Source organism: Primulina huaijiensis, chromosome 6 (genome assembly GCF_012295235.1).
Source record: "Primulina huaijiensis isolate GDHJ02 chromosome 6, ASM1229523v2, whole genome shotgun sequence".
NCBI classification, from domain to species: domain Eukaryota; kingdom Viridiplantae; phylum Streptophyta; class Magnoliopsida; order Lamiales; family Gesneriaceae; genus Primulina; species Primulina huaijiensis.
Window position 1 is genome coordinate 18,506,737 of NC_133311.1, and position 120,556 is coordinate 18,627,292.

A 120,556-nucleotide genomic window follows, 5' to 3' on the forward strand; every position below is an offset into this window, starting at 1 on the left:
TATTTTAGTCATTTTTCATCTGAATGTCTTCAACATCACATCTATGCTGCATTGGTTTTCTATCAGCTCCACGTCGAAAAAAAACTAAAATTTAAAAAAACAAAACAAAAATAACAAACTAAAACCGAAATTTAACAATATAAAAAACTAAAATAATAAATGGACAAACACTTCTAACCAAAACAAATTTTCCTGAACAAAAAAAAGGCACAATAGTTTTCCTATATGTTAAATTTCATTAGCCCAAATTTGTATAATTGGGCTCCCCAACGTACAACGATGATCCACCAAGCCCAAACGAAAACTATGATTGGATGTGTATATTTATATTAAATTTTAATATAAAATAAGTTTATGCATAATATATGTAAAAATAATAATTTTTGGGGTTATTTTTTTCGTATATAATTCCATCTTAGGATATATTTTTTTCTATTATTCTGTAAAAACAAAAATAGTGTAGAATATCTATTTTTTTGACGAGATAAAAGACTTTCATTAATAAGAAGAATTATCAAAGTACAGGTTCATGAGTTCACCAAAGCATGTTGGTGTCTCTACCCACACAAAAGGACTATCATAAAAGCGAGAATACTTGGCTAACATATGTGCAATCTCGTTTGCTTGTTTACGGACAAAATGAACCGAGAACCCTGGTTTAGAAGCTACAATATCTCTACAACTTTCCATTATGCCTCCAAACTCCATGTTGTCATTCACATTTCCCCTCATGGCCAGGTGGAGAGTCTGTGCATCCACTTCGAACATAACATTAGAGTAATCCATATTACGGATCCAAGACAAGGCTTCCAACAACCCGATTGCTTCCCCTTCTTTGACGCATCGTAGTATTTTAACCAAGGTGGTTCTTGCGATAATAAATCTACCCTTGGCATCTCGCATCACCATACTTACTCCAGCCGATTGAATATCATCGAAGAAGGCTGCATCGTTATTGCATTTTACAGCTCCAGTAGGTGGTGGTGTCCATGAGCTCGCCTGTGGTCTTGTCTCTGCTTTCTGTGATCTTTTTCCACTCCTATCTAAGGATATCAAGTCATAAAAAAAGCTTATGGCTGTATCTAATACTCTAGAGGGGGTATCGATATGGTTGTTCTATAATAGAGAGTTCCTTTGCTTCAAATTTCCCAAAGAATGGTAACAAACTTGCTCAACTCTGCTCCGCTTAGTTCTTTGATGATCTTGAACATCCAATGCGTGAACCCCTCTGCCCCCTCTGCTTGAGCATCTACTGTCTGGAGTACCTTGGGATTTTAGACACTAAAATTAGTGATCTCTTGCTATATACATGCATGTGTATGGTTTGATATCACTTCTATGACATGATATTTTTTGACACCACATATGAAATCGGATTTATTTATTAATTATTGCTAAATCACGTGTAAATTTGATCTTTTTTTACTAGAGGTATAAGTGAGCCTAAGACTCGAATTCGACTAAAAATTAGCATATTTGAATTCGAGTTCAATTTAATCGAGTATTAATTTTCAAACTCGAGTTTGATTTCAAAATGTACAGAATTACTTGAGTTCGAGTCCAAAAAGCTCGATTTAGGCTATATTTCAGTTCTAAATAAACAATATATTGACAAATTTTATTTATATCTCTTTGTCATACACAAATATTTAGACAAATTTTATCGGGAAATTTGTAATTTTGTTAAAATATATGCTTTTTTTTGTTAGAAAAATAAAACTTATAATGTAATGTATATGTGAAATGATATAATATAAATGATGGGATCACAATGTTTTAAAATTTTATCATAATATATTTTATATAATAATGAAGTTTGTGCTTTTTTATTTTTTAAAAATGAGGATAATATATGATTTTTGCTTTAAAATTCAATAATTATTTTTTGGAAAATAGAAAACAAACATTATGTTGTTAAATGTTTATTTGTGGAATGACAAATTTATTTATCCATACAGAGAGATTTATTACCGAGAACTTCAAAATGGACAGTCTTCAGTAATAATTCTTTCCAGTTTTCTCCGTTGAAAAATACGAGATCGAAAGATTCAATCCAAAACATTGACAATTCGAAGGATTCATTTATCTATTGGCCATAATTGCGTGTGGGAATGGAATGAGATCGTGATTTTTACGTACTGGATATGGCGGCGACGGCGGCGGCGAACGGAGGAGATGTGAGAAAGGCACATGTGGCGATGGCGGTGGTGCAAGTATTCTATGCCGGGTACCAAGTGATCACCAAGGTCGCACTCAACATTGGAGTGAATCAGCTCGTTTTCTGCGTCTTTCGTGACCTCCTCGCGCTTTCGATTCTCGCACCTGTCGCCTATTTCCGCGAAAAGTGAGTCTCCCGAGTGTGATGAATTTCACGATTTTTTTTTTTTCTTGATGGGCTTTCATGATGTGATTTTTCTTTTTTTGTGATCTTGCGATTTGAGTTTATAATCTGGTTTGTTAAATCTCACCCTGTGTAAGGTGAGGTACGTGTTTACGGCCTTTGTGCTTTGTAAAAAACCGGTGGTATAGAGGTGTATAAACAAGTATGTTAAAGACACATTCTTTTGAGTGATACGCAAAACAAAAACGGAGGGGGTATAAATATGATAATTTCTTGTAATTATCCCGAGGAATTATGATCATAGGTTCTGTGCTGAAGTTTTGAAGTGGACTGGACTTATTTATTCATAGACTCATATTGTATCTTATCTTCTCTGCTTGTGGCTGTTTGTGAATGTGTGAATATTAAACTAATGCTTAAAATCAGTGAGAGAGTTCAATAACTTTCCTGCAGTAACAACATATTTGTGAGTCTTGATTTTGATGTGAATATAAATAGTGCGTCACTTACAAGTGATTCGTTACGTGTTCTGCAGAAGGCTAAGACCGCCATTAAGTAAACGATTCGTAATGACGTTCTTCTTTCTCGGTTTAACTGGGTGAGTTGAATCTTCAGGTTATTAAATTTCTTTTTTTCTTGTGTGTAAATACTGATTTGTTTATTTTTTTTCTCCTGTTCTTCTGATTCATTAGGATTTTTGGGAACCAGCTTTTGTTTCTTCTTGGTCTAGGCTACACAAACCCAACTTATGCTTCTGCCATACAGCCTGCTACTCCAGTTTTTACATTCATACTGGCTGTAGTCATGGGGTGAGTCCAAGTTTTGGTTTTCTCAACTAACGCGTACGATTTTTTGGTTCAATGTCATCACTAGTTCATCTACATGCAGTACAGAAACAGTGAACTTGCGAAAAACTGAAGGTAAAGCAAAGTTAGGGGGTACCCTTATTTGTATTTCTGGTGCCATTCTAATGACAATTTTCCGAGGTCCAGCCATATTTGGATATAGGGAATCAGAATTTGCAGCACTCAGTGAAATTACTGTCAAGGGTCAACCGGAGCCAGCTGGTCTGTTGATGTCAACTTTGTCGGAGTTAGGGATTGATGATTGGCACCTTGGGGTTTTATGCTTGATTGGCAACTGCATGTGTATGGCCTCCTATCTATCTATTCAGGTAACTTACGTTGGTCTTGATGTTTATGGAGATATGATGGAAGTAAAAGATATAACTTTGCTCAATAAAGTGATATCAAATGATGGATGTATATTTTTAAATGTCAATATATTATGACGTTGGTGATACATTACAGCATGTTCCCTTCAAACTTATCCAAATCACCATTGTATCGTACAAAATTTGATGATACATCTTTGTCCTTTACGTGTTTCTTAGAATTTATAAACGAACGAGTTTAAATTACGAGTTCTTGTTGGATTTAATACAATTTTATATTAAGCATTGAACGTTCAGTTCAATTTACTATATAAATTAGAACCCTATATATCTGTCTTTTGATGGTACTGAAAATGAGCTTTTTCCATTTTCGAGTGTTCTAAATGGCGGCTTGAGCGGGTGGCTGTCTTCTGCCGCACCACCTTTGCCCTAGGCGGTAATGTAGGCCCCTGAGATGAGATGGGGTGGGCTAGGCAGGCTAGGCGGGCGGGGCGGGCTTGGGCAGTCAAAAGGTCAATAAAAATTTTAAAAATCTAGGACCCTATTTACTAATATATTATACTCTCTCTCTTCAAAACATAATCCCAATCCGATCACCCACAACTCCCACAAGCCCCACCTCTTCCGCCTCAAACCGCCGACCAGCCAAGCCACTAGGTTAGAACTTTTATTTTCTAATAAACATCATTTAATTCATGCATATATTGCATGATTATAACACTGCCATTTTCCAAATAGTAGCAGAAGCCTAAAAGTCAATTTTTTTAAAAAAAATTTCTATTTCTAATTTCTAAAGTGATTTTTAAAACAAATAATAATTTTTAGAAAATATATTTTTAAAATGGCTTCTCTATCCAAACGCTGCTGTGGTCCGCCCGCCTACATTAGAAAATGAGTTTTAAATCCGCATTTAAACTTATTCTGTTACTGAACTTTTTGCCTCATGTTTAAGATGATCAGCATGAGATATTTACAGAGGTATTCTTTGTGTTTCAGGCTCCACTTTTAGTAAAATATCCTGCAAGTATATCAGTGACAGCCTATTCATACCTTTTTGGTGCTCTATTTATGGTAACAACTGCATTCTTTATGACCAATGAGTCAACAGACTGGAATCTGACTCAATCTGAGGCAATTGCGGTGTGCTATGCCGTAAGTCTTTTCTCTTTATTTTTCTATATAAGCTAGAAGGGTGAAGGATTTCATTACAAACATCATCAACCTGATTTTGAAAGAACTTTAGCTCCTATAAATATCCAGCGTAGATTAAAACAACCCAACATCCATTACACTACCTGCAGGTAGAGGGGGCTTAATTTCCACCAAACGCTGTATAATGGTTGCGGTATGCATTGACTGGTGTGTTATTAGAATTTTACTGTTTGTTATGCAGGGATTAATTACCATAATGTTGTCAACTAACGCCACAATGTGAAGAGGATATATCTATATTTGGTCTAATTATGTAGTGTGATGGAACGAATGAATATATGGCCGTCAATTATATTAGTAAATAACCTTTCATGAACTTAGCATATGGCGAAGAGCTGTTATATAGGAGTCTCAGTGCTGGACTTTCTCTCTCACTTGTATTTTGCAAGAAGATAGCTTCTACACGTGATACAAATCTATTCAAACATCTATGATGTTGCTAAAATCGGTGATGGTAACTGGGAGGTCGGATCTTTTAATGAGAGTAACTCAGAGACGAACTCGTACATAGATCACAAGACAACCTATTCTTCTCCTTAAGTGAAGGCAACATTTCTTGCAGTCATTCTGCCTTTTCATATGCTACTTCGGTTCTCTATTGAACAAATTTGAATGATGGTGCTTGTTGCAATTTTTACCGTTTGAGTTGGTCTTATAGGAAGTGAAGGGGCATGAAACCATGGTAGTAGGATCGTTCTGCTATTTGTTAACTTGTTGGAGTAGAATGATAAATTGGTCACCAATCACTTAGCATTATCGATTAGTTGAAATGATGAACATCTTTCTAACTTTTTCATATTCATTAAAAACCTCTCTTGCATTATCTTTCCAGGGAATCATAGCATCTGCCGTGAATTATGGTCTTTTGACATGGTCAAATAAAATTCTTGGTCCTGCCTTGGTTGCTTTGTATAACCCTCTCCAACCTGCTGTATCAGCATTCCTGTCAAGAATTTTCCTAGGAAGCCCGATTTATTTTGGAAGGTTGTTTTTCTCTCTTTTATGTGCTCGGTTTTTGTGTTGTCCATCCGAGGAATTGATTACTTCGATCTCACTAATCTATCCTTCTCATCAATATATTGTCAATTTTATTTTGTCCCAGCATCGTGGGAGGACTTCTCATTGTAGCCGGACTTTATCTTGTAACATGGGCATCTCACAGAGAGAGACAGGTCATCGTTGGGATTCTTCCTCACGCCTCTCGGCAGTTGGAACCATTCGGTAAAAGAGATTCATCCATCAACAAGATAGGAACCATTTTCTCTAGCCCTTCAGCCACAATACCCAAGATCGTAGATTAACTTTAAAGTCTCTGGTGCAGATTAATTTACATACCCTCCCTCCATCATACAAATGTTTTCAAGATTTCAGTTTCGTACAATGTTAACAAGTTCATCGATTTTTTCGACTATAGAAACTATTACAGCTCCATTCTTATGATGCTAACTCCCTTACCAGTTAGTCATTTTCAAGACGGGTAACAGATATGAAGCATAGAGGATATTCTAAAGATGTTTCCTTTTTAAGGTGAGGAGGGACAAACGACTTGCAAGTAGGTGTCTCAATTCGGATGAGTCGAGTGGCCATGGGCATATTGGATTGAAGCAATGTTATTAATGCAAATTTCCCAACAGAACCTGACCCAAACCCGAACCAAGCCGATCAACCCGATCAATCGGATATTTTTTTTTACATCTAAAATTAATTTTTTACTCTTTAACAAAATAGTTAAATAAAAATTCAAAACATATAATAATATTTTAATTTAAACAAATGTTAACAAAACTTTGTCTAAATATTATAATTATGTCTCATGAAATTAAATATTTAAATTTTATATTGAATTTTCTAAACTATTAATTATCCAAAAAAAACATAATTTTTTACAAAATTCAAATATTCCATAAAATAAATTTACACAATGAATATAATATCAACATGCAATAAAAAAATATTCAAGCATCACAAGTATTTTTCAACTTTCAAGCTTTACTTCTCCATTTTTGTGTAAATTAAACCTTGAAATGATTCTTAATACAGGTCAACTAGAATCTAATCTAATATAACCCGAATCTTACAATCTTCCAACCCTAGCCTGATATTTTTCATGTTGTCAAACTGAGTCGGGTTAATTTCTTACACCCGTACTTGCAAGTAGATTTTGAATTTTAATAGTAATAAATTTTTTTTGTATGATTTGGCCTAATTAGAAGGGACAAAGTTTACTATTTAAATGTAACACAGCGAATTGAGAAATCTGGCACACCCCAAAAAAACGGGAAATTGGCCTTCAGTTCTCAGCCGTCGTTTTTTTTTTGTGTTCAATCCCTGCGTACTTTTTTAGTACCACATTTCCACATGAAGTGTACCACATTTTCACATGAAGTGTACCACAATTTGTATGACATAGTACCACAATTTTGTGGATACTACGACGAACTGAAGTGTTGTTTTGATTGGCATTTTTTCTCAACTTCCCCCAAAAAAATCATGAATTGTTAGTTAATTTATGCAACGACAGAATCCGAACTTAGAACTAATGGATTGAATAGTCCAAATGCAGGACCAATAAATTTGGTGCCAAATTAAGAGTACAAGTCTTTTAAGCAACGTAGAGTGCACATCAAAACCTACACTACGGCTTCAAAATGCAGGTTTATTCGAATTATTTGGAATATTAGGCAGCTTGACTAAGGGATTCTTTCGACTTTAAAAATATCTAAAAAATTTGACAACGTAAAACTTTATATATATATTTATTTTTAAAAAAATCTAATTCAAATATATCATCAAATCTAAATTTTTCGATTCAAACGCAACCTCAAAGACTTTCCGAAATTACATTTAAATGTATTGAAACCAACAGATTTAACGGAAATTTGTGAAATTTGTTTTTCAAATTTCAACATTAATCAGGTCTCTTTTTTTATATAGTTTTAATTATTTTCATTAAAAGTACTGATGTGACAAAATATCACATCAATACTGTATCAGTGTCATATTAATGTAATGTCACGAAAAAAACTAAAATTGTCAGATAAAAAAATAGCAGATTAAAATTAATATTTGATTACATAGATTATCAAAATCGATACCAGGCAAATATATAGGAAAAACAATGTAATCTTCACATTAAAATTTTATTGCTTAATAATTACCTCTACATAAGGTTCCTGTTCTATGTTTCAGTATATTGCTAGGGGAGGGAAGATTTAATTATGTCATCTAACCTAATGTAAACAAGTAATTGTACATGATTAAATTATCAAATAAGATAAATTAATTTTAAAACATAAATATATTAATTAAGAAAAAGGCAAAAATTTGTGTGAGACGGTCTCACGAGTCGTATTTTGTGAAACGGATTTCTTATTTGGATCATCCATGAAAAAGTATTCTTTTTTATGCTAAAAATATTACTTTTTATTGTGAATATCGGTAAGGTTGACTCGTCTGACAAGAGACCTACTCTAGAAAAAAAAAGGAGGGAACTAACACATTAGTGTTCATTGTCTTTTTCAATACATGTCTTTAATTAACTTTATATCTTCCAGAGCAATAATTATTTTCAATAATTTTTCATCGTTTTGAAAAATAATTTTGAGAATAATTTATCTGTTGATAAATTATAAATTTGAATTTTGAAATACTACACGAACTATTAACAAATTAAACATCTTCGTACGTCCTTTGACTCATTGAAAAAATAGTTTTTTTAAAAAAAATAAAATGGCTTTTTTTGTTAATTACTTCGGCTTGTTGAAAAAATAGTTTTTTTTTCATTTTCTTTAACTATATATAATATTTTCGAACAAGGTCCACGGTCGCCTATGATACTAGGATCAATATAAATGTGTCAATTCAGGTGGGTTGGATCGGGTTGAGCAATAGTATTATTCAATGTCAAAAATAGGTAGGATTTTATATAATTAGGGTAGGCTAAACTAGATATAAAATATATAATTTATTTGAAAAAAATTCATTGCTACGAATTTTAATGTATCAAGATACCTAATAGACTCAATATATCATAATGTATAATATTTTAACTAGGTGTACAAAAAATAAATAAAAAGTATATATAATACATTATTCAATCAAGTTATTTTAGTTGTACTATATTTTTCTCAAGAGACTTCTTATTTAATTCTAATATTATTTAAAAGGCAGATTTCTAGCATTTATAGATAATAAATTTTGCATACACTTTATTTCTGGATTAATTAAAAAGTATGAAATTAATTTGAGCCAAATATTGATATACTAATTATGATAAAGGTAGCAATAAATTAAATATTAATGCAACAATTTATACAAATGAAGTCCAACTACATATATTATTATTATTTTTTATTAAGTTGAAATATATTAAATAAAAAATTTAATGTCATGCTTATTTTATTTATTTTATTAATTCAAATTACAGTTTAATCTTTTATTATATTTTATAATTATGATATATACACAGCCCACCCTATCCCATGCAGTACCTACGCCTAGCCCATGCGTTACTCACGCCCCTGTTTTCGAACAAGAATGTTTTCTTATTTATGATTTATTATAAAGAAAGAAAAAAAAAATAGAAGTGGCATATTTTTTACATTTGCAAAGAGAACAAATATATTATCGTGAACACAAGTTATCACGCCTTTCAATTTTACAAGACAGATATTTTATTCGATATTTTTCATAAAAAAATATAGATTTTCATAATAAAAATATTATTTTCCAAGTTGAATCGAGTGATATCACAATATATATATATATATATATATATATATATGTATGTATGTATGTATGTATGTATGTATGTGTGTGTGAAGGCCTTTTACATGATAATTATTAATATGTTATTAATGAGGGGTAGAATATAAATAACCACTCTTACCAATGAATTTGGATTTCAATTTTCTTTCCCAATAAATGGAAAGCATTTCTTCCTCGTTCCTTAAAAAACACACTCCCAGTGCTCCTTCGCTCCCACCATCACAAGTTCTTCGATTCAAAATTCAATTTGTTAAAATCGATGAAATACCCTCAAGAACCAGCTTTCTGAATCCAGCAAAGCTTGATCCTTTTAATGATCAGGCTGAACCAAGAACAAATCACGCTAAGAAATTACAATCTTTACGCAGTATTATTTTCGGTTCGTTAGATGATTTCATTTGTAAATTCATCGATCCTCCCCTTCGAGCCTCCATCGATCCAAAGCATGTGCTTACAGGGAACTTTTCTCCGGTGGACGAGCTTCCTCCCACCTCCTGTGAGGTTGTGGAGGGTACCCTTCCGTCTTGCCTCGACGGAGCTTATATCCGTAACGGGCCCAATCCTCAGTTCATCCCCCAAGCTCCGTATCACCTGTTCGACGGCGATGGAATGCTGCACTCCATCAGAATTCGTGACGGGGAAGCTACATTTTGCAGTCGTTTTATCAAGACTTATAAGTACACGGTGGAGAGGGAAATCGGTTTACCGGTGATGCTCAATGTCTTCTCCGCTTTTAATGGACTCGCAGCTTCGATTGCGCGGTGCGCCGTCACTTTCGGCCGCATTCTTGCTAGAGAATACGACCCCAGACATGGAATCGGCACCGCGAACACAAGCTTGGCTTTGTTTGGTGGGAAACTTTTTGCTCTCGGAGAATCTGATCTTCCATACAGAATACAAATAACACCGAAGGGAGATATAATCACTTTGGGCCGCCATGAATCCTTCGGAGCTCCCTTCACAACGATGACAGCTCACCCGAAAATCGACCCGGAGACCCAAGAAGCATTCGCCTTTCGACAGGGCATCACCTTCATGCCGCCATTCTTGATATATTTCAAGATAAACAAACAAGGAGAGAAACAACCAGAAGTTCCAATATTCTCTCTACCAGAACCTTCACTGATCCACGATTTCGCTGTTTCAAAAAAGTACGCCATATTTCCCGACACACAAATCGTTATGAACCCTAAAAACATTCTTAAAGGAATGCCTCCAATCAGCGTTGATCCTAAGAAAGTGCCGAGATTGGGGATCATTCCTCGAGATGCAATGGATGAAAGCGAAATTTGTTGGGTTGAAGTGCCAGGGTTCAACATGGTACACGCAGTGAATGCATGGGATGAAGATCGCGGCGGCGGGGAGACAATTGTTATGGTGGCGCCAAACGTGTTGTCGGTGGAACATGTGCTGGATAGAATGGATTTGATTCATGCATGCTTGGAAATAATTGAAATAAATGTGAAGGAGAAGATCGTGAAGAGACGGACGTTGTCAAGTTCAAATCTTGATTTTGCTGTTATCAATCCGGCTTATTCTGGGAAAAAGAACAGGTAACACAAATAGAGTCACTCAAACTCGAGTCGGTTTATTGAATTTTTAAAAATGTTGGATATTTTGTTACTTGGAACACAAAATTTTAAAAAATATTTAGAAGTACTTCGGCGATTTGGGTATTTTATATTGTCAAATTTCGTTCTTGGTTCTCCATATTTGCGATTTTCATATTTTTTCCGACATGACACTGGTGTGCACCTATGCTACGCTTACGTGACTCTGAGATGATGCTGATGTGTGCATTACGACATTACAATTTCGATGAAAAAGCAAAAATTGTAGTATATCGAAATTAGTAGGACTAAAATTAAAATCGAATAACATATAAGATTTTCTGTCGTCGCATTTACAGGTACGTTTATGCAGCTATAGGGGCCCCGATGCCAAAGATATCAGGCGTGGTAAAGATTGACACATCACTTTCAACCGCAGATTCCAACAATTGCACTGTGGCTACCCGCCTATACGGACACCAATGTTACGGTGGTGAAGCCATTTTCGTATCACGGGATCCTGAAAATCCGACAACAGAAGAGGACGATGGATATCTTATTACTTATGTACATAATGAAATTACTCGAAAATCCGAATTTATTGTAATGGATGCAAAATCTCCTACTCTTGAGATTGTCGCTGTCGTTAGGCTACCGCAAAGGGTTCCTTGTGGGTTCCATGGGATCTTTGTCCGTGAGAGGGACCTTACAAATTGCAACCTCAACCCCAATTAAATCACAATCCAAAATGTAAATGGTGATCAATAACATATGATTTTTAATGCGAATATATTGTTAGACATGCTGTAGATATTTGTACCATGCATATTGAATAACCCTAGTCGATCTAACTCATCAGCTTGCAAATCACACGAGCCTTATAAACCGAACTGCAGAACTGAGTAAGTCTTGTGTGACAAGCTTGCCCTCGAAAATGATGGTATTACTCATATATGTTGATTTATCACCGTGTATACACACACACACACACACACACACACACACACACACACACATATATATATATATATAGTCCACAAATAGTGAGATTTTTTCCATTTTTAAGGGACATTCTCATTTAATGTTCAATTTTTATTTTTTTTAGTTTTTAACTCACTAACTTGATTTTATGATTTTATATCACTAACTTGATTTTTCTGGGTTTTAGTCTTTTTCTTCATTAATGTATTGATTTAACATCAATCACGTCAAAATTTTTCGATGTCACATCAAAATTTGTCAGTGACATATAAAAATTTTCCTAAAACAACGTCACGACTAAAAATAAAAGAAAAACTGACAAATAATATAATAAAAATGAAAGAATTATGTAAGCCAAATGACAAAAATATATACCGTACGAAGACAAAATGCTCATATCACATCACGTGGTAGGGAGAACAAATATGGAAGTGGCATATTTTTATTTTTGTATTTATTTTTTTGACGTGAAAACTCACAATTTTATTGCTTTAGATAATCTGTTACAAATCTAATCAATCAAAAAGAAAACTCGTCATTCACCCGAACAAATGGAAGTAACATATTTTTCACATTCATAAAGAGAACAGAAATATAGCAGTTTGGGTTATTGCACGAATATGACAATATAAATAACCAGTGATTCACCATTGAACTTGGATCTCATTTTCTCCTTTTTTTTCCAAATAGAAAAGAAATGGAAAGCGTTTCTGCATCTTTCCTTAAAAAATACACTCCCACTCATTCACTCAAACAGTCCCAAGTTTTTCGATTCAAAATTCAGTATGTTAAAATCGATGAAATTCCAAAAAAGTTTGCTCCTTTTCATGATCAGATCGCACGAAGAATAACTAGCGTTCAGACACAATCTTTACGAAGTTTTATTTACAGTTCGTTGGATGATTTCATTTGTAAATTCATCGATCTTCCCCTTCGAGCCTCCATCGATCCAAAGCATGTGCTTACAGGAAACTATTCTCAGGTGGACGAGCTTCCGCCCACCGCTTGTGAGGTTGTGGAGGGTATCCTTCCGTCTTGCCTCGACGGAGCTTATATCCGTAACGGGCCCAATCCTCAGTTCATCCCCCAAGCTCCGTATCACCTGTTCGACGGCGATGGAATGCTGCACTCCATCAGAATTCGTGACGGGGAAGCTACATTTTGCAGTCGTTTTATCAAGACTTATAAGTACACGGTGGAGAGGGAAATTGGTTCGCCGGTGATGCTCAACGTCTTCTCCGCTTTTAATGGACTCGCAGCTTCGATTGCGCGGTGCGCCGTCACTTTCGGCCGCATTCTTGCTAGAGAATACGACCCCAGACATGGAATCGGCACCGCGAACACAAGCTTGGCTTTGTTTGCTGGGAAACTTTTTGCTCTCGGAGAATCTGATCTTCCATACAGAATCAAAATAACACCAAAGGGAGATATAATCACTTTGGGGCGCCATGAATCCTTCGGAGCTCCCTTCACAACGATGACAGCTCACCCGAAAATCGACCCGGAGACCCAAGAAGCATTCGCCTTTCGACAGGGCATCACCTTCATGCCGCCATTCTTGATATATTTCAAGATAAACAAACAAGGAGAGAAACAACCAGAAGTTCCAATATTCTCTCTACCAGAACCTTCACTGATCCACGATTTCGCTGTTTCGAAAAAGTACGCCATATTTCCCGACATACAAATCGTTATGAACCCTAAAAACATTCTTAAAGGAATGCCTCCAATCAGCGTTGATCCTAAGAAAGTGCCGAGATTGGGGATCATTCCTCGAGATGCAATGGATGAAAGCGAAATTTGTTGGGTTGAAGTGCCAGGGTTCAACATGGTACACGCAGTGAATGCATGGGATGAAGATCGCGGCGGCGGGGAGACAATTGTTATGGTGGCGCCAAACGTGTTGTCGGTGGAACATGTGCTGGATAGAATGGATTTGATTCATGCATGCTTGGAAATAATTGAAATAAATGTGAAGGAGAAGATCGTGAAGAGACGGACGTTGTCAAGTTCAAATCTTGATTTTGCTGTTATCAATCCGGCTTATTCCGGGAAGAAGAACAGGTATATATGAGAAATATATTCAACTCTAACTCGAGCCCGTTCATTGACTTTAAATTTGATTTAATTATCCTATTCAATTACTGACCAAACACATTTTGAGACATTTAATTTGAAAATCTTATTGTTAATATATTATATAATTTTAATTTTAAATAAACTGTAGACAAAGTGAATCAATGTTTTTATTAAAAAAACAAACAAACAAACAAATCTTACGATGGAACATCTTTTATTGTTTATAAGATGAGTCAGACATGTAGCTAATCTAGTTTCACCAAATTCAGTAGGTATATTGTGAGAGTGATAATTTTTTACGGGTGACCCAAATAAAATACTCGTCTCAAAAAATTGACTCATAAGACCGTTTTACAGAAATTTTTATGTACCAAATTAAACAATTTGAAAAATGATCGATTAATTGTTTTGCTGACTCATATACATACAGGTACGTTTATGCAGCTGTAGGATCGCCAATGCCAAAGATATCAGGGGCGGTGAAAATTGATACATCGCTCTCGACTGTGGAATCCAAAGATTGTACGGTGGCTAGCCGACTATATGGGCACAAATGTTACGGCGGCGAAGCGATTTTCGTGCCACGAGATCTTGATGATGTGACAGCAACAGAAGAAGACGATGGATATCTAGTAACTTATGTACATAACGAAATTACACTATAATCTAAATTTATTGTAATGGATGCCAAATCTCCTACTCTCGAGATTGTGGCCGTTGTTAGGCTACCGCAAAGGGTGCCATATGGATTTCATGGGATATTTGTGCGTGAGTGTGACCTTTAAAATTACATACCTCAACCCCAATTAAATTAATGTCTATCAAATCATTGTGATCCAACTATGTACCTAGATTATTTGTAAATTAATTAAAATGGTGGAAATTTTAATAAAAATCAGAATAATCAATCGATTTCTCACTGTTTAGCTTCCCGTTCGCCTCAGGATTTTTCGCATAATATATAAGTATTGTTCATGCTACTCACATGAGTAGTATCTTTACCACTCAACACATGACACGTGTGCTGAGTTCATAATTCATGGTCACGTATTCAACCATGATATATGGATGAGTGATCATGATTCATCACTCAGCACATGTAGTATATATTGTCTTTTTTCAAATAGTTGATTTAGTTAAAATTTGTTATCTTGAATGATATATGGAGCTACATGACACCATGTAGACCAAAAAATGGAAAAAAAAAATTGAAGTTTTTGAAATTAATAGCAAGGAAATGGAATAAAATCCAAATATCAAATATGATGTTCAAACTTCAGACAAAACTTAAGAAAAAAATATGATGTTATCGATCATACTAAAAATGTTTATTCTAAGATCCGGGTGGGTGCTTTATAATATATATATATATAGTCTAACATACACATTTAATTGATTGCAATAAGATGTCCCATTTGACAAACGACAAATTCCAGTACCAATAATTCACAATTTTTTGTTTTTGACACAAATAATTCACTACTTTCGCTTTCACATGCACGTGTTTCTTATTTAAAATAAATATAACGAAGGCGGCAAATTTGAAATCATAATTTTTTTTTTATTATAACACGCGACGAGGGGATCGAACCCGGGGAAGGGAGCCAACTAATTTGACGGAATGAGACTGTTGCACAATATATCGAACGATAAATTACAGTAACTTTCGTAAAAATCAATTAACTAAATGGTGAAAAAAACACAACAGAGCAAAGTTTAAAGTAAACCAAACCGAGGTCTGTACGAAGTACATCGTTCTTAAAACAGATTCGTCCCCTCTTGTATGTACTTCGAGAATCGTCTTGGACGTCTGTTTCTCATTATACAACGGAACAACCAGCAGTGACTTAGCACGAGGCACTACTACGACGAACTGAAAACGTACCTTTATTTTATCACCATGATTTAACGGAGGCCAAATAGAAAGCTAACAATATGAAATGCAAGAGAATACTTGAAAGAGATAAGATTTTCATATGTTTTGAAATGGAGAAATGAACATATTATTTATAAGCCCCAAAATGTACAACAAGAGTTATGCAAGATTAATTAACTCAATTAATCTTCCAATTAACTCAAGAATGTGAAGAGCCAAAACTCTTCGACTAACTCAAGAATGTAGAGAGCCAAAAAACACTCTCACATTCATGAGAAATAATTTTTATTCAAACTCTAAATTTGATTAAAATTTTCAACAGAGACTACTCGGTTAGAAGCCCAGTCTCAATTTGAAATCATAATTTAAAATTGACTAATTGAGTAAAAAATTTGTCCGTTTTGTCGCTACATTGTTAGAATGTTATTATATGTTCTAATTTGTTTTTAGAATATATTTAGGAGGGGATTTAGCATAAAGAGTAGGTCTCACGGTCTCACGAATCTTTATCTGTGAGACGGGTCAATCCTAACGATATTCACAATAAAAAGTAACTCTTAGCATAAAAATTAATATTTTTTCATGGATGACCCAAATAAAAGATCCGTCTCACAAAATACGACCCATGAAACCGTATCACATAAGTTTTGCCAAACATAAAATCCAAAGCAACATAGATAGGACGTGGAGTCAAAATTTAAGTACATGAAAAAATCACATTCTAGGATACTATTTCCAATACTTTTTGTAATTATTTCGATGGTGTTTTCTTCATACCTGATAAGAGTGAGTGAAGAAAAAAGAGTTGAATGTGGACGTGAGTTGAATCGTCATTAAAAAAATTAATTTTTTAAAACTTTCTTTATTTCTTCTTTTAAAAATATATACAAAGAATGTTGTACTTTTAAAAACATTTTTGAGAATCGTCATTCTCCAAATTGATTTTCCCCGATTAAAAAAACAATTTTTTTTTACGATTTTAGGAAAGGTGAATTGAAAATTATCCAATTTGCAATTGTACTATATAAAATAGTTTTACTGGATATTTTATTTTTTTTTTAAAAAAAAGTGCCATCAGTTATGGATCCTCTTTCACGCTGTAAAAGAAATTTGAACTTTACTTGCACGTCCTTTTTTTCTTACCAATCTTTTTTACATGCAGCGATTATATATTTATGAAATAATAAACAGGAAATATAATAAAATAAACAACTTTCTATATATTTTTCTTCATCACAGAATAAAATTAAAAATCCTGGTTTTTTTTTTTTTAATTCGAGCATGCAATTTATTGATATCTCGCAACGAAATAGGTAAAAATAACTAAATTTAAGCAAATACCATTAAATTATTCACATTTTCTTCCTATTTATTCAAAGCAAACGAAAAGGAGACAGTTTTACTTTTATTTTATTTTATTTTTTCCGACAAAAGTCCTTGGTTTTCTTTTCTTTTCTTTTATTTTTTAATCATAAAAAAAGAACTACATTAATAAATCAACATGTCATGAGTCCAAATTGAATTTCTTTTACACCGTGATAGTAACATTAAACTAACATGACAATAATTTTAAGGCAAAAATTTGTGTGAGACGGTCTCACGGGTCGTATTTGTTAGATGGATCTCTTATTTGGGTCATCTATGAAAAAATATTACTTTTTATGCTAAGAGTATTATTTTTTATTGTGAATATGAATATAGTTGACTCGTCTCACAGATTAAGATCCGTGAGACGGTCTCACATGAGACCTACTCTAATTTTAAAATATGTTATATGTCCGTTTCAAGTCCAATATGTTCAGATAACAAACGCATATGCTATGTGAAAGAAATATGTTAGGATCACTGCAATAATTAAGATCAAATAATTTTATATAAAAGTAGGAAAACAACTCATGTTGATGCGACAAATATTGAATCAAACTGATAGATGAATAGACAAAGCTTGTAAACCGATAAAAATAATGTGTGCAAAACTGATTGTGTAAAGTAAATAAATGAAAGCAATATTTTTTTTTTCGAATTTTGAAGACAAATCTTTTTATGTATCTCCATTTATGAATGAGAAGATTCTACCCGAAGACTTTGATCCATACATTCCAGTTGTAAAAAATTCATATTACCACTACATGAGTATGAGATAAAGTTATCAACATTGATTTCATCATCAGTTTCATCTCTCCTAAAAAAATTCTTAATTTAATACTAATGAATTCATATAGTAAAGAATCAAAACAATCGACAAACTCTAAAGATGTACTTGAGGAAATAGATTTGAAATCCACAAATTTCGATTATAGTTTTATTTTTTTACAATGAAATAATATAATATATCTTAAATCTACACAACACTTATTTAAATATTAGCAATAGAAAAGTAGAATGAGTTTCAAATAACATCATTAATGAGTGAACTTAAAGTCCATCATAATTATCATCAAATACTATATAAACATGTAAGAAGTGAATTTAAAATTTATAGTCTTACTTCTCTAAATAACAAAAATACAATTGAATACATTTAAAATCCATAAATTTAAAATTTATCAATCCAAACGTAACCTAAATTAGTCGGATGAATTATCTAAATGCTTGTTTTGGTATTAAAGAAACTTGCACCAGTTTGTTAACCAATGTGTAGTCCAAATCAAAAACCAACTCCTTGTATTGTGACAGCTTCCCATCATCAAATAATATGGAGCCGAACTTTAGTACTTTATCGCATAGATTTCAAGATTCAGAGTAGTTGGAATATTAGGCAACTAGATTATAAAATTACATGAAACTTAAAACATTTTAAAAAATTTGCAAGTTGTTATTGTTCCACTTTTGTTTAAATTTAGAATATATAGTTAGAGAACAAATCTGTTATGAGACGGTCTCACACACACACACATATATATATATCTGATACCCCAGGGATGAGCCCATCCAAATCGAGCCTACACCCGATCATGGGCCTCGGCCCATCTCTAGCCAAGGTATAAGGCCCATAACAAGCCCAGGTATTCTCTTATAAAAATCAGATTTGAGTGTTCAACTCATTCATATTCACTATATTGTTTTCAACAGCACCTTAGCTGCTCTCCCCTTATATCATCAGTCTCTGACTTGAGCGTCGGAGGCGCTACGTCGGGACACCCTCCTGGCCCCCTTCTAACGGTCTTATTCGTTATTTCAGACTTAGGGTAATTTTGAAATCTGCGTCTGAACTAGTTACACTTGCTGAAATCAAACACCGGATCGTGGGACTCGGCCCATCCCTAGCCAAGGTAGAAGGCCCATGACAGGCCCATGTATTCTCTTATAAATACCAGGTTTGAGTGCTCAACTCATTCATATTCACTATATTGTTTTCAAAAGCACATTAACTGCTCTCCCCTTATATATATCCTCAGTCTCTGACTTGAGCGTCGGATGAGCTATGCCGAGACACCCTCTCATCCCCCTTCTAACGGTCTTATTCGTGATTTCAGGCTTATGGTAATTTCGAAATCTGCGTCTGGACTAGTGACACTTGCTGGAATCGGACCGTAAATTTTTCGTTAAGCATTCAGATTGAATGTGACCTTTAAAAATGCAACCTTAGCATTAATGAAATTGGAATCCAAAATGTAAGATGTTATTGGTGACAATGTTTGATTTGTCACGTGAATATTGTTAGATTTGGGAACTGACGTCCTGTTGATGTTTCACTATACATAGCCATATAGGCCCATTGTTGAGTAGAGCCTTGTGTTATTCCCAAAGGTGGAAAATAAAACTAAATAAATAAAATTCACAAAACAAACCGATCGAATAAAAACAAATAATCAGTGTGTCTAAAATAATCAAACCTATATATCAAAATTAAAGTTGAAAAAATGCTTCAATAAAGGTAAAATGTACTTTGTTAGAATAATAATTTATGATCTATGAAAAATAACACTACAATTTATCGTATGTGGATATTGATAAGATCCATCTTTAGCTAAGCTACTACACTCACTTTTAACACACGTATATTTGAATATTTGTATGGGTTTTACTATTACGCTACTTCCTTCATATGGGCTGCGTATTTATCAATTTCGGATTTATTATATTTAGCAGATAAAATTTAAATTTAAGTTTGGATAATTATAAACTAAACTGATTTAATAAAATTGAACTATTGAACATTGATCTCCCAAAAACTAAATGATCTGGCATAAGCATGCGGAATGTTGAATCTACCCAATCTGACAACACCCACAATTAAGCAACAACAGTCAAAAATTAAGCACAATGGGTAGTCTTCTTTTGTGAAGACGAATCATAATGAAGTAGCTTGCTGAAGCTGACACTGAAATTAGGACAAAAAAATGATTTTGGGTAAAATTAAGCACAATGGGTCTTCTTCTTTTGTGAAGTTCAACCGAGAAGACGAGAGAACTAACGAGTTCCGATTGAAGTTAAAAGAAATTGCCACACCAATCGTCCTCTCTCGGCCTCCACCTTCGGCTCCGTCGCCACCAACGCCAGAACCACCTCCATGATCTCTGCTATTGGAATGATGATGAAGAGGTGGGATGGAATGCCTACAATTTACCAACATAATAAAGTTATTGTGCTTATGGGTGTTAAAGATTGGAATCTGAACCTGACTCAATCTCAAAAACTAGCTAAAAAGGGGATGATTGTTCAATATCATATATACAACCCTCCTCACACTCACACCCATAAATGAACATCTAGAACATGAAATTTATAAATGACTCAACTATGCGCAGAATGAGTGACACAATTATGGAGAGTCCAACACATGAAGGTAGAACCTGAGCTCTGATATCATATTAAAATTGGAACTTTGACATAACTTAAACTTAAAAAACTAGCTCAAGGGAGGAGGATTGTCCAACTCTATGTACGCAAATCGCAAAGATTTTATCCAACCGATGTGACTCGCTTGTGAGACAACTAACAATGGGTTTGGACATGAAGAAGAAAATGTTTAGCCAAGCCGTGATGACCAAGAAGGGAATCATATAGAGCCACAGTTGCGGTGGCGGTGGTGGGATGGGGAAGTGCCGCGGAAGAGGTTCATGGAGGAGGAACAGAAGGTGATTATCGGCGGGGGAGTAATTCATAACTACAGTGTGAGTACAGAAGAGGCGCTGGGCTGCGATGGCGGGCCGGCTCCTAATGAAAGCCGCCTTCGACAATTTCTACAACTCGGATAAAATGGGCTTTTTAGATTTGACTTGGACAAAAAACATGGGCTGAGTGGCCGGGGTTACAAACCCAGCCCTTATAAATGGTGTTTAGATTTGACTTCGGGCCCAAAGTCAGGGGCCGGGAACCGCGGTTACAAAACCTCCCCCTAAGAGAATTTTAATCTTTTAATATAATATTAAAATTTCAATAAATATAATTGTTTTTCTATTGTTTAAATACAAAAAACTAATATGTTGTTAGAAATAAATCATATAAATAAACTAATTATAACAATAATAGTAATAATATCTATAATGTTTAAAATTATAAACAACGATAAAAAATAATGACATTATCAAAATTAGTGAGGAGAAAAGTTTGCTTAAACCAAGATTACTGGCACAACCAATTTAGTTCAAAATTTTGATTTGATTAATTCAAAAAACCGATTTGTTTAAAAAAAATATATAAGTTTAAATCAGTTTATTCGTTTTGATTTCAAATATTTTATAAAATATGGATTAGACTGAATAAATCGAGTTTCAAAATAAAATCAATATTTTTATATTCACTTTTGTGTTAGATTTGTCAACCCTACCATTTTTTTCCCGATTTGGCCTTTTGATGATGATGATGACGATAAAAAAGGCAAAAATAATAAAATTTACAACAATAATAAATACATAATAATATTAGCAATATTTGGGCAAGAAAAATTTTGGTTAGACAGAAATGATCGATTGAACCGATTAAATTCAAAATTTATAAATCCGATTTTATTTTTCAAAAAAGATATCAAATCAGTTTATTCGGATTGGTTCCGTTCAATTATATGAAAAATTATGTTAAACCAAATTTCTTAATACACTAAAACTATTGTGAGACGGTCTTTCGAATCAATTTCGTGTGTCAAATATCTTATTTGGGTCATCCATGAAAAAAAATATTACTTTTGATGCTAAGAATATTACGTTTTTATTGTGAATATCGATAGAGTTGATCCGTCTCACAAATAAAAATTCGTGAGACCGTCTCACGAGAGACTTACTCTTTCTAATAAGTTTCAATTTTTTCATATTCAGTTTTTATTAGATTTTGTAATAAAAATCTTTTTTCCCTCAAATAACTTTAATTCAAACGATGTAAAACATCCAACACATCATCTCACGTTTAAGAATGAACAATCGGAGCATGAAACTTACAAAATATATCGAGTGGTATATAAGACAGTCCAACATATAATGATGGATCTTGTGTCTGATATTATGTTAAGATTGAGACTTATAATATAACTCAACCTCAAATCCTATTCACATTAGGAGTATTGTTCAAATCCACGTACACAACCATCAATGATTTAATTAAATTCAACATTTTAAGAAGTACATAAAAATAAATAAATTATTTTAGAGACATATTTTCCCTCCTAGTTAGAAGTATAAATTATGATTATTCAAGTTGTTTAACAAATAAATTAAAAAAGAAAAAAAAATAAAATAGAAGGGAGGGGAACATGGGCCGCTAGATTCTTAGCCCATTAACCCACTCCTTCAAGTCATTTCCCTTGCAGCTCAACGTGACAAACCTTCTTCTCCGAAAGAGCAGATTGATCGAACAAGCAAGACAAAATTGTTCTTGTGTTGCCTCGTGAATTCCATCGATTTCCTCTTATCGTGCAAGACCATCCTTAAATCGAATCATATGCGGTAAGAGTGGCGTGTACTCTTTATATTTTGTTAATCTATCTTGAAGTTAGGAACTTAGGCAGATTATAGAACATCATTGAATGTTGGGGATACTAAAGCGTCTACATTTGTGCTAAGTGTAAGTTGAATTTCTTATGAAAGTAAATGAATAAGTCTGTAGGATTGTTGGATTTTTTGTTTGTTTACGTGGGTTCCTTTATTCTGTCGCAGATTCATGCAAGTCTTTGTAGGTGATTAGGTTGGTTGTTAAAATCAGGGGTTTGGCGGGACATTTGTGAAATTGAATTGCAAAAACATCAATATTTTTTTTATTCCAATCGCAAAACTGAATAGAACTTTGCTGCTGGAAAGATCATCATATTAGAACTGATTCGAGCCAATATTGTGTTTAATGTCTTTTCAGGTGTAATATTGCATTTCTTGGTTGAAAATAGTAGAACACTAACATTGGAAATATTGGGTTGAATTACACGTGTTAAGTGTTCGATGAATTGTTATATGGAGAGAGAAAATAAGGGATGCGTGTAGATATATTATTGCTATACTGTTTTGATGGTTTCATAACGACTTGATAAATATTGTACTATTTTTTCAGAGTGGGTATTATCACATCATTACAGGCCAATTCCATAACCTACATCGAAACATAGGTATGTTATAATCAGGTAACACACGAGAAATAAAATTATTTTATGAAATGTGAATATGTGATATTAATTGATTTTCGCGAAATAGATTGTTTGACATTATATAACCATGATTTATTTGATGCGTTGGAATTGTGAATTTGATTATGATAAATTACTGTGAAACACACACATTGCTGCGTTATTGATTCATGCCATGCATACATGTTGAGCCTCCAGTTCTTGTCTTATTGATTGATGAGCCGAGTGACATTTGCAAGGATTGGAGGGATGTATGGGACTTGTGGTTGGGCAGGTGTAGTGCGCACTATGTCGAGCTGCCACAAGGGGCACCACAGTCTGGATGGTTTGTAGGGCTCTGTGCCGCATGATTACCTCGAAAGTAGGAGTCGGTAGTATGTCAGGTGTATATCCCTATATGATATGATTGGGTACCCTATGAGATAAGATTTGAGATTCCCGTTCCTTTGATTATCGATTGATATATCACTCATTTCATTTGCATTTGATAATCTCATTCTATACTTGCCATTTTTATTTTGGTTGTTTCATATTGGGTTGTGCTCACCCTTCAGGACTATTGTATGTTTTCTGTGTGGGCATACTTTAGGTGGAGTCGACCGGATATGTTGAGGAGCGGAGGTGTTGGGATTGAGAGTAGAGATGTCTTGGGAACTCGGGTCACCATATTTTCCAGCTTTTAATTATTGGAATAAATTTATGAACTTTTGAATCAGATGATTTTCATTCTTATTTCTTGAAAATGTTTGAACTTTTGAGTCATTGCAAATGTATAGTTTAGAGAAGGTTTTGGACATGGTTCAAAATTTTCAAATATTCGATGTGGAAATAAACATCGAAACAACTTGGTATCTGGTCTGGACTCACGTAAGTAAATTTGATTTATGAGGACCGAGAAATATTTTATTTGGCGATAGTGAGCCTGTTTGTATCGTTAGGATTGTGTTGTTGCTGGTGTAGTCAAAATACAGCAGAGATGTTGCCCTTTTTCAATTGAAATTAATTTTACAACATGAAAATTTGATACTTTAAATGAGTAATGATATTGATTCAATATTTTTTTTATAAAGAAGCATTATAATTTTCTTTAAATCCCGAAAATATGTATTTTCTTTTAGTAGGAGATTCAGGGAGACTCACAATTGATTGATTATTTTAAGAACGAACTTTTATATGGTTGTTGCCAAGAGCGAAACTGAATCATTGTTTAGTTCGAGTGTTGCTATGGAGTTGCACTGTTGAAGGAAACTATCTTAGATTCCTATGAGACTGCAAATTTGATTGATCGGTATAATCTTCGAGAACATTTGGCTAGGGACAATTTGTTATAATATGTGGATGTATAGATAATTTTGTGGCGGGGTTCTAACTTTCAAGTCTATTTCGAACGATCGGTCAGTCACCAAACTAGAACTTGAGACCTTTGTGTAATCAAGATACATTTAAAAACGAACAATATCTGCATGTCATTTATTCACATACATGATACACAAAGTGAGCCGATATTTTGAATATGGGATCTGTTGCAAGTCGTGGAATAGCTACTTTGGACGTGAACTGCATAGATGGTTTTTTTCTTAAAAAAATAAAATTATGAAAAAATATTAAGGCAACTGTCATATAATTTAGGTGCTAATATCTATTTTGACAGAATAGTGATGAAAGAAGTTTAACTAAAAGTTAGTACACTTGGGGTTTTCAGTATAATGTATCATATTTCTGCTTATTAACTTTTTAAATTAATTTAAATATGTCCATTTTCCTCCTGGTTTATGCATTTCCATTGTGAAGAAAAGTATTGTAATCTTGCAATGTCTTATGAGTTCATCTCAATTTTTCTTTCTTCCAGGGAATTCATATTTGCCAACATTCATTTGCCAAAATGGCAAACTCTGTGACTGTATCTTCTCTTGGTCTTCTCGGATATGGTATAGTTCCTAAAACTAGCATTGCTAATCAGAGGCGGGAAACTTATGCTTCAGGATCATCCTCCAAGTTTTTCCAAATTCGGGCTGTGCAGGATAATGAAGGGCCTCGAAGATTGGTCGACATTATACGAATTATCCCAGAGGCATCAAGAAACTACTTCAGAAGTCCATCAAGAAGGGCACTTTTTGGAGGTATATCTCTCTTGGGTGGTTTCTATGTCGCGCAAACCATATCTCTATCATTTGGGGCTTTAGGTGTGAATGATGTATTTGCTGCGGTGTTGTGTGTTCTCATAACAGAATACGTAACGAGGTTCTATTATAGCCGGCCGAAAGTCACTTTTCCTATTGCCCTTCTGAACAATTTCAAGATGGGTTTCACTTACGGTCTCTTCATCGATGCTTTCAAACTTGCCAGTTGAGGCTTTATTTTGTCTAATCAATGTGTGAATTGAGTTCAACTTTATACAGGTTGTATTTAAATTTTTCCAAAAGGTATAGGATAGTGGAAACTCGTGATTCACTCGATTTTGCACATTTTTTTAAATATATATATATATATATTTGATGTTGCACATTCTTAGCTCTACCTTGAATTTTGATGTATCTGATTTCTACAAAGAATGAATGAATCATTATTACTTGGTTAGTCAAATTGTTTCTACGAACTTTCGAACGGGGCCGTAAACTCAATGAATTCGATCAAAATTTTTCCGGATGAGATCCTCTGCTCTAATGGTACTATATTTCATTCTATAATAAATATGTTTTGTATAATTACGACATGATTTTCATTGTTTGGTAAGTAAATTCTTACATAATTGAAATTATTATACCGTATATATGTATAGCATGAAATGTAGCATCATGCATAGCAGAGGATCTCGTCTCGTACTTAAATCACAACGTATCCCACCTCAGATATATCTTCCCACTTTGTGCATCATGCATGTGTATAAATGATATAGCACATATGATTCATTTTAAATGTGTTTCGATGAAACTGAATCCTCGGCAATTTCGAACAATAAGGAGTTCGATTCCTTTTATAATGAGAGATATATTATTCAAATCTTACTAATGGAAATACCATTTCAAGTTGCGTCACTTTGAGTTGTATTGGAGAGCTAATTAGGAAAGACAGCATTTCGAATTAGCTCATACAATGTCCCACAGATTCAAGACAAATTAAGAAAAAATAACACTTTAATTATACTATCTTCCAAAAATCTAAAAGAATTGGAAATTTTTTCTTTAAAAAAAGGAGAAAGAAATGGCGACCAATAAAAACATCATAGCTCGAAACTCATATAGAACAAGCAAAGTTACCATTAGTAAACATGGGTTATGCCAATTTTTTGCAATTGCGATATCCTGATTTATTTTAATCAATAGATGGACATTAGCTGAGTTTAGGGTTGGGTCTATGCTACACTAGAAGTGTTTCTCTTCATATTCCAATATCATTAGATTATATAGGTTTCTCACATTTTTATGAGATTTGACATATATGTTGATGATTCAATCACTGTCATTTGACTATATCATAAGAAGAGAAATACTTCAGATATAGAATAGAATAATCCCTGAGTTGGCATGAATTTGGCTAGATTGAACTCGGTTATCTGAAACATGTACGCTAATATCATTTTGTTTCTTTTGTCGAGAAAAAAAGTTTGATACAGTTGATTCTGAAACCTATGAATTAAATATACAAAAATTCATGCACGATGATTCAAAATACTAAAGGAGATGTTTTCTTGTGGAAGTTCAAACACATTCGTCGTACTCGAACATGCCCAAACCAAGCATTATTCAATCTCAAGGTAATGCATAGTTCTTAAAAGGATAGGTAATCAAATCAACAGACCAAAATCATACGTTCAATAGTTTGATGATTAAGATGGTCACCCACCCTGCATTATTCCTTTTTTTTTTGCCCTTTAATGATATTTCCAAGAAATTACAATAGAAATTAGGCTCTTTTTGTCATTTCTTGAATGAATTGGAATTTGAAAAACCAAGAATCATTCAGCGAATAGTGAACAACAGGTTCTGTTGGTCTTATGGTTGATACCAGCAGACAAGCCTAAACGAGTCATGTTCCCCATTTCAGTCCACATCGAGGATGTTTCATGCTACGCCAGAGGATTTCGGTTACATCTTGTTTAAACGGGCATGAGATCATAGGGAGAGATTTTTCATTTAGAGATTAGGCACCACATTGATTCAGATGAGAAGGATTTGATAATAAATCGAAATATAAAGATAGCTATTTTCCTGTTTATTGGCATGTGATCTGTCCCAAAACCATGGGGATCAAAGATGTGTCTAATGAAACATATTCACAAATACAGAGGGAAAAAAAGGAACAAAAAAAGGTAACATTGTTCGGGCGAGCTACTACTAGATGTAACATCATCATACTGATCAGGTCAAGGAACTGTAAACCGACCTCCCTTTTGTCCCAATGACTTCCAAGACGCTTCAAGCTGCATCAGATTTAGTTTCTCGACGAAACGTTCTAAAATTTCTGCCTCTTCCTCCGGTGCAAATGCCATGCAGATACTAAGCTCTTGGACCGCCTCCTCGTATTCTCTGTAAGGGTTAAAACTTGTATTGTAGAAACTCGGGAAATTCTCACAACTGCAGAGAGATGACCCAAATATAACAGGCCCCATGTTCATACCTGTTATAGTACAGCATCATGCCGAAGTCACGTCTCAGAGCCCAATTATGCGGTTGAAGTATAAGCAATCTCTCGGAAGCCATGAGTGCAAGCCTAGAAAGTGAAGAACATATAAACGCAGGGTAACACACAAATTACAGGACATATTTTCTTGACCCAAGGAAAGGTACAACACTACGAAAACAGGGAAAAAAGACCAAAAGTTTCATGGCCTCCGCCAGCCACGAGCAAATGTCAAGTGAAACAATTATGATATGACTAATCAGTTTGAAAATCTTACTTCAAATAAAAGAGTTATAGAATTATAATATAATATGTTATGATAAATCCTCTATTGGTTAGATTTTAATATTTTGAGAGAATTCTATGAGTCTGAATTCACAATATCCTCATTCTCAGGCCAATCTTGTGATATATGCATCTCAACCTGTAGGATAAGACAAATAGGCACCTGTAATATCAGAACACATAGAGGACAATAGTAATCAAGATATATAGAGAGTGCAGTGATGCGCTACCTCAGCTCCTGAGGGGGCAACAAAGGCACATTTGAACCCCAGACATTATTGAACTTGTCTTCAGATTTATGAAACGGCCTTAGTGGAGAAGTCAGCATCAACCCATAATTCAGTTTTGAAGCACGCTTCCAGTAGAGTCTCTGCAATACATATTTAGTTTTTTATTTTGGTGGACAGAAGCATACTATATTTTGAGACATTTCTCGCGCGTAATGCAATAAATCCAAGTATAAAACAACATGAACTAAAAGTAAAGACTCACGATTAAATTGGCCAAAGAAATTCCGATGATGTCTCGATTTGTTGCAATATCCAGCCCCAAAAGTGAGTTGCTGTTAATGTCTGAGGCCTTAGATCGAGGGTCCTCAACACACTTTCCATTAACAATCCCGAACAAGCTATGTCCAGAGGTTGTTCTGAATAATTCCTACATATAAAGAGTTAGCTATCAGATCCTGTAACCAAAAAAATTACTGTTACGTGCAATATATCCCCACCCATACACGCAAATAGTCAAAAGTTGGCATCTAGGATTAGGATGTGTGGTTAAAAGATTTAATTTACTGTCACAATTTGCAATAACTTTTAGAAAAAAAAATATCCCGTTGTACAATTATGCGTGACTAAACACAAGTTACCATATGGGATAACCTCTACATGCCAAGGATTGAGAGTGAAATTAACATACCTCAGGGTTCTTAGTTGGGGGCCATATCAAAAAATCTTCCCCAACTCGAGATCCCACAATTGTCAGATTAAGTCGTCGGCAAACTTCGATGTAAATCACACTTAGCAAAATTGCTGTCAAAATTACACTCGCAAATTTAGTGGAAATCTTTTGACTTCTAACCATGAACATATCAGGAGTAACACAATTCACATAAAGTAGGAATATAATGGTTTTCAAACATGGATTAATGGATCTATACCGCTGGCGCATCCAGAGCTTAATACAGTGTGCAAGTACAAACACTTTGAATCTACTAGTACAGGTGACCTTTTGAAACCTCTCAATTCAAAAAGAACTTTGTTCACCGCACCCAAAACTTCTACTAAATCGCATCCTATCTCTCTCGACACAAGTTCGGCTTCGACTTCCCTTGATATGGCATCTAGCTCAGTCAGCCACCCATTCACATTCTTTCCGGCTATTGGCATAGATTCCACACAGTTCCACGATTGCACGTTAGATGGTGATGTCATATCTCTTCTTTCATTAAGGACTGAGTGGGCGTCAATTTCACGGTTGAAAGCCAACAACGCCTCATCTTCAACAGCCACATAAAGCAAAGCCTAAAGAACCAATTCCGAGTGAAGGAACGGAATTAACAACAGCAAACCAAACCATTTAATACAAAACCTCAAAAAAATAGCTTTTTTACAATCCATCAAACTTAGTAAAAAGCATCTTGGGTCGTTTTTGCATGCATAATGCTATAAGCCCGAGAGGGAAAACCAAATCCAAAATACTAGTCTATCATTAGATGGAAGAAATTCTAAAACTTGTGGACCATTCTACAATTGCTTGTAGAAGCAATTACTCCAATCATAGAGCATTAATAATCTTGAATAAAACCAGCAAAAGAATACTGCAAGATCACCTTTGCAAGTGAGATATCTTTGTCCTTGGACTGAAAACATATCTCCCGAGTAAATTTATCTCTCGCAGCCTCAAGAATCTGACATATCATAAATTTATTAATCAAGGTTTCACGTAATTTGACAACCATAAACACGAGGGGATATAAGATTTAAGTTTCATTCTGGTTTCAACAAAAGAGGATATAGCGAGAAACTAATTCAACCTCCTTGTATAAATTGGCCCTCGACGAATTATACGATACGGCTGATACTGCCAGAGTACAAGTAGCCAGATGAGAAACGCTCGTATTCATCTTTTTAACTGCAGCATTTCTAGCTGTTTTAGCAGTCATATAGTTGAATTTCCCTTTGCCACAGTCACTCCAACATCCATGGATACAATCAAAATCATACCTGATGATGCTAAGTTAAACTCACATTCAACACATCTATATAAAATCCGCCATAGCAATCAATTGTATGTGATTTCACAAAAAATCCATCAAAACCCATTGAATTCTTGAACTCAAAGTCAAAATGACGATTTTACCTGCCAAAAGTTCCCAAAGAAGGCATAGCGACACAAGATGCGTCGATCCCACCAGTAATCATCATCTGCTGGTTACCAAACCCAGGTAAAGAAACACACATCATTCTTCAATTACCCATTAAATGATTAGGACAGGGCAATCTTTAAACCTCCCAACAATCGCACAAAGTATGTCGACACAAGACCAAATTTTCTAGAAATTTCTCTTCAAAGCCCCAGCTTCTCAAGAAAAGAAAAAAAAACAAAACAAAACACAACGGTTGCAGAGATTAAGCTCAAAAGTAGACAGCTGTGTTATGAAACGCCAAAAAGCAGCAAAAACCCCGCAAGACAAAAAGAAACAGAAGTAAAGAGGGGCCAGCAATCAAGAAAACTCGAAAAAATCAAGCTTTCTCCTCGTCAAAAACCGGTGAAGATAAAAGCTCCGAAATCAAAGGAGATGAAGGTTTAATGGAGGGGTTCACAGAGGCCATTCTGGGTGCTGAGTGGTAACTTCCAAAACAAGAGGAACACACAGACAAAGATGGTGAAGATGAAGCGAAGTAACTGCAAGTAATAAAATGTATATGGTGGAAGCTGACACTGATTATAACGCTGAAACTCCCAAGATCCATAGAATTGGAACTTATCAACTCTAGCATCAGCCAAAATAATCCACAAAAAAGAAAAAACCCAATTCTCCCTTTTAATTTTCCCTCTAATTCTTCAACTTCTCCCTCTCTATCTCCCTCACCCCATACACAGGCCCTCCATCTGTTGTATGCATATATATAATCTTGGCTGACAGTGAATTCATAATTGTGAGCACTTTTTGGAAGGAGGGTCCCTGTTTTTACTATTGTTTTGCTTATGGTGGAGCCAAACGAAATGGATAGGGGAAAAGGTAATCTGTAATCCTACAGCTTATCGGGACTAGAATCTCTCATTACCGCACTAATCACCATTTACGTATGTCTGTACGTTATTATTTTATTATGAACTGAATTTTTTTTCGTTGCAGTAAACGAAGGTTCCTATGGTATCCACCTCGGTGAAACGTGTTCTTGTTTCTGAACTGAAAAAAATCGATTAAAATTCTCCTCCTCCCCAATATTTCTTACCAAAAATCCTATAGATTTTATTTATTTGAGAAAAAATACAATAAAATTCGTATCTTTTGGACATCATAAATATAAATTTTTGAACTGTTGTAAAATTTAAAGTTTAATGAATGAAATTTAAGTAAGCAAAAGAATTAATAAACATCAACTGAACAAAACGGAGTAAAACATGCATCAAAAGAGGTGCTGCAACCCCAAAAAGAGCGCCCCATGTGTGACATGAAAACTTACAGGCCTGGGGAGGCGCTCATGTTGTGCAAGAGAGGTGTTCAGGCGCCTCAAGAAACGTCTTAGCACCATTTATGAATTTCAAGGCCAAGAGGGAGGCGTCTAGGTGCCCGATTAGTGGTGCTTAGGTTCCTGGTATGTTGTATGACTGCATGTGCAAGTTTTCGTGAAACAATGTTGTTTAAAGGTGTCTTTAATTTAGTCATAATTTCGAGAGTTATAACTTAAATACTAATTTATCTGAATGTATAAAATATATTTTTCCAGAAATAACATCAAATTTTGAGATAATCAAACAAAAAGAAGAATATTTGCGTTCATATCGAATTTCGCTCTCTTATTTCTTCTCAAATAGAGTTTACAACATTTCTGGTTATAAAATTTGTGATTTGTAGTGCTATCATCAAAAGTTGTAAATCGTTGTATATTGAAAAAATATTGATATATCTTGTGAGCACTATGTATAGAGCAAATTTGTCTTAAGGACAAAATGTTCAACACTAGCTTCAAATTTTTTTGCTGCAATTTATAAACTTTGTTAATTCATGTTGCAAATCTATTGAAAATATTATGAAGAAATATCTACCAACATAAACTTATTCAATTATTCATCATAAAAAAGGTATATGATATTGGCAATACTTGGTTTTTCTCAAAGTTTTCAAAATATTTTGGGGGTAGATTTCAAAAAATACCATTATTTTAGCAAGAAATCAATCAACATATTCTAGATTATACTATTTCCTTTTTTGGATTGAAAATCACATTTATTTATGACATTTAAATATTTTACATTTATTTATCTTTGGATTTTGATTTTTCTTTATTAGGAATCTTGATATTATACGTATATATTTTTTTGAATAAATATACTTATATAATTATGTTTACTAAATAACTATATTATCCTATTTAACTTATTATCCTACAAAATCAAATTAATTCATAAACAGTCACTTTTTACGCATGTACATCTCCAATAAACATTAAAATAATGGTAAAAATTTGTGTGAGACGGTATCACAGATCGTATTTTGTGATACAGATATCTTATTTGGTCATTCATGAAAAAATATTACTTTTTATGCTAAGAGTATTACTTTTTATTGTGAATTTCGGTAGGGTTGATCCGTCTCATAGATAAAAATTCGTGAGACCGTCTTATAACATAATTTGGGAATTATAAGATTGATAAATGACACGTCCCAACAATGTTTGTTAATGGGGATGATATCGATTTGGACATTAAAGAAATGGTATTAGGAGGACTTCGCGTGAAATAAAATATATGTACAAGGATAAGGTCCTTATTTTTTATTTTATTTTTAAAATATATATATTTTTAAAAATATAAATTATCGTACGAAGAGGACAGCATAGTAGCACAGGTGCATTGACTCTTGCACTAAGAAAGAAAAGAAGGCAAACACTATTAAAATATTTAACCTATATTTGCCACCCACACTCACTAGGGGTGTTAATCGCGTTGGGTGAGTTAGGTTTCGAGTCAACCCGCAAACCTTCGAATCGAATACGAACCCGTCTAACCCGAATCAACTCGTCTAACCCGAAATTTATTTATTTATTTTTATTTTTTAAAAAAATTAATGAAAAAAATTCGAAAAAAAAATAATAATAATATTTTAATTTAAACATATAATAACAAAATTTTCGATTTAAATTTGAAAGTTTAATGGTAGAGAATTAAAAGTATATTTACTAAATCAAATAAACAATTGTTAAAAAAATAAAAAAATATACAAAATAAATATTAAATGATGAAAATTTAACATATAAATATACAATAAATTTTGTTCAAACATACAATATACAAAAATATAATTAATATTTTTTAAAAAAAATTCGGGTCAACCCGCGACCCAATCCGAAACTTGTCTAACCCAGCACTAACCCGAACCCACTCAACCCGAACCCGAAAACCCCAACACAAACCTGATTTTTTTCGTGTTGGGTCGTGTTGGGTTGACGGGTCGTGTTGCATTTTGACACCCCTAACACTCACCTAGAGATTATTTTCTATTTTCATGGTAAAATTCATTTTTAATAAAAGTTTGGTTTTTACTATTAAAAGAATTTTCATAAATAGTAAATCAGGATGGTTTAGACTTATTTTGTGGAATTTTTCTTATTGAATTCGAACCGAATATCTCATTATAGAATAATTTCTAAACAACATTTATCCGATTACTGAGGGATGATGGGTCGAGACAATCTATTTGGTAAGAGAGATATTTGTAGTCATTTTAATTTATATTTTATGTTTTTAGTACAACAATTTTCTCTCATATTTTCTAGATTTATTTATATAAATATTTTTATATTTTGATTTAGTATTATTTTTAAATAAAAAATTTGGATGCTTTTTTAATTTATTAGGCAAATCATTGAGAGTGGGTCTTATGTGAGACCGTCTCACGGATTTTAATCTGTGAGACGGGTCAACCCTACCCATATTCACAATATAAAGTAATACTCTTAGCATAAAAAGTAATACTTTTTCATGGATGACCCAAATAAGATATATATCTCACAAATACGACCCATGAAACCGTCTCATATAAGTTTTTGTCAATCATTGATTGGGGTAACCTCATTTTGACGTTTGCCTGCCCAGGGATGCCCACACCATCTTAATTTCACATTCATTGGTTGTATTGTTGAAGAATGATAAGGTCGTGAGGTGGAAATCACGTTTAGGACCTAAGTTTTATGATATTTCAAAATGATCCTAAAATTTTCAAGAATTGTTAAATCTATTCAATAAATGACTCGTAGAAAAAATTGGTGGATTTAAATTTCATATCCTTAAATTTCACATCCATCATCAGATGGCAAAATATTGGAAATTTGTGGTTGGCCAGTCGCTAAGAGCTGAGTTAGTCTATGTCATATCGATAATATTTCTCTTCCTATTTCAATATCATTATATCATGTGAATCTCTCACATTTTTATGAAAATTGACTTATCTGTTGATGATACAAAAATATAACATTTGATCATATCATAGGAAAATAAATATTCCAAATGTATAATAAATAATATTTAAGGGGTTAAGGCCAGAGTGGACAATGTGGGGCCAAATCAGTTGGCCTTGTTGATGCATTTGCTCTATCTGTAACCTCGAATTTGAAAGAACAATTTTTTTTTGGATTTTCAAGTGATTGCATATATACATATGATTAGATTTGGGAAGACAACTCTCTTACAAAATATTTGGTTTCAAGAAGAATAATTATCATATTTGCATGTTTTTTGTAAGGGGTGAATAGATTATTAATACATGAAGCATGACAACATTTGGTTCGAATAATGTGATTATTAAATGATTAACAATGTGTGATAAAAAAAAATAGATAGGAAAATATAATAAATTATGATAAAATAATTTTATTTTTAAATGATTTTTATGGATGTGATAAATTAAGGATCGTGAAAATATTATGTCTAAAATGACCTTGGAATGGATAATTACGAAACCCTAATTGTCCCATATTATATATCTCCAAAATCTTATGGATGGATAACACACACAGAGTGGATGTATGATGCATATGCATGACTTATCGTCTTTGTTTGTATCGTCGATGTCTTGTAGTCTATCTCACATATAGATTCAAATCTGAGACGAATAACAAACTCATAAAAAAAAGGTTTGTATTTATTTTTGTTTCATATATATATATATATGTATAAAAAAGAAATAAAGTTTGCGTACAACAAAAATAATATAATTTTGCGACGGCATAGAATTTTGGAAATTTTATTTTCTATTTTAAAAATAAAAAATATGAGAATGCTTCATATATCTTATCAAGGTTGAGAATGGAAGTTTTTACGCTACTTATTTAACAAGTAAGTCTATTGTGAAACCGTCTCACATATATATTCTTGAGATGGGTCGACGAACACCATAATTCCAGGATTAATGGTTTTAGTTTCATATTAATGCCCGATTGTTACATATCAGTTTTTCATTTATTACTCTCCAATGCTAGATAATGCACATATTTCATTTTAGCACTAGCCGCTTAAATGTTTGGCTGTATATTTAATATATATATATATATAATATAATTTTATACTCCATATAAAAATAAACTTAGATTTTTTCTCACTTCTCCTTTATCTCTGTTTTCTTCCTTAGCAGCTAATCCAAGATTTGCATACAGAAGTGTTGTATAGTCACTATCAGCTATTCTTCTATGTGTTATTTGTGTGTGTATTTTTTCCCATGACCGAAAACTCGCAGCCACAATTCATCGTATGCGTGCTGAATAAACTCTTGAGCTTTAACATAGTAACTTGCAAAGCATGTCAGTCGAGTAGATCGCCTTATACAAGCCCAATACAATAAATTTGATCGAGAAAGTGTTGAGAAAGATAATCAAATTAATGATAATTTGTTATCACACTCACTTACTCCATAAAACTCATACACCCTATTGAAGAATTATTTTTGTATTTATGCTTCTCTGTGTTCAATCTAGCACCTTAAATTTATGTATCCATTGAAAATATATCTTCTCTAGTTCCAAAAAATTGTTGCACCTCATGTTAAAATATGACGTCTATCCATTACATGTTCAATTTCATCACATTCGATAGTTAAATATCACGTTATCGATGCTCATATAGGATTCACAATAANTACTTGCAATCATCTACTTTAAATAATTAAACAAATCAAATTTCATCAAAACATTAACTTATTAAACCATATAAGTGGTTTTCATTGCTCATATTTTTCAAAACTCCTTGGCCTCATGTTGAAAACTTTCTTTAATATATTCAAATATAAATAAAAATAATAATAAAATCAAAGCATATTCTGATACCACCTTGGTTTTGATAATCAAAATTTTTTTTATAATCATTTAGTCGATCAGACGTTGACGTTGATATTGATATTGATGAGATATTTTATCAAAGCTGAATCCAATTAGAGAGGTAATTTGATCATGTTATATTGAATCCCACACACATATGTACATGTTTTTTGTTTCTATAGTAATCAATAATTGATATACATCTTTAAATTAAAATTATATATAATTAAAATAAAATAGAAGGTGGTATTCAAAATACTATTCTTATTTACATACAAAAAGACATGGTAGCCCAATAAAATCTAATTCATTCTTCAATTTATCTGATAAATCCTATTTCAATAATTTTATCATTCGTCTCAACGCAATAATATAACTACATGCATACAAGGCATAAATACGAGAAACGGTTTCACGGGTTAATTTAAAAAAATTAAAATCATCATATCATATTATAAATTTAAATACAAAAATTCTTGTGAGACAGTTTCACGAGTTAATTTTTTTATATGAGATCTCCAACTAGATCCAATTAATAAAAACATATTACTTTATAAGAATAAACATATTATTTTAAGTATGAATATAGTTGATCCATCTAACTAAAATTTGCGAGACTATTTCACTTAAAGTACATACTCTAATTTAGATATAAAAAATCGTTTTAAAACTATTATTGACTTAAATATATTTTATAATATTTTGTAAAAATTATTTAATAACAAAATATTCCCTTGCGTTTGCGTCCAAAAGAGCACAGATCGCATACGAGTGCTTTCCACTTTTTTGTTTAGGACCCATCATCCTCCTTTCTTTCAGTCACCGAATTTGTCAAGTTTATGAATTGCACCGCTGGATTGATCATCGATTGATTTTTTTACATGGACTGTTAATTTCCCTGTTCTGTCAATTATTGGACAATTAAATTAACTATTCCTTTCTATTTATAAATCTTTTTCTGAACCATAATGGAGAGGACACTGTGTTGGAGTAGAGTGCTGGTTTTGTCGGATAGGCAGCGCCCCATTGGTTCATCAGTTTTAACTCGCGGTTATATTTCAAGAACTTTAAGTGGGTCACTAAGAAACCTCTGTTCTCTGTATTGGTTTAGTTTAGAATCCCATTTTACTGTTAAAGATGTTGCAGTAATGCATCTTTTTAGCTCAATCAGGTCAGTTCAATATGCCCCCTTTCCGCTTCGATTTCTTTTAAGAGTTTCTTTTACTTCAGCTATTTGTCATGGATGAATTCAAGAAAGAAAATGTGTGATTTATTGATATTTATGGCTAATTGTTTGAGTGATTCAGACTTTTTTTTTTGTCTCATTATGTACTGTTATTTTATAGATATGTAGAGTATTTGTTTTGCTGATTCTAGATTTACTTCTGTCTTGTTGTTGGTCATTTATGAAGTTGCATGATCTGGGGAAGATTCTTGATGTGATTATTTGGCATATAGAAAGGAGAAACTTGAAAGGAGACTAATTCATCAAAGACCGTTTATTATATCCATGATGGCGCGATGTGAAGGGGAGTCATTGAATTCAAATGTGCGATCAGGTAAAATGATTTACGAACCAATTCTTGGTGAAGGGGTGTTCCGATTCGATTGTTCAGTAGATGACAGAAATGCGGCATTTCCCAGCATTTCTTTTGAAAATCCTAAAGTTAGGGATACACCAGTCAAGAGTGTTCATCAAGTTCCATCCTACATTCCCACTTTTGAATGTGTAATGGGACAACAGATTGTCAGTATTCAGGTATAATCGAATATCTTCTGTCATCCACATCTTTGTGTAGAAAACTTGAATATTGCTGTTTGATGAGAGTACATTTTTTAATTCATTTATGGGATTCAATCTTGCTATAATTTAGTTCCCTCCAAACACCTCGTTCTATGGAACTGGAGAAGTTGGTGGGAAGCTAGAACGCACGGGGAAGAGGGTAAGCTTATTGATCCATTCAATTTATTTATCTTTTGTGGTTACTTAAAGGAGGTATGTTATAATTTGGATGTCAATATCTATTTATTTATGTAAACTAATTTAAATGAGAGATAGATATTCACATGGAACACTGATGCATATGGCTATGGTCCCGAAACTACTTCCTTGTATCAATCACACCCCTGGGTTCTAGCAGTTCTTTCTAACGGAGAGGCGTTAGGGGTTCTCGCGGATACAACAAGACGCTGCGAGGTACTTTTGATTTTATGGCTATCTTGTGAAGTTTCTTGACCTTAGTAAAAAGTTGTTTCATTGATTATTTTTTGGGCAGATTGATTTGCAGAAGGAACTAAACATAAAGTTCATTTCTTCATCCTCCTATCCTGTCATCACGTTTGGTCCATTCGCTTCACCAACCGACGTTCTAGCATCTTTTTCACGAGCAATTGGTAATTTGCTATCCAGAGCTTGGTCTTAATGTATACTTCTATGTTTTGTCACACTGTGCAATAAATCCTTTGCCACACCATGTCATTTTTTTGTGACATATTTTATAATGTGTTAATGCTTTCTGAAAAATTGGTTCCTATATATTCATTTATATATGGAATTATTGTTGTGACAACTAGAAATATTTTTATCATTACCTCTTGTATCTAAGCGTTTTTTCATTTAAGTATGCACTATAAAGCGTGTCTGCTGAGAAGTTGAAATTTCCTGTGAATGGGTCCTTCTGTTGTCGCGTAATATTTGCCACTTCTTTAGCAGTTCTTGCCTTCGTCACTGAATGCAATTGATATTTGTTTGTTTGAGAATTTACCTGCAGGAACTGTATTTATGCCCCCAAAATGGTCCTTGGGCTATCATCAATGTCGTTGGAGCTATAATTCTGATAAACGAGTTCGCCAGGTTGACCACATATACATACACCTTGCCATTAATTATGTAGTTTATCATATCTGTTTTTGTTCATGTATCTGTTGTTTCCAAATTGAATAAATTTCCTATCATGGTATGCAAGTCCCAAATTAATCAACCTCCAGTTTCCCAAGTCACATTTAATTTGTCTATATAGAAGTGTATGTATTTTTTATGTAGACCTGAAAAAGTTTCTATTAGTCTGCATACTGGTGTTTCTCAGTGTTTTGGAATTTTTACTTGTCTTGGAATTTTGTTTTTTGTGCTCATTGCAGATAGCAAAGACGTTCAGAGAAAAAGGAATACCTTGTGACGTCATATGGATGGACATAGATTACATGGATGGTTTTCGTTGTTTCACTTTTGACCAGGCATGATTTTTCTTAGGACATTTTTATTGTTGTATGCAATTGATATTTACTTTCTGTCTTTCATATAAATCAAGCTGAAGAAAAATAGAGAATGGAGAATTTCTCTTGAATTCAGATATTGAAGTATGGCAATATATATACAAAGAATTATACGTATCAACTCCTCTAAATGTGGAACAACTGCAACTTATCTTTAATAGCGACAATTATGGGATCAGAGTAACAATTGTGTGATTTGAATTTCTAAATTAGCTATACTTCCCCTCAAGCTGAGCAATAATGAATTATGCCAAGCTTGGTGTTGAACGTGTTCCTCAGCCATGGGCGAACTACAGTACTAATCGTGATTGACAATCACAAACAACATTATAGGTTCTTCAATAAAATATGCAACTCCTGTAACAATCTTCTAAGCCACATGCCTTCACAAATGCCGTGTGCCGTTGCTCGAAATTATGCTTTCGAATAGTTTCTTCTACAACAGGTTGTATCTTACCACACCAAGTGACCAAAATCTCCCAAGCATATGTGCAATATCCAGATGTCTGATCTTTTATGTCATTTATTTGACCTGCCTAATTAGTCATGGAGTTGAGTAGACATACAACGAGAAGATTATTTATTATGTCCCATTTGTGAAACTTTGGATCTTCTTTTGCTGGTTACTCACACTTACCATTGATGTATTCATCCCTCCCTTTTCCAGAATGAAGATCATTAGTGATTGGGAGCACTGCAAATAACAATGGCCATTTAATTTATGTTCTGTTATGGCAAACGAGGTGTTATTGACGGCTCCTATACTGTTCGAGATGTCTTCCAATGACAAATAACTATTCTCAGCAGCCATGGAATTGTTTTAGTTGTAGATTATCCGAACCTGTCTCCGGCACCATGAATAATTTTAGTGAATGAGGAATTTCTCTAGCATTAAAAGCTGCAACAATATATATAATTAATGCTACTTATCAACTCCCCCAAAAGTGGAACCACTGACAGCTTATGTTTAACAGCTATATAATGAAACAGAAAAACAATTTGTATGATTTGAATTCTAAATTTTCTACAGACGCTTTAAGGTAAAGTAAAGACCATAGATATTTCAGTGATTGATTGTCATGTGCTTCACTGCCACGTGCTTCTTGTTAGTCAATGTCTGTTTTGAGATTATTTATTCCTGTAAGCAATGGTAAATTGATTTCCCAGGAACGATTCCCGGATCCTAAGTCTCTAGTACAAGATCTTCATCAATCTGGCTTCAAAGCTATATGGATGCTTGATCCAGGGATAAAAAACGAAAAGGGCTATTTTGTTTGTGACAGTGGTTCAGAAAGCGATATCTGGATTCAAGATGCTGACGGAAAACCTTTTGTTGGTATATGAACCTTAAACACCCTATGCATAAAATTATAAATAAAAAAAACTATGATCAAGAAGATTAGGAAACTAGTAATGATTCAAATGAAAGCTTGGAAACTTTGGTTTCTATAGACTAGAGCACTTCTTTTTTACATTTATATTTTTGCTTAGGCTTCTCTCGGTTCTTGTTATTTATCTGTGTTACTTCTACCTTTAGGGGAGGTGTGGCCAGGCCCTTGTGTCTTTCCCGATTTCACACAATTCAGAGCCCGTTCTTGGTGGGCCAATCTTGTTAAAGACTTTATTTCTAATGGCGTGGATGGCATATGGAATGATATGAATGAACCAGCTGTTTTCAAGGTGAGGTTTAGAGGTTTTCCGGAAGCACGAGATTTCCTGTTCCGTTGCATTTTACAGCCTTATTTTTGTAACAGAGTGCAACAAAGACAATGCCGGAGACCAATATTCATAGGGGAGATGCAGAACTTGGAGGTTGTCAGAGCCATTCATACTATCACAATGTAATACACTTTTTTTTATCACGCTATTCGTATAATGAAGCAATTTAATATGAAAACTAGAACGATCTATATTTTTTGTTCACCTGAAGGTACTGATAAAATTAATGAATTGCTATAAATTGGACCCCTTCTGACTTCCAGTCACTAATTTTACTTACTCGTCTCAGGTTTATGGTATGCTGATGGCAAGATCAACATACCAAGGCATGAAACTGGCAAATGAACGAAAACGTCCTTTTGTTCTTACACGAGCTGGATTTGTGGGCAGCCAAAGATATGCTGCAACATGGACAGGAGATAATCTTTCTAATTGGGAGCATTTTCACATGAGCATCTCCATGGTTCTTCAATTGGTAAGTGGCAGGTTTTATGATACTGAACCTATTAGTCCTTAATATAAAACATTGTTCTCCTCCATTTTATATACAAAATCAACTACTCTGATGAAAATAAGCTTGTATCCAGGGTCTTAGCGGTCAACCACTCTCTGGGCCGGATATTGGTGGATTTGCTGGTAATGCAACACCAAAACTGTTCGGGAAGTGGATGGGAGTAGGGTCCATGTTTCCTTTTAGTCGCGGACATTCTGAAACTGGAACAGCTGATCATGAACCCTGGTCTTTTGGGGAAGAGGTTCGCCTTCTAGTTTTATTGGTTTATGCTAGAATCTTTTTAAAAGATGTTGGGTCCACGGGGATGTATTCTTTAATTAGGGCAGCATTCAAGCGCGGTTAATACTGAACTATAGAAAATCGACATATTTAACCAAATCGATGTTCTTATATTCATATGAAATTAATTTTATCTACCTGAGCTGTTGAAAAAATTCTACATAGCATTTTTTCTTTCTATCTGCACTAGTATGTTTCAATGGTTAATAGCAAATCATGTAATTTTTATTGCTTGATGATGTTATCGATTATATATAATTTTTTCCTGTTTTCTTGCTTTCTTATTTGCCATCTCTAAATAGTGCGAAGAAGTTTGTCGACGGGCATTAAGGAGGCGATATCGATTTTTACCGCACATTTATACACTGTTTTACATTGCCCATAGAAGGGGTATTCCAGTTGTGACTCCTGCATTTTTCGCTGGTGTGTTTTTGTACATAAATTCGATTGAATTTGGATTATAATAGGTTCCCTATGTTTGGTAGGTGAAAACTTTTAAAATATTTGCAGATCCCAAAGATTTGGAGTTGAGAGAACAAGAAAATTCGTTTCTGTTGGGTCCACTTCTCATATATGCAAGGTTAATATCTCTTTCTTGGATATATAGCGTTAGATTTTTCAAGAATCAATATAGATCTGCATGTTAGTATCCCCACTACAGAGTAGCTCGCTTAAAAAATTGGTGTCACCTCCTATACTCATTTTTCTTTAGTATAAAGAATGGTAGAATGGGTAAACTTAGACCGTAGCCACTCATGTTAGTGGTCAATACAATGATATATATGAACAAAATATCAACTTTGAGAAATTGTTCTTCGTGTTGCAGCACTGGACAAGATCAGGAGTTATGTCAAATGCAGCACAAGTTGCCTAAAGGCATCTGGTTGAGTTTTGATTTTGAAGATTCTCATCCAGTAACTAATCCCTTTCAACTTCATCAAACTTTCCTATTCTGTTTTTTAAAGTCTCTGTTAACCATGATCTGTGACCTTTTCCACATTTTCCCCACTCTTGGCTTACCTAGGATTTGCCTGCATTGTATCTAAAAGGTGGATCAATCATTCCTTTGGCTCCTCTTTATCAACATGTTGGTGAAGCTAATTATACTGACGATTTAACACTGCTGGTGGCTTTAGATGAATATGGTAATCTTTCTGATTATGCATTTTAGTAACACTGCAAAATATTTTATATGGTAAGTTACATTGATGAATCGCTTCTGTATTGGATTGAGTAAATTGCAGGTAATGCCGAAGGTTCTCTCTTTGAAGATGCTGGAGATGGATACGACTATGTTAATGGAGGATATCTTATGACAACATATGTTGCTGAATGTCAGTCTTCTGCAGTCACAGTGAAGGTGTTAAAGACTGAAGGTATATGGAAGCGACCAAACCGACGTTTACATGTGAAACTACTGCTTGGCAAATGTGCGATGGTACACCAACTTCTTTTTCATGGAGTTGAACAGTGTGTAAATTTTTTTCTTGAGAAGATTTATGTGCTCTTTATTTTAACAAAATCTTGGGATCCACTGATGATTTAATTTATGGTCATGTCATACAGATTGATGCATGGGGTACAGATGGAGAGATTCTTGAAATCCCAATGCCTTCAAAAAGTGAAATATCAGAACTAGTCTTAGCCAGTGAAAAGCAATTCCAAATTCGTATAGGTAACCCACTCTTTTAGACTTCTAGTATCTTTTTTACGTATTATTTTCTTTTAGTTATCATCTATTTTTTTACATTATCTTATGTCCGGCTATTTCTAAAGCAAATGGTGTATTTTCTTTGAAAGATACAAACGAGTCTCACATTTTTTTGCAGAAAGTGAGAACCATATTCCAGACGTGGATAATGTTTCTGAGCACAAGGGAACATAATTATCATTTACCCCTGTAGAAATGAAAAGCCGGGATTGGATTCTAAAAGTAGTACCATGGATTGGTGGCAGAATTGTTTCTATGGAGCATCTTCCCTCGGGTAATTCTTAATATGAACTCTTATATTGTTAGGCTTATGTAGAGTTTCTTTGATTGAAGTTTTTGTGTTGGCATTCAACTATTTTTTCAACATTTTGTGGAACATAATGCTTTTTCCTGTTGTCTATGTAAACTTTAAATTGTTTACTTGCATGTGAATGATGTTCCTGTTTCATAAGTACGTGTTTTTTCCTGTATGTGACAGAAACTCAATGGCTTCATAGTCAAGTTGGTGCCGGTGGCTATGAAGAGTATAGTGGTGTGGAAATCCGGTCTGCGGGGTGCTTGGAGGAGTATTCTGTCATTGAGTAAGCATATTAATCGCTAAATAATTACTTTATCATTGTTGCAGTATTTATTTTTTGGTGCAAATGAGTCGATCTCAGTCAATCTTGTGAAAATTCTCAGTCTCGAGCAGACAGACACGTGAACTTAGTTTGGGATCACAATTTTTGTTCCGCGAACATGTTCATGAGCTCATATAACAAGTTTGGTTTGCTAGTCCTAGGTCATGAGTTTTTGAGTAACTGAAATAGTCCGAGCTTGATAAACCTTAAAATTGATTGAGTTTGCGCCAAGCTGGTATGACAGGCTTATGAGCTGGCTTGACACAATCTAAACCCCTTCCTAGAATCCTAGCTATCCATTTGGGAGTGATAAAGTGGCAATTTAGTTCCAACCAACTCTATATGTAAATTAACACCATTCACATTCTAGCATGTCTGCCGTCATCTAGGATGATCTCACTCAAGTTTACTCATGTCCACCAATTCATTATAAAGAACGACTGAAATATTCTTTTAGGCAATGGGGGAATTTCAGAAACCCACAAGTATAAAAGATAATGTGTGATTTTTTTGACATTTACTGCCACCATTTGCTTGTGCAGAAAGGGCCTGGAGCAGGGAGGAGAAAAGGAGTTACTGAAACTAGAGGGTGATATTGGAGGTGGATTGATTCTCGAAAGGGAGATATATCTGACGAAAGACGACCCAAAAGTTCTCAGAATTGATTCTGGCATCATTGCTCGAGAAGTTGGTGCTGGTTCTGGTGGATTCTCAAGGTTAACTGATAAAATACATTTTCACTATCAATTTTTTTTTTCTTTAGGCTGAACATCGTCTCATCAAATTTCAGGCTTGTGTGCTTACGAGTGCACCCTACATTCAACTTGTTACACCCTACAGAATCATATATATCGTTTACTTCCATTGATGGGTCCAAACTCGAGGTCTGGCCTGAATCTAGCGAACGGTTTTTTGAAGGGAGTCTTCGGCCAAATGGTAACTTGCCTGCTTTTTTCTAGATCGTTGAATAATACGTATTGTTTAACCTTCATGCAGATGAAATTTTAGCGGTTTCCCTTCTTAAATATGAGTTTTCTTTCCAGGTGAATGGATGCTTGTTGATAAAAATCTTGGCTTATGTCTAGTGAACCGGTTCAATATCAGTCAGGTTTATAAATGTCTCATTCATTGGGGGACAGGGACTGTAAATTTAGAATTATGGTCAGAAGACAGGCCCGTTTCAAAGGAATCCCCGCTTCAAGTATTTCATGAATACGAGGTACGAGGAGTATCGTAATTGTCTAAAGGTGAGATTCATTACAAATAAAGATGGAATGTGCCAGTAAGCTGGAGTATATTGATCTGCGGATGGAAACTTTTGATGTTTTATTGCAATTCTCATCTGGTCATTAGTCGGTTACCGGTTTGTGATCCTGTGAAACATTGAGTTATTTAACTAAGAATAAAATAAAATGAAATCTACAAGCATATCGTGCTTCTTCAAGTTGTCCACAATGTTATTTCTGTTGTTTCCGTATGTACTCTATTCCGGGAAAACTTTTTATATTGAACAAGAGATTGGAGGGTTCAAATCATCATTATGCCCACCAAGAAAAAGCTTATTCCAGAAAGCAGGCTGCAGTTTTAAGGCAAAACAGTTCAAATATGCACATCACATTTCAAATGAAATGGAGTCTTTAGGGAAAGGATATAAGAGTGCTTTCACGAACAGTTTGTGTTTTAAAGAATGATCAAGTGATTAATCTTCACCTTTTACTGACCAACGGAGTCGATTTTTCATAGTCCTATAAGGGGTACCTGCAAGTATATCTTGAGAAAATTTCATATTAATAGGAGCTTTAAGAAAAAAAGAAAGAAAGATTTAGTCCCTCTTTCATCACTAAATTTCTATTTCATTTTAGTCATTTTCTTTGAGATTTAAATCCCCATAATCAAGAATTTGAGCTTCCTACCAATAAATGCAATTTTATCGACTGACATGAATCTTGTTCTAAAATCCCATTTTTTCGTCTGGAAAGGTCAAATTTATGGCATCGCTATTTATTTGTCCCATGCAATTTGAAACTTCCCTTGGATTCATGCACAACTCAGCCTTCACTTTGAGTTTACATGTAAAATAGATACTGATTCTCGACGTTCAATCATATTCTTGAAATATGCCATTTTTCCTCCCTTAACGCACAACAATTACCCGAGTTCTAGTAAAAATACAAAGATTGTTTATTCGTATGATCATCATCCAAATTCCGTTTCGACATTTAAAGTTGATTCTTTTTCTTGATATATTTCAAAATACCGTGACAAAACAATACAATTAACTATAGAAAATCACATAAACATATCCATTATAATCACTTAAACTTTTGTCACGATATCCATTTGCCATCACACCCACTTTCCTGTTCCCATATATATTTCTTGAATCAAAGTTTCCACTACGAAAGTGCAAGAACTAAACTTCACAAGTGGTAAAACTGCAGCCTGACTTGGTTTCTAGATTCATAATGTGATACGGACTCATTCAACCATGCTTCCAACACCTCAAAAGGGCCATCTCCTATAATCCCACTTCTTCTCATGGTGGCACTTGCCCTTCTCCTCCGGGGCAACTCCTCCCCGATCAATCTCAACCTCCCATTAGTCTCCGACTCAGAAAATGCAATCTTTACGTGTGTGGTGTTTATACCTGTTGTGTTACTGCTCGCGTTTTGTTCAACCAGTCATTCGATTATATTACCTCTCGTGCTAGTGCTCGTCTCCTATACTGTCACAACAATGATTCTTGGACCTCTTTTCTTGATTTTAATCACATGTTTGGCAACGACGGCTTATTTGCCTTATTTAAATTGGAAAGGTGAAGAGCTTGGATGGGCATGTTTGATGGTTTTCTTCTTCTTTTTGCTCCATTGGAGGGTATCCGACGAGTCAAGGCAATCAGGGACTTTGGTGTTGGCTATAATGGTGGGTGTCTACATTCATTTTACCAATTAATTGAGGGCTCCTCAAACTTGTAAAAATTACATAAACACCGGCTGAAATTTATCATGATAGTCAGACAGCCGATATTCTTACGAGTCATGGATATATTTTGAATAGTCTGCTGTACTTGTAATGTTGAAACCCTCACAATAACAAGCTTAAAAGTAAGGCTTATAGCTGATAATTTATAGTTCATCTAGCACCAAAATTATAAGTCATTGAGAAATCGCAAAGGGTGTCCCAAGTTTGGGATTCGGGTTGAGATCTAACGAATCCCTTCACCAGCTAAAAACTAAAATAAAAACCATTTTGTCTATTGAAATCCATCAAATTCATCCCATCTGAAAATTCCTATTTATGGCATAGAGTCGGTGTGTAACTAGCTTGCTATTTACAGTGCTTCAAACCCAGATTAATCCCTCGAGTTTGGAATAAAACGCTTTTGATTCATGATACTCAAGAAACTGCAAAGGGCTCAAAGCACAATTTTCTTTTAGACAATAACATTAAAGATTCAAAATTCAATGTCTAACCATTTATTGTAATAAACACAATTGCTTGGAGAAATTAAGCCATCGGATGTACACAGACTAATTCGGGGACAAGGACCACAAGGAATTGAAGCAAACACACCTACCTTGGAGCCTTTGACCACCCCGGCACCAGTTGCAACTCGGTAGCAGATTGTTCCTACAGGAATCGAATGATAATCCGCCAATCCAGTGCTCTTCACCTCTATAATCTCACCATCCAAAACCATGGAATTCAGTATCTCTGCAACTTGTTGAGCAGAGATTTCGAAATTCAACACTCCCTTCTTCTTCAATTCATTATGCACCCCTTGTAACGTGGCAACCCTCTGAGCCCGCATGCACCTTAGGCACAGATCTTGGAGTATGTTAATAAGTTCTTTGTCGAGGTTCCCATCTACGTACCACTCGCCTCCACTTATCTCCTTCGAAGGCTCGAACTCGACCGCCATGTAGTGTTTCTTCCCCTTGTTCTGAATGTTGACCACCTCTTTTACCAATTTCTTGGCTGTCAACGACTTGAGTGATTTGTTTACTACATGATCAGTTAGCTTGGTATCTACTTTGATGTCTCTTACCCATATACCCAAATCTTTTTTGCTTTTGATTGAATTGAGAATGGCCCGTTCAGCATCAACCAGGCCCGGGGGATCTGTTTCAGGCCTTTTCCGCTTAAGGGCAGCAGCTCCAAGGGATCGATTCATTCCTATAACAGTGAAGAATGATGATAAACAACGAAAAGTGGGACTTTCGAAGTAATCAACAGCAATAACCTAAATGCATTCCAATTTGCCATTTGTGATTGTATTTTAATCCCCAATCTCACTTCGACCCAAAAGTGGGACAATTTTCATTACTCCAAACAGTTGTCAGCCACGGCTCGCAACTTCTTCACATAGTTCTCAGACAACATAGACTGGAGAACTAGAGAAGAATAAATACAGAATAGAAAAAATCCGCTTACTGTCTCCGCCGTTGCTTCCGGATTGCCTATCCGCCGCCGTGCCGCTGCCCAGCCGCTGCTTTGAAGAAGGGGAGAACTAAGGTTCTGGACAATATCAGGGAGAAGAACGAACACAAGGGCAAAACCATGAAGGCCCAAGCCCAAGCCCAAGTAAATGAGCTAGTCAACTAATCCAGTAGCCCATTTAGAAATTTTTAATTGACCCAATCGGACTTCGTGAATCAATAAGCCTAGACAAAACAGCGGCAGCGTAGGGTTTTGACGCTGTTCCATATATAAATAATTATGTCCAAACTTATTATTAATCATTAAAAGCTTTTATAATTAGATAAATCGTCATTAAATCTCCAAATCCAAACTTGAGTTTGAACGCACTCTCTGATTCACAACAAGTTTTTTCACAGATGAAAATTAGTACAAAACATCAAAAATATATTACTAATATGTACTATTTGAGTACCAACTGTTTCAAATCTGATAAAAAAATAATTTTGATATAAAATTATAATAATTTAGATACTAATTCAAAAAAAATTAGTTACAAAAATATTAAATCAATATACTGATTTATATATTTATGATATTAATTGACTCAAATAAGATACAAATATTTACACTTTCAATATTAAAGAGATGAAATGTAAAAACACATATATTTCAAATATTTTTGTACACCTAACACTTGTTTTTGTACAAAATTTAAAATAATTAGTACTAAAAACTCATATTTATACCATATATATTAAGTTATTTGTACTTAATTTCACATCAGATAAGACATGTAGGCCCATTGAGTGCAATTTTCTTTTATGAATAATAAAGTACAAAAAATTTTCTCCCTCAGATTGACTCAAACCCAAGTTTAGGTATGGGGATTCAAAGGTAATTATAAAATCTAGTTATCTTACTTTATTTAAATAATATTCCCTAAAATTTTACCACTTACTAAACATATGTTTATTGAATAAATGGATGGATTTGATTTATATTTATATTAAAAAATTGATACTTTTGATACAAAAAATACTATTTTTAATTATTCCAGTCTCACAAATTTGATCAATAAGATTATCTTATAAGACTTTATATGGTATTTTTGTCATATCAATTCTCAAAATACGGATTTGATAAACCAAAAATCCAATATATATGAACGTGAAGTTTTTAAATCAGATCCTAAACTGCGTGAATGTCAAATTTATGGTTACTAAAATCCATATAAATCCCGAAATCTCCGTATCTAAAAATTCCCAAAATTGAAATAAATATTGTTTCGATTTATATCTTTGTATCACTAAAGTTTGTATCTCAAATGTTCAAAGCTTCTAGAATGATTCCATCTTACTTTATTTATTTACTTCCAAAAAAGTGTACAAAACCTCCAATTAACGGTGGTATACCAAGGACTAAATCATATGTTCTATGTGTTTCAGATTGTGTTGTATTTTGTTCAAACAATAAATATTATGTATAAATAAAATACAATAAATCACGTGCATAATGTTGAAAAATTATTTAAAAAATGTGAAAAATATTTGTGTTGAAAATATGAATGTTGAATGTTGAAACTTAAGTAAAATTAGGTGTTCAATGTTGAAAATTAGTGTGTGATGATGTAGGTAATGATGTATTTTATTTTTGGATTATTTGTAAAAATTTTCTATAAATAGATATCTCATTTGTGAAGAAAAACACAATTGAGTTGAGAGAAAAATATTATAAAGTGTGTAATGTGATAATTTTAAGAGTTTGAGATTTTTACTTTTTACCATAAATTTTTACTTTTTCACAACACGTTATCAGCACGAAGCTCTAAAAGTCCTCCATATTTTTCCAAGCTCCGAACAGAAGAAAAAGGTAACAAAAGTAATAATATTTATTTTACTGTTATTTATTTATTGTTTATATATGTAATATATAATATAATGTTATTGTTAGAAATAATAAAAATAATTTTTTCAAAAACTTGTTATAAATCCTGGGAGGATGTTAAGACGACATCCCACACTCCCGGTAAGGGATACGACAAGTATAAAAGCCTATAAGGTTTTTTAAACAAAATAACTTATGACACCTAATTATAATAATGTGATATGATATACATAATTATTTAAATATGACTAATATTATATACACCATATTATTACCATAAAATTATACAAATACATACATTTATTTTCTTATACACCAACGGTAATAAACGGTAACAAAACGGCTAGTTTTTGCTCTATAAATACAATCTCACAAATACATTCAATCACTCCAACTTTCTCTTCTTCTCTAAAAATTATTCTTCATCAAATTTTCGAAGAAAAAAAGAAGATGGCTTTCACGAGGTTATTTTTAATTATTTTGGTTATCATACTCACCAGTCTTGTATTTATCGGAGAATATCCTCCTCGTGTGTTTTCTTTATTTTTACGAATACTTGTACTTGTTGTTTATCCATTACTTTGTATTGCAATATTCATTAACTAATAAAATGCATCGTAATTTTTAGTACCACCATGGCAAACTTGGCAAAGCTCGAATTCATCGCTCTTGATATTACTGGGAAAAACTATATGCCATGGACTCTTGATGTAGAAATGCATCTTGAGTCATTGGGTCTAAGCGAGACCATTAAAGAAAATGGTATATCTTCATCACAAGAAAAAGCAAAAGCTATAATATTTTTACGACGACACCTTGATGAAGGTTTAAAATGTGAATATCTCATCGAAAAAGATCCCATGGCTCTGTGGAAAGGATTAAAAGAGAGATTTGAACATATAAGGGAAGTTATACTTCCGACCGCCCGTGATGAATGGAATATGTTAAGATTCCAAGACTTTAAAAAAGTCAGTGATTACAATTCAGCGATGTATAGAATAATCTCGCAGTTAAAATTTTGTGGACATGAGGTTACAGAATCGGAAATGCTTGAAAAAACATTTTCCACGTTTCACGCATCAAATATAACACTACAGCAACAATATAGAGTGCGTGGATTTGCGAGATATTCTGAACTCATCGCCTGTCTTCTTGTGGCGGAAAAGAACAACGAGCTATTAATGAGAAATCATCAGTCCCGACCCACTGGATCAACAGCATTTCCAGAAGTAAATGCTGTAAGTAAAAATGAATTTAAACCTGGAAACCAAAATCAAATTCAAAGACAAGGTTTTGGTCGAGGTCGAGGTCGAGGTCGAGGTCGTGGACGTGGACGTGGACGAGGAAGTGGTCGTGGTCGTGGACGCGGCCGTGGTTTTGAAAATAATCGAGATAGTTATTTCTATAACTCATCTCAAAATAACGTCCCAAACCATCCACAGAAAAGGCATCAAGAAAACATGAGTGTTAATGAAAATCACTCGAAAAGATTTGAAAGTTCTTGTTTCAGATGCGGCACTCCAGGACATTGGTCTCGTATTTGTCGAGCCCCTGAGCATCTTTGCAAACTTTATAAAGAATCGATAAAGGGGAAAGAAAAGGAGACCAACTTCACTGAGCGAAGTGACCGTTTGAGTGATTCAACTCATTTTGATGCTGCTGATTTTATGAATGATTTCTCTGGAAATGATCAATATGTTGGTGGGATAGAAATGAACAATATTGATGCTGCAGATTTTCTCAATGATTTCTCTGAAAATGAACAATATAGTGGTAGAATATAAATGTACAATAATTTATTTTTCATGTATTTATATGATAATGTTTTATTGTACAATTATGATATGTGTTATATTTAAATATGTATTGTCATTAATTTTTTTTCATTGCATATTTTTTGAAGTTCAAATATGGAAAATGCTATGAGCAAAGCTGAAGTTTGCATACCCGATAGTGGTACAACGCACACTATCCTCCGAGATAAAAGATATTTCTTGGAACTAAAACCAACAAAAACAACGGTGAATACAATATCAGGTCCTGTAGACTTGATTAAAGGATGTGGTAAAGCACAATTTTTGTTACCTAATGGTACAAAATTTTTGATCAATGATGCTTTATATTCACCACAATCGAAAAGAAATTTGTTGAGTTTTAATGATATATATTCCCATGGGTATGATACTCAAACAATGAATGAAGGGAATGAGAAATATATGTGTCTTACCACATATAAATCAGGAAAGAAATATGTGATTGAAAAACTACCAATGCTCCCTACTGGATTGCATTATACACATATACGTCCCATTGAATCAAACATGGTAATTGATAATTCTTCAATATTAACCAATTGGCATGATCGATTAGGACATCCTGGTTCAACAATGATGCGAAGAATTATAGAAAATACACATGGTCATCCATTGAAAGACCAGAAGATCTTTCAGAATAATAAGTTTCAATGTAAAGCATGTTCTCTTGGAAAACTTATTATAAGACCATCACCAGCCAAAATCCAAACTGAATCACCAATGTTTCTTGAACGTATTCAGGGTGATATTTGTGGACCAATCCATCCACCATGTGGACCATTCAGATACTTTATGGTATTGATTGATGCCTCCAGCAGATGGTCACATGTATGTTTATTGTCAACTCGAAATGTTGCATTTGCAAGATTACTTGCTCAAATAATAAAATTGAGGAATCAATTTCCCGATTATACAATCAAGAAAATTAGACTTGATAATGCTGGTGAATTTACTTCCCAGACTTTCAATGATTATTGTATGTCTATGGGAATCATTGTTGAGCATCCTGTTGCTCATGTACATACTCAAAATGGATTGGCTGAATCATTGATTAAACGTCTGCAAATGATTGCTAGACCAATGATTATGAAAACAAAGCTCCCTATTTCTATATGGGGACATGCAATTTTACATGCTGCTTCATTAATTCGCATCAGACCAAGTGCATATCATAAATACTCCCCATTGCAGCTTGCATTTGGTAAAGAACCAGACATTTCTCATCTGAGAATTTTTGGATGTATGGTGTATGTGCCTATTGCACCACCTCAACGAAAGAAAATGGGACCTCAAAGAAAGATTGGAATTTATATTGGTTATGATAGTCCATCGATCATTCGATATCTTGAACCACAGACAGGCGACGTGTTCACAGCACGTTTTGCTGATTGTCATTTTAATGAGGAAATCTTCCCAATGTTAGGGGGAGAACAGAAACATACCGAAAAAGAAATTACATGGTATGTATCATCATTGTTACATCTGGATCCAAGAACAAAACAATGTGAAAAAGATGTACAGCAAATTGTGCACTTGCAAAGAATAGCAAATCAAATACCAGATGCATTTGCAGACACAAAAGGGGTAACTAAATCATATATACATGCTGCAAATGCCCCTGCTCGAATTGAAATTCCGAAGAAACAAATTGAAGATAGTCATGATGTCATTAAACGCCTGAAGCGTGGAAGGCCAGTTGGTTCCAAGGATAAAAATCCTCGAAAAAGAAAATTCATAGAGAAACACAATGATCACAAAATAGAGAATGATGTTCCTGAAGAAACACATAATGATCACAAAATAGAGAATGATGTTCCTGAAGAAACACATGATGATGAAAATGTTTTGTCAGAACCACAAACTGACGAGAATCATGAAATCTCTATCAATTATATTAATACTGGAAAAATATGGAACCGAAAAGATATAGAAGAAATTGATGATATATTTTCTTATAATGTGGCAATCGACATCATAAATGATAATGAAGATCATGAACCAAAATCTTTTGGTGAATGTAAAAATCGGCAGGATTGGATAAAATGGAAAGATGCCATCCAGGTTGAATTGGATTCGCTAAATAAACGTAATGTTTTTGGACCTATAGTCCTTACACCTGAAGGTGTAAAACCTGTTGGATACAAATGGGTTTTTATTCGAAAGCGAAATGAGAAAAATGAAATAGTAAGATATAAAGCTCGACTTGTTGCACAAGGTTTTTCTCAAAGGCCTGGAATTGATTATGAAGAAACGTATTCTCCTGTGATGGATGCAATTACGTTTCGGTATTTGATTAGCTTGGCAGTATCTGAAAATTTAGAAATGCGTCTTATGGATGTTGTTACAGCCTACTTATATGGATCACTTGATAGTAATATATATATGAAAATCCCTGAAGGATTTAAGATGCCTGAAGCACAAAGTTCAAAACCCAGAGAATGTTATTCTGTGAAATTACTAAGATCATTATATGGGTTGAAGCAATCCGGCAGAATGTGGTATAATAGGCTAAGTGATCACTTGATGAAAAAGGGATATGTAAATAATTCAATATGCCCTTGTGTTTTCATTAAGAAAACAACATCCGGATGCGTAATTATTGCTGTATATGTTGATGATTTAAACATCATTGGAACAAATAAGGAAATTCAAGAAGTTGTGTCATACTTGAAAGAAGAATTTGAAATGAAGGATCTTGGAAAAACCAAGTATTGTCTGGGTTTACAAATTGAACAAAAAGAATGTGGAATATTTGTTCACCAGACAAATTATACAGAAAAGATCCTTAAACGTTTTAATATGGACAAATCAAATCCTTTAAGTACTCCAATGGTTGTTAGATCATTAAACATAGAAAAGGATCCATTCCGTCCATGTGAAGATGATGAAGATATTCTTGGTCCAGAAGTACCATATCTAAGTGCTATCGGTGCCCTTATGTATCTTACAAATTGTACAAGGCCTGATATATCTTTTGCCGTAAATTTATTGGCAAGATTTAGCACATATCCAACAAAGAGACATTGGAACGGAATTAAACATATATTCCGTTATCTACGAGGAACGACAGACTTGGGACTTTTGTATTCAAAAGATGCTAATCCAAGTATAATTGGTTATGCCGATGCTGGATACTTATCTGATCCACACAAAGCACGTTCTCAAACTGGATATGTATTTACTCGTGGAGGCACTGCAATTTCTTGGCGTTCACAGAAACAAACACTTGTAACAACTTCATCAAATCATGCCGAGATTATTGCACTACATGAAGCAAGCCGTGAATGTGTGTGGTTAAAATCAATGACTCAACATATCCAAATCTCATGCGGATTATCATTCGACGAGAAGCCTGTGATACTATATGAAGATAATGCTGCATGTGTTGCTCAAATGAAAGAAGGATACATAAAAAGCGACAGAACTAAACATATTCCTCCTAAGTTCTTCGCATTCACCAAGGAGCTTGAGAAGAATAAATGTATTGATGTTCGTCACATTCAATCAAGTGAAAACTCATCAGATCTCTTCACAAAGGCACTTCCTACGACAATATTCAGAAAGCACATATATAATATTGGGATGCGCAATCTACGAAATTTGTGAAGAATTGTTCGTGTCAACATGAGGGGGAGTTTACGTGACTGCACTCTTTTTCCCTTACTATGGTTTTTATCCCAATGGGTTTTTCCTAGTAAGGTTTTTAACGAGGCAGTATAAAAACACGTAATGTATACAATCATTATGATCATCATCACAAGGGGGAGTGTTGAAAAATTATTTAAAAAATGTGAAAAATATTTGTGTTGAAAATGTGAATGTTGAATGTTGAAATTTAGGTAAAATTAGGTGTTGAATATTGAAAATTAGTGTGTGATGATGTAGGTAATGATGTATTTTATTTTTGGATTATTTGTAAAAAATTTCTATAAATAGATCTCTCATTTGTGAAGAAAAACACAATTGAGTTGAGAGAAAAATATTATAAAGTGTGTAGTGTGATAATTTTAAGAGTTTGAGATTTTTATTTTTTACCATAAATTTTTACTTTTTCACAACACATAACATTTTATTCATCTATTTTTTATTTAAAAAAAAACAACTATCGATTATATGTCAAATGATTAGAATATTTTATTGTTTTTTTTAAAAAAATTATTCAGATATTTTTAACAATTCAGATAAATGAGATTTATTTGAGCAACCTATATGGAACAGAAGAATCCATCCAGTACAAACCATGAGAGGGAAAATTGCTAAAATATGACATTTTTAGAATAATAAAAAAAACAAATAATCATCGTGTTTTCGACGAAAAAGTACAAACATGAAATGATCAAACTTCATTTATCAAACGTTGTATATCTCAATTCGATTATTAATTATAATTATCTCGGTATGACTTCAGAGCTTAAAATATAAATTTTTTGTGTATTTTCAATTTCCAACAATCTAGTTTCTTGAATTTTTGACATATTCTTTCATCTTTATTGTAAAGATGTCGTTCAAGTTCATCATATTCCTCGATTTATATTTTAAACTTTGAAATTATATTGAAAGAATTATAATGAACGGTCGAATCTAGATATATAACACTTGTTAAAAAATGTTAAATTATTTTACATTTAACACGATCACTATTTCACATTTAACACGATCACATGTTTTCATGAGAAACGCATACCAATAATTACATCTCATTTAGGCCGTGTTCAAATCCGCTGAATATAAAGTAAAATTCAAAGATAATTATGATGAATTTTGAAGTACACAACATAACCCACATAGATGTCATTTAAAATCAATCTTTCAAATTCTCTCTAATTAAATCTTTCCCTCTTAATTGAAAAACAGCCAAATTCATTAATTCAAGAACTGTATATTTCATTTTATGAAAATGCAAGAGTAATTTTATCCATAAGATAAAGAATATAAAATAAATGATAAGTAACATCATCAAGCGGGTAATATGTATTTGCCAAAATTTGATTTTAAAGAGTGTTTGCAAGTATTGTTTACTGTTCAATTAAATAAATCAATTTTTTGACCCAAATTTCTGTTTTTTATTTAGCATTCAATTAAAAATCTAAGTCACTACTGTATATCTCGTAAAAAGGTGAACAACTTCAGCGACAAGTTTCGCTCGAACAGAACGGTTGTTGGTATTCTATTTCTTATCCTCCTATTGATTGACTTACCTATTCCCTTTCTTTTGATTTAAGAAATGAAAGTAGTTTCCGGTGTTACAATATGAGCAGTCGGTGCTGTGGCCTTCTCCGAGATTGTTCAAAAAGATTCACTGTTCAAGAACATGAATATGTGGATATTTCGGCATTTTATACGTTATTACGACTTCAATGATGATTATAATTGAAACAAGTCTGAATTGCCAAATTATCGACCTTAAAAAACAATTTAATTATTTTTGGCTTTTAATTAGCAAAATTACGGGCTAAACTCGATTGACAGAATGATTGAAGAAAATCGGGTTGACCTTTTGTTCTGTCAATAATTCCATGAGTTCCAAAATCACTGATCAACCTCGTAATCTCAAGTTTAAGGGAGATTTTCCAAAGAAATAAATTGTTATTATATTTTCAGATTGAGAAGCAAAAATATGAGATGGAATTAGTAGACAAGCACCAAAGAATGCACTCATCTGTGGATCCATCTCAGCGGTTGTCTGGCCGCCGCTGATTGAAGCTCAGCTTTCCATTTCTGCACTATCGATCAACAGACCACTCCATTTTCCTCTTTTTCAAGAGTTTCTGGGCGAAGCCTCTGATACATCGTGCAATATCAGATTTAAATTGATTTTACCGTTAATTGTGAGAAACGCCGACGGAGAAGGAAGCACTGTATTGCTAGACTGGAGGCAGAAACCCTAACACCAAAATAAATTAGAGGAGGATGAGAATTTATAGAGTATTTTTAGGTCATGGAAATAATGGGCTAATGGGCCTGGTTTGTAAGAGTAAGCCCTTGCTGAAAACCCATATTTTAATATATTCAACTTGGGCTTGATATGTGTGTCTCAAAAAGCCTACATTTATCGTTTGGAGGAGCCCAATCAATTTGAGATCAAAACTCCGGACCGGTGACCGACATTTTATCCCCGAGTGTGGCGATGGACTCACTCATCCAATCCGAGCCGTTCTCTCACCTCTCCTCCGTCGCATCCTGCTGCCGCAGCCACCATCAGGTCCCTCAGGCTCCACCACCTGCTTCTATCTGCCTGCAGCGTGGCAAAACCCGCCACAGAATCTTACCCCTCAGATGCTCCCTCGCTTCCTTAAACCATCAAACTATCGTCTCTTCCGTCGCCGCCCCATCGGCGGAATCCCTCTTGCTCCATCTCACAGCTTCTTCCCCTCAGACTCCTGCCACCTCCATGCGTGGCGCCGATTCCGACGCCATGGGGTTGTTGCTCAAGGAGCGCATTGTATTCCTGGGCAGCAGTGTTGATGATTTTGTCGCTGATTCAATTATTAGTCAGCTGTTACTGTTAGACGCTCAGGATTCGAGGAAGGATATCCGGCTCTTCATCAATTCTTCTGGTGGTTCACTCAGGTTCGTATACTCAAAATTGTTCTTGGCTTTTTAGTTTTATGAAGTCTTTTTAATTCATTTTGTAATTTTATGATATGGCCAAAGAAAAATGGATGGCTTGGCTTCAATCTTTGCTGGCTAATTTTTCAGTTCATTTGAATATGGGAATCCCTAAGATTAGCTTTAGTCACTATAGGTGAATTATATTTCCATGTGTAGCTTGTTACTAAGATTAAATGACCAATATATATTATGAGTTGGTATTATAGTCACTGCCAGAATATGATTTGAGTACGTTTATATTGGTGGATTGGCATTGCTTCCAATGTTATTTGAAATTGGGTCTTCTGGGTTGCCAAATGTTTGTGCTAGTCCTTATTGGTTAGCGTAGCTAAGATGGCATACTGAGGTTTTTCCTCCTAATTGATTGTGTTGAGAAAGTGAGGAACTTTGAATGTGGAGCCCAACAATTTTTACCATTATTTCTGGAGTTGATTGACAGGTTGAAGGAGTGTATGTAGTGGTCTCTCTGTAGGAGGATATGGCTTCATATGCGTATTCTTTTTTCTAAAACTACATATATTTGATTTATTTCTATATAATGTGATTGATGTGTCTTTGAATCTTTCAATGATTATGCAGTAGTTTCGTTAGTATTATCAACCTTCACATGCTCCAGTTAAACAGAATCAGTGGTATAATGTGATGCGCGTGTCACTGAGTCTTTTTTATGCTGTTTTTTAAGATTCTTCATCGCGGTGCTTGCCCCCATATCTACCCGCCTATATGATAATAGTGGTCTACCCCTTCCATTGAAAGAAAATAGGGAGCTTAGTAAAAAGAAAAATTAGTGTATTCAAAATCAAAGATTTTATTCACCTCACAGTAGTGCAGTTATCTTAATTAGTGCTCCTACAAAGGATTGATCTCATCTCCGAAGCGATTACTTCTTTAATTGGTGAAAGCATGTTTATGAATTTATTGCATTTTAATACCTCATGAGTTATGATCTATCTAAATTATGTTATGCAGTATTGATTGATGACCATAATAAGTTACTTATCCCCTATTTATGGCGTCAAGTCTTTGCAACTTGAACCATATCTAAATGTGACTGCATTGGATGGAGTTACATGGCAAAAATATTGATTAACCCTATTCCAAGTTCATCGTCTCATGGAATAGGTTTTAGTTGTGGTTTAGGCTTCTATATATTCTTTAATTTTTCGCAAGTTCATTCATATACATTTTTCACTCCAGCGCTACGATGGCCATCTTTGATGTTGTACGGCTAGTTAGGGCCGATGTCTCCACGATTGCTCTTGGCATATCAGCATCAACAGCATCCATCATTCTTGGTGGTGGCACTAAAGGCAAGCGCTTTGCGATGCCTAATACCCGAATCATGATCCACCAACCATTGGGAGGTGCTAGTGGGCAAGCTATTGATGTGGAAATTCAAGCCAAGGAGGTAATGCATAACAAGAAGAACGTCACAGGAATTATATCTGATTGTTCTGGTAGATCATTTGAACAAGTTGAAAAGGATATTGATAGAGATCGCTACATGTCCCCGATTGAAGCAGTTGAATATGGCTTAATAGATGGAGTTATTGATAGGGATAGCATTATTCCACTTGAGCCTGTCCCAGAAAGAGTTAAACCCTCTACATTCAATTATGAGGAGATCAGCAAGGACCCGAAAAAGTTTTTGACACCTGATATCCCTGATGATGAGATATATTAGTCAGGACATTTATTTCGGGTAAACATCCTTTATAAATTTCATTTTTGCTTTTGTACTTGGTGCTGAACATCCTTTGATTCACATGTACTTACAGATGTTTCAGATTTCCAATGAAACCTTGACTTCATGTTTTAAATTTAACATCTCATTGAACTAAAGAACAATTTTTCAGAATTTTAAGAGTGACTAAAATTATTGACATTCTGCTTGTTTATTGATGCACTAATATTTCACTCACCAATGTCTTAAACGACTTGTTAAGGTTGATTTTAGAACTACTAGAAGCACATTTTTTGTCATCTGCCGATGATTCTAGTTACAGTAAAATAAGTTCCATCTTGATGTCTTTTCATGATCTCCCTTCAGATTGGCATGTGATTATCATATACTGTACTGAAGCATATTTGAGGGATTCTTTGGGCTGTATTTTTGTCCAGACGGGCATCATGTTTATGTGGCAAAGTGATGAACAAATCAAGTGAGACTTTTTTTTTTGGCATAAATTTATGATAATACCGAAAATATTACGTGTTGACAGATTCTACTAGGTAGTTAATTTAATACTATGTCACATCATTTACTTTTTCTCCAAATATTATTACAACCTTTTTTAGTTAAATATTAATGTACTTAGTGAAAATACTATGCAAAACATCCGAAATCCTTTAGTTGGGCAACAATATTAGGATTAAATCCGGATGGTTTGCATTCACCATCCACCGACCTCGATACTTGATGTATATATTCTGAGATTTTTTAGTTTTTTTCTTCTATAAAATTTTTTTTTATATTATAACTCGAATCTTTTATCGATAGTTTAGCTTAAATTGAATAATCGGACCGGCGGACAGGACTGCATTCAAATTTCAACTCTTAGCTAATGTTTTGGTTAATTGTTATAATTAAAGTTTCCAAGTGCATGGAACCAAATGATGTTTGTTTCGTCATTAATTTTTTCCTTTTTAATAAATCTGTGTAGTACATGGTGGGCTCTCAGGTGTAGTTGATATATATTTTTAAAATCTAATTGAATTTTATAATATTTAGTCAAATTTAGGTTTTAGTACTCTTCCAGACATTGCAATTTCTAGTCAAGAGAACGATGTCCTAATTTTAATAAAATGTCGCTATTATTGATTTATTTAACCCCCCAACCTCCTGGCCGTCCATGATATACTTTTAGTAACGTGCCTAAAATTACACAAAACGTATTACTCCATAGCGCATATATTGTTTGTTGCTTATTTAAAAAAATATACGTAACTCGAGAGTTGAATTTTTTGATTAAAATCGGTTTAGATAATTTGATTTGTTAGGTTGATTCGAGTTTACATATGGTTTTTAATATTGCGTCTAGAACTCGATATTTCATCCAAAATTTTGGATTTTGTTTTCAGATTGAGTATGATTCTTGCTAGAATGCTCTAGATATTGCCTCAAACCGGACATTTTTAAATACATTGCTTCAAAACTTGACTGAACCAAATTTGATCGAATATATATAGAACTAGTGAAACGTCTTCTCAACTGCTACGTTATTTAAATACAGAAAAGTCGTTTTCGTGGCTTCCATTGTTTGTCGAGTGCTGCTCAGAGCCGCTCACTTGAACTCATATAATGTTGAACTTCGTGTCATATATATATTTATTAGTTATTTAAAAGTTGATGGAGCAGTTTAGGAGCATATTTTCCTCATTTATTGTAATATTATGCATGTGAAATCATCATATTTCGATCTAAAAGGTGGTAGAGTGACGTAAATATCTCTTAAATGATGAGAGACCTAACTTCGATACCAAATGATTGCTAAAAAAAACCATCATTCCCATTCGTCTAATTTGTCGCCATGAGCAAAATAAGCCCCGTGAGAGTTCAATAATTTTACATAAAAAAAATTTAGAGCTTGCTTGAGCTGACTCATTCAAAACTGGTGGAATTATTTTATGCCTTATTATTACTTACATAGACAGTCACATGGACTAAATAATGCAAGATCAAGTTTCCCAGTATATTTCTCATTCACACAAACTAAGCGACAAATATAGATGACTGGAATCTTGAGCAGAATTAGCTAATTGATTCCAAGAATTAAACATATAAAATTCTGGTCGAGCCCACCATATATTTGTTTAAAAAGAACTTCAGATTAGAAAGAAAATTATGGTGAAAGTGAAATAAATATATAAAAGCATGATTCTTCAAGCAATATAGATGCATAGTTTATGAGAAGTTTTACAGTTCCAAGCTTCTTGCCTTGCCAGATCTAGTTGGAATTTGCCATTAGTCAAAAGATTTTATGTGTGGTTTTGACGGATCAAAAACCAAAAATAAAGAACCATAATTTTGATAGGTTAAATACACATGAAGGCGTGATATTTTTTTGAAATTTAAGGTGGGATCATTTTATATATTGGGTTTAAGGTAGAAATTTATTATACATGAAGGTCTGCAAGAAACAGATGCTGTGTTATTTTCTCGCTGTTTGATTATAACGTCGTTTCTTGGAAAATTTGAAGTTAGAAGTGTAGAAATTTGATGGAGATGGAGGGAAGAAGCTACACAGAGTTTCATCGAAACATAAGCGAAGAAATGTTCATAAAGACGATGATGGAGAGTTCTATTGGGATGCCAGCTCCAACTATGGAGATGATGGGATTCAAGAATCTTACGCAGAGTTTCCGAACAGACAGCGAAGAACTCTTCAAAAGCTGGCTCACTAATGGAGAGGCAAGTGATATTGAATAATCTTCTTATGTTGAAATTCTGCATAAGTTTCTTGAATCAGATTAATGTTTAAGATTTTTAGATTTTCCTGAACATGATTTAGGCTGAGGTTTAGGTATATTTTGTTGTGTCTAAAGAGAAGCACGCTTGTTTATCAGAACAATGGAAGTCATCCAACAAATGCAGCGTATCGACCACGACAAGCATCAAGAAGGTTAGTCGGGGGAGGGTGCTATTTGGGGCCGAAACTAGTGTTTCATGGAAATTTATACATGCAATTAAAGGAGGAGATTGTTCTGCAGGCCTACTTTTAGGTTCGTCTCGATGCGTTTAATACAGTTTGTGATGTAAAATTGCAGGATATCGACTGAACTAGCGAGTTTAACTAATCAAATTGGGGCCATAGGTCAGAAAAAGGCAGAAGATACCACTCAAGTTACAAAAACTACGTCTGTTGCTGATGACTTGTCTAATGATCTACATTCAAACAGGTTCAATTTCAGTTTTTTACTGTCTCGACGCTACTCGAATACATAAAACAAATCCAAGAATTTAGTCAAAGAAGGGAACATCTTGTATCATTTTGCAAGCAAAACTTGCATTTTTATACATCCTATTGATGAAAATAAAAAAATTTCACTTCGAAAAATCGGGGCAACTTCCTATGCCAGGTCCACCTGCTTTAATATGCTAGATCCATATTTCTCATTCTTGAATGGTAAATCCATTTAATATCGAGATAACTGTGCCATTAACTTCCCCAGGCCAGGAGCTGAAAAGGGCTTGCATGGTAGTAATCTGTTCTTGGCAAAGGTACTAAGGTTTCTTCAAAGAAAGTAGTAAATAGTAAAAAAAAAAAAAAAAAAAAAAANTTTAACGAATCAATTTGGTAAACTTAATTGCAGGCCTGGTTTCACAGTTCTCAACCCATGACCAGGAGCAGGTCCTCTGAGTTGAGGTATTCGTTTGACCTGAAAAATTATGTACTTGTTAATTATTGGATAAGTTGTATTTCCACATCATCTTCGTTCTAGTAAATGTATTGCTTTCGAAATTTCATTGAGTTACATAGAATTATATGCAATTTCTTGAAGGAGGAGATATGCTGCTATGCAGAATTCACAGACAGCAATAGGTATGGAGGCAATGCACAATGTATCTGGAAATGGAGCCAACAATTTCAAGCAAGAGACAACAGAAGCAAATGGGTTCAATATCATACCTACAAGCCAGACTCCAAACCAATACAGCCCATTCATGTCTCCATCTCATTCATCGTCGTCTACTTTCCACAATCAACAAATAGGGAATACGGATAAAATCTCTTCTGTTGTGAGCATGCTGAAGGGTACACTAGAACGCAAGAAACTTGGTAACCAGATCGAAAAAGAAGCTGCAAATGACAGTTCTTTTGGCTATTACAGCACTGAGATCTTGGGAAGCACATGCTTAAACCAGGGGGGAGGGGTTTTTGGATGTGAAAATCAGGTAAGTTTTCAAGATGTATCCACTATTGGAGTCAGGGAAGCTGGAGTCCTACAAATGATCGAAGAGTCATTATTGGAAGGGATTATGGATCCAGTTAACCCAACCCAGATGAGAACATTTTCTCGGGAGCCATCTCAAAGTGAATCATCGGCTGCTGCACCAGTGATTTCAAATGGTTTCGAGATCTGCGACGATCCTTGTGTTTCAGCTCAGGGTCCTAGTGTTTGTGAGAGCTCTAGGTATCAAATGGGAAATGGAAGGAGTCCAGAGAACAGTTCAAGAACTAAAGGTACAATCTTTACAGAATGGAAGTAACTGCCGTGTGTGGAGTTCTAAGGAAAAGGACGTCATACTGATGCAATTTCTTTTAACATATTTCAGATTTCAGAGAATGCATGTATGATAACTTGAAAGACAATCAAAAGGTACGTAGTAACTCTCTTAACCAACTGACCCAAGAAACCAGTCGGGGTTTTCCTACACAGCCCCCTCCCCCTGATCGATCCGATCAACCCTGTGAATGAAGATTTTCTTCTCAATTTGATAGTTTCCGGTGTAAACTTAAGATCTTGCTTTGTTTACTGCCAACTATAACTTTATTGTTATACGCTCTATGTCATAAACAGAAACGAGGGCTGATTCGATATGGATCCGTGAACTCATCCTGTTCAGGTCAAATACATTCTCTCTCTTGAAACACAAATCTTCAAATCTAATTGTTGGATCTATGTCCTATGATATAAGTTTACCGAGTAGCTTATTTTGCGCAGTTGAGAGAGGAGATCCTACGAAGAAGCGTAGAGTCGAGCGTTCAAGAAAGTATGTGCACTCCATACTCGTTTAATTTTCTTGATGATGCTTTGCACTGTGTACTGATTTTTCTGGGAAATAAAGGATGGCGGAAGCAAAGGAAAGAAGTTCAATACCAACAATTCCTTCAGATATGCAATCAATTCTAAAGAGGTGTGAAAATCTTGAGAAGGAAGTGCGTTCACTTAAACTTAATTTGGCTTTCATGAATAGGTAAGCCAACAATAGACTCACTGAATCCTTCCAATATACTTCTTTAACTACAATTTTCTTCCACCCTTCCGAGAGTGCATTTTCAGAAAAATAATACCGAGCATTTTTTTAATCTTAATGAATTTCAGAAAGGATTCCGAGCAGACAAAGCAAATAGAAGAACTACAGAAACATAACAAGGAGTTGGGTGAAGAGAAGGAGAGACTTCTTGAAGAAATTGAGAGGATTATCGCAGAAGCAGGGAAAATGTGAGGCTCCTTCATATTTAGTATTTTTCACAACCTTTCTGTATGACTTTCAAGCTAGTTGGAACTAACGACATGGATCCCACATATCCACTGTGCTCTATTTGAAATTAGAAGTCGCAATGATACCCAACTTATCTAGAACATGCATTTCGTTTCATACCAAATTAACTTTGGCCACGTTTTGATCTCAGCAAGTATAATCCAATCTCATTTTCTCACAGATTCCTGTAACAGTCGACACCTGAACCATATTAAACTCTAATTGAGGTAAGTTTGCTCCCGATTGCCGGTCCTGAACCCAAATAAAGGCGAGGAACTCAGAAGGTTCACGGACAGCATAAAACTACCATCACTCCCATCTACTGCCAAGTGCAATGCACTTCAAAATCCAAAAATAACAGGCATCGATTTGCTGTCAATTCAGGGCCCCTGCGTTGTCCAATATTATGTCAAACAGAATTTAAGTTCAATGTAAAACTGTCCAAAGAGTAATAGATTCATTAAACAAAGGTTGATATTTGATTGAAGCATATCAACAAAGAAGAATCATACCAAAACCATAAGAATGGCTTGCAAAATGTTACAATCTTATATTTCAAATTTCTACATAATATAAAATGGTCACGCAAAAAATCACCCATATTTTGGATGTTCAAGAACTCTTTGTTCAATGAAAATCATTAAAAGCTGTCACAACTAAGTTTGACAGAGCACCACAGAAGAATCATACAATTGCTTAGAATAGTCCTAAATAACTTCATTGGCTTGAAATTTTCAGAACTAAAGTATAGTGCACAACACAGCTGCTATATATTTACAATTGTCCTTGTTTCTAGCTGAACTAGATCTAGGTTGATGAACAAATTTTACCGAGGCAAAAGTGTTACATTGTTTCATGGGATTTCTGGCACTTGTCGAGATTGCACTAATGGAAAAAGGAGTGCCTCCACAGGTTGACCCAAGAATAAAATGTAATTGATGGAGGCGAGAGGAGAAAGTGGGCGATTGAATGTTTTTCTTGGGAGTAGGGGGGGGGGGGGGGGGGGGGGTTGGTTTGCAACCACACCTCCTTGCCCACTTCCCCCTATTGGATCTGCTAGCATGTGCCTCCTGATGTGAACTGCTATATGACTAAGAAAGGCCATATCTTTTTACATACTGAAAAGTGACCCAACTCATAAAGGATAAATACACTAAAAATAAACAAGCTCTTTTGGTTAAAATGATACTAGGGTATCGAAGGGACACCCTAGACGCACAGACACGGTAGATCATAGAGATAAATTGCCGCAGAAGTGCAGCCAAAGTAATGGATAAAAAAGAAGTTGTCAAGCCAGCAATAAGTCCAGCAATCATGTCCCATCTCCACCATCTTATTGATGCCCCATTGGAAAACCAGGACTTTGACATCCTTATAAACCTAAAATGAAAAGAGTATCATAATATATAATAAGGCAAAGCAGACAATTGAAAAGCCATATAGTGGAGTTACGGACAAATAAATTTCCATTTCATATTTAACATAAGCCAAAAAACATTATAGAGAATAAATATTAATACAGGGATAAAGGAATTCTATTAAAAAAAATTGAGAAAAGAAAGTAAACTAGACAAGCTCAGACCCAATAAGTCACAGTTTACACAAAAAATTATGAGGAAAATAATTCTAAACCACTAAAAAGAAAAACCATTCATATTACCCAACAAAAAAAACTGGACTAAAGGAAACCAATTGACCGTTTTGAAGTTAGATGAATGCAAATCCAATCAAGATCAAATTTAATTCCTCAATGCAAAAAGCGAACATCAATGAAATGAAAGAGAACTGATGCCCAAGTTTGAAATTAGTAACAACTCAAACAACAATAATTTGACAAGATTGGGGGCCTGACATTGATTTTTTCTACATTATTACTTGTTGAACTTAGTTGTAATGTCGTATGCTTTTGGTATATCTCAAATATTTTGTTCCTGTGAACTTCAAACTCTGAAAAATCTTTTAATACTAACAAAGGTTTAGTCAAATTGCCCTGGTTGATGCAACCAGATCAATTTCTAATGCATGCATTGATTATCATCGATAGCTTTATATAGGCTATTGACCAAGTACTTTAATCATAGCCTTTTTCACAGTTCACACTAATGAAAATTGATCTTCCCGACTGTGACAATATTTTTTATTCTTCTTCTAAACGTGAATTTACGTTAAACTTAAGAAAGAAATAGTTTCCTGTTACTTACAACATGGAATAGCGTTTAAGCATCTCAACAGTAGATGGATCCTGGGCCTGGCAGTCAAATAAACCTTTGTGATTCATGCTCACTTTAGAAATCCCCAGTGTATACCAGCATTGATAAGTTTCATTAACCTGAACAAGCAAACTAATCAATATGGATGAATAAAACATGTGCATGAAAATAATCACAATAAATTTACTAAGCTATAATGAACCTTCTGGTTTTTAAAAGCTGCTTGAGACAAACTCCCAAAGCGAAAAACCCAATAATTAGATGACAATACAACACCATAATGATCAAGGTTGCTTTGTAAAATATGAACCTTAAATTTATCTTTTGTCAACCATGCAGCACCAAAATTGGGTCTACAGTTGGATGGGAGGGCTTCATTCGGGGCCTCAGCAAATGCAAATCTTGCCTGGCCTGAATGATCTACATATTCTACCTACAAACAGAAACATCAAATTACGCTTTATAGTGCAAAAAAAATAAAAAATAAAATCAGGTGTCTTGAAAAAAAAAGAAAAAAAAAGACCATCAGATTCTGAGTCATTCTTATACACCAAAAAAACGACAAAAGGATAGAACAGTTTCCATATTACCAATTCGTTAGGTCAACGGGAAAGCTATTGCAGCACATATAATAGATGTCATATGTATTGCAAGAAAAAGAAAAGGAATTTTAGCATATAAATTCCGTATGTTAGCAGTTGCATCCATAATAAGCTAAGTATTTCACAGAATATATATGCATTGAGATACTGGAGAAAAGGAAAAAAGATGGATATTGCTTTTTGAGGTGATTGACTCATTGGAGTTTGTTCATCGGAAATCAAGTCAAGTATAAAAACGGCTCTAGAAGTGAGAGCTAATTGGAGATACTATTCCGTTCATTAATTACATAATATATACTTTCCATTATTTAGAGGGTGCTACTTTTGTACAGTCCTTGGCATTTGACGAGATCGTAACATACTGATTGATAAGACAATGATTTGACTAACCAGCATTCAAAAATATGTCACAAAATCGACAATTTCTCTCACTATTAATTATGAAATACAAATGACTCCATATGGCCCCAATATATAGACTTGTTTGATTTTTTTGACAGATTAAGAAGTCATTGAAAATGCAAAGTGTACAAACACACTTTCTATTTGATCATTACATAATTCATTCAAAAAATGGTTACACGTCTTTCCAAGACTTAGTTAATAGGGGTATATTAAGAAAAAAAATAAAGAAATGTTGCTAAATGTAAAAAGTGGACTATATGTTGGGACAACCGAAAAAGAAAATGCAGCCTATATATTTGGGAAGGCCTAGAGTATTTCCTTAACCTCAAAGGATATCTAGTCCACAACAATCCCTTGAGTTCCTTGAATACGTACGCATTTTGCAGTCAATACACTAAGCAAATTTATGTACCGGAAAACAACTCATCATCGAGCATATCTTTTCCAAAAAACATAAGGTTCACACTCAATTTATGATCTATTGTAATGTTAACAAAACTAATGGATTTTTCTTAGATCCATCAATGTATTAGTTGTAGCAATAAGTCAACAAATCAAAGTGTGATAGATAAACCATTACATTATGCAAGAAGGTAAAATAATTACCTTGAAAATAGATGCCCAATAGTAATCATAATGGCAGCGATATCTTTTTCTTTCAGACTGGTAGAACGCGTGCTTGGCTTTGTAATTTAATAATCCTAACTCACATACCTTTGTTGACCTCAGATCAACACCTGAAAAGATATGCAATTCAGTGGTAAGAGTGGGGCCTTCATTAACTGTGTTCTCCATCACCATGAAACAAGCCAGTCTTTTACTTTAAAATGATACTCCGTGGTGTTTTTCGACGACTGACTCGAATAACAGCTAAATCTCAAGTGCCAAGGAGGAAGTTCAAATGCAAACAAGTTGATGATATTGCTTTTGACAAAGAGCCTAGAGTGACATGGCATATTAACTATAGATAATGCAAGAGGAGATCATACGAGCATCTTCAAATATATCATGCCTTGATACATCTCATCATATCAGCAAAATTTTCTAAAATCATGTGCCAATTTTTTTTTACAAACTCTGCATAACTACGACGAGTAAACTGGCTTGCATTTAATGTCAAGATAGTGATGGCTGAGCCAAAGTCAAGCAGATTCAATCTTTATCTTTTCCTATGCAATTTCTTGGTGAAGACAATGATTTTCCCTTGACACACCCCATCGTAATCAACTGACATTTCGATACTTCAAAACTTTCCACGTAATAAATAAGTAAATATAATAGGCTGAAATTTTGGAATTGCAGATATTTACTGCTGGAGACTATTCTACACTGAGAGGAGACGGAAATCGGGCTCCAGATCGATAGATTTCCAATCAGAACAGCTAAATACAGTATGAAAAACAAGATTAAGAACGAGAACACAAGAACAAAACAGGAACGCAAGATTATGCGATGAACACTGGCTTTAGCGTTTTCCTTCTTCCTCCGCTCCTCCACCATTTCATGCGAATCCATGGAGATTTTGTAGGGTAGATTCTGGGTGAGCTGTAGCAAATCCGGCGGTGAAATTCACCGTCCCCGGAGATTTCATCCGGTGATCGGGGTATTTGTGGACGCCAAAATGAACTTCGCTCTATTTATTTACCGTTTGTGGGTGCGGGTTAAACCCGTCGCCCGTCAACGGATGTAATAAAAATTAATGTTTAATTATTTTTCTCAAGATAGTCCACTTATTATATGGTTTTTTAGAGGGATTAATTCCTTTTTAAAAAAGAGCTTTTTATAAATATCTATAATAAAATTTGGCATTATATTGAGTTTGTTTTTAAAATTAATCCTTAATTATCCTTTAGGTCATAATAACAGTAACACACAAACACATGAAATTGACACATTCAATAGAAGAGGGACATCATCGGTCGGTGGTCGTATAAATGTGCACGAGTGTGCAATAAATCAAAATTCTTATATATATANCACCTCCTCCGCTGACACCACGGAATACCTGGACCCAGTGTCCATCAGCATTCCACTTTTTGCAGCTTCATTCCTCAACCCAATATTACCACCCCCCTGCAAAAAAAGACCTGCACTGGAATAGCTTGCATGACCGTTTAACGAGGAGTAACCCACGAATTTGTTTCCACTCAGGAATTCCAAATTGGAGGAATCAACCCATCTACCCCCGCTGTGTTCGGAGAAGTAAACTTTGTGGAGTACCCCATCAAAATTGCTGATTCTAAGCGTCAAATGTTCCCAGTCTCCCACGTGTTCGCCGATTTTCCCGAGTGAAATTTTGCGGAATAATCCTATCTTTGCTGTTGCAGGGCCGTTAAAGGGGTAGAAAAGCCACACTTGAATGTCGGTAAATGTTGCTCCAAGCACTGGTTTGATGTGCATATAAGCTTCTGCGGTCTGCAAATCTCCTTTCTTCACTCTTTCTCTAGCTTGTTCATCAATTGGAAGGTCTAACCAGTATGCGCCATCATTTGAGCCCCCTTGCGGAAGATTTGAACCATCGGGCTCAATTGGCGTAGGTTTTGACTCTTCTCCCTTTGTGTACAGCAATGCACCATTGCTGAAATACCAGTTTACTGAAGAGGGCAGGTAAATCTCCTTAGGATGGAAGTAAATATACGGTGCATATGTCTTCAATAATGCTTCAACCTGGCTTAGATTAGGCATGGAAGATAAGTTGGGATTGTTGTTCTTCAGACGAGATAAGGGCGGGGTGGAACTAGAAGTGTCGTTAGCAGTGTTTTCTTGAATAGAGAATGTGCCTATACCAAATGCTTGTGCTGCCATCCCTCTGTTCTTTGGTCCTAAATCATATATATTCAATCCATTATGTGCCCAAATCAAGTTATTGGATTCGGATTCATCTGTGAAATCAGATCTAACACATCGAATCTTGTCTAGAGAAGGCTTATCAGGGGACGATGTGATGACATACCCCACGGCTCTGTAGCCGTTGGGTGGTTTTGGGAGCCAAAAATAAGCTGTCTTTTCCGGCCCATATGGCTGGCTACTGTTAACCCAAACTTGAGTGTAGTCAATTGGACTCTTCAAGATCTGACCTGATTGATCACTTGCATCAGATTTTCCCACCAAAACCCTACCAAAAAGAGGTTGGTTATTTGCTTGGGCGTAGCTACCAAGCATCGAGAAACCATCTGGTATTGGAGATGGTTCAAAAAACGTCACACCAAGATCGTTTGGTCCTCCTGTATATGTTGCCCAGATTTTCTTGAAAGATGATATTTGAAGCAATTGAAGGCCTCCTATGTCTATTACTCCTCTTCCAAAGCCGCCACCTGTCATGCAGGCAGGAACAAAAACCAAACATAAGGCCAACTTAGCAGGTGAAAGTAATACAATGCTAGCAGGCCATAAGCCCAAAGCATAGCTGAAATTCAAACCCAAAATACTAGTCTAAGTGGTCATGTAACGTCTCAGGTTGATATGTTACTCTTTTCGCTCACATCCAATCCAGTTTTCAACTAAACCACTTAAGTTAGGTCGTAAACCCAAATACAACAATTCAAACCCGAAAAAACTTTTTTATTACAGGGAAAAGATTCCCAAGTTCATGTCATTTCACCGTTGTTTATAAAACCAATGTGGGATGTTTTACTGTTACCCGAATACCGAAACGGTGTTGAGAAACAACAAACCTGAAGGCCAAGAGGGCAGTGGAGACGGAAGCTTGAAAATGGTGTCGATAGGCAGAGAATTACTTGATTCCATGTTTGATGAAGAAACATTGCTACTCAGACAATTCCCAGTCACCAATAATCTCAGTACAACCATAAAGAAAACACTGAAATTGCTGGAGCAGATACATGTGCGTACGAGGATAAGAAACAGACTGCCCAAAAGCATGTTCCAGGTACCAAGATTCAATCTTTTCATCTTCGAAACCTTTACATACATGTATACATACGCACACGTACGTGTCTCCCAGACAACAGAGTTGTCGCCTTAGCTAATTTCTGTGGTGAAAATAATCAGTATTTGGTACCTGCATGCCGTGATTTCTCTCTTATATTGAATTGGGTTGGCTGAGTGATTGTTTCTTTACAGATAAAACAAATGGAAAAGTAAAAGTTAACGGTTACCTAACTTTAAGTCAAAAGAATTAATAGAAACCAATGCATTTCTTGTAGTAAGTGCGGACTCCATTTATTCTTACCATTCGAAACCGACGAGAGGAAACAGGTGGAATTGGTTTTGAGTGACAATATAACCATAATCGCACTTAGCGGCTCTAAATTTTAAACAAAAATGAAATAAATGTTTTTGGTGTTATTGATAATTTGTAATCTTTGTTATAAATGTAAAGTTGACTGGCCTCTAAATTCTAAATCAAATTTTTGGGCCCGTTCATTTTTAACCATATTGATTCTATTAACAATTTGTACAAAAACTCATGTGACGATATCACTTGTATACCCATTAAAAAATTTTATTTTTTATGTCAAAAATATTAATTTTTATTGAGTAAAAAATGTTATTTTTATGTCAAAAATATTATTTTTTACTTTGTATAATATAATTCTATTATACTATATAATTGTATATTATAATGAATAATTATCTGCGGTTGGTGGGACGGATATGGGGTCGAGGTGCCAAAAATGTATGAGTACTTATTCTCTAAAGGGTGTTAAAGAGTGTATATGTGTATTTTTTAAGTACTCATACACTTTTAGTACCTCGACCCCATATAATTCTATTATATCATATAATTGTATATTATAATGAATAATTATCCGCAGTTGGTGGGACGGTTATGGAGTCGAGGTGCTAAAAGTATATGAATACGTATTCTCTAAAGGGGGTTAAAGAGTATATTTTTCGACACCACTCTTTAACACCCTTTAAAAAAAATGTTCATGTAATTAAGAAAAAAATGTGATCGATGCAGTGCGCTCGAGCCGCATATATTGTCAATTGGCCAATTTTTTAAAAACTTTTTTATATATTACTTTTGAATAATTTTGATTTAATTTTATATTACTTCTGGTTCAACTCCACATCTAAATCACATATGTGCGTTTATTAATTTTTACAATTATAATATTAAGAAATGAATTTAAAAAAATACTATACAATCCCTATTGTGATTCTAAGCAATTGCTTGAATATTGACAAAGCTTTTAATATAATATATTACTTTGTGAATTGATTAGTGCCATATTAGTGGAAGTGTCAAATAATTATTAGGTGATTCCACTCTCTTAGCATGTTGAGAGGGATAAATTATTCTTATGAGTTGTCGTTATCTATATATAGTTTCATAATTAAATTTATGAACAACTCATGAGGAACAAATCGAGTATTAACCTTTTTTTTTTGGGAAATAATTCGTTCGATTTATCAAACAAAGCAAAGTTCACGATATTCATTCACGTAGACAATATCAATCATGGGAAAATTGAAACTATAATTCATTCTTTTGCCATATACAAAAATGTTTCTCATTAACAATGTTTAACATAACCAAAAGATATTTTTCAACATTGATAATATTGCAAGTTTTGCGATCATAAAACATAACCAAATCGATAAAAGAGGGAAAATTGTAATTTTAGTCACGTAAGTTAGTTTGTTTTGTGTTTTATTCTTGTAACCTGTTAAAGTTTAGTTTTCATACAGTAACTTGAATTTTTTTCGTTTTGATCTTTTTTTTTTTCGAAACTACTAAATCCAACTAATATGGTTTAATCAACTTTGATTTCATCATACGTGACATGTGTATATTTTAATAAGTGTAACACAAGTTTTATTCTTATCATATGAGTGATATAAAAAAGTGTCAGTGTCAAATAAAAAATATCCAGTGAATTTAATAATTTTCGGGCAAAAAAAGACAAAAAAAAATTCAAGTTATTTGATGAAAAATAAATTTTGCCAATTTACAGAACTAAAACCATAACAAGCTACTTTATAAGACTAAAATTGTGATTTTTTCCAATAAAAATATAATATGATGAATTATACTAGTAATAGTAATAAAATAAAATACATGGGTTGTGAGTGTATAAAAAAATTTAAAATGAAAATATTAAATTAATTATTATTATCATAATTTTTTTAAAATGAAAAATTATTTATAAAAATATATGCAGTAAAAAACACTTACAATATTGAATATTAAAATACCATTGTTAAATTCTTTAACCATTTTTTAGATTCCGCATATGAATGTTTTTTTTTGTTAAAATCTTGTTTTTGTATTCTATAACTCAATGGAGCTTAATTCGAAAGTTAACATGTGAAATCTCAAAAAAAAAAAAATAAATAAATAAATTATGCCATTATATATTGTATGTCCTATTAATTTGATTCTGAAATTAAAATTGATAATATCGATAAAACTTATTTTCAAAACTATTATTTAGTTCTTTCACCTACAAATATAGGATGTAAAAGTTTTCCCTCTCATTTAAAATATTCGAATTAAAATTTAACAAATTAATTCTTAGGAAAATTTTGTATGTTTTATTTTCTCTTTAATCTATGTTCCATTTAAAGTAATATCTCTCATGTCTCAACAATATTATAGAATGTGAGTCTCTTCATATTTTAATAAAAGTTAGATATCACATGTTGATAATCAAAATGCTTAAATTTGATCATATCGTATGGAGAAATGCTTCAAATATAGTATATAAAAAATCCGTTATTTTATGTAGCAAGATTAGAAAAACCCGGCACCGGACGTGAGGGAGTTTTTAGACCCGGTTAAACCGGCCTACAAGCGGGTTTGAGTAAGTATCATATTTTATGAACCCGTCCCCAACCTGCACCTCTATTATATATCTATCATGTATATATATCATCAATGATTCATTTATTTATTTTATTATATTGAATAATGAATCATTTAATATGTACTTTCAATTAATAATATTTTAAGATTGAAATAATTATATTTTATTATAACATATTTAGTATTTAAATATATAATTTTAATTTTCTTCTCTTATTAGTTAAATATTAATTAATAAGTATTTATTAGTTTTAAAATTTTATTTTATATGTAATGAAATTTAAAAATTATATAATTTTTATCGAGTTCAATCCGAAGGAGTGAGATGTCACGTGTTTGGCCAAACTTATATCATATCTAGCGGTTGTCATTTCTACACGAGGCTGATTTTAATTGGTTCGGTCTACGAAACCCAGAATAGACAAGAAAATCCCAAGAGCCGCTCCAACTTCATATTTCCATTTTTTTGGCGCTCTCTTCGTCTTCACTCATCCACGTAGGGTTTTCAAAACTGTTCACTTCCCATCCTTCCCCTGAAATCAACATATTAAGATTAATCAATAACTTAGTTCTTCGGATCACAAACGCTAATTTCAACAATATGCCGCCGATTAATTTGACGGAGGGCGCGATTGTGCTGCTCTCGAGCGGCGAAGCGCAGTGGACTGACGTAAAACCCGTGCTTCAAGTCGCCGACATACGTTTGGTGAACACACAAAACCAGAACAATAACAATGAACGGTATCGGATCCTGTTGTCCGACGGGGAGTTCACTCAGCAAGGCATGCTCGCGACTCAGCGAAACGAATTGGTACGGTCTGAAATGCTGCAGAAAGGTTCCATTGTGCAGCTGACGCAGTTCGTTTGTAATCTTATTCAGAATCGCATGTCAGTATTCGAAATCCCCCTTACGCTTATTTTTGCTTTTAGGTTTTTTTATATCAGTTTCTATTGTGTCTCTAATTTTCTTTTGGGGTGAGGTGGTGGTGGGCAGTTGAACATCGAGGTAGAGAAAGAAGTCATCGCGTCTCAAAATTTAGTCTTTTCCAGTTAGCGAAAGAAATTGAGTACTTTACTTATGCAATACTAAATTTTTCTCATGATGGTTATTTTTATCTTATGAATTCTTGAGTTCACTATCCTATTTCCCAGTCTTTTACTGATTCTTTTTATATTTTACCCCTTTTTTTTTAAAACGTCATAAGCTATTGGTTTCTTACGGTTGATCCATTTGAAGTTTTTGCTAAAAGCATTAAATTTTTGGCATTTGAACCTAGTAATAAGTAAATTATGCTCTCAGGCTACACGCTTTTAACATGTTAGTTGACGAGTCCTGCAATATTGGATCAGGAACTTTGGTCGTTGGAGTAGTTTATGTATATAATGCGACAAGAACTCTTTTTTATTGGACTTGAGGTATCAATAATAGCACTTGACACGGACTTGAGCAAGTGATACCAGTGTTCTAAATGGCGGTCGAGGGGTCATCCACCTCATTGCCTTTGCCTTAGGCGTCCTGCAGGCGGTTGAAGGTGAGCCGGGGGCCAGGCGAGGCGGTTAAAAGTCAACAAAATTTTAAAACCCCTATTATTAATACATTATACACGGTCTTCAAAACAAAATAGCCAACCCAACCCAACCACCCACAAGTGCCACAAACCCTGCCTCAAACCGCCCACGTTGCCGCCTTGAACCGCCACCACCACCTAACCCGCAATTTACAACTTTGAGTGATACTAATCTAAAATTTAACGTATGGGCCTATTCCCCGAACGTTGTCTCTGATGTACTTCATGTGAATTATTTGTTATGTTTCAGTTTGTGAAATATACTTTTCCCCTAAACTGGTGCAGGATTATAATCATTATTGATCTGGACGTGATACTACAAAAATGTGACCCTATTGGTGAACCAAAACAATATCCTAACAAGACCGACGGAAATGCCCCTTCAATTGCTAGACCGACAGCACAGGTTCAGCCAACAAATCAGCCAGTTGCTGGAAGTGGTCCACAATTTTATGCTTCTGGTTCAGCTCCACTGCCAAATGTGGGCAGCGGAATTCATGCTCCTCCTGTGATTGAAGGCCGAAATGCAGGCTCACGCTCTTATAATTCTCCCATCAGCAATCTTGACTCTAGCACATATGGTTCAACGAATGCATCTCCACAGTATACGAAATCAGAATCTGGTTCTGGGATTTCTCGGGCTCCTAACAATTTTGTCAGGCCGCCTCAGTCACTTCACAATCAACCGCCTCCAATGTTCTCCAACAGGGGGCCTGTAGCTAAAAATGAAGCTCCTCCAAGAGTTATTCCTATCGCTGCACTGAATCCTTATCAAGGAAGGTGGACGATCAAGGCCAGAGTGACATCCAAAGGGGAACTCAAGCACTACAGCAATCCTCGAGGTGATGGTAAAGTATTTGCATTTGATCTTCTTGATTCTGATGGAGGAGAAATAAGAGTGACATGCTTCAATGCTGTGGCAGATCAGTTTTACAATCAAATTGAGCATGGTAGAGTTTATATGATTTCTAAAGGTTTGCTAAAGCCTGCTCAGAAAACTTTTAATCACCTACGTAATGATCATGAGATTTATCTGGAGAGTACTTCAATTGTGCAGCCCTGCTTTGAGGATGACAAAACCATCCCGCAACAGCAATTTCATTTTCGCCCCATAGGTGACATTGAAGGCCTAGACAACAACAGTGTAGTGGATGTGATTGCTGTTGTTTCTTCTATCAATCCATCCACCTCAATAATGAGGAAAAATGGTCAAGAAACTCAGAAAAGAACTCTCCAACTCAAAGACATGTCAGGCAGAAGTGTTGAATTAACTTTGTGGGGAAACTTTTGCAATGCCGAAGGTCAAACACTTCAGAACATGTGCGATTCTGGGGTATTTCCTGTTTTGGCAGTGAAATCTGGTAGAGTGAATGATTTTAATGGAAAATCTGTGGGAACCATTTCCACTAGCCAGCTGTTTATAGAGCCAGATTTTCTTGAAGCTCACAAACTCAGAACATGGTTTGACAATGATGGAAAAAATACCATTGCTTTATCTATATCCAGGGAAACAAATTTTGTCCGGAGTGATACACGGAAAACTGTGTCTCAGATTAAAGACGAAAAATTAGGGACTTCCGAGAAGCCTGATTGGATTGCTGTCTCTGCCACCCTCACGTTCATGAAAGTGGACAACTTCTGCTATACTGCATGCCCCATCATGATCGGGGATCGTCAGTGCAACAAAAAGGTTACAAATAACGGAGATGGGAAATGGAGATGCGACAGATGTGATCAGTTAGTTGATGAATGCGATTATAGATATATTCTCCAGATGCAAATCCAGGATCACACTGGGTTAACATGGGTGACTGCATTTCAGGAAACAGGAGAGGAGATATTGGGCGTATCAGCAAAAGACCTGTATTATTTGAAATACGAAGAACAAGATGATGATAGATTTTCTGAACTGGTACGGAATGTTCTGTTTACCAAATTCATATTCAAATTAAAAGTCAAGGAAGAGACGTTTAGTGACGAACAGCGTGTCAAGTCAACAGTCGTCAAAGCAGATAAGGTGAATTTCCAAACAGAGACCAAATATCTTTTGGACTTGATTGCCAAGTTCAAAGAAGAGGACTCGGGTTCTTTACCTCTTAAAAGTGAAAAATCCATTGCAGTATCCGGGTTGAATCACAGTGGATTTGGTAGTGGAAGCAGAGAATCGGCAGCATCTGCTATGAACTACAGTGGAAGTAACATCAACGTGGCCAGGGACACACCGAGTCAGATGGGCACGTACGGTAATCAGTATAGTGGTTCACTACTACCCCCTACTAGCTCTGCTGGTATGCATATGAGTTGTAATAACTGTGGTGCTAGCGGTCATAGCTCTGCAAATTGTCCTAGTGTTATGGGTGGTCCAGGACAACAGTCTTATGGAGGTGGTTTTAACAATAAGGTGAACCCAAGGCCGAGTTCTGGGGGTGCATCTGGTGAATGCTTCAAATGCCATCAATTGGGACACTGGGCTAAGGATTGTCCCAATTCGAACAATGTTCCTCCAGCTTATGGGAGCAGTAATGCAACTCCGGGTAGATATGGTACAGCATCGAAGCAATATGTTGGCGGGTTTTGAGTTTCTGATGTATATAATTTAGGCTATGTTAAGTGAAGAAGCATGAGAGTCTTGCTTTGTCTTGCTCTGCATCAGATTGTGTAGATTTGTTTTATGAAACATAAGTACCTTTTGTTTTAAATTATTTCTATCAATGTGGATTTCTCAGCAGAATCTTTTTTAGCATTTAGATTTAGAACATGAGAAATTTGAATATGTTGGGTACAATAATTGTCTCTGTTGGTAAGAGCAATCGAAACGTGGTGCTTGAGCTATTGTACAATTTAAAATATTCGAGTTATACTATTACCACTAGCTATTGTTTTTTGTAAACCGGCAAATGTGCGGTTTTATAATTGATATCAGAATTAAGTTCACATATTTGATTCTCATTGATTACAAAAATAATTGTCTTTGATGGTTAGGACAATCGAAACGTGGTGTTTTAGTTGTTGTACGATTTAAAATCATTGAGTTGTACCATTATCACTAGTTATATCTTTTGGTAAAGCGACAAGAGCTCGGTCTTACAAAATCATTATCTCAAAGACATGTTCAATTATGAATCGATTTTAGATAAAAATTCTAACAAAATCAAATTTTATCCGTTTTAATAAAATTTCAACTCAAACCAACTCATGAATTATTTATAATCAAACCAAATCATGAATTTCAGTTTGGTGTGTCATATGTTTTTTATGATTTATTTTAAGTTTTGATTTTCACATTGAATTAGTGCATGAAATATTGTGTTTTGAAAAAAAATATCAATCGACACTTGATAAAAGTTATGTTAAAATTTTATTTTATTGTGAAATAAAATGATTATAATTAAATTATTTATAAAATAAAATATGTATGCATATTACAAAATTTCACAACTTGTAAAAAATTCACTTTTGTGGTTATTTTATTTGATCTAAACTCTGTAATAAATAAACTGTCAATGTAAATGTACTATTTATAATGCTCACTTATAATAAAACAAAAAATAACAATCAAATAAAATATTTCTATATTCTAGAAAAGCTATATTAAATTAACAAAAAAATATTACGTATTTTTTATATTAATATGATCATTTTGAATCGATTTGATTTTGTTATTTTATCGAAAACTTGAACGAACCTATTTTTTTTTTTTTTAGTGAATTTTAAACTCAATTCAAGTTGTGATTCACTAAAAACCGATCAAAAAAATGCTGTTTGGTTTGACTTTAGGTTGTATTTTCTCTTTCTTAGTTTTTCCGTGCGCTATATTGGATCATAGATGTTTTTTCATCTCTCTTCTTTTCTTAAATTATAAATTCAATTGAAATGAAAAAAAATGTAACTCTCTTCGAAATTTTTTAAAAAATCTACAAGCATAGCCACTTCTAAACAAATTACCATAAATTTAATCCCTATCGAATTTTTAAAATCCAATATTTAAATCTTGCCCAGTCTAGAAATTTGAATTATCCTGGAGTATCTAAAATACACCCATTCAAATTGAACAGGTATACCATTGTTATACAAAAATAATCTGTTTGTTTTGTTAACTAATGTGATCATTAATTTCAAGGGGTCACGGAAATTGTTTACGTAGTATCTTTCCTTTTCTGAGTCAAACAGCAACAACGTTTTCGTGCTTCATTTATGTGAAGATTGATCCACACTATGAAAGTATACATGAGAATAATGAGATAGTAGAATTGCCAGTGTGAGAAGAATCATGAACAAAATGTAAATGGATGAATCCAGACATGGAACAATTTAAATGTAAACATTAATCCCGGAAATCCTAACCATCAGCTTCCATTTTGCAAGAAGGTTGAAAGACAGAAAGAGCAAACAAATGCTCAAAGATCTGGCATTCCCATGCCACTTTTAGCATCATATGTCTTTTCCAGGACCAGATCCATTGGGGTGTCCTTGGGACCAACTGCACGCAAAGAAAAGGAATCCACGAAAAGTTATCCTTTTCAGATGCAAGCAGAAAACATAGCATTCTGATCTTAATAACACAGACAATCAACAGTATAAGCTTTTATTATAAAATATGTTGATGCAGATTTCATGAAGGATCATAAATCTGAATGATACCAATTGTTGGCCTAGGTGTGCTCCTTATCTTCAAGATCTCTGGACGAGGAATTATGGATTCTGATGCTCCAATACCTCTTGAAACCCTTACTTTACTACCGTCTTCCAAGTATTTGATTCCAACCTTACACGGCTTCCTGTAAAAGCAAATGTGAACCAGGATTTCATTTGAAAGCAAAATAATAAGATGAGGAATCATCTCCTCACCTGGTAACTGGATCAAGAACCTGAACATTCGAGACATGAAGAGGGGCTTCTACTGAGAAAATCCCACCTTCATGACCTTGCCCTTGCTTAATGTGCTTCTTTACCTGCAGTGAGACGATAAGTAGAAACAAGACAGGTAAACAAGATTATAAAAGGTAACAGTTAGCAGGCATCGATGAAGACAAAAGCCAGCAAAACTACCTTTTCATTTTATAGAACTATTTTGTAAATTACCTAATAGCATTAGAGACTCAATTGCATTAGAACAATTCTTAGTATTCCCTAATTGCATTGGAGCTACTCCTACCATAACCTTAATTGTGTTAGAACTGTTCTTACTATTCTATTTAAATATCTTATTTGTATTCAGATGAATCAGCCTTAAAAGGATTTTTATATGCATCGCCAATTTCCTTGCAATGTGTGTTCTTAGTTGTTTAATTCCGCTTGGTATTTCTAAAAACTCGTGTAAAAATCAAATTTCAAAGAAAAATAGTGATAATTATGAAAATCTTACTTAGAACAAATGATTGTCTGAAACTCTGAATCATATGTACAAACCCAAATATAATACTAATAATATTTTCATGCAATTAGGTAGCACTAGAAATATAACAATGGAATACTAATAATACTATAAATTCTATAATAGTCCAACACAACTACGAAATACTAGAAATAGTTCTAAAGCAATTAGGTAACACTAAAAATAATTCAACTCAATTATGTTTTTAGTTCTAATCCTATTAAGCATTTCGAAATAACAAGATATGAAACTAGTAATATGAAAGGGAAAACTGGTACCATTAATAATTGCATCCTCGTTTGAAAATGGAAATTTACAACACGGGTTGAAAGATATTAAACCAAATAAACATCATAACGTCATCTCCTTGGAATTTGTCTTAATTTTTTCATATAGTTGATGGAAAAATAACTGCTACACATATCTATCACAAAAAACATGAAAAAGGTAAAATATGCTCCCAGAGATATGAGAGAGAAGATAGAAAGGAAACATGACAAACACAGTTTGACATACATATGTATCAATTGAAACTTATTTGGGGCTGGCGAGCTGCATATGACAAGACAAAAGGAGTTCCGTTTTATTCACACATTTACATTGCTATCTCACCCAGTGTCACATCTCCAACAAGCCAGATAAATAATAACAACAAAAAAACTTCCTCGAGTTTTGCTTTCTTCATAAAAAAGTTTGATGAAAAAATTAAAATTTCAAACATGGATTTTTCCATACATTAAACCAAAATGCTTACCAAATTCTTGCCCTCGACAATAACACGATTTTGAGAGCGAATTACACGCTTAACCAGACCTGTCTCGCCTTTATCTTTACCTCTGATTATCATAACCTGAAAAGGAATAATAAGGCACTCGATGACAAATATGCTTACACCGGCATGCCATGACTACCTTAAATGAAAATCTACAAATTTCATACTGAATATTTGTTAAGTCACATAAACTTCACTCGAAGTACACGTTCCACTACTATACTAAAATTTCTGGTCCACCACTAATGAACAAGATTTTGAGAAATAACAACAATAAGCAATAAAAACAGTCTTAATCTCCTCACATTATCGCCTCTGAGAATCTTCCAGTGATGGATGAGCTTTTGTGCAGCTTTCCAACCCATTTCGGCCTAATATTCAAGGTTCCCTGTCAGGCACATTCCAGTAAGCAAAGTAAAACGCCAAATTAACGTTGAAGAGATGCATACATCAAACTAAAACGAAACCGAATAAAATAATCTCCATTCTCGCACCTAAGGAACGTAGAAAGATGGGTTTTTTTGATTAAAAAAAGCACTATAACCAGATATGAGGGATCCTGCGATTCACGAACAAATCAACAACGAAAGACTCAATTGCAACAACATAAAAATCAGAGCTAAATTGAAATTTGTACAATCGAAAGAGAGAGATAGAAATACCTTGATGATCGAGGGAGTCAGCTCCAAAATTAAGGAATTTGAGGGGGTTTCAGGTGATATGGCGAAGTGGTCGGTGAAATACTTCTGCTTATTGGGCTCGGATTAAGAGGATATGGAGAAGTCGTCGGTGAAATACTTCTAATGGGCCACTATTTATTGGGCTCGGTTTATCCAATCCCAAAATGGGTCATAAAATATTCCGTTATAAATGGTTTTTTCCATATCTTTTTTTCTTTTCCTTCATTCTTTTTTTAAAAAAAAAACTATTTTTTTCCAAGTATCAATTTATATTATCTTTTTTAAAAAAATTAAAAATTAAAAATTGAACTCGCTTAAACCCCTCGCAATCCTCTTCATAAGTTGCCCAAGACAAACTAGCAAAAAAAGGGTACAAAACCATTTTACACGTGATATAATTTCTGATATCAATTTTAAGTTCATTATCAAAAGTGTAACGACACATTAAAGATATCAATTCCAAATGCCACAAATAACTCTCATTCTCAATATGCATAGATTCAATACTAATTTTCTCATAAATACTTCGAACCTTTTTTGTTCTGGGTATATACTAGTATTCCTTGCATGCATGCAGGTTAGCTGTTGAACGAGCTTCAGTAGGGCTGGCACTCGACTGTTGGTTGTCAAGGTGGATTTTTATTTGATGGTTAATCAGCAATGTCTGATAGTTTATTTACACATTTTTTCATTATATTGTTATTATTATTTTTTTTAACCTGTGTGGGAGTTGGAGCGCTGGTGTGTCTCTTATCAATGTCTGATAGTTTCTTTACACCTATTGCATTATCGTATTTATTATTGTTATTGCTAGTTTCATCTTTTGATTTTTTAATTGTAGTTCAAAAAATGGTAGTTCCCTCGTTGAAATTTCATCGAGCCACTTTCCATTCTCGGAAATTCATGGATTACATTCACATTCTAGGAACACTTCCAGCATAAATGGGACCAAAGTCTCCCTGCTATAGCGCTATCACCATTTACCTACGAGCTTTAGATATTATCATGTTCAGAAAAGTTAATTAAATGTACATGTGAATTCTTCCGGATTTTTCACTGTGGAGTCAGCCCTTCGATGGGCAAGTACACGATCAAATTTCAATATCACAAAATAGTAAACAAATACAATTAGTATTGGTAAGTTTGAGCGAGTATAACACAGAACATCGGCAACACAAATTTTGTTTTTTTCACATTTATATTTGATTCAAATATAATATTTGTATTTAATATAGAATTTATTTGCATAACGTAAAACTGAAATTGTGTCCTCTCGAAGCTCATAATTTTTATTCCTAGTGTTTACCAGATAAAACCCTTTTGACGCGCAAAGAGCCTTGTTTTACCAGAGCCCGTGCTGATAGCGACCTTGGCAGCAGGAGTTTGTTCATATAAAAGAGGGAAAAGTTCATTCATTACCTCCCCCTTTCTAATTCAAATCGAATGGTAGATTCATACCCCCATTATGATTTTGCTGCGTCTTTAAAAAACTAGGCCACAGTTCGGTAATCGAAATACAGAAATTTCCCATTACTTTCTGTTGAATGAAATTATTTATGAAAGTAGAATATCATCGAAAAACATAGTGCTGCATCGAACATATCAAGTCAGAAATATGTTGCTAGTTGTCCGAATAAAATTTTTAAAAAATACAAGCATGGACGGTAACATACAATGCAGCACGTGAAAAGTCCGATTTTAGCTCTTTTTAGTGAAATCAGTAGTAGTATCTGCCTCTAAAGGTAATCTGCAGAAATGACAAGGATAAGCCAAGAATGTTACGCTGCAACAAGATCTGGTGTTTCTGCCTCCACAGATAACAAAGCAGTGTGTACTTTATCTACCCAGTTGTCGAGCCTATTGCGCAAGGACTTGATCTGAGGAATTCCAAGAACTCTAGGTTGCACCCATGATACATAAACAGTTCCCTCAACTTGGTCAATTATCCCCTCTATCAGATGCACCTGCAGCAACAATCAGGCAGCCGTCACCATCTAACCAGGCCAAATACATAATTTGAAGTCTAAAACGTGTCTGGAACAGCTAATGCTACATTTCAGTTTAAACCAAGTATGACATGTTTAAGATGATGCCATAAACCCAGAAAGTTGTAATACTGAATTCAAAATCCCACTTGAGAAAAAATTGGATGAAGAAGATATCAAATTTTAGCGTACTTACTGAAAGGCTTTTCATGAGAAGATACTCAACATCTTCTACTGTAAGCCTTGTCCGGTCAGCAATGACCCTTAATGGGATAGTTCTATCATCTGATGAACGGCTGCAGGTAACAGATGTTTCATGAGCTCAACAAAAATAGAATAGCACGTAACTCGTTAACATCAGCAATTATGTAATTCTCCTAAATCACCTGAAAATAATCTCCATCAAGCAGAGAATGTTAATCTTTTCCAGAAGCTTTTTCTCATTCTGGACCAAAGCAGGTTGGGTACGCAGAGCAGCTCCATGAACATTACATAGTTCTTGATAACGAATTAAATCACCAGAATTGAATGCTTCGATTATATAGTATAACCACTCAACTTTAGTCCCCAAAAGACTTTTTATCTGCAGACAAATAGTCCAAAAAAGCATTTAAAAGATAGCACGATAATAAGCAAATTTTTAGAGCTATGCAACCCCATCAATTGATTTGAAGCACGTCTTTTTTACACACAAAAGTGAGAGGTAGACCATAAAGTTCATATAAAGGTACCATGTAGGGTATGGGTATGTGATCGGTGAGAATTGAGAAACCACTAGAAGGCTTCCCTTGAATATAATTTCCGAAAGATGGAACTTTTACACGATACTTACAATTGGATGCGCAAGAAGTTCACCAAAATTGTAGATGTTTTCCCCCAACAATGCTGACAGAGACAAATCAAATGCCAAATCCTTGGAAACAAGCAACGGCATAGTTAGCTAAATAGACAGCATTAGCAAATCTCCCTCACATAGAAATCATACTACAAAAGAACAAAGGAAAACGTTTATGGAATGAAGCATTTTTATTCAATAGTAGCTTCATCAACTCATGCATGAAACAATGAAAAGAACCTTGCACTGCATTCTGCATTATCACAGCCAAAAAACAAGACACATTAAACTTGAAAATAAACATAAATGACATGTCCAGAAGTATATCAGCAAGCATAGATTTCACCCCGACCACAAAGGTATACAAAACTTCTTCATGGTTCTGAAATTGCACGTGGCGTAAGGTTTCCCGTACTACACAGTATTGAGTTTTTAAGCAGTAAATTTCATAATATTATTTTCTAGCCCAGTGATTACAACTGGCAAAAACCTCATTAAGTGGATTGTGTAGTATACCAATTCAGATTGATCAACCGAATCACCACAAAATATAAGAACAAGGCAAAAAGAAAAAAAGATGATTACTGACTTTGTGGAATTAATTTAATATTGTTGATTCTGTTGCCACGCTATTCGTAAGAAACTAGATACTTTTCTCTCACTTTAAAAACATATTCAACTATTTTATACATTATCTCAGTAAAATATCATAGGTTCCCATTATTAGTTGAAATCCATGACAGCCATGCATAACCTTGGTATCACCAAAGCTGCCTCCTATATAATGAAACACAAAAGAGCACAAACAGCCTACCAGCTTGAATGATTCTGATAGAGAATCCACGGCAGTGTAAGCTAGAAAAAGGAGAGCACTTTTATAAAATTCTGCAAACTCTTGACGAGATTTAAGGTATTGCGATGAAACCCAATAGAAGCTGGCATACACAGACGGATCAATGTCAGTCATGCTATCAAGTGTGCATTTCCCCTCATCTAAAAGTTTCTTGCATTCTTTTTTATCTCCCTGCTCAAGCTGTAATGTACCGATTTGAACTTTGATATAAAGTATCGGTTCCTCTATGCGCATTTCTTTTGTATCACCTAGCTTTGCAATCACTCCTTCAAGATACTCTATAGCGGCCTCTTTCTCCGAGTATTGTCGAGAAACTATAACAGCAAAATGAGCAAGCTTGAGAAGATTGATCTTTGTCTCAAAATCAGTTATGAAATTGTGGTAAAGCTGAATTAGAGCATCCCCGGCCTGAATTAGAGAGATGGAAGAAATTTAATGTTATCTTATAAGATAAGCTAAAGAAGCACGACAACGCAAAGAGGTAAATAATTGATGTGGGAAGATAGACTACTCATAACATATTGCATAAAATAGGAAGGACAATGGATAATGTACCTAGCAGAAGATCAAACTACTGCCAATTGTTCATAAAAAAAATAGGTTATGCCACTAAGGCCAACCAAAAAAAATTTGCGAAATTGGCTATGAGAAAAAAAAAAGCAAATTACATCATGATATGTTATGTAAAGGAACCAACTGGGTTTAGGGAAATCTCTTCACAGTTCAAACACTTGATGCATCTAAATCAATTGTATTGACCACATAACAAAGAAACAAAACTAACTACACAAACATATTTACAAGTTCACAATTAAACATAGCCAATTCGCTATTCGTCAATATATAATTTCTTTTGATCGAAAATGAATTCAAAACAATATATTCGTTTCTCTTGCCCTCGGCTCTCACTTTTCAAAGACAAAATAGAAAACCAAAGTGTCTAATCATACAATGCAAAGCATCACACAATCGCAGGCCTCTAAATTCAGAGTGACCGATACCCAATAAAGGAACACCTGATAGCGTATGTTTTTCTCAGTTCCTCAACAAACTTAATGAACTCTCCCACGATCGATACTCAAAATAAACTCCATTGCATCACTATGAATTCTCACAAATCTCTAATACCCATCCCTAAAAAAATCACTCGAATAAAGCACTAAAATCCCCAAACCCCGAAACACCATTCCATTACCCATAAGAAACGAACAAAACAATTGCAAACAAAAGTAAAACTGGCAAATTACATAACTACAGTAACAAAATGAATAATAAATCACCGGAAAAGTACTGACAATCAATTGTAGGGTTTAGTACCTGAAATACGGCAAGAGCGACGAACTGTTCGAGCTTAAGAGTGAGCTCATGCCAGAGCTTGCGTTGGTACAGATCTGAAAGCGAGCTGTACCACTCTGACAGCTCAGGGTGCTCATTTCTCTGTGTCTCCAAATACTGCAAAGCCGCCATAGATCTTCGCCTCTTTGTCTTCGCTGATTCGCACTTCAATCAACACCCGCAAAATTTTGTGTTTCGTGTAGAATTTTCTTTTCCTTTTTTCGATAATGATATATATTTCAGTCCACTGTCTTTAGTTTTTTTTTTTAAAAAATATCTTTATTATTGCATTTTATTTTATTTTTTATTTTTTATTTCAATCAACACACGTTATTTAGGGATTATCAAATTTTTTTTATTAACCATCCCAATCGTCCGAACCGAGTTTCGCCGCACCGTTTTTCATAATATTTTATAAAAACCGTGATAAAAAATATTAATCATAAACCGCACAGCATACGCGGTTTATTTATGTTTTTTGCCAAGAACCGCATCTACACCGCCTAAACTATTTGTCATATATAATCATTTGTAAACAACATATTCAAATAAAGAAGTCATCATTCATTATATCATAACTCTCTTCAAAACTATTATTCTTACAAATAAAACTTATCTTTTCTTAATTATTCTTCATATTAGTCTTTTATTAAAATATTTATTTATTTTGCTACAATATTTTGTTTGCAAGTAAAAAAAGGATAAAATAGTGTAAATGTCATTTTTTGTTGTGAATGTGTTGTGTTGTTAAATTATTAACTTAGTTTTGAATCTTTATTATTGTTTTATCTATTTTGATCTTTATATGCTTTGACTTTATTTTATATTTGAAGACAATATATTGTTGTTGTTTTCAAATAAATTAGAATATATGTTATCATATTTTTCATTAAAAAAAATCGTAAACCGACCGCAACCGCTTGAAACCGCTCAAAACTGTAAGGCTAATTTTTCGTGTAAAACCGCGATTATTTTTTCAAAATACTAACCGACCGCATATGGCAACTCGGTTTGAATTTTTTTTAAAAAAAACTGTAAAATCGCACCGTGATCACCCCTGATGTTATCTATGACGTAAAAACTTATGTTACCAACATCTTTTTGGATGAACATGTCACACATGCTTGTTGAGTACGTTTACTTGATTAGCGTAGTTTGCAGGTTATTAAGTTATATCAAAGTTTACTCGGTGCGCGAAGAAGGATAACAGATGAGGATTTAAAAAGTAATTAAAATTTTTTTAGCTATCAAGTAATTAAAATTATTAAAAAACAAAAATAAGAAATTTGACAAAATTAAGTATCACAATCGCATAGATAAATATCCAGAACCAAAAATTCAATTTTCTAATTGTAATATTCATTATTAAGATTTAAAAACAACGTTGGATCCATGTTATTAGGATAGTCACAAGTTACCTCATCATTGACCCGGACCCCCTGAGTTTGGACTCAAAGTTAGCTGATTCTCTACGAATCAAATCAGATCATTAATTTTTTTATAACCAAATTCGAGTTGATCGTTTTTGTATTTGGCAGTTGGTAAAGCTTATTACTTAGCCTAAAAACAAATATTTTTGTGTAATCCAATTTTGTTTAAAAGAAAATTAAGCATAAATTCAGTGGTAATATCCATATTTGAAGAGAGTGTGTGTGTGTAGAATAATCTTCTCATCATCCATTATCCTTGGCAAAAGAAACCACCCACAGGCCACAATGTTCCATTTCAAAGCTTTCCTCTTGCTTTTGCTACTCGTTTTCGGCTCCTCCGTGGCGGCCAAGATCCCTTGTACCGAACATGGGAAAGATGATAAATGGAGATGACAAAGGCAGCCATGGATGAACTATGGAAGCTTTCCTGGCCGCACTCTGGGACGACTCGTTGATCCAACAGTCGAGAGTTCACTTCAAGTCCCCTGTTTAATCTGTTAGTTTTAAGCTATTGATATATGGTTGTGACATATTGTTCCCATTTTCTTGTCGAATCTCCTCCTTTAACGTTGTATCATGCCGCAACTGCTCGACACAGTCTCAAGCTTGCATGCATATTAAATACTTGTATCTCATTAGACGAAGGGGAGACCTGTGTCTGATATTTATAAATGATACAAAATGGCTTGCCAGTGTGTATATGCAGATGTTATTGAAGAATGGTTTTTGTTTTAGTTTCATTAGAAATCATTATAGGTGTACACTGAGATTGGATCATGGATGGTTCTGCCAACGGACAATGACATGGTTGTTCCTTGTCCAGAGATCGCTGCAATCATCCCACATTATTCACCAGTAAGAAATTCGAGAGGTCCCAAAATTTGTGACGAGGGCTCGAGATTCAATTGTAATAAATATCTTCTCTAGTTAAAAAAGAGTAATAATATGACTGGTGACCGTCATAGCTGTCAACTTCAAGATGAACATAAATTCCATATCAACCCAGCAAGCCATTCCGGAAGAGCTAAAATCCAAGTTTTTTTGGATTTATCTCATTTTCTTGGGATAAATTAGCTGGAGAATCCAGGAGATAGAGAATTTAGAAATGAATGGGAGTAGGGAAGGAATCATTACCAATTTGGCCAAACAATGTCTTAAAATTTGGCCATGAATATGTTCTCCTTTATGTCAAGATGAAGGAATACACACGAATAGCGGGCGGTCCCAAAATATATTCTTGTATTTTTTTTTTATGAAAATGACTTCATTAAAATGTGGTAAAAAGTTAAAGTACAAGTACACCGGGCATACCCGGGAAGAATTAATCCCTAACCACCCGAATCACAAATCTATCCATAGTATCAAACATGTCAGTAGAGCTAGGAATACAGCGAAAAACAATAATCTTAATTTTACGCACCAAGTCTTCAATCCTATGATCTTCTTCATCGAACATGGTCCTATTCCGAGCATTCCAAACGGTGTAAATAGTTGCTGCGAGAGCTGATAATCGCATCCTAGCTAGAACCGATTTTCCACCATAAGTTGTTCTGAAGATTCCATTCTTTTAGACATGCCTAGCCACGCTCGAATATCCTTCCAAATTGCCGAGGAGAAAGAGCATTTGAAGAACAAGTGATGTACTGATTCAGGCTCGCTTTTACATAATACACACGATTTGTCAACAACAAATGGAAGCCGATCTCTTGTCAGGAGCTTCGCATGAGCCAGAAGCAAAAACGTAAATCTGTGTTTGGGTAGGATGAACGATCGGCTGATCAGTGGTTTCCAAAGCCATTTACCAGTCGATTTATTGAAGAAGTCATATGCACTACGAAACCCGTGATTACGAGCAAACCAAGAATTCAGCAAAATAGAAGCAGCAGCCACCGAACCTGATCTACGAAGGAGCTCATCCCGTAATGAAATGATTTGCTTAATTAAAGGTGATTCTTCCTTGTGCCATCCCCAATGCCAAACGTCTCTAAAGTGGCTATAAATATTATTAACCCATTTGATCCACAAGCTCTCCTTTCTCAATTGTATCTTCCAAAGTGTTTTAGCAATTAAAGCTTTGTTCCAAGCCATCAAATCCTTTAGTTCAAGTCCCCCATCCTCCAATGGCTTACACAGATTTTCCCACGCAATAGGAGGATGTTTGGGATGCCAAACAAATTTTCGGCATAGAGAATAAATGGACGAAATTACATAATTGGGGATTGGCAAGATAGATAACCAATAGCATTCAATACCTTGGACCACCGATCTGATTAACTCAATCTTACCTGCATATGAGAGGGAGTGCCTAGGCCATGAATTGATCTTAGCTGCAATGGCATCCACAAGTTTGCAATAATCTGATGATCTCAATTTCCTTACAGCAAGAGGGATGCCGAGATAACGAAACGGTAGTGTACCAGGCGAGAAACCAGTGATGTTAAGAATATCTTGTTTGGTCTTTCATCCATCCCCGACAAGTATATATTCGACTTGAGTAAATTGACTCGCAATCCAGCCATGTCCCCAAACTCATTCAAGCAATTCATAACCATCCCAACACTCACAGCATCACCCCGAGACAGTAGTAGCAGGTCATCAGCATAAGCCAAATGCGTAATATGAAAGTTAAGGCACTTAGGATGAAAACCATATCTCTGAGATCTAGACATACATTTTAACGATCGAGAGAGAACTTCAATATAGAGAGTAAAAAGGTAAGGAGATAGAGGATCCCCTTGTCTTAATCATCTATATCCCTTAAAATGACAATAGAAACGTCCATTGAGTGCTATGGAGTAGGAAGTGGTTGAGACACATTCCATAATCCATTTAACGAACTTGGGAGGAAAGTTGTAAAGGATCAGAATCTCCTCCAGAAAAGTCCAGTCCACAGTGTCATATGCTCTCTGAATATCTACCTTCAAATGCACCGGGGAGAGCCTCTTTTACGAGCATACTTCCTCAAGAGTTCTTGTGCTAGATGGATGTTATCCACAATGGATCGGTCCTTAATAAACGCCGCTTGAGCATTATCGATCAATTCTCCCACAACAGATGCAAGTCTATTCGATAGTATCTTCGAGATGATTTTGTAGAACACAGTGCAACAAGAGATGGGACGAAAATCAATAACTGTCGAAGCATCCACCTTCTTAGGAATGAGAGCAATGACCGCATGATTCCACTGTTTTAATAACCGACCAGTTGAGAAGAATTCACTCACAGCTGCCGTAACATGATGTTGGATAATATCCCAAGATTTTTTGAAGAAGAAAGAACCGAACCCATCAGCTCCAGGGGCTTTATCAACATCAATATCAAAGAGTGAGTTCTTAATTTCATCATAAATAACATCAGCAGTCAATGAATCCCATTTGTCAAAAGGCAAACATGATCCATCTACTCTGTACATAAAACCTCAATGATTTGTTTTGACTTTACTCAAAATACTTCATACGAGAACTCTCCCAACTGATCTTTATCTTAATCTTCCGATGCGAGACATTAGTGACATTCTCATCTATCATCCCTTCAAACAAAGTTATGTCGTTATTCTCATGATCTGGACCTCCCCTCGAGTCTATATGTCTTTTTGGTTGCATTTTATACATCTTTTCTTTCAATTCTTTTGGTACAAGGGAAGAGAGGAGGAAATAAATCATACAAGGTACAAGTATTTCGCAATTCCCCTCTTCATCATTTTGGTGCCCATATTGATTCGGGGGTTAGCACCGAATATAGTTGCCATCAGTTGGAAGAAACTTGAAAATGACGGAATATTTCCATGAGTCACTTTCATTGCAAGATTCAATGATGTCTAAAAATGATTAAATTAATTTGTTTGCATAGACGCATCATTTCCCAACAATTAAAATACATTAATATTTACTTTCCCATTTATCCGTTGGCAACAAAATATAGACAGATGAATTCCATCACGATCTTAGGCTAAAATAAAGGTGCATGCGACTACAGACGAAGGCAAACCTGGATTTCCCTTGGCACGTCCAAACGTTTTCGAAAACAAAATAATAATAATAATAATAATAATAATAATAATAATAATATTATTATTAAGTTAATGGGAGGAGCAAAGTGGGAACTGGACTAGACATTAATGAAAAAGAAATCCAGCTTTTTTAACGTTTGTTTAAATTAAAATGATCATCGGGTAAATTAAAATGAAACCAATGAATATTATTTTGCTACACACAGAGTTTGTCTAAAATTTTCAAATGACTAAATTAAATCCAAAGCAGAACATGATATCAATTTCAAAATACACCAAAAAAGAATACTACAAAATTTAGAGCAGACATGTGTCATTTTTTTTTGTTCATGTATTGTTAATTTCATTGTTATGTGTAAACCACAAAGATCCATGATGTTGATTTGTAACCATGGTTTCCATAGGATATTGTTGAGTCTCACGTTTGTTCAACATAGCCATCCAGGTCGCAAAACAAATGAAATGATTGTTTTAGTATTTTAATATTTCAGTCTTAAGAACTTTAGAGAGACATCTTTTATCTATCCATAGCCATGAACAATATACATTCCTCTAAGTAAAATTTTTAAATTAATCATAAAAATGAATATAAGATGATGGTATGGATATCATTCCAAGCCAACAATCACCAAAAGATTATAAACTCACGAGACACAAACGATGTAGGATGAACCATATCACATTACAAGCTTTGAATACCAAACTGCTTGTAGAAGACTCAACTCGGTTACAACACGATTCTCAGAGTCACATTGAGCCCATACATTGATGTTGATTAGGGGGGAGAAATGAGCGATCGAAAAACGAGAGAAAACAATTAGGACTATGGTCTATGGAAGGGAGAGTTGTGAGTGAAGTGACCCATTTACAAAATGGTACGACCCATGACCCATTGGACCTGTGTTTTAATCCGCATTTCCCCTTAAATACATTAAAAATACTTCTTGATTGTTTTACAAAGTATACTTTAATAAAACTTTTTTTTTTTAAAAAAAATCAATAATGTTTTACTTAAATCGCTTGCTTACTTAGACTATCCACCTGTCGAAAGATGTAAAAAAGGGATTTCCTAGAATTTCAAACTGCCCTGTCAATTGGCTTAGGAATCCCCCGGTCCGTCTCCATGCTAGAATTGGTTCTTTCGCGCGTATTCCGCTAATTGACTGTATCGAACAATAAAAGAATCCCTTCAATTGAAGGGCTTCCATTTTTCTTTCTTTTGTCTTGGATCGAGAAAGAGTGAAGATCAGGATTTGCTGTCCAAAAATACTTTTTTTTAAAAGTTTTTTAACTTGTAAAACACTTAAAACATTTTTTAAGTTGTTGTCCAGACGAAACTTAATACATTTAATTTATGTCAGATAAGCATGTTTTGAAAATAATACTTTTGACATAAAAACTAATATTTTTGACTAAAAAATAATATTTTTATGTCAAATAATCAAAAATATTAGTTTTTATGTCAAATAAATAAATATTATAAAATAATATTTTTGTATTAAAAATAATATTTTTAATATAAAAATAATAATTTTGAAAAAAAATATTTTGATATAAAAATTAATAATTAATATTTTTGATTAAAAAAATAAAAATAATTTTATCCTAAAACTTTGATGCTTTTAAGAAATTTTAAGAGTGGGTCAATGTTGTACGCTATTTTGTCATAAATTCTTCTCTCTTTCACCTTAGGTTATACCGTCCTTGCAGGTATCTCTATTCCTCTGATTTTCCGTCGTTACATGTGTGTATTTCCGTTACTGGGGCTGTGATCTGATTTTTATCATCGCGGGTTCTGTGTCGATGTTAGAAGATCTGGCGTAGGTTTCTGATTGATGTTTAGGTGTGAGCTATTGGTGTTTGATTGCAATTGGCGGGACCCTTTTAGAATTTGGTGTGATATATTGTTTGAATTTGGATGTTTGGTTGTCTTCTTCTTGGGTTATACGTTTCTCTCAGGATTTCTTTCCTCTTGTTGGTCTCTTTGTATGCGTGTATGCATGCACTACGTGTGCTTTTAATTATGGTGTGATTGGTTAGATCTGGTTTTTGTTATCAAGTTTTTTGTATCGAATATACTGGGATCTGGTGTGGGTTTTCGTTTTAAATTTAAGAGTAGGATATTTGAGGTAGTTTTTGAGCGTGGGTTTGAATTTTGGTTTTAATAGGGTATGCTCTTTGCTGTTTTCATTGCAATTATTTCCATCTAGTATCATTTCAATTTTGACATTGTTTGGATTCGGGTATTTTTTGTTTCTCATCTTTCTATGCATATGTATGTATGAATGTACCTGCTAATGTTTGATCGTATGGTATGATGTAATTATTTCTTATTTCAACTGTTGCTGTTTCTGGGTTGATGCTGATCTCTATATGTTCTGTCATTGGTTAGTTTTGAATCTTCATGTGTTTGTGTCGTTCCGTGTTGTGACTCATATTTATCTCATTGAAGTTTGGGTTATGCGTGAGTCTAGTAGGTTTTGCGATGTTTTAGTATATGCTCTTTATCTAGTTGAATATGATTGGCTTTTCAAATCGAGACTGCCTATTGATTTCTGTATATGTTATATGAAGTTATACATGGGAACCGGTTAAAATTTGCTAAGTTGAGGTCTTGAGGACTCTGAACTTGGGCTACATTTATTTGTTGTATACTATTCTATTCTTTCTAAATGTTTTCAGTCTTACATATTGATATACCTATTGTGATGCTTGCAACTGAATTATATTTTTCTTTAATGCTTATTTTTGTTTAAGAATTATTTGGACTCCACACCAAAGATTACTTCAAATTTTTTCATTTACATTCAATGTAAATAATTATCTTCTGATTTCTTTTAAGTTTGCTTCTAGAATCAGGATCTTTATGTTCTACTTCCAGGTGGTGATCTTATTATTATCTGGAATGAGCAGTAGATAAATAATTTGTCGATCTTTTTATTGAAAAATACCATGTTGTTGTTGCTTTCATTTGCCATTATAACGTATGTGTACTTTATTCCCATGTACACTGTATGCCTGAAGCTATTTTAAGTTTAACTGCATATAAGTTTCCAAGTAGCTAACTTAGTTTGTTTCTTTATGCTTTCAGGTTGTGCTAGATTTTAATTTGAACCAATTAAAATTATCTAGGACATGGAGCATGATATCCTCTGGTCAAATTGCTACCAGCACCGAGTTTTGTCATTCCAGGAAATTCTTGAATGGCGGGTTTTTGTCCTCAGAGCATTTCTTCTCATTTCGTTCTTTAATTGCACTTAGTGGACATCTTCTCTTAAATGAGCTGCACAGGAAACCGAACGTGCATTTCTTCTAAAATAAAATAGATGTCGGAACTTCAGAGCAGTTCTACGAAGGGTTGCTCGCACTGTGTGTGTTCTGGACACTAGTTATACTGTTGATTCCCATTCTTTTGTTATTCTTCTTGAACAATCCTATAGTTGTTAGAGCAGCATGCATCTGAGATCCTTTAATCACCAGTTTCTGAGGTATTTCCTAGTCATTTTAGCATATAGGATGATGATCATGTACTTGAGGTTAATTTTTTTCTTTGTTTATACCAGGGTCGAATTCTGCAAGGGTTTGGAAAGGCAGATTTTTGTGTGATTAAGCATTAGCTAGCTTGTTGCTCTGTAATTGCGCCAAGTATTATTCTATCAGAACTCTGATTTTCTCTCTCTGAAAGATGACCTGAATGAGGCAAGGTTTTGTTGGCCAAATGTTTGCACCAAGTTCAGTATTTTTACCTCTGCTACTGTGGTAGACCTTTGTGTCTCGAGACAATGACTACATTTATTGGGTAGGACCTGATGCAATCATTTAGTTTTAACTAGTATCAAGATGGTATGCAGCTCCTTATATTCACTGCCTTTCCGGCCTCATCTACTCATTCAAATCTTTGATATGGTACATTTCCTGAATAAGGCTATGAAGCCTGTCCATCGTACTCCTTTTGGTCTACTCACAGTGGATTGCAGCTAAAAAGTTGATGATGGGGGTTGCTGAATCAGCCAGGCCTTTCTAGTTGTTGCGTTAAGTAATCTAGTGAATCTATAAGATTTAATAATTTTTGTTGTCTACTCATTGTTCTCCGAGTAACAGTGCCACAAGAAGCCGAACTACAAAATGGAAAGGTGTTGCGTGCTGTAATCCTGAATCTTTTTTTCCACGTATTGTCACTTTGTTTGTTATTGTTTTCACTTTGTTTATTATTGTTTTCAGCTGTAAATATTTTCCCATGCAGATACAAGATCATTAGGGAAGTTGGTAGTGGTACATTTGGAACTGTATGGCGAGCTTTAAGCAAGCAGTCTGCTGAAGTGGTAGGTTTATGTTAGTTTTGACTTTTGATGTTGGGCGCATTCTGATTTGAATTTATTCCCGCACTCAAAGTTGAATGTATGAGATTTTTTAAAATAAAATTTTTCCAACTAATTCATGCATAGGTCGCTATTAAAAAAATGAAGAAGAAATATTACTCATGGGAAGAATGTATAAGCCTGAGAGAAGTCAAGGTGACAAGAGTTTTGCATTTTTGGTTGGTTTTCTTAAGCTAACCTTTTATGTATGAGATAAATGACAAGTTTCTTTTTTGTCAGTCACTGAGGAAAATGAGCCACTCAAACATTGTAAAGCTTAAGGAAGTAATTAGGGAAAATGATATCTTGTACTTTGTTTTTGAGTATATGGTATGCATTCTCGTTTGTTTTCCTGTCTGTCTTACCAATCTCATACTACATATAGATTCTCATAATGTGTTACCTTTTCAGGAATGTAATTTATACCAGCTTATGAAAGACAGAGGAAAGCTGTTTTCAGAAACCGAGGTGAAAAACTGGTGCTTCCAAGTATTTCAAGGTCTCGCTTATATGCACCAACGAGGATACTTTCATCGAGACCTCAAGCCAGGTTAGGACTCACCTATTGCTGCAACATGACTGAAACCTACTTGCCTGTGATATCCAGCAATTTTATTTGGATAGTTTGGAGATTGGAGCTTATCATGATAATACCTGTGTTTCAACCTTGTGGGCTTGGTCCATGCCTACCGTTTTGATTCTCAGTTCACTTGGTTTTACATTTTTCCAGTTTGATTATGAATTCTTTAATGAATTTATTTACGATAACTCATCAAGTATAAAATTTGGTTCAGTTCTACTTGGTTAGTTGTGCGATAAATATTTCTTTTGCATTATGCAGAATAGGTATACTTGTTCGTGGATCCTCAAGCCATTTACAAACTGGAATGTGCGTGTTGGAAAAAGTCTATTTGTTATCATCTAGAATGGAATCCAAATGAATTGAATCGAGTCAAATATTACTAATTTTTCATGTTGAGGTTGAGCTCAAAATTTTTAACCTGCCCATAGTTAGAAATCGGATTATTTTATACTTGCTTGAAGTTTGAATTTGAGCTTGACTCATTTGGTTGAACTTAATTATCGAGTTTTAATCAAACAAAGACTCAAATTCAGGTTTGAGCACATGCATTTGGAGGGTGTTTATAAAATATTGGGACTCATGAGAATGTCAAACAAATAGTTCAGCCTCAGATTCAGTTTGAACACATAGTCGAACATATTCGAGTTCGTGTTGAGTGCAATAATTTTGAATGCCAATTGAATAATATTTTTAGTTAGATTAAAAAGCTTACGAACCAGCTTACTTTTGCATACCCTATCCTGAATTTGCTTGATCGACGTGCTGTGTATTTTTTAGATGTGGTTTTCCTATTATTTTTATTTGCTGTTATTGGTTAATGCTCATATCAGAGAACTTGCTAGTATCAAAGGATGTCATAAAAATTGCCGATTTTGGTCTTGCTCGTGAGATCAATTCTCAACCTCCGTTCACTGAATATGTCTCGACACGCTGGTGGGCAGTTATTTCTCTTCCTTCCTGTTTATTTCTATTCTTGTATTCATGTAGGTATCTGTAACTTGTAATATGCAGGTACCGAGCTCCTGAAGTTCTGCTTCAGTCACCAACTTATGGACCACCGGTTGGTAAGTATATGTGATAAAAATTTTCCTTGAAGTTTTCTCATGAGATATTAAGATTTTCTCTTCTTTGTTCTAGACATGTGGGCAATGGGTGCTATAATGGCTGAATTATGCACACTCCGTCCTCTATTTCCAGGCTCAAGGTTTTCCTTCTGTAGAGGCCTTCTTATTTATTCTTTTCTAGAATTTGATATGATTAGATGGGTGGATTGTCGCAAGTGATGTCTGCCTCTCATATGTCACTTTTATTGAGTCTTGTTAAATGTCCCACATCGGTTAGAGGAATTTTTGGGAGTTGTATATATAGACTTGGAAAATTCTCCCTTTTGAGCTAATTTTTTGGGTTGAGTTAGGTCCAAACCCCAATCTTAACAAGTTTTGTAGTCTAGGTACAAATTGCTTGTGTTACTAGCTTTTTCATCACCTTGTCAGCTTGTCTTGCCAAGTACTTTTATACTCCTACCTATTTTTAAAAGGGAAAAGCACACGTATTGTGAAATTTGTTTTCAGCCCATACATAAAAATAAAAGCACAAATGGAGAACGGGATATCCTCCTATCAATATTTTGAGATTCGAATATAGTCTTGCCGCAATTTAATAAACATAATCAATTACTTTAGCTGAAATAGGTTGTACCCTCAATTAATAATGGACTGAATGATTTTTAGTTTAAACTAGCATTTGGTGCTCTCTTACCGTTGAGAATGTTTTATAGTTTTCCGTACTCCCTTTAAAGATTTATTTGTTCCTTTCTTTTCACAGCTTCCGAGTAGTTTCCATCGCCATTGACTTGTATAATTTTCTAGATGTTTCATCTCTTTCAAGCATGTTACCTGTTTCTCATATGACAAGTCTGACCTGCTTTAACGTTCTCTTATTTTATGGTGCAGTGAGGCAGATGAAATTTACAAAATATGCTCTGTGATAGGCAGCCCAACCATTAATGAATGGCCTGAGGGGATTGAACTTGCTAATGCCATAAGTTACCAGTTCCCGCTAGTGAGTGTTACATTTTTCACCGGATGCAGATAAATGTAGTGTCAGAAGCATTAATTTGTTCTCCATCAAGGACATTATTTTCTGTCTACATTGGTTTAAGATAAATATTTTTTATTTTTAAAGCTAATTTTCTACCATAAGGATAAAATTAAAAATATCGAGAAAATAAGTAAAGCCTTACCTCAGAACACTTCATTTATATGGCAAAATTAAACAAATTGCTTCTAGAGAAATTGCGCTTGTGAACATTTGATTTGTGTGTTGTACAATTTTAAAAACCTTTTGTTAAAAACTGAAGATATTGTGACTATGTTGGAAGATTGTATAAATAATATCTTGTAAATCTGTAATTGATATTATGTATCTTAGATTGATATATGTGTATATTTGGTTTCCTTAAGTCAAGGGATTGCTATGATTAAGATCTAGGGTTTCCATTTTTAACAGTTTAGTATGTTATATAAATACCACGTAGCTATTGGAAAATAATATAATGAAGTTATTCTCTGATTTTTGACATGGTATCAGAGCCGTTTTTTTTTCTTCCTAAATTCACGTTTTTTCTCTACCCAACAACTCCGTCGTTCTCTTCATTCCTTAATCATGTTTGATTCCCAAGCTTTAAGAAAAATTGTAGTTAGTGAAGCAATCTGCCAGATCGAAGATGTAAATCTCAATCCAACGACTGGCGACTTGCCAAATATCGGACGAACTATCGATTGGATGGAAAGAACTACTTGAAATGGTCCCAATTTGTGCGGACTTATTTGAAGGGAAAAGTGAGAATTAGTCACCTTCTTGGAACTGGACCCAAACCAGGAGAAGAAGGCTTCGATGCGTGGGACGAAGCTGATTCTATGGTCATGTCGTGGCTGTGGGGGTCGATGGATCCAAGGATTAGTGACACTGTCATGTTTTTGACATCTGCAAAGACCATTTGGGAGTCAATCAAACGAACTTATTCGAAGGCTCGTGATACTACTCATGTCTATGAAATCGAAATAAAGATGCGATGTCTATGAAATCGAAATAAAGATGCGATCGGCCAAGCAAAGAAATAAACCGATCACTAAGTACGCCAACGAACTTCAAAATCTTTGGCAGGAACTTGATCATTATCGGATCATTGTGATGAACTGTCCAGAAGATGCATCAACTCTAAAACAATTATTTGAGAAGGACATATTTTATGATTTCTTAGCTGGATTGAACCCAAAATTCGATCAAGTAAGGGTCCAAATTCTAGGAAAAGATGAGATACCATCTTTGGAAGAAACAATATCTTTGATTCAGGCTGAAGAAAGTCGGAGAAGTGTGATGTTTGAGCCTCAAAATTCAGAGCGGTTGGTGATGGTCGTGAAGGTTCCAGAACTTCAGATTAAGGAGTATGGAAGGGCATAAATATCAAAATGAAGGTCGAAAGAGTAAGAAAGATTTGTGGTGCACTTATTGTAGAAAGACTGGCCAAATTGCCGATGTGCTTACAAAAGGACTCCAGAGTACAATATTGCAAATGATTGTTTCCAAGCTGGGAACGGAAGATGTCTTCTTCCTAGCTTGAGGGGGAGTGTTAAAAACTGAAGATATTGTGTTTGTGTTGGAAGATTGTATAAATAATATCTTGTAAATTTTTATTTGATACTATGTATCTTAGATTGATTTAGGTGCATATTTGGTTTTCTTAAGTCAGGGGATTACTACGATTAAGAAGGGTTTTCATTTTTAATAGTTTAGTATGTTGTATAAATACCACGTAGCTATTGGAAAATAATACAATGAAATTATTCTATGATTTTTGACACTTTTCTACCAGAATATTTATGTTCAAACATGTTTCATTTCATGTTTTGCTATTTTATTTGATGGGATGATAGTTTGTTGATTAGCCCCGAAGACTACTTCTGTACACTAATATAGTTACATGGCAGGTTGCTGGGGTCCATCTCGCTGCGTTGATACCAGGTGTTGGCGAGGATGTTATCAATCTTATCACGGTAAGAAATTATGTCATCTTCATTTCCTCCATCCATCCATCCATCCATCCATCCATCCCTCCCTACCTGATATTTTCGTGAACTTCACATACCTGAATTGTTCTAAATGATGAACGCTAATTTGTGAAACCTGTTTTTTCTTGGAATCAATTTTTTTTTTGCCGCTAAACTTTTGAATTATGTCTCGTGTTTTTGCCAACTGTAGTCACTTTGTTCATGGGATCCTTGCAAGAGGCCAACCGCCTTGAAGGCTCTTCAACACCCCTTCTTCCAGGTATCAAACTCTAATAATTTTAAGTTTCTTTCCTTTTTAATTTGGCTATCTGATATGATTGTTTGTACACACGACATGGTTAAGTGTTCTCAAATGATAAGAATTGTTTTTACAATGTTCAGAGTTGCTTTTATGTTCCACCATCATTGCGTGCTAAAGCTACCATTGCAAGAACACCTCCTTCTGGTTAGTCTTTGGTTGCCATACTCTCTTCTATCTTTGATAAAAATTAGGGGAATTGGTGTTAAGATATGAGTTGTTGCAGTGGGAACAAGAGGAGTTTTGGAGCAAAAATGTGGAAGGAGACATGCAGCTACTTTATCAAGCCCAAAGCCCAGCAACAGTTTTTACACTGCCAAATCCCAGGCATCTTTGGGTGCAGGTATTATGTTTTTAATAAAATTGTAATTATTGTTGATTTGAATCAAGAGTCGTGCAGGTTGTGCTCTTATGTAGAATGTAAATGAGAAAGACAGATGATTAGCATCATATGGTCAAGATAAATTTTAAACAATATATTATATTGAGATGGAAAAAGAAATTGAATAAAAAGAGAGATGGGGCTGGGAAGGGCAGGCCTAAATTGCTGTTCATTGAGTTGTGTGAGGGATGGTTTAAAATCTAAGCTCCAAACAACAATTTTTTAAATTCACGACCTTGCTCAAGCCATAACATATGCATCAGGTCATATTTTTTAAGATATATTTTAAGGGAGTCAACCCCAAATTTTCTGTTGTGGGAAGCATCAGTTAATGGGTTTTGAGTTCTTTTCAAGATGATTAATATATCTATACCTGTGTTGGATAATAATTACTGTTTTGTGGAAGCTAGACATGATACTATTAATGCAGGGTGGGGGAGTATCCTGTGTGTTTGCTTTTGCCTTCATCTTTCTCAGTACTGGATTTTACACTCATTAAAATAATTATTTTTTGTATGTATGCTCGTGTTTTTTGGGTGGCATGATCTGTAAGAAAGCATTAGTAACTTCTTCTATTTCTTTACATCAGATGTGCAAAGGAAGTTGGATATGAACACTCAGGTAAGTTGGAATGTGATTTTGCTTGAGCTAATTGGTTGAGTGGTACATTGTGTTGTATAATTTGTATGAGTTTTTAGATATTTTTTGGTTAATAAATGTTCTGATGTTTGTCCTATCTGTGATACAGGATATGGTTAAAAATGACAAGATTCTGAAGAACTATGTGAAGCAACAGCCAAGGTATCAACCCCCTGGCATGAATGGCCCATGTAAGTAGAAACATCATTTTCTTCAGTTTGAGGTGAACATTTTGAGCCGTGCTCGATTTCTTCTTTACAATATTTTATATTGAAATTTTTGGCCTCCACATAGCGGCTTTTCTTTGTTATGGAACGTTCCATCAGGGTCGGTTAAATCAATATTTTCCACATAGGAACCACCTAGTCTGGTTAATAATCATATCATATATTTGGACAATATAGATACTGTGCTAATTGAAGCTGGAATTTTTTATTGAGATTCTTGTCTTTGCTAATGAAAAAAAAATCTTGCATAAGAATATCCATCTAACTTCGGCTGGGATTCTTTCTATCTGTGTAAATGCAGCTGGTAACAGGGGAAAGACTCGTGCAATTTCTGATACTACTGAGAAGTTGGCAAACATGGGCGTGGGCTCTGGTAGTTCACTTGTGAACCCATATGTGCCTCCACCTATGAAGGCTGGAGGTTGGCATGTGCCATCAGAATTATTGCTTGGACCAACTCAGGAGCTTCCAAGACGACCTTACAATAGGAAAATGGCGGGTTGAATAAAACTGTGATGCTATCGCGCTGATTGCCCATTCGTGTTGATGCTATCCCGTGTTTCTGACCTAGAACCATGTGTACCCTTTAAAGTTGATTCGGTACTCGTTATAATTTTTGTTCTGTCAGGTTGTGGGTTTGATATTATGTTTTGATACAACATTTGTGGAAATGTTGGTAACAAAAAGTTTGGGTGTTGCTTAGAATCTTCTAGGACATTTGACTCCTACTTGTGCAATTTGGGTTTGTGTTGGTCAATTTTCTGTTTTGTTATTCCCGAAGTCGAAGCATTTTAATCTAAACATGATGAACGAATTTGATCCAAACAGGGACAGGTTGATTTGTGAGTCGTTTATTATTACTAGCATAATGTACGAATAACAAACGTGGGTGTACTATGTATGATCGTAAATTTGCAAATTTATTTCACTTGATATTCAATAGCAAATAAATAAAGAACGTAGATGTGCTATGCATGATAGTAATTTTGCAAATGAATATAAACAAATAATTTATATCACTTTACATTCAATAGCAAATGCATCAGTTCCTTCCAAAAAATAATTTGTCTATCATTTCAAATAACTATAATTTGTTCAATCATTTAATTGCTTGATTTTCACTTCATTTATTTTCTTTTCATTTTTTTTTGGTTTTTTTTTTTGCTTATTATTTTGATAAATTCACAATGCTTTCATCATCTTTGATTTCTACTGTTTTTTTTTTGTTGTCAAAATCAGATTTGATGTTAATTCTTTTATTTGTTACTTGAGTTTTTTTTTTTTTTTTTTTTTTTNTTAAAATGTGACATAAAAAATAATTAGTGGAAAAAGTTCTTGGTTTTTCAATGGAAAAACCATGCATGTTGATGAAGACATGCAAGTGAACTATTTTACACCGGAGATTACAACGCGTTGGGATCGACCGAGAGTTTAGAGGGAATAAATAAACACATTATCAAATTTTCGGCTAGATTGGCTTGGGTTAACAAAACACGGTTGATTTATCTTAACTCGGTAAAGATATAAGTCAGCAAGGTAAAATATGTGTGCGAAAATAGACTTGTGATCTAAGTTGAACCAAGTAGATACTAATACAAGAACCAGCAGAGTATGAAAAACATAAAAAAGTTTCGCACAACAAATTGTTTATAGAAGTTCGAATATTGCTTTCTTTCTTCTGTTTCGAGAAAGATTTCCACTTTTCCGCCAACCAAAACTTATTGTATATAATTTCAATCAATTCTCATTCTCATAAATACAAAAAAAATTATAATAAATTCTAACACACATGAATGATCCTTAAATGATCAAATATATCAGATAAACATTGTGCTTTGTAGAATTCAGCTTCAATACACCAATCTCCCTTTTTCTTTGGGTGGAGTTACTTACGAAAAAATTCTATTTCATTGTCTTTCTCTCTCTTTTCTTCCCCAACAATAGTTTCGACGGACTCTTCCTTCGAGGTAAAACTTTTTCCCAAACAAAATTTGATCCAAGGAAATGACACTTCAGCTTGGATTGCTGAAAATTGGCAGAGTATATTTATAAAATCTTGCGGTGAATTTTCCAGATTTTTTCTATTTTAAATGTCTATTTTATTTTATAAAAAAGTGTCAAACTTTCAAATTTGAATGACTCTTTTTACATTTAAGAATTTATACTTAAACGTAAAAATAAAAATATATATGAGTTCACTATAATTCATACTTTTTATCACTCAGTTTTTCATGATTTTATAATTTATAATCATCAACATTTATTATCCATAATAGCTAATATTGCATCCTAGTGCAAATCCAAGGAAAATACAATTCCAGGTTTGCACAAACTCTCTTGATCAGAACTCCCGTGGAAAATCAAAGGCGGGACAAAAATCTGAAAAACAAAACAACTAAAACATTATTCATCTAGAATTTGATCGAATAACCTAAACATGAGTAAGTCTCTTGTGAGACAGTCTCACGAATCTTTATCTGTGAGACGGGTCAACCATACCGATATTCACAATAAAAAATAATACTCTTAGCATAAAAAGTAATATTTTTTCATGAATGACCCAAATAAGAGATTCGACCCACGAAATTGATCCGTGGGACCATCTCATGAGAGTTTTTTGCCTAAACAAATCGAATATAAAGTAAATTTCTCTCTTGTAACATAAACAACATACGAAATCTATCGCTACTACATGTTAGAAATTTTCGGGATAGAAATAAAAGAGACCAAATCTAACATAAAATGCAATTATTGTTTGCAAATCATCGAAGAATAATTTATCACATTTGTACATCAAACAAAACCATATAAATTTTAATTTTAATTCTTAACTTTAGGTTGGACATAGTAGAAAAAATCAGTCTTTCCCAATTTTTTCCTTCAAATATAGTTAAAATTTTGAAATATTGAAATTGAAATGAGAACAGATGAGTAGGGGTGTTCATCAATCTCTTCGGTTAGGTTTTCGATTTGTTTTTTGGTTTTTTCGATTTTAAAAATATATAATTCAATATCTAAATTGGTTTTCTTCGGTACGGTTCAATTTTCTATCAAAACAAATTGATTATCTTAATTTGGTTAATTCGATTTTGACAATTATTTAAACTAATAATAAAAATATGTTTTTAAATATAATATATTATTTGATAATTTCTTAGTAAAATCTTTAAATATAACGTCTAAATAAATAATTTTCAACTAAAAATTATTCAAAATGACTCTTCATTATCTAAATATCATAAAATATATAATCTAAATAAAATAATTACTCAAATGAAATTTCAGTCGGTTCGATTGTGATATATATAATCCAAAACCGAACTATATAAACTTCGATTTTAATATTTATATTCGAAATAAAAAAATTTAATTTTCATTTGATTCAGTGCTTGGGTATTTCGGTTGGGATTTACAATTTTTTCAATTTTATCCAAAATTTGAACACCAAAAACACAAAACAGAAAGACACAAAAGAAGTAAGAAAAAGAATGGCTGCTTCATCAAAAGCAACTAATACCTATAGATAATAAATAATAATAATGATAAATGAATAAATGACACAATTCACTGAACTTAGCTAATAGAAATTTATTGCAGTCAACAAGGTAATTTCACAAAATTCTGTATTTTTTTTAATAATTTCAATATCATCGTGTCGAAAAATAACTAAAATTGTTGATGAAATAAAAACAGCACATTAAAACTGAAATTTGACAACCAAATACAAGAAATCGTGCATTGTAATTTCGTAACTTTTAAAAATCGTGATTCGCATTTTTACAAATATTGATTAATTCGTATATTAAAGAAATTGTTCTTGTTAGTGTTATGCATCTTCATAGTGTCGTATATGTGTGGGACAAGAGATTTAGCAACCACCGTTGGATCATGTGTGTCGACAACTAAAAAGTTCCAGTTATTTTCTACTTCATAAGCTCAACAATTGTGGTATTCCATCAGTAAAACACCATGAAATCTAATGCCTGCCTTCTGTCATTGGCACCATTAAACCAGAAAGAAAAAATGGGCACTGCCTCAACAAAATCTCGAAAAAAAACCGTGGCAAAGACAGATAAAACACCTGAAAAGAAGCAACTAGTTACAAAGAAAATTCCGCCTAAAGCCTTTTTAAAACAACATTTGTAAGTTGAGTCTTCTAAAGTTAAGATAGTATCTGTTCCATTGTTAAATTTGCCTCTGATTTGACTAGCAAAGATATTGAGCTTGTATCCTGTCGCGGTTACTATCCCACCAAAGCTTCGCGTGCACCTCTCCAAATTTGTCACGGCTACAACAAAACCACTAAAATTCAGACATTTTCAAACTTCAACTCTGAAGTTTCATGAGTTTTAAGACTTATTTACCTGAATCTGACACGTCGAAGTTCTCTGGTTCCATCAACAAGTTGTCTAATAGTAATATAAACACCAGGCTCATCTTCTTCAATCCACTCAGATTCTATGTCACTTGCATTGCTAATAGAAACTGAAGCCTCGTCTCTTGAAGAAGTTGTCATTCTTGAAGCTTCCATAGACATTTCATTTTTCATGCCACTACTCGAGTAAGCACTTGATCCAGGATTGAAATATTGGCTGCTGCCTGGGAGATTATACCTAGGAGTCCACTCTTTGTTTAAGGATGGAGTCATTCGAGGGCTTTCTAAGGCAGTTCCGAGCCTAGAATACGTCGAGTCTCTCTGCAATAAAAGCAAGTGAAGAGTTGAAATATTAATTTACAATATCATGATAAGAGTAAAGAGCAAAAATTCAAGAAAAGGTGATGTGAGTTTACTCCATCCTCGGATCTCCCTGGAGTGCTGAGACCTTGCTGATTGAATTTCTGGACATTGTATAACTCCATTATCCTGTCGTAGTTTTCGCCCCACCATCTCTGAGCTTGCCATTTGTTAAACATCTCCCGGCTAATACATGTTAAGCAGGCGCGATCTTGTATTATTATAAAGTCAAATCAAATTTCATTAAACAAAAATAAAATCAACTTCCCATTTGACACTATGTTGTCCAGTTTAAAGTTAAAAAGCGAGAATCAATTCGGAAAGTTACATCCGTGGTGGCATATCTAATATCAAAAGGTATAACTATGTATGTTGTTTCCAAAACTTGACATGATCATACAATCTTTTAAATATATACGTACTTGAAACGGATTCGTTTAAGATCATTCCCTCCTCGAGGGAGTGACACAAAAGTGATTTGAACACCAGGCTCCACCTGTGCCATCCATTCTTTCGGTTCATTATCATTTTCGGGCGTCATTTCTCCATCATAAGCTGAGAAAGATTCTAGTCCACCTGCTGTCCTGTCGCTACCAAATACCGTGAATGTTGAATCAGGTCGCTTAGCTCGATGTCCTGATTTTGTAAAATCCCAAGCTGGAGTCGAGCTTGAGCTTCCCGGTTGGGCATATGAATATGGAACTCCCTCGGAAATTGTATTGAAATCGGGATAAGATCTTGGCCCTCTCTTGAAATTATCATCTGTTTGCCCTGGCTTACCTTTCGAAGATGATCCAGAGACTTTTAATGCCATATCCTTGATCTGATCGTGAAAAAAATTCCTTAGCTTTAGTAGTCCACTCAATGAATAAGAAAACAAAGAGACATGCAGATTGATTCCCTCGTTCACCACAGAGTAACGGACTAGTCATGTGTAATAATTCTAGCAAATGCTTTCTCCAAGTATGTAGATTTTTAAAAAAGGGAGATGTGTCAACCTTTTGGTCTGTTATATTTCTAGTTGAGGTGAAACTTTTGTATACTTTCGAATTCGTTTCTCAACATGGTTTTTGAACCAAAAGTTTCTTGTCAGATACATAAACTCTTGACGATATAGATTGAAAATTTTATCTGGTTAAAGCTAAGTTCGCGATGAAACATGAGTTCTCGGAAGAAAACCAACCAGGCCAACCACAGGATACTGGGTACGGAGATAGAAATTGTAATTTTATTCCATAATACTAAAACCAACTCATTTGCGTTATATAGTTGAACAACCATGATGGGTTCCCTTGTGCCGCAGGGCCCCCAAGAAAACTATACATTATAGCAGCCTGAAATTAAATGAGTAATGGCTTTTACTTCATCAGATTTGACATAGAAATATGCCCAAATAGCAGTTTATATTTAGCTTAACTTAAACAACAAATAGCTAGTCCCGACAAAACACACAGCTTTGCTGCACAAAATACTGACACTTACATTACATTGCTAAAGAGCTACTCTGTGAAGTCCAAAGCAACTGATAGATCTGACAAAATCTATCTTTTTTTATTGCGTTAGTACGCCTAACTCCTAAGCGGCTAAGTCTACAAAAACTGTTTCTTCAATCCAAGAGCTGAGAGAATTTTAACGTATTGGAGGGCAGGAATTCAACGTGGGCCACGTCAAGGATGAGTCTTTTCCAAATATTTTCAGGCATANAGTTGATTCAAGACCAAAGATCAGTACCAAATATAATCACTTTTCAGATTTGTACAAGATGACACTGTTATGTTATACCACCGACTATGTCTTGAAGTTCTAAATCGGTTAACTCGAGATTTTTTTTTAACGCAATGTTCTTGAAATCATTATCGTATTGATCAATGCATTCTAGTTCTAGCAAAACGGGAACCCTTCAAGAAAAATTAATCCCAGTTATAAAAAATAAACATTCTTGTTACCTGTGATAAGAAAAGAGATAAAGGATTTTGAACCCAGGCTCAATTCATGTGCTTCGTTAAACACGAAGTCTGGTCAATTCAATAAAGTGAAAAGCAAATTTAAAATCCATCGTATTATTACAAGCTAGAATTCCTCGTATCAAAGGAAGATCAAATAATGCATGGAAAGCTGCAAAAGAGAAAACAATTTTGGTGTAGGGCCAAAAAATTATAGGACCAATCAAGATTTTCGGACACATGATCCGAGGAGTGGCGTGACAATGTCCCCTTCAATTAAAGTCATTTTCTTTGCCACTACAGTCGTGCCACACACACCCCCACATGTTTCTTCAAGCCATTTGCTGTGACTGGAAAAGTCACCTTCAACCAGCGGGGGGAAAATAGAGAGCCAGTTAGGATTATCATCTATCTTTATTTTAAATCTCTCTCTTTGTGTAGATTTCAGAGTTCCTAACTATGCTTTTGTGACTTTATGTTATGCAAGCATAGTAATTCTTTTGTTGTTATTTGTCGCAAAAAAGTTTGGCATCCTTTCAGGTCTGGGTTTGGAAATGATTTGAATCTATCCATTTACAAACTAACAAGTCGGGTATATCATCGAGTTGTCCAAGTTTCAAATAGCATTTGCAGCTCTAATCCATCGAAATCACTCACATTTCTTAATTTTCCAAGGCCTAGCTATAAAACCCAGAAACCTGTACCAGCAGTCCGGCGCAATACATTCAAGACTAAAAATTTTCTTATCGGACCCCAGGATTGGAGTTGTGACTAAAGAAGTAAACACATGACCTAATAATTCGTACATAACCAAAAAAAAAAGCAACCAATTTTGCTAGTATATAACGGGATTATGGGACTAAAATCTTCTTGTTTGGATCGTGATCCATGATTTTCCGGAATTCTCTTCTCACCAGTGGAATAGATTGGGAATGAATGGCTAAGTTCTATCTATCTATGTTGTGTGTATGTGGGAGGGGGAGGGGAAGGGGGAGGGGGGGTGTGTGCGTGTTGCAGCAGTAGAAGTGAAGAACCTGTGTAGTTAGACTTTTGACAGCGTCTTTGGTAGAGGGAGTCCCACGCGGGGCATCCTCATCATCGTCATCTCTTTTCTTAGAGCAAGTTATACATGTCAGCATCTTAACTTTTCTTCTATTTCCACCTGCAAACCCAATTCATTTTACGTAAATTTCAATGAAACAAGTGGATTTCTTCATCAAGATTTGAATGTTTCCCATGATATACTATACTAATATCACAAAAGTAAAGCCCAGGTTTTTCAAATTCTTTGCTGTTTTTGGATTTCAACTCAGATCTATATTTACTAATAAGTTTAAATTGTACGACGAAAGCAAGTAAGATATCATCCTTCCAAGATATTTTTTTCCTGTTTTTCTATAATTAGTGTTTTGATAAGACATTTTTATTCCAAGATTTTATAGAAAAACATGTCCGAAATTCAGTTAATCTGGTTGGAAAATTTGTCATAGAGAGTAATAATAATATAATTAAAAAAAAAACTCTTAGGAAGAGAATTTAATAGTAGTTGTATGTTAAACATAAAGGGCCAATAATTGAACACAAAGTTCCAAAGTGGCTTCTTGATGTTCCCTCCTTTAATGTACACAAAGAATAATTAAAAACAGATTTTGTGTCCAATTTTCTGCCAAATTTTTATTGATCACACTCAAAAATAATCCCAACCCTTTCACTTTTGTATTGAAGCACACTTGCCCTTTTCTTGAATAATTCCAAGCCAATAATATTTAAAACTATTAAATACGAGGGACCAGATGGTCGCAAAAGCAACTGGGAATCAGATGACATGACTCAATAAATGAATACTGAAATGTTGTAATAGGTTGCAGAATTTGTCCCGTTTTGAAAGTGCTTCCTCAAAACTCTTTCAGACAATGAAATTAAATCAATTTGTTGACACAAAAAAAAAAATTCAGAAATTTATTTTTCAAGAAATCAAAAGATTTTCCCAGATTTTGAACAAAATGAGCATCGACATACCTTATTATTCACTGTTGTTTGATTTCGGTCTTTGTTTCTTCACAATTACCTTGATAAACACGGTAGCAAATTCGAGTAAAAGACGTCAGAACCAAAACAAGAATTTTGAGCTTTCTGATATCTCATATATACTTTTCGAGAGTCTTACCTTTGGATTAAATAAATCTTTTCACGCTAACTTGGAAAGAAAAAAACAAATCCCTTCAAGAATCAGAGCCATATTCTCGTAGTGCTGCTACCATGGCAGAGGAAGGAGGGGGGAAATGGAGGAGGAGAAGGGAAAAAACAGAGTAATCCCACTTCAAAAAAAATCAAATAACAGCTGGGTGTAATAGCTAGACCGCGAATAATCAGACCGAATCGAATCTCTCGATTATATTCTCCAGTAGTGTACTTCATGCAGCTACAACGAATCTTCAATGAACAAAAATAATTCTCCGGCGACACATGACAGCTCCTCCGTTTCAGAGCTCTATCAACGGCGGAGGTGGCTCGAAAAATGGGAATGTTTTTCCCTGCATAAATAGAGATATATATATATATATATATCGCAAATAGAGGTGTGGAAATTACTTTGTTTTTTTAGTGTGCAAATGGAAACGGAGAAACGAGGATGGAGACAAGGAGACCGAAGTGCGAGATTGTGATTGGGTATTTATAAAGGGTGTGACGTCGTCAAATCCCGTCGTTATCCAACGGAAATCGGAACACCCCGAACGCTGCACGGGGGTTGTACTCCGTGCTTCAGAGAATGTACACGGAGACGCAATGATTTAGGTGGGGCCGTCATAAATCGAAATCTTATGAAAAATGGGGTCCACCTAGACAATCTACGCAGACTACGCTGGGTTGCTTATACGGATGCCACGTGTTATATCTTGTTACGCAAAAATTTGTGTGAGACGGTTTTACTGATCGTATTCTATGAGACGGATTTTTTATTTGGGTCATCCATGAAAAATATTAATTTTTATGCTAAGAGTATTATTTTTTATTGTGAATATCAATATGATTGACTCGTCTCATAGATAAAGATTCGTGAGACCGTCTCACAAGAGACGTACTCGTCTTGTTGTAAGAAAAAAATCGATTTATTTTAGTTAAATGGAAAAAAATCTTATTTATTGTGTTTTTTTTTTTTTTTGAGCTTTCCAATCAAATGATTCAAAAATATTCACTTATAATAAGTTTTAAAAAGTCTCATCCATTCAATGCATACAGGTAGTATTTTAAAAAGTTTAATTTATCTTTAAATTGAAATGATATTAAAAATGCTCGTTATTATAAAATAAATGCTTCATTATATATCGTTTTACGAGGTTTTTTTTTTTTTTTTTTTAAGATTTAGCACGTTTGAAATCGTAAAATATTACTGATGATTTATAGTTTATCTGATATCAATATCTCAAATTTGAGATAAATTTCCAAACTCGGGATTCGATTATAAAAAACTCTCTACTAACTAAAAAAATCATATAGTACCGTAACGTGGTCATATATATTTAAAATATTTTAATTAAAAATTCTACTATGAATATGCATGAATTTATTCCAGTAATTAGTCCTTGCACGTAAGAGTGTCTAGATTCTGGCGTACTAGCTTGCGTTTGTGTGTCTATATCTTGCCTAAATCAATGTTAGACTGGAAAATAGGTGGCTTTTCGACAAGAAATTTCCTTCGCCGAATAGCCTCATTTTTAATGTTAAGCTATGTCGCCAAATCCACGATCTTATTTAAAATCTCAAATATTTATTTTTGAGTCATTGTGACAGATTTCGAATTATCTCAATATAAAATCATTTTAAATATTCATCTCAAATGATCACTCAATTCCGAATTTTTTTTATCTAAACGCAATCTTATTGATTCGAAAAAAATTATAAATAGGTGTTTTTTCTACTTTTGAAAATCTCAAATATGCAAGATTACATATATGTACCACTCATCTTATCAAACTAACTACATAATTTTACTAATCATTCAGGTTATACTTAAAGCATATTTTTTTTACTCATTTATATCTAATTTATTTTTCTATTTTTTCTGGCTTAGCTAGGTGGGATAGCCGAGCCATTTCTCTTTTTTTCTGATATCAATCCGGTCAAAATCAATACCAATAGAAATTGTCCATGGATAAAGAAAAATCGTTTCAACAACAAAAACAACAAAAACTAGAGCAAACATATAAGACGCATCGTGCATGCTATGATCCGTTACTGTGTGTATATAATCTCAGCTCTAAAAAGAATAGAGTACGCACACTTGGAACAAAATCCAAATTGGAACATGACAACCCATGCATGTATGTATCGATCTTTCAATAATCTCAGCGGAAATTAGTGGAGTACTATCTATAAATAGGAATCGGGGAAGATTCTGAAAACTAAAGATCGATGCAGGCCCCTCGATTCTTTCGTACGTAAGATTTTTGTCTAATTACCTCACTGCCTTGTAAGAAGAGCATCGCTAGCTACCTAATTTAATTCCATGGATATATAAATTTTATAAAATAAAGTTTATATTTTTTGAAATTATTCTGTCGACATAATACTTTAATCATATTGTCACACAAACGATGTTTTCACTTTACATAGTTAACTTTGTTATATTTTCAAATTAAATACTACGATGGAGTGTGAGGTATTGGATGGAGGGGAATTATCTCGATCGAAAACATGCACGAACCCGCGGTCTATTTAAAATTTTATATCGATTTAATTCGGTTTAATTTGTTTCCGATTCCACCTTCAATTTGTTTATTTGATATAACAATTGATTAAGAGATGTGGGCAAGAACGTATGCTTTAGTAGCTTTTTAACTATAGTTGTGGGATATCTTTTTTTTTAAAACTTTATTCTTTGTGCCAATGACATTTTAACTTTAAGCAAAGAAATATGCTTGGAATAACGAGACATGCATCCTCACAAAAATACTAATTCAAGGTATGCATTTTTGCCCTTTTATTTTCTCCAATCAAACAAATTATTAACCAACACGTGGTGTGTCCGGGAATAAACGACTTGAAGATATAGATTTGGTTTGGAATTCGACACAATTATCATTATATCTATATAATTTATCAAATGGATTGATTTAAAATGCACATATAGCTAGTTTAGAATACAACCCACATTTAAAATACGACGATACTTTTAAATCGAGGTCATTCCACATGTTTAACACTCCGAAATGATATTACAATGAAGTCATTATTCCAAGTACACATGTTATTGAGATAGATATATTATTTGTGCGAATATATCATATATTATTTTTAGAATTATTTCCAATATATCCGTATTTGAACTAATATCATGGTGTTCACATCTCGCATAAATAAATTTCATATTGAAAATGACATAGATTTCTTCTTTACACTATGATATATTTATTTGTTATTACAATGTCTACTTGCTGAGTTTTATAACTCATTTCAGTTATGTTCATGAGACGCAGATGCAGATAACAAGATTAGATACGACAGAACGTCGAAACTGAAGAAGAACTGATGCCAATCTTGGAGCAAATGTTAATGAAGTATATTTTGTGGTAAAAATGAAAAAGTTATTTTGAAGTGGAAACTTGATTTGTAATGATTTTTGATAACGTCATTTGCTACTTTTGGTTATAAATATAAGCATTTTGATGGTTATATAGAATTTGCTTTATTGTCATTATTTGAAATATTTTGCTTCAGACAGGTGGCAAGTTCGTTTAACGGAAAAACTCTGCCAAATTTTTTTTAAAATGAAATCTTTCCTCCAATTGTACGTATTTAAGGCTTTCGCATTACGGTATTACGATTTTATAATTACATGGTAGAGCGTCACATTTAGTGATGTGTGTGTANCTTGAGAGATCTCAATAGTAATCAAGAAAAGCATAGTCAAGATCCAAAAAAGCCAGTAGTCATCCCTCCATTGCTCGCTCCAAGCTTTCGTCACGTCTTTCCAATATAATATGTACGGCCCTGTTTGGTTGCCAATTTCAAATCAAACAGTCTACGAAGCAACTTTCTTATTATTCTTGAGTGATCTTCTTTTTCTTTTCTTTTTTTTTTTTTTTTCTTATTTCCATTCGCCAAACGGTCGTACGTGCCCCGTGGTGTCAAAGTTGAGTAGATTGTATTTTGGCACTTACTAAATAAGTACATTTAATCCTTTACATTTAAATAAGTACGTTATAATATTTATTATTTATGTTATGTACACGCAACACGTTATTTAAAGAATATTCGTGTATAATATTTAAAAATTACATGTGTTTTATTTTTATTTTTGAAAAAAATAACTTCTCCAGCAAAACGGCACTATTATCTTGGTACAAGTTTTCCCATTAGGCAAGTGCATATGGGTCCGTGGTGTTGTGTTGACTAGAGGCAGCTGCCTTTAATTCAAAATTGAATGTGAGATTATTTTGCATCATCCATTCACATTTTGGAAATTGATGCATGACATCTGATGGAACATTTTTGTTTCTTCTCACCAAATATCATTTCCTCATTGAGAAATTTGATACAAATCCAAGTTTTGGGCAATGCTACAAACTCAAACCAACACGAAGATGGTAATAAGCTAAAAATAAACCGGGCACGAACCGAAGGCTTCGTCTCTCGAGACGACGTGATACTTATAGCTTCTTATGGAGTGGATATTGAATCCATATACATAACACATAGTTCTTATCAGTAGTTTTTCTTCAATAATGTGTATCGACGACGACATAGCGTGGCTTGGTATTTTTCAGATTATATCGATTTTCATTAAAGAACATTAAAGTGGTACGAGAAATATTTTTATGGTTCTAGCATTGTAATAACGTCTGTATATTGTCTAAATGTTCATTTTTAGGTTATGGTCCACATTTTTTTAAAAATATAATCGAAAAACTTTTGATATGATCAAAATGAATTAGGTAACCAAACCAAGTCACAAACTTCGTGTGGTTTGTCCGATGAAGAGCAATTTTGAAGATCACACCATCTCTTATTCTAAAGTACTAAACTAAACAAAGACCCACAAAATCTAAAGTTGAATTAAGGCATAAAAGTTAGGAAACCATGAAAAAGCAAAGTGCCAAGATTTAACTTTAATTTAGCCTTCGGAATGTTGGTGGTTGAAAGCACATATATTATATGTAGGAAGGTGATGGGATTAAAAGTGATTTGTCTATCACCAATATTGTTGTAAAGTATGATACTTAATAATGCAAGTTTTTATAATCTATATTAAATGGAAAAAAAATATAATTAGATTATTAGATGTTGTAATACAAGACGAATTCTAATAAGAAATCTACTTTCGTGTTTGGATAGATAGATTTGAGATTACGGATTTTAAATTCATCGATTTCAAATTCTTCAACATGATTGTATTGATAAATTCGTAGTGAATTTCAAATCTACTTCATATTAAGTTTTACAATTTCAATATTTATTGTAG

The 120,556-nt window shown here is 34.3% G+C and overlaps 17 protein-coding genes and 1 non-coding gene across 43 annotated transcripts; 9 read left to right on the forward strand and 9 right to left on the reverse strand.

The window, feature by feature from the left end:
• Positions 1 to 498: 498 nt before the first annotated feature.
• Positions 499 to 1,249, reverse strand: LOC140979154 (uncharacterized). The gene is made up of 2 exons (XM_073444492.1): positions 1,210 to 1,249; positions 499 to 1,043 (listed from the first exon to the last, which is right to left on the reverse strand). The coding sequence occupies exons 1-2, from the start codon at positions 1,247 to 1,249 to the stop codon at positions 499 to 501; spliced, it is 585 nt and encodes a 194-aa protein (XP_073300593.1).
• A 708-nt stretch (positions 1,250 to 1,957) lies between these two features.
• LOC140978049 (WAT1-related protein At4g19185-like) lies at positions 1,958 to 6,174 on the forward strand. Of its 5 annotated transcripts, XM_073442797.1 has the most exons (7): positions 1,959 to 2,344; positions 2,877 to 2,939; positions 3,034 to 3,150; positions 3,230 to 3,515; positions 4,512 to 4,667; positions 5,560 to 5,711; positions 5,830 to 6,174. In XM_073442797.1, the coding sequence occupies exons 1-7, from the start codon at positions 2,145 to 2,147 to the stop codon at positions 6,026 to 6,028; spliced, it is 1,173 nt and encodes a 390-aa protein (XP_073298898.1). In that variant the 5' UTR covers positions 1,959 to 2,144; the 3' UTR covers positions 6,029 to 6,174. The 5 variants fall into 5 exon arrangements, with proteins under 5 accessions (XP_073298897.1, XP_073298898.1, XP_073298900.1 ...); XM_073442796.1 differs by having other exon boundaries at positions 1,958 to 2,344; positions 5,560 to 6,156; XM_073442799.1 differs by lacking the exons at positions 5,560 to 5,711; positions 5,830 to 6,174 and adding an exon at positions 4,909 to 5,158.
• Positions 6,175 to 9,616: 3,442 nt separating this feature from the next.
• On the forward strand, positions 9,617 to 11,855 carry LOC140978724 (probable carotenoid cleavage dioxygenase 4, chloroplastic). 2 transcript variants are annotated; one of them, XM_073443936.1, is made up of 2 exons: positions 9,617 to 11,047; positions 11,404 to 11,855. In XM_073443936.1, exons 1-2 carry the CDS (start codon positions 9,651 to 9,653, stop codon positions 11,777 to 11,779), a joined length of 1,773 nt encoding a protein of 590 aa, XP_073300037.1. In that variant the 5' UTR covers positions 9,617 to 9,650; the 3' UTR covers positions 11,780 to 11,855. The 2 variants fall into 2 exon arrangements, with proteins under 2 accessions (XP_073300037.1, XP_073300038.1); XM_073443937.1 differs by having other exon boundaries at positions 11,418 to 11,703.
• An 801-nt stretch (positions 11,856 to 12,656) lies between these two features.
• On the forward strand, positions 12,657 to 15,004 carry LOC140978789 (probable carotenoid cleavage dioxygenase 4, chloroplastic). The gene is made up of 2 exons (XM_073444011.1): positions 12,657 to 14,089; positions 14,535 to 15,004. Exons 1-2 carry the CDS (start codon positions 12,723 to 12,725, stop codon positions 14,767 to 14,769), a joined length of 1,602 nt encoding a protein of 533 aa, XP_073300112.1. The 5' UTR covers positions 12,657 to 12,722; the 3' UTR covers positions 14,770 to 15,004.
• Positions 15,005 to 22,658: 7,654 nt separating this feature from the next.
• LOC140979966 (uncharacterized) lies at positions 22,659 to 26,004 on the forward strand. Of its 11 annotated transcripts, none has more exons than XM_073445641.1 (4): positions 22,659 to 22,861; positions 23,457 to 24,188; positions 25,379 to 25,649; positions 25,758 to 26,004. In XM_073445641.1, the coding sequence occupies exons 2-4, from the start codon at positions 24,093 to 24,095 to the stop codon at positions 25,877 to 25,879; spliced, it is 489 nt and encodes a 162-aa protein (XP_073301742.1). In that variant the 5' UTR covers positions 22,659 to 22,861; positions 23,457 to 24,092; the 3' UTR covers positions 25,880 to 26,004. The 11 variants fall into 11 exon arrangements, with proteins under 11 accessions (XP_073301742.1, XP_073301741.1, XP_073301740.1 ...); XM_073445640.1 differs by having other exon boundaries at positions 22,667 to 22,861; positions 23,457 to 23,511; positions 24,119 to 24,188; positions 25,379 to 26,004; XM_073445639.1 differs by having other exon boundaries at positions 22,667 to 22,979; positions 25,379 to 26,004.
• Positions 26,005 to 27,718: 1,714 nt separating this feature from the next.
• On the reverse strand, positions 27,719 to 31,713 carry LOC140979968 (uncharacterized). Of its 2 annotated transcripts, XM_073445649.1 has the most exons (9): positions 30,796 to 31,713; positions 30,470 to 30,659; positions 30,266 to 30,343; positions 29,594 to 29,957; positions 29,353 to 29,465; positions 28,927 to 29,091; positions 28,665 to 28,804; positions 28,147 to 28,239; positions 27,719 to 28,055 (listed from the first exon to the last, which is right to left on the reverse strand). In XM_073445649.1, exons 1-9 carry the CDS (start codon positions 30,897 to 30,899, stop codon positions 27,893 to 27,895), a joined length of 1,410 nt encoding a protein of 469 aa, XP_073301750.1. In that variant the 5' UTR covers positions 30,900 to 31,713; the 3' UTR covers positions 27,719 to 27,892. The 2 variants fall into 2 exon arrangements, with proteins under 2 accessions (XP_073301750.1, XP_073301752.1); XM_073445651.1 differs by lacking the exon at positions 27,719 to 28,055 and having other exon boundaries at positions 28,147 to 28,573; positions 30,796 to 31,711.
• A 6,042-nt stretch (positions 31,714 to 37,755) lies between these two features.
• Positions 37,756 to 46,531, forward strand: LOC140979969 (uncharacterized). Its single transcript, XM_073445652.1, is given in 23 exon segments — positions 37,756 to 38,142; positions 38,430 to 38,730; positions 38,846 to 38,914; positions 39,031 to 39,168; positions 39,248 to 39,365; positions 39,743 to 39,825; positions 40,110 to 40,205; positions 41,412 to 41,580; positions 41,782 to 41,924; positions 41,999 to 42,085; positions 42,253 to 42,438; positions 42,551 to 42,718; positions 43,059 to 43,179; positions 43,267 to 43,336; positions 43,583 to 43,670; positions 43,781 to 43,901; positions 44,001 to 44,194; positions 44,323 to 44,431; positions 44,586 to 44,741; positions 44,946 to 45,048; positions 45,630 to 45,803; positions 45,878 to 46,023; positions 46,131 to 46,531. Coding segments are annotated over 23 exon segments (3,237 nt in total). The 5' UTR covers positions 37,756 to 37,939; the 3' UTR covers positions 46,325 to 46,531.
• Positions 46,532 to 47,334: 803 nt separating this feature from the next.
• LOC140978391 (uncharacterized) lies at positions 47,335 to 49,986 on the reverse strand. Of its 3 annotated transcripts, XM_073443372.1 has the most exons (4): positions 49,331 to 49,515; positions 48,665 to 49,263; positions 47,874 to 48,017; positions 47,335 to 47,843 (listed from the first exon to the last, which is right to left on the reverse strand). In XM_073443372.1, the coding sequence occupies exons 1-3, from the start codon at positions 49,338 to 49,340 to the stop codon at positions 47,886 to 47,888; spliced, it is 741 nt and encodes a 246-aa protein (XP_073299473.1). In that variant the 5' UTR covers positions 49,341 to 49,515; the 3' UTR covers positions 47,335 to 47,843; positions 47,874 to 47,885. The 3 variants fall into 3 exon arrangements, with proteins under 3 accessions (XP_073299473.1, XP_073299475.1, XP_073299474.1); XM_073443374.1 differs by lacking the exon at positions 49,331 to 49,515 and adding an exon at positions 49,522 to 49,986 and having other exon boundaries at positions 47,341 to 48,017; XM_073443373.1 differs by lacking the exons at positions 47,335 to 47,843; positions 47,874 to 48,017 and having other exon boundaries at positions 48,492 to 49,263.
• An 8,834-nt stretch (positions 49,987 to 58,820) lies between these two features.
• Positions 58,821 to 59,004, reverse strand: LOC140980013 (small nucleolar RNA snoR143). Its single transcript, XR_012175845.1, has one exon. It is a non-coding gene; the product is annotated as a small nucleolar RNA snoR143 (small nucleolar RNA).
• A 157-nt stretch (positions 59,005 to 59,161) lies between these two features.
• On the forward strand, positions 59,162 to 61,993 carry LOC140979971 (ATP-dependent Clp protease proteolytic subunit 4, chloroplastic-like). 2 transcript variants are annotated; one of them, XM_073445654.1, is made up of 3 exons: positions 59,170 to 59,777; positions 61,017 to 61,521; positions 61,870 to 61,993. In XM_073445654.1, the coding sequence occupies exons 1-2, from the start codon at positions 59,335 to 59,337 to the stop codon at positions 61,501 to 61,503; spliced, it is 930 nt and encodes a 309-aa protein (XP_073301755.1). In that variant the 5' UTR covers positions 59,170 to 59,334; the 3' UTR covers positions 61,504 to 61,521; positions 61,870 to 61,993. The 2 variants fall into 2 exon arrangements, with proteins under 2 accessions (XP_073301756.1, XP_073301755.1); XM_073445655.1 differs by lacking the exon at positions 61,870 to 61,993 and having other exon boundaries at positions 59,162 to 59,777; positions 61,017 to 61,677.
• Positions 61,994 to 63,700: 1,707 nt separating this feature from the next.
• LOC140979972 (protein CYCLOPS-like) lies at positions 63,701 to 68,229 on the forward strand. Of its 2 annotated transcripts, XM_073445656.1 has the most exons (12): positions 63,701 to 64,230; positions 64,386 to 64,441; positions 64,587 to 64,718; positions 64,992 to 65,040; positions 65,133 to 65,185; positions 65,322 to 66,004; positions 66,097 to 66,140; positions 66,342 to 66,387; positions 66,486 to 66,534; positions 66,610 to 66,738; positions 66,867 to 66,986; positions 67,208 to 68,229. In XM_073445656.1, exons 1-12 carry the CDS (start codon positions 64,039 to 64,041, stop codon positions 67,215 to 67,217), a joined length of 1,563 nt encoding a protein of 520 aa, XP_073301757.1. In that variant the 5' UTR covers positions 63,701 to 64,038; the 3' UTR covers positions 67,218 to 68,229. The 2 variants fall into 2 exon arrangements, with proteins under 2 accessions (XP_073301757.1, XP_073301758.1); XM_073445657.1 differs by lacking the exon at positions 67,208 to 68,229 and having other exon boundaries at positions 66,867 to 67,172.
• LOC140979973 (uncharacterized) lies at positions 68,027 to 71,933 on the reverse strand. 2 transcript variants are annotated; one of them, XM_073445660.1, is made up of 5 exons: positions 71,704 to 71,933; positions 70,850 to 70,980; positions 69,547 to 69,669; positions 69,228 to 69,355; positions 68,027 to 68,406 (listed from the first exon to the last, which is right to left on the reverse strand). In XM_073445660.1, the coding sequence occupies exons 1-5, from the start codon at positions 71,756 to 71,758 to the stop codon at positions 68,118 to 68,120; spliced, it is 726 nt and encodes a 241-aa protein (XP_073301761.1). In that variant the 5' UTR covers positions 71,759 to 71,933; the 3' UTR covers positions 68,027 to 68,117. The 2 variants fall into 2 exon arrangements, with proteins under 2 accessions (XP_073301761.1, XP_073301760.1); XM_073445659.1 differs by having other exon boundaries at positions 71,554 to 71,932.
• Positions 71,934 to 72,208: 275 nt separating this feature from the next.
• LOC140979155 (hypothetical protein At1g04090-like) lies at positions 72,209 to 74,617 on the reverse strand. The gene is made up of 2 exons (XM_073444493.1): positions 73,918 to 74,617; positions 72,209 to 73,557 (listed from the first exon to the last, which is right to left on the reverse strand). Exons 1-2 carry the CDS (start codon positions 74,174 to 74,176, stop codon positions 72,209 to 72,211), a joined length of 1,608 nt encoding a protein of 535 aa, XP_073300594.1. The 5' UTR covers positions 74,177 to 74,617.
• Positions 74,618 to 77,386: 2,769 nt separating this feature from the next.
• Positions 77,387 to 81,360, forward strand: LOC140979975 (replication protein A 70 kDa DNA-binding subunit A-like). The gene is made up of 2 exons (XM_073445661.1): positions 77,387 to 77,906; positions 78,872 to 81,360. The coding sequence occupies exons 1-2, from the start codon at positions 77,620 to 77,622 to the stop codon at positions 81,162 to 81,164; spliced, it is 2,580 nt and encodes an 859-aa protein (XP_073301762.1). The 5' UTR covers positions 77,387 to 77,619; the 3' UTR covers positions 81,165 to 81,360.
• A 1,293-nt stretch (positions 81,361 to 82,653) lies between these two features.
• On the reverse strand, positions 82,654 to 85,451 carry LOC140979977 (uncharacterized). 4 transcript variants are annotated; one of them, XR_012175837.1, is made up of 6 exons: positions 85,038 to 85,220; positions 84,715 to 84,810; positions 83,435 to 83,538; positions 83,228 to 83,364; positions 82,931 to 83,066; positions 82,654 to 82,799 (listed from the first exon to the last, which is right to left on the reverse strand). XR_012175837.1 is itself a non-coding variant. In XM_073445664.1 (6 exons), the coding sequence occupies exons 2-6, from the start codon at positions 85,095 to 85,097 to the stop codon at positions 82,984 to 82,986; spliced, it is 480 nt and encodes a 159-aa protein (XP_073301765.1). In that variant the 5' UTR covers positions 85,098 to 85,120; positions 85,395 to 85,451; the 3' UTR covers positions 82,808 to 82,983. The 4 variants fall into 4 exon arrangements, 3 of the variants coding, with proteins under 3 accessions (XP_073301765.1, XP_073301766.1, XP_073301764.1); XM_073445664.1 differs by lacking the exon at positions 82,654 to 82,799 and adding an exon at positions 85,395 to 85,451 and having other exon boundaries at positions 82,808 to 83,066; positions 85,038 to 85,120; XM_073445665.1 differs by lacking the exon at positions 82,654 to 82,799 and adding an exon at positions 85,393 to 85,426 and having other exon boundaries at positions 82,808 to 83,066; positions 85,038 to 85,107.
• A 1,531-nt stretch (positions 85,452 to 86,982) lies between these two features.
• LOC140979976 (26S proteasome non-ATPase regulatory subunit 13 homolog B-like) lies at positions 86,983 to 90,645 on the reverse strand. Its single transcript, XM_073445662.1, has 6 exons — positions 90,403 to 90,645; positions 89,047 to 89,493; positions 88,230 to 88,310; positions 87,784 to 87,980; positions 87,594 to 87,693; positions 86,983 to 87,376 (listed from the first exon to the last, which is right to left on the reverse strand). Exons 1-6 carry the CDS (start codon positions 90,550 to 90,552, stop codon positions 87,191 to 87,193), a joined length of 1,161 nt encoding a protein of 386 aa, XP_073301763.1. The 5' UTR covers positions 90,553 to 90,645; the 3' UTR covers positions 86,983 to 87,190.
• A 9,185-nt stretch (positions 90,646 to 99,830) lies between these two features.
• LOC140979978 (cyclin-dependent kinase F-4-like) lies at positions 99,831 to 107,121 on the forward strand. Of its 2 annotated transcripts, XM_073445666.1 has the most exons (16): positions 99,831 to 99,992; positions 100,103 to 100,181; positions 100,305 to 100,373; positions 100,458 to 100,547; positions 100,629 to 100,767; positions 101,631 to 101,733; positions 101,812 to 101,864; positions 101,938 to 102,004; positions 102,753 to 102,861; positions 104,790 to 104,855; positions 105,061 to 105,129; positions 105,252 to 105,315; positions 105,395 to 105,511; positions 106,140 to 106,171; positions 106,299 to 106,380; positions 106,718 to 107,121. In XM_073445666.1, exons 1-16 carry the CDS (start codon positions 99,985 to 99,987, stop codon positions 106,918 to 106,920), a joined length of 1,350 nt encoding a protein of 449 aa, XP_073301767.1. In that variant the 5' UTR covers positions 99,831 to 99,984; the 3' UTR covers positions 106,921 to 107,121. The 2 variants fall into 2 exon arrangements, with proteins under 2 accessions (XP_073301767.1, XP_073301769.1); XM_073445668.1 differs by lacking the exon at positions 105,395 to 105,511.
• Positions 107,122 to 110,381: 3,260 nt separating this feature from the next.
• On the reverse strand, positions 110,382 to 115,714 carry LOC140978750 (protein Brevis radix-like 1). The gene is made up of 7 exons (XM_073443964.1): positions 115,262 to 115,714; positions 115,114 to 115,162; positions 114,129 to 114,256; positions 111,574 to 111,974; positions 111,208 to 111,337; positions 110,781 to 111,112; positions 110,382 to 110,704 (listed from the first exon to the last, which is right to left on the reverse strand). The coding sequence occupies exons 3-7, from the start codon at positions 114,231 to 114,233 to the stop codon at positions 110,623 to 110,625; spliced, it is 1,050 nt and encodes a 349-aa protein (XP_073300065.1). The 5' UTR covers positions 114,234 to 114,256; positions 115,114 to 115,162; positions 115,262 to 115,714; the 3' UTR covers positions 110,382 to 110,622.
• Positions 115,715 to 120,556: the final 4,842 nt, after the last annotated feature.

Excerpts from the sequence above, each read along its gene's own strand:
- LOC140979154 (XM_073444492.1), bottom strand. The coding sequence starts at position 1,249 with ATGCTCAAGCAGAGGGGGCAGAGGGGTTCACGCATTGGAT. Across the intron at positions 1,044-1,209 it reads GAGGGGTTCACGCATTGGAT|ATAGGAGTGGAAAAAGATCA; the intron begins GTTCAAGATCAT and ends TGATATCCTTAG.
- LOC140978049 (XM_073442796.1), top strand. The coding sequence starts at position 2,145 with ATGGCGGCGACGGCGGCGGCGAACGGAGGAGATGTGAGAAAGGCACAT. Across the intron at positions 3,516-4,511 it reads CCTCCTATCTATCTATTCAG|GCTCCACTTTTAGTAAAATA; the intron begins GTAACTTACGTT and ends TTTGTGTTTCAG. Across the intron at positions 4,668-5,559 it reads CAATTGCGGTGTGCTATGCC|GGAATCATAGCATCTGCCGT; the intron begins GTAAGTCTTTTC and ends TTATCTTTCCAG.
- LOC140978724 (XM_073443936.1), top strand. The coding sequence starts at position 9,651 with ATGGAAAGCATTTCTTCCTCGTTCCTTAAAAAACACACTCCCAGTGCT. Across the intron at positions 11,048-11,403 it reads TATTCTGGGAAAAAGAACAG|GTACGTTTATGCAGCTATAG; the intron begins GTAACACAAATA and ends TCGCATTTACAG.
- LOC140978789 (XM_073444011.1), top strand. The coding sequence starts at position 12,723 with ATGGAAAGCGTTTCTGCATCTTTCCTTAAAAAATACACTCCCACTCAT. Across the intron at positions 14,090-14,534 it reads TATTCCGGGAAGAAGAACAG|GTACGTTTATGCAGCTGTAG; the intron begins GTATATATGAGA and ends ATATACATACAG.
- LOC140979966 (XM_073445639.1), top strand. The coding sequence starts at position 24,093 with ATGTTTTCTGTGTGGGCATACTTTAGGTGGAGTCGACCGGATATGTTG. Across the intron at positions 24,189-25,378 it reads GAGATGTCTTGGGAACTCGG|GGAATTCATATTTGCCAACA; the intron begins GTCACCATATTT and ends TCTTTCTTCCAG.
- LOC140979968 (XM_073445649.1), bottom strand. The coding sequence starts at position 30,899 with ATGATGTGTGTTTCTTTACCTGGGTTTGGTAACCAGCAGATGATGATT. Across the intron at positions 30,660-30,795 it reads TCTTTGGGAACTTTTGGCAG|GTATGATTTTGATTGTATCC; the intron begins GTAAAATCGTCA and ends TAGCATCATCAG. Across the intron at positions 29,466-29,593 it reads AAGCTCTGGATGCGCCAGCG|CAATTTTGCTAAGTGTGATT; the intron begins GTATAGATCCAT and ends TAATTTTGACAG.
- LOC140978391 (XM_073443372.1), bottom strand. Across the intron at positions 48,018-48,664 it reads GGGTGGTCAAAGGCTCCAAG|ACACCCACCATTATAGCCAA; the intron begins GTAGGTGTGTTT and ends AAATGAATGTAG.
- LOC140979971 (XM_073445655.1), top strand. The coding sequence starts at position 59,335 with ATGGACTCACTCATCCAATCCGAGCCGTTCTCTCACCTCTCCTCCGTC. Across the intron at positions 59,778-61,016 it reads TCTTCTGGTGGTTCACTCAG|CGCTACGATGGCCATCTTTG; the intron begins GTTCGTATACTC and ends TTTTCACTCCAG.
- LOC140979972 (XM_073445656.1), top strand. The coding sequence starts at position 64,039 with ATGGAGATGGAGGGAAGAAGCTACACAGAGTTTCATCGAAACATAAGC. Across the intron at positions 66,005-66,096 it reads GAACAGTTCAAGAACTAAAG|ATTTCAGAGAATGCATGTAT; the intron begins GTACAATCTTTA and ends AACATATTTCAG. Across the intron at positions 66,388-66,485 it reads CGTGAACTCATCCTGTTCAG|TTGAGAGAGGAGATCCTACG; the intron begins GTCAAATACATT and ends TATTTTGCGCAG.
- LOC140979973 (XM_073445659.1), bottom strand. The coding sequence starts at position 71,758 with ATGGATTCGCATGAAATGGTGGAGGAGCGGAGGAAGAAGGAAAACGCT. Across the intron at positions 69,670-70,849 it reads ATTGGGCATCTATTTTCAAG|GTAGAATATGTAGATCATTC; the intron begins GTAATTATTTTA and ends TTCTGTTTGTAG. Across the intron at positions 68,407-69,227 it reads CTTAAACGCTATTCCATGTT|GTTTATAAGGATGTCAAAGT; the intron begins GTAAGTAACAGG and ends TTTTCATTTTAG.
- LOC140979975 (XM_073445661.1), top strand. The coding sequence starts at position 77,620 with ATGCCGCCGATTAATTTGACGGAGGGCGCGATTGTGCTGCTCTCGAGC. Across the intron at positions 77,907-78,871 it reads AATCTTATTCAGAATCGCAT|GATTATAATCATTATTGATC; the intron begins GTCAGTATTCGA and ends AAACTGGTGCAG.
- LOC140979977 (XM_073445664.1), bottom strand. The coding sequence starts at position 85,097 with ATGGGTTGGAAAGCTGCACAAAAGCTCATCCATCACTGGAAGATTCTC. Across the intron at positions 84,811-85,037 it reads AGATTCTCAGAGGCGATAAT|GTTATGATAATCAGAGGTAA; the intron begins GTGAGGAGATTA and ends ATTCCTTTTCAG. Across the intron at positions 83,067-83,227 it reads CACACCTAGGCCAACAATTG|TTGGTCCCAAGGACACCCCA; the intron begins GTATCATTCAGA and ends CTTTGCGTGCAG.
- LOC140979976 (XM_073445662.1), bottom strand. The coding sequence starts at position 90,552 with ATGGCGGCTTTGCAGTATTTGGAGACACAGAGAAATGAGCACCCTGAG. Across the intron at positions 89,494-90,402 it reads TCGCTCTTGCCGTATTTCAG|GCCGGGGATGCTCTAATTCA; the intron begins GTACTAAACCCT and ends TCTCTAATTCAG. Across the intron at positions 87,377-87,593 it reads TTCTCATGAAAAGCCTTTCA|GTGCATCTGATAGAGGGGAT; the intron begins GTAAGTACGCTA and ends TTGTTGCTGCAG.
- LOC140979978 (XM_073445666.1), top strand. Across the intron at positions 102,005-102,752 it reads CCTCTATTTCCAGGCTCAAG|TGAGGCAGATGAAATTTACA; the intron begins GTTTTCCTTCTG and ends TTTATGGTGCAG. Across the intron at positions 105,130-105,251 it reads TTCAACACCCCTTCTTCCAG|AGTTGCTTTTATGTTCCACC; the intron begins GTATCAAACTCT and ends TACAATGTTCAG.
- LOC140978750 (XM_073443964.1), bottom strand. The coding sequence starts at position 114,233 with ATGCTGACATGTATAACTTGCTCTAAGAAAAGAGATGACGATGATGAG. Across the intron at positions 111,338-111,573 it reads CTTAAACGAATCCGTTTCAA|CCGGGAGATGTTTAACAAAT; the intron begins GTACGTATATAT and ends AACATGTATTAG. Across the intron at positions 110,705-110,780 it reads CTTCGACGTGTCAGATTCAG|CCGTGACAAATTTGGAGAGG; the intron begins GTAAATAAGTCT and ends GTTTTGTTGTAG.